Raw genomic sequence first — 141967 nt, forward strand, 5'->3', positions numbered from 1 at the left:
ACAGTGAGAAGGGAGGCCAGATTCACCACTCTCCCCTGGGGCCCTCTGAATTTTAGTGGTGTGTTAAAGCTTAATTCAAATCAATGAATTGTAACGGTGAAATTTCAAGCCCTTTCGCAGGACAATGGGGAAAATATATTTACTTTTAAAGAAAGGGCCTTTGTGGGAAATCAGATTACACCCTTCCAAGGTACTGACGCAAAGTGCCAGAGACGAGGCAAGGAGAATCAAGTGATCTGTGGTGTGGATCAAAATGCCACTCTGCACGGGGAGGGGGACTTGGACAACGGCCAGGCTCCCGGGAAAGCTGTGGCCCAATGTGGCTGCTGCAGGCAGTTAGGGAGTGAGACCTGTGGATGGCAGGGCTCTCTCCCCTCCCTCCCTCCCTCCCTCCCTTTTAAATGAAGATAATTTAAAAAAATTTTAAATCCTTACTTTCTATTAAAACAAAGGGAAACCTGACCTTTTTCTAAAGATTACTTTTGTCTATTTGAAAGGCACAGTTAGAGAAAAGGGGTGGAGAGAGAGAGAGATCTTCTCTCCTTGGGTTCTTTCCCTAAATAGCCATAAAGCAAGGGCTGGGTCAGACCAGAGCGGACCAGGTCTCCCATGTGGTGCAGGGCCCGAGCCCTTGGCTCATCTTCTGCTGCTTTCCCAGGCTCATCAGCAGGGAGCTCCACAGGGGATGCCAGCACGGCCGGTGGTGGCTTAACCCCTACCCCACAACGCCAGCCCCCAAATCTGACCTTCTCTCTGTCCATCTCTAGTGCAGGATCCATCAGTCAATCCCATCACCCCTCCTCGGCCTGGGCAGCAGGGCAACTCAGCAGCCCCCACCTGTGCTCCGGCCAGAAGGGGCTGGTGCTCCCCCACACTCAGTGGGAATACAACAGAAGACACGGAACAAGTGAGCCACTCTGTGCACTGGCTTAAAAATAGCCCAGCCCTCCCAAGGGACACCTCTGCACTTAGGTAAATGCAAACCCTTCCAGCGCTCACAGCTTTGAGAACTCCGAATCTATGAATCCTGATTACAAACAACCCAGGGGAGCCACGCAGCTCCCCGCAGACCGGGAAGCAGAAGGGCAGAGGAAGCAGAAATCCTGCCCTGCCTCTTGATGCCGCCTGCTCCTGACCCGGCCAATCCTTTTCCCTCCACACACATGAAAAGGATAGGCTGACTTGACAGAAAAAATACACACAGGAACTGGGACAAAGCCATCCCATCTTTGGGTCCTTTGAACATGGGATAGAACAAATGGGCTTGTACATTGCAGGGGAGAATTTAAAGTGCTTTGTCTGTGTGGCAGTGGGATGCACGCAGTGGGCACTTCGTCCCCAGCATGCTCGACCTGGGGCAGCTGGCTGTGGAGGGAGCCGGGGTTGATGGTTTCCTAGAAGGATCTGGAAAGGGGTGGGAGAGGGGGGGTCTCTGGCTAGGACCTGGGACCCCTGTTAAAGACCTGATGTAGGCTCAAGCCCCATGGAGAGCCACTGAAACAGAAATGCTAGGAGCAGACTCCAGACACCTCCACTGGTGACCCACACACTGAGGTCTGAGAACCAGTGCTGCAAGGGCCTTAGCTTGGAGTGGCGACTGGGGGCCCTCCCTGGCCCCTCCCACAGGGCTACAGCTCCTAGGTGACCTAATCAGAAGGGAAGGGTGACCCAAGCTGAGAAGAAACATCCCCCCAGAGGGCGGGGCCCAGAGTGAGGCCCGAGGGGCAAGTCGGGGTTCAGGGGATTCCCACAGGATCTATGGGTCCAACCCGCGGTGGGCGTCCGTCTGCACCTGCAGCCTCCCGGAAGACCGGCGTGATTTGATCCACGCGGGTGGGCACCTGCCCACGGAAAGGGCCGTGTCCTCGGAGGTTCCCCCTCTATTATTAGCTGCAGCCCGCATAAATCCACCCGTGCCAAAGAGAGGCTTCCGCGAACTTTCCAAGGTGGCTTGACTGCTTGGAAGCAGCTGAGCCAAGGCTACCCGCAGCGCCAGGGTGGGCGCCGAGCTGGTGGTCCCGGGACGCGGAGGCAGCCCCTCCTGCCGGGCCACAGAACCCCGGTCGGCGAGCAGTGGGTCGCAGCCCGAGTCTCGCAGGCCGAGGACGTGTGCTAATTTTTAAAAACGCTGCCTGCACGCACTTCAAGGGCCTCCCCTCGTTCTTTGGAGGCTCGAGGGCCATTGTAGTGGCCTAATGAATGCATTTTTCTTTTCCGTCCAAAGTGGAAGCGGGAGAGCCCGGGGATGCAGATCGAATACAAACCCGCTCTGGGCGCTGATCCTCCGGGCAATTAAAACAAAGAGCGCGGCGGCGGCGGCGGCGGCGGCCCCGCACAAAACCCTGGGGGAAACATCCAGAACGTGCCGTGAACCAGCCGGCGGGGTGGGGCGCGGCGGCGCTGCAAACGAGCCCGCGGTGAGGCGGCTCCGGCCCTGCAGGTGGCCAGGTGCACGGTGCCAGGGGTCAAAATCCACCCCTGCGGCCTGCGGGCCACTACGCCAGGGGGCACACCCGCCCCGCGCCTCCGCCAAAAAGAGCAAGCAAACAAAAACCCATTGCCCGGGCGGGAACTGGGCTGCGCGGCCGGCAGAGGGGGCAGTGGGAGAGGAGAGCGCACGGTCGGGGGGTGGGCGGGGAGGGGCAGGGAGCCAGAAAGTGGGGGGCGCAGGGGTTCAGGAGGAGGGGGAGGTGCGGGGTCGCCGAGCGCCTGGGTGCCGAAGCGGGCGGGCGAGGAGCGGGAAGAAAGGGACGCGGCCGTGCCGGGCGGGGGGCGGGACCCGGCGGGTCCCCACCTGCGTGGGCGCGCGCTGCCCCGAGGGGTGGGAGCCCGGGCCGGCGGGAGCGGCCGGGAGGCGGGCCGGGCAGGAAGGCAGAGGGAGGGAGGGAGGGGACGGGGACTGCGAGGCGGGGAGGAGCCGGCGCGCGGCTGGGGCTGCGGGGGCGGCGGCGCGGCGGCGGCGGCGGCGGCGGGTCCGGCGGTGGCGGCAGGTGGCCCCGCGCGCGGCGGCCGGCCCGGCCGGGGGCGGGCGGGAAGGTGGCGCCTCGGGCGGGGGCCGGTCCCTGCTCCCAGGTGACCTGTTCCGGCCCGGATCCGGGCGGCCTCGCCATGCAGCGGCGCGGCGCGGGGCTCGGGTGGCCGCGGCGGCAGCACCAGCAGCAGCAACCGCCGCCGCCCGCGGTCGGCTCCCGGGCCGCAGCCATGGTCCCCCCGGGCCTCGGCGGCCGCCCTGCCTGCGCGCTGCTCCTGCTCTGCTACCTGGTGAGCGCCGGACCCTGCTCGGGTCCTCCCCCCTGCGCGCGGGGCCCGGGGGACGCGGGCGGGGTGGGGGGGCGGCCGGGGACCCCCGCCGCTAGTTTTTCGCCGCTGCGCCCCGGGCGCTCCCGGCACCTGGGATGGGCAAGCCCGGGGCGCGTGGACCGCACTTGCCGCGCGGTTCTTTCTGCTCGCTCCGCCTGCCGGGCTCGCTCCGGATCCGCGCCGGGTGCCCCCCGGAGATCTCTTCTCGTTCCTCCTTTGCACTCGGGAGCCTCGGTCCCCCCGCGGCCGCTCCCCAGCCCCCTCCCCTGCGCTCCCGGGCTCCCCGCAAGCTCCTCTCTCTCCCGTGCCCGACTTGGTCTCTCCGCGCCTCGCCCCGACCCTCTGAGTGTCCGCTGGGTGCTCCCAGCCAGGGACGCCTTTCTCCCTCTGCACCTCGCGTCGCCGGCGCTCTCCAACTCCGCCTTGGTCACTCCAGCCAAGTTGCGGATGCCGGGAAGAACACTAGTTCTTGGTCGCACGCTCCCCGCCCGCCCGAGTGGTGACTTCAGCTGCGTCTCGTACGCTGTCAGTTCGGAGACTGTTGGGCTTACGCGTGTCGGTTTGCCATTTGCACACTGCTAGTCTCTGTGGCACTCATCAACTAAATGGCAGTAACCTATTTTTCCGAAACCAGCTCGTTGGGAATTCTAGTGTCTTTGAGACCCTCGCCGTAAGGTGGGGGGAACTGCTTCGAGTTCCTTTGAGGGCTGCTGGCTGCTGTTTTGAATTCTCCGAAACAATAGTGAATTCACACAAGGTGACACCCTTCCTGCCCAGCCTGTCTTATGTCCCAGGACCCTGAAGAAACCTGGGGTTATCTCGCCATATATTACTGTAAATAAATGAAATGGGAAATGCTGAATCATGAAACTGATGTAATAGGAAATTCACAGAATGCTAAAAAAAAAAAAAAATGAGCAATGTCATTGTCCAGAATTCTTTTTATTTCTGTAGCGTTGTCATTCTGCGGAGTCTTGCTTTTTAGAAGCTGAAAACTATTTAGAAAATACTAACGGGAATTAGAATTTGATTCCAAAGACATTTGCCAAGTTGCTTTTAATGCTCTTAACTTCTTGGCTGTTGTGTTTTTTGATGCAAGAGCGGGTACAAATGTGCATTGTGATTCTGGCTTTGCATCTACCTGTTGAGCAAGCTGTGCTGTAACTCACATTTCAGAATTAGCCAATATCAGTTTTGGGGTTGGATCTGCTTCATAGTTTCATAAGGAGTTGGCAGTTAGCATGACTGATTCCCCGCCCCCCCCCCCCCCCCCCGCTCAAGGGATATTATTATTTCATATTTATGCCACAGGGTGACGGCACAGAGGCTCATAAATAAAACTGCCCTAACAAATGATGGGGTTTCAGGAGCTCCGGGCTGCCCGCAGATGCACAAGGGACGTAGTACAGCAGTGTGTGAAACCTGTGCAGGTGATCTGGAATGTTCCACGTGGAAATCTCGTGACCTACCCCGGGGGGACCACTTCTTGACAGCTCAAGAAATGAGAGTAACGGGAGCTAAGCCTGGAGGCCTGCGTGGTCTGGGCCGAGTGGGGACTGGCAGTGGAGCAAGTGTCGCCGTGGGGTGTGGAACAAAGGGGACGTGGAACAGGGGACCAAGCACGGGGCTGATGGCAGGCCGGCTGCAGGGAGATAGATGGCGAAACGGCAAGCTAGGGCTCAGGAAAGAGAGGTGATAGAAAAATGTCACGGTGTTGGGGGGTGGCTAGAACACGGATGGATGTCTTGGCAGCCCGGGAAGGAATGGGTTTGGAACACCGTGGAGGGGAGACCGTCGGTGCTCCCTGGGTGGCACGGGCTTCTGATGTGTGCCGTGGAACAGGAGAGACTGTGATAGGTGGGAGCCGTTTGGCAACAGAAAGGAACCTAAGGAAGCAAAAGCCTCGTTTAGGAGGTGGGCTCCACGGTTTCCCGTGAACGCCCCGGCCTTGGCAGGGCGCTCTCCCTGAGGTCCTGCTGCAGGCTGGGGCGTCCTGATCCTGCACAGGTGTGGAGTGTGAATCAGGAAGAGTGTAAACATCCCCGTGAAACACCTGGCAGGACTGAGGCACAAAACAGGTGCGTAGTTGTGTGCGGTCCGCTCAATCAAGGAATGCTTCCTGGAGGAAGTGATTGGTCAGGAGGATGGGAGAGGACACGTGGAGGGTAGAAGTTGAATGGAATAGCTAGGCAGGGTCTCCGATAGGTAGATACTAGGAGAAGCTGTTCGGTCATTTGGAAGCCTGTATTGTAATAATAGTAGCTTCCAAAGTGTCAAGTTATTTGTAAGCTTTGTTCAGTGTTGACACTAGCCGGAACTCTGTAAGGCAGGAGCCATTCAGATCGTCATTCAGATGAGGTGTCAGGCTCAGAGAGGGGGAGTAAGCTGCCCTGGGCCACACAGGTAGTCAGGGATTAAACCCGAGTCTGTCTACATCCGAAGCCTAGGCCCTCACCCGGGCCACTGTGTTGCCTTCTGCATTTTGCTGCCGGTAACCCAGTCCCCTCAGGAGGAAACGTGCGCCATCAGCAAAGCTCTAGCCATTAGCTGCTGCCCCGCAAGTGGCCAGGATGTGAGGTCATGCCGAAAGCAACCTAAGACACAAAGCAGGAAGCGCAGGCCACAGACTAGAAGCAGGATGTTAAAGAGAGAATGAATGGGTCAGAAAATCTTTGCCGCCGGTAACGGAGCGATGAAGGATTGGTGCTCTCTGGTGCCAGGGACTTGGATTTGTGAGTGTGTGTCTGGGGGGCACGGTGCGTGCGCCTTGGGGCCGGGCCAGTTGCCCTTTCGTGACGTCCTCCCTTCTTTGCTGAGTGGCTTTCTGAACGGATGCCTTTAAGCCCTGGCTCGGGGTCGGGGTCGGGGGCAGTGCGTCCGGCAGTCGGGGTCCCGAGCAGGTGGGTGCTGGTGGGGGCCGCACTCCTCCCTCTGCTGGGACAGCGTAACCTTCAGTGTGTGACCAGGAAGACACTGTGACTGTAGCTAGGATACTGCCAAAGCATGAATAATTGTGATGAGGCCTGAAAGATAAGTCACGGAACTATGCCAAGCAGATTTCTGAAAAGATGATCCCCGGGTCCAGCGGCTGCCAGAAAACGCTGGGTCGCCAAAGGTCAAGGTGCAGAGAGCCTCTTCTGAGAGGGCGAGGGCCTCGAAAGCAAAGGGTCGCGACGTGGCTGCCACCGAGGTCTCTGGTGCCCAGTGACGGCTCCATGCAGCCTTCCCCTGCCAGGCACACCCCCTTGTCTTTTTTTTTTTTTTTTTTTTTTAATATCATTAGCTTTCCCTTTCTCCACTCCTGTAGCCAGCCTACAACAGTGGAGCTTCAGGAAGGCAATTTTGTCCAGTCTGAACTCTGGTCTCCAACGTGCAGTTTTTTCTTAAATGAGAAGATAAATCTCACGGTGGCCAGTATGGATGTCAGCTGTAGAGTGGACGGACGTGCGTACCTGTTAAGACAACCAGAGGACAACAGTCAAAGGACATTAGCAGCCCGGGTTTCAGCGGGGGTTGTCGTTCGATGTGGGTACTGTTAGCATAACACACATGATCTTTGAGGTTTCCCCAAACCATAGCACACCGTCATCCTGGCCATCGCTCCTGCCAAGCCTGGTGTTCGCCTCTGCCTTCTAACCGGAAGTAGCCTCAAGTGAATTCAGTTACAGTATAGATAGGCTCATGCCATGCCCCTGAGAAAGGACCTCGGGGTCGTGGGCCAGCTGAGTGGGCACTGAGCACACTGTGCCTTGGCTGTCTTGCCCCAGGGAGGGGCTCACGACGCTTGGGGAGTTGCCTCCGCCCGGTGTGTGTTTGTGGAAGGGACAGTACTCTTCCCAGACACGAGGCACACGGATGTGACCAAGTTAAGTCTCCAGATTCCCTCACCCGTATCCAGAAAGGGGTGACAGGTGTCAAGGCAGGTGCGTACATTCAGGGCCTCATTTTGGGTGTTTCTGGACGGCCATGGCTGACTTTGGAACCAGCCGCTGTGGGTGTGAAGTGTGGTTCCGCTTTGTAGGAGCCGGTCTGGCCCGTGGGCAAGTTCCTGATGTCTCTGAGTCCATGCATTCTCTCTGCTGGAAAACTGGGGGTTTGTGAAGCTTACAAGTGAGGCGTTCTCTGGCGTTCTGTTGGAGAGGATGAGGTTCGGAGCGAGCGACAAAAATGCCTCGCACACAGTAGACACTTGGCGAAATACAGCCAAACCCAAAGAACCCCCGTATTAAAGAACCCGTGTATTAGGTCATGCGGGGGAGGTCTTCCACTCCTGGGTGAATCGATCATGTTCGTGGTCAGCTCTGTTGGGAAGGAATTGTGCTTGCCTGGGAAATGTTTCCCAAGGCACATCTTTTTTTTTTTTTTTTTTTTAAGTCCATATCGACATCACCACCCATTCTGCTTAATTGCCTGCTTTGTTGACATAAACAGAATTTTTGCTTCTATCCAGTCAGCAGAAATGGGAAAACTAGGCCTTCTAGGCTAACGCAGTTACCTTTTTGACCTATGCAAGTTTGATCCAGCCCGTTCGGAGAGAGAGTGCGCGTGAGCCAAGGTTGTCTTAGGTGACGGACGGGGCAGAAGGGGCGGCCATGGGGAGAGCAGACACGCCACACACGCCGCGACTGTTCACCTGTCGGAGCCGCGCGCGGGTTCGAAAGAGGAAATGAACTTCCCGGAGTGGGACTTGAATGATTTCAGATTTTTCAATCTCTCTGTCCCTTCCTTAAATACCAAGCGGGCCGTATAGAAAAAACAGCCAAGTTTCCTCTGCTCTTTGGAGCAGGAGAAAGGCTATTTGAATAGAGTCTCTTGCTATTGATTTTGCTTAAAGGAATCAAATGCAGTCATCCTAAAAGAAATTTAGGCAGTAGTGGTTTTTTTTTTCCCTTCATGCAGAAAATACATAAATTCATCTGATTCTGGCTTCCCAGGCTGAATCCAATGCATTTAGATCTCTAGTTTTGAATCTTCTATCACAGGGCGGTCATTTCTTTGCTTTTTTTTTTTTTTGAATTATAACACACACACAATTACACAAAGACGAAGGAATCAAATCGCTGTGTGGCGATGGCGTGACACGGTCAGATTTAACTGTGGCCAGGGCTCACTTGGGGGAGTCACCGGATGTGTGAGGGCCCATGTGTGTTTCAGAGCCCAGCTGTCTGAGTGCAGGGTAGAACAGGAGCTTCTGGGTGAGACCTCTGTGGGGTGGCTTAACCTAAGGGGCCCAGAAATGCCCCCCTCCTGCCAGAGATCTCGCGAGAGCTGCGGTATGTTTGGGCTCTGCTTGGAACGCATTATCCACCAAACTGGCATAGAAATGCAGATATGTGACATTACCTCAGTATTTTTTTTTCATTATCGCATTAACATGGATGAACCTGCCAGATGAGCAGAAATCCAGCAGAGACAGAGAGAGCGAGTGAGCGAGCGGAGGGATGGGAAATTTAGAAATTTTCGTTGGTATTTTTGGTGTGGAGAAGTGGAAATTTCTAGAAGGTGTGTGTGGGGGTTTTCTGAACAATCTGGAGGGATAAAATCCCTAGGAGAAGCCCCTCCTCCCCGCCACGGGGGAGGTAAGGTGGGTGCCTGGCTGGCTGACCACACAGGGGACCTGGGAGATGGCAAAGGCTAGGAGTGCTTGGAGGAGTGAATGAGGAAGTGGGGAAGGGGTGACTAAGGGCAGGGCAGTGGGGACTCCGGGTGGGATCAAGGCTTTGGGTTTCTGTACAGGTGCCCCCAGGGGCTATGGAGCGGTGGGTCAGGGTGGGCAAGGAATACGCATGCCCAGTGCCTTAGGTGAGCAAGGGCACGCACTGACTTCCTGCTGTGCACCACACTCTGTCCTACAACCTTGACCGTCACAGTGACGTGGACTCTGACCTCATAACTTCTACACTAACCGATGCGCGGGTAATGTTTCCGCTCGTGTCTTGCATCCTGGCGAGTGAAATACTTGAGGAGGTTGGACACGTGTCCTGCCTGTAGCCCGGGTCTCTGCAAGTTAATTGCCTTATTTTCCTGGCAGGAAACAGGTTAGAACCACACACATGACTTAGCCAGGAAATCAGCTTCAGCTTAATCAATATTTAGAGTGTGATGTGTTGCTAATCGGTGTCGGTTTTGTACATAACAGCGGTGGCCACAGCTCCTGGCGTAGCAGCTGCCCGCTGGGTCTGCTCCAGCCCACGGGATGCCAGCCTCCTGCATTGCAGAGGTGCCCAGAGGCTGAAGGTGATGACACCTCCTGGAGAGATTCCCATCAGGCTTTGCACAAGCCACCTAGGGTGATTCTGAGGCCTTCTGTGGGCTCGCCCCCATTATATTAGGAAAGCACCGTCCCGTCCCCGAAGTTGCCTTCTCTTGTGCTCAGCCATCACTCGTGCATCTCTGGCTGCTCAGATAATTCACGGGCAGTCCAAGAAATTATGTCTCTGCCCAACCCAGCTCCAGGTCGCTTCCAACTTCGATATTTTCTGAAACAGTAAGTCAACATGCACCACCGGGAAACCTTACAAGTCTGTCTCATCATGTCTCATCACTGAGACGTGAGTGCACCTGTGCCTGAGTTATTCATCCATTCCCTCTATTGCTAACAGTTTTTTTTTTTTCTTCAGAATTTGGCATTGTGGCACGGTGGGGAAGCTGCTGTCTGGGACACTCAGATCTCTTGTCCGAGGGGCTGGGTTGGACTCCTGGCTCTGCTGGGATCCAGCTTCCTACTGTTGCATGGCCCGGGAGGCAGCAGATGATGGTTCAAGTCCTTGGGTGCCTGCCACCCATGTGAGAAATGTGGATGGAGTTCCAGTCTCCCAGCTGCAGCCTGGCCCAGTCCTGACCTGTGAATGGAGGTCTCTCTCAATCTCACTCTCTCTTGCTCTGCCTTTCAAAGAAATAAAAACAAATAGGTAGGGGCTGGTGCTGTGGTGCAGTGGGTTAAAGCCCTGGCCTGAAGCGCCGGCATCCTATATGAGCACCAGTTCTAGTCCCCACTGCTCCTCTTCCGGTCCAGCTCTCTGCTATGGCCTGGGGAATCAGTAGAAGATGGCCCAGATCCTTGGACTGCTGCACCCACATGGGAGACCCGGAGGAAGCTCCTGGCTCCTGGCTTCGGATCGGCACAGCTCTGGCCGTTGCGGCCATCTGGGGAGTGAACCAGCAGATGAAGACCTCTCTGTCTGTCTCTACCCCTCTCTGTAACTCTGTCTTTCAAATAAATAATAGAAATCTTTAAAAACAAATAGGTAAATAAAAGTTTGATCATCTAGAAAAGAGGTTGGCATGCTGTGGCCGACTGTGTGTTTTCTAAGCAGAGTTGCGTGGGTGCACAGTCTCCCCGCTCTGTGGCCGATTTTAGCCCAGCAGAGTTGAGTGGTGGTGAGGGGCTCTGAGTGGCCCACAGAATCTGTAATATTTACCTTCTGGCCTCAATCCAGAGTTGTGCCCTCCAGTGGAAATGCAGACAGATTTAAGTTTCTGGAGGCAGGTGTTTGGTCTGGTGGTTAAGACCTTAGTTAGGACATCTGTATCCCACAGCAGGGAACCTGGGTTCAATACCCGGCTCCGGCTCCTCACTCCAGCTTCCTGCCTGGTGGCAGTGTTAGCTCAGGTAATTGAATTCCTACCACCTGTGTGGGAGAGCTGCATTGAGTTCCCTGCTCACAACTTGGGCCTTGGCCTTGGCCTAGCTACTGTGGGTGTTTGGAGAGTGAACCAGTGCATGGTAGCTTGCTCTCTCTGCTTCTCAAATAAAAATTGATAAATAAGTAATCTAAAAAATGTTCTATGTGCCACATTGAAAAAGTGAGCACATATAACTATTTTTTTTAAAGATCTATTTTATTTATTTGAAAGACAGAGTTAGAGAGAGAGAGAGATGTCTTCCATCCGCTGGTTCACTCCCCAAATGACCACAGAGCTGAGCTGATCCGAAGCCAGGAGCTGAGAGCTTCTTCCAGGTCTCCCACGTGGGTGCAGGGGCCCAAGGACTTGGACCATCTTCCACTGCTTTCCCAGGCCACAGCAGAGAGCTGGGTCGGAAGAGGAGCAGCCGGGACTAGAACTGGTGCCCATATGGGATGCCAGCACTGCAGGCTGAGGTTTTAACCCACTGCGCCACAGCGCCAGTCCCAACTAATTTTAATATATTGTATTTTATTGAACTTGATGTATCCAAATGTGATCATTTCAAAGCACAATCCACAGGGAAATTATCAATGAGATATTTCACAGCCCTTTTTAAAATACAAAGGCTTCGGAATCCAGTGTCTATGTTATGCTTGCAACATAACCCAGCTGGGACCAGCCACAATACAGGTGCATCATCTGACTTGTGATATCATGTTGGTAACTTATGCCCAGAGCTGCCACCCCCGGGGTCGAATCTTACTACTCTTGAGACTTGAAATCGGGAGAAAATAAAGTAATCTTCCTCCCAAGACATGGAGATCTCCCTTGAAAGCAAATTTGGAGGGAGGGCCCTCGGGCGTCTGGGCAGGGTGCGTGTGGTCCTCTTTCCTCCACAGCAGAACTGTCCAGCAGATCTGAACCGTCCTTAGCACACCGCACCTCGGAATCTGGGAGAGAAGAACGCGGTGTTGTTAGCGATCAGATGGGAAATAATGAACACAGCCATTGTTAAGTGCACTTTGCGGTGAAATATAGTGATACAAAATGGCCTGTTCGCAGCATTCCATTTTAAAAAGGTTTTTGCCGGCGTTCTTGGCATCCATACCTACAGTGTCACCAGATGTGACCTGGGCTTTGGGCTTGGGTGAGTTTTTGAGGTCTACACGATGAGAATAATGATGAAGTGTTTTTTCATGAAAAAAAGATTTTTATTTATTATTTATTATTTATTTGGAAGTCAGGGAGAGTGACAGATCTTATATCCACTGGTTCTCAGGGCTGGCCCAGGCCAAAGCCAGGAGCCTAGAACTCAGTCTGGGTCTCCCACACGGGTGGCAGGGGCCGGAATGCTTGAGCCAACACTGCCGCCTCCCAGGATGTGCACTGGCAGGAAGCTGCAATCGGAAGTGGAGGTGGGACTTGAACCTGCACACTTGGATACGGGATGTCCTAGTGCTGTGCCAAACGCCCGCCCAGAGGAAGAGCTCTGAGCTCTTCTTTGGAGAAGACAGGATGGGGTATTTACTATGCCAAGTGTGTCCTGGGCTGTGCTGCCAAGTGTCTGGCTGGGTAGGCAGATGTCTGTGTTCTGGGGAGCTCAGCAGGCACAGGTGCACTGGCCTCCCATCGGCCTTTCTCCTGGCCCTGCCTCCCTCGGCTCCAGCCATCGCTGGCCTTAGGGGCGCTCTGCGGTGGGCTCTACAGCGAGCTGAGCTCCTGGCTGTGAATGACCTGTCACTCGGACTGTAGTTTTGATTGGCTGGCAGGCAGACTTCAGGGCGGACACCCCAGGCAGACAGGAAGTGGCAACTCTCTGGTCTTCCTGTTCGGTGCTGCGGGGTGGCAGGTGGGGGGGAAGGGAAGGACCTGAGCTGGGCCTCACCCCCCACCCGGCCACACCCACACCTGGACTATACCCACCACCCAGGCCATGTGGCAGAAGGTCACCTCTTGGCTGTCACTTCCTTGTCAGCGAAACAAGGAAGTGGCTGGTGACAGAGGACGCAGCCACTCTACCGTCCTCTCCTAATTGTAAGATTGCTTTTATACTTGCTGTCCCCCTGTAATTTGCCAGTAGACTCGGGGACATAAAGCACTGGAGCCTCCTCCTGTGGGGGCGGCCAGTTTGGAGTGTACCCACCCCCCCCCCTTTGCATTTCTTCCCACAGGTTTCCCATGAGTAATCAAAAGACACGCATGGCCAGCCCTTGTCCTGCCCTCCCCCCCGCCACTGGAGAAGTGTGGTTTCCCACTGTCCTCTTCTAGGCTGGGTGCCCCTCCTCCACCCTTCTTAATACTCATGGGGTACAAAGTTCAAGAAAGAGACTCTGTGTTGCCTATCTCCCTCCTAACACTGTCTCCCTGCCTCCTCCATGGGAATAGCCAGTGCCAGGTGCATTCAAGTAAGTATGGTCACATGTGTAAGGATGGTATTCCTGAGTCGTTATCTATACACGAAGACCTCCCTTTTAATGGCTGTATAATATTCCTCAAAGAGATGCACTGTAACTTATTTAATTAGCTCCCTCTTGTTGGGTATTGAAGTGTTCCAGCTTCTGATGGTACAAAGAATTCTACAGGGACAATCTGTGTTTATATCACTTTACACAAAATCCTAAAAATGGAATTCCTGGGCCAGAGGGTGGGTGCATGTATACTTCCTGTAGATACTGACTGATTGGCCTTAAAGAGAATTCTGCCCCCGGCGGTGCAGAGGCGAGCTCCTGCCAGGGTCATCTGGTATCTGACTTGTTGATCTTTGTGAATTTAACAGGTTTAGTTAGAATGGTGTCTCTTTGTAGTTTCCATTTACATTTCTCTTGAGAATTTGTTTCCTTTTTTAAAAAAGATTTATTTATTTGAGAGAGAGAGAGTTGCAGACAGAGAAAGGGAGAGACAGAAAGAAAGGTCTCTGATCCACTGGTTTATTCCTCAAATGGCTGCAACAGCCAGAGCTGGGCTGATCTGAAGCCAGGAGCCAGGAGCTTCTTCCATGTCTCCCACGCAGGTGCAGGGGCCCAAAGACTTGGACCATCTCCTGCTGCTTTCCCAGGCCATAGCAGAGAGCTGGATCGGAAGTGGAGCAGCCGGGACTCAAACCAGTGCCCATATGGGATGCAGGTGCCGCAGGCATAGACTTCACCTGCTGTGCCACAGCGCTAGTTCTGAGAATGTTTCTAGTTGACTGTCAGTTGCTTTCCGAGGGGATCCTCCCCACCCCATCCCCGACTTGGATTCTTTGCCGTCAGGGAAATAAAGTGCAGGTTCCTTGGGCGGGAATTCAGTGTTCTCCAGGGCGCAGACCCTGTCTTTCTTATCAGTCTGATATCCCTGTCTCTTTGTGTTTCTGTCCCCATTCTGTTTTCTGGCCAAAGCAGGCTGCTCGCCATCCCATCATTGCACCTGCCTGTCCCTCCCTCCCCGCGCTGCCGTTCCCTCGCCTCTACCCAAGAACGCAGTCCTCACAGCCTGACGGCAGCACCATTTCTTCCCTGAAGCCTGTCTTCAGCCCCCCGGGCAGAGTTGCTGTCACTGGTGCTGGGCCCCTAGGGCTCGTGTGTCCTGTGGGTGGCGCACTGGCCACAGACTGGAGGCTCTGGCCGAGACTTCAGAATTTGTCCATCGTTGCCTCTGCTACAGCCCTAAGCCAGAAGGCAGGAATTGCTGCTGCTTCTTTCTGGGAAGAGACCGAAGTGACTTCTTTCCCCCCGGTTGAAATATTCACAGCGTACAATGTACCGTTAGAACAGCTGGGAGCTGTGTGACCCTCACGGCTTTGTCATCACCCCACCCTGGAACTCCGGGCGTCAGACACCAGCTCCCCGCGGTCCCCCAGACCCCCACAAACCCTGCCCCGCTTGCTGTCTCCCTGAATGCGAACACTTGTCCTTCCGTGTCTGCCTTGTTTCACTTGGGAGGCCTGCGAGGTTCATCCGTGTGGCAGCACCTGCCAGAGCTTCCGCCCTTCTTTGGCCTGAATAATATTCCATTGTGTGAATGTACCACTTCGGTTTCTCCCAGCACACCAGAATCTTGAGTTTGTTCCCCCTGATGGACCCTTGTGTCTCCTTAAGTTCTTGTGAATACTGCGGCTAGGAACAAGGGTATGCGAATATCTCTGCAGGCCCTGGCTTTAAACTTTTTTGGTTATAGATCCAGAAATCAGGTGGGAGCGTATGGTCATTCTGGGCTTCCGATTCCTGGGGAGCCGCGATTCTGGTTTCCATTTTGCATCCCTATCTACAGTGTGCAAGGGTTCCAGTCTCTTCACTACCTCATCGACATTTGTCCCCTTCCGGACTGTATTTTGTATTTTTAAAAAATATTTTGGCCGGCGCCGTGGCTCAACAGGCTAATCCTCCGCCTTGTCCCGGTTGCCCCTCTTCCAGGCCAGCTCTCTGCTGTGGCCAGGGAGTGCAGTGGAGGATGGCCCAAGTCCTTGGGTCCTGCACCCCATGGGAGACCAGGAGAAGCACCTGGCTCCTGCCATCGGAACAGCACGGTGCGCTGGCCGCAGCGCGCTACCGCTGCGGCCATTGGAGGGTGAACCAACGGCAAAAGGAAGACCTTTCTCTCTGTCTCTCTCTCTCTCACTGTCCACTCTGCCTGTCAAAAATAAAAAAATAAATAAATAAAATAAAATAAAATAAAAAAATATTTTATTGGCCAGTGCCGTGGCTTAACAGGCTAATCCTCCGCTTTGCGGCGCCAGCACACCGGGTTCTAGTCCCAGCTGGGGCGCCGGATTCTATCCCCGTTGCCCCTCTTCCAGGCCAGCTCTCTGCTATGGCCCGGGAAGGCAGTGGAGGATGGCCCAAGTGCTTGGGCCCTGCACCCCATGGGAGACCAGGAGAAACACCTGGCTCCTGGCTTCGGATCAGCGCGATGTGCCGGCCGCAGCGGCCATTGGAGGGTGAACCAACGGCAAAAAGGAAGACCTTTCTCTCTGTCTCTCTCTCTCTCTCACTGTCCACTCTGCCTGTCAAAAAAAATATATATATATATTTTATTTATTTATTTGAGAGGCAGAGCTACAGACAGAGAGAGAGATGTCTTCCATCTGCTGGTTCACTCTGCAAACGGCCACAATGGCTGGAGCTGGGCTCCTATGAAGCCAAGAACCAGGAGCTTCTTTCGGGTCTCCCATGTGGGAGCACCTGGGCCATGCTCCACTGCTTTCCCAGACCATAAGCAGGGAGCTGGATCGGAAGAGGAGCAGCTGGGACACCAACCAGCGCCCATTTGGGATGCCGAAGGCAGAGGCTCAGCTTACTACGCCCTCTGTTTTGTATTTTTAACCATCGTGGCTCAGTGTGAAGTGGTATAACGTGAGCATTTTGCTGCTATGTGCTGCATACCTGAGTCACAGTCGTGTTTAGAGGAGCTCTTGGCATCTATCAATAGCTCCTGTGCATAAGAGTGCCTTGGGTTCAAGACCTAGCTTCCCGGATCTCTTCTGAAAGAAATGTCCATGGGGACAGGGCTTGGTTGTTTCAAGAACTCGCTAAGTAAGCGCACAGCTGAAATCTTCCTTGGCACGTGTCCTATCATCTATGCTGAAAAAAAGAAAAAAAAATCAGACAAAGCAGACTGTGCTCCAAGCCTGCCTGCGTGTGTAATTTGGAGCCGTGGAAGCCTCCTGCCGGTCCATCCGTCATGCTGGCTTGTCCTGGCTCCAAACTTCCACGAGAGAAAGGGGCCAGGTTGGCATCCCTGGTAGGTTCCCTCGCGGATGCGCTTTGAGCACATCTCCTTCCCTTTGATTGGGCAGCGCTGGCCTGCCGTTTGAAGTCAGGACAATAGTTTGACGACCTCTGAAGCTGGGCTGTCTCGTTTGCAGTCGAAGGCAGGTTCCGCTGCGACTGGATTTGCGATGACACAGCCCCTGTGCTTGGAAGCCAGCTCTGGAATTATCGCCACGTCGCTTTGAGAGTCACATTTCGAGCAACAGATGCTGCTGGAGCTGGGAGGGGAGTGGAGCCTAATTTTCATCTGTGCCTGTGTGCGTTGGTTTCTTTCCAATCGTTCAATAGTAGTTGCGACACCTTTTATCTTCCTCCCTGATGGTTTTCTGCAGATTGAGATTTTAAGCCCAGGAAAAGAAGGATTCACATATTGGTCTGCTGGTTTCTTTTTGAACTCTCTATGTCACTTACTCTTCCTTCTTTCTGTTTCAGAACTTCGTGCCGTCTTGGGGGAGGCAGACTTCTCTCACTACGTCGGTGGTACCCAAGGCTGAGCAGACTTACAAAGACTTTATTTATTTTACCGTCTTCGAAGGCAGCGTCCGCAACGTCTCCGCGGTCTCGGTTGAGTATTTATGCTCTCAGCCTTGCGTTGTCAGCCTGGAGGCGGTTGTGTCATCCGAGTTCCGGAGTAGCATCCCTGTGTACAAAAAAAGGTGGAAGAACGAGAAACATCTTCACACCAGCAGGACCCACATAGTGCATGTGAAGTTCCCCAGCATCATGGTTTACCGGGACGACTACTTCATCAGGCACTCCATCTCGGTGTCGGCAGTGATACTGCGAGCCTGGATCACTCACACCTACGGCGGCGCCGACCTGCACGTGAAATGGGAGGCGGACTTGCTGCACGCCGTGGCCAGGAACTACACTCTGCTTCAGGCGGTCCCGCCCTTCGAGCGCCCCTTCAAAGAGCACCAGGTGTGCCTGGAGTGGAACGCGGGTTACCTCTGGACCCTGCAGGCCAACAGGATTCCACAGTGTCCTCTGGAAAATGGTAGGTCTGTCGTTGGCCTCGCGTGGAACCAGGTCCTGCCGCCCAGAGCCTGGATCGCGATAGGATGGCGGGAGAGCGTGCTTGCATTGGCGGTAGTGGTGGGTGGCGGAGGCCAGGGATGTACTGAGGACTCTGGGGACAAAGGATTGGATGTGAAGATGGGGAAGAGAGGAGAAGATTAGTTGAGAAGATGACTGGGGGGAGGGGGCGAGAGGCGGAGAGTGGGAGCCTTTGACCTCCATGCCACTGAGAATACGCACTGGGAAAAGTTTCCTTCCCACCCCTGCACTTTTGCTTCTTAAAGCAGAATGTCTTATCCAGAAGGAGGCGACAGAGCTGGAGTCGGGGCAGTACCCGAAGGCAGCTGTAACCCCTGGCTGGGTTCAGCTCCTGCGCTCTCGCTGGCTACTTACGCACCCTGGAACTCGGAGCCTTGGTTTCCTTAAAGGGGGCCAACATGATTCCCTGGGAGCCGTGTTGTGAGAATTAAAGGGCGTGGACTTGTTCAGCGCATCATCGGCGCTCATTAAAAAGTAGCCTTGATGTTGGGAGAGTGCGAAGTCTCAGCTTTGCAGGACCTCTTCAAGAGGCTCCCAGCCCCCCACCCCACCCCCCGGGGTCTGCCTGGGTCCTAGAGTGCCACCCTACTGCCACGCAGCGCTTTGGTTGTCCATGCAAATCCCCAGGCTCCAGCCTTCATCCACATCTGTTGGGGGGCTGGGTCCTGGCTGTTCCTCGTCACTGATGCACCCCAAAGCTTGAACCACTCGACCAGGGCCAGAGCTGCCGGGATTTTGACGTTGGAGTGACTGGGCTCCGACCGGCAGGCAGGCTGGGCAGGTGCAGGAGACCCGTGGGGCTGGGGCAGCAGAGCCAGCCGCGGATGTTCCTGACGCCTCCTGGTGTGTGACACGAAAGTGACCGAAGGACACACGCTCCGAGTTCTTCCTCTAGCCACAGCCTCATCCCCACCGGGATGTGCCTTCTTCCAGGCTGTATTTGGGGAGATAGTGGCTGAGGTTATTTCTGGGTGCTACCTTGACATGTTCATGTACAAAGGAAGTCGCCAAAATGCTAGAGTCCTGTGTACCCCTCCCCACGCCTCCCCTAATGGTGCCATCTTCCATCACCATAGCGTGACGTCAAAGCAGGGATCCAGTCTTGATCTAATGCCGGAGACTGAACTGTGGGCTGCATTCCAGTGTCAGCAGTCTTCAGAGGCACGTGTGTGTGTGTGTGTGTGTGTCTATAGAATTTTGTTCTACATTGCAGCTTAAGTCTGCATTTGTGCAGGTGTTAAAACACAGAGACATCTAGAAAATCTCTATGTGTGTGTGTGCATGGGGGTTAGAATAGGGTGGGTTTTTTTAATATATATATTTATTTATTTGGAGAGACACACAGAGAGAGATTCTTCAACTACTGGTTCCCTCCCCAATGGCCGCAATAGCCTGGGTTGGGCCAGGATGAAGCCAGGAGCCAAGAACTCCATCCGGGACTGTCATGTGGATGGATAGCAGGGGCCCAAGTGCTTGGGCCATCTCCCGCTCCTTCCCAGGTGCATTGGCAAGGAGCTGGATGGTTCTCTGGGCGGTTGTTTAACCTGCTGGGCCCTAGCGCTGGTTCCCGGGGTGGGTAATTAAAGATCTGAGGTAAGTGGGGCTTCGTGCGCTCTCCTTGACCACCCTGTGCCCCTCTTCCAGGCAGAGCCCCATGCTAGCATGTGTCTGGAGCGCCCTCTGCAGGGCTCTGACATTTGGAGGGAAGGCAGTCGGAGACCCAGAGGGCCACCACTTGGGCTGTGCCTCTCTGCCTTTGTCGGGGGCTTAATGATTCCACTTGGTGTTTGCCAAATCAGGTATCTCTAAGCGAAGAAAGACCGACTGAGTGGCAAGCTCAAAGTTTCCAAATGAAATCGTTTAGGAACCAGCTCAGCACCAAGGGCACCCCCAGGCGCCCTGCACATGCGAGATGTCTTTTGTTCCTTCCTGCATTGGCAAGGCTCTGGAACGGCACCTTCAGGGCATTGCTTTTGGGGCGAGAACCAGTGCAATCAAACCGACAAGCCCAGGAGAACCTTTCCTGAGAGTTCATGTCGCTGAAAATAGGAGAGAGAGCTCCCAGCACCCGCAAACCCAGCTCTTTCCCACAGCTGTGATATGTTTACACAAATGGCAGGGGCAGGGTTGGGGAGCGTGGGGGCCTAGCCTCTCTCTCTCTTTAAACATCCCAGGAGCGGTGCTGCAGCCCTGGGCAAAGCGGGGCGGGAAGGGGCTGGTTTCTGGCTTCATTATTTGGCTCCTGAGTGAGGCACGGTGCTGAGCCTCGGCCGCCCGCCCTGCCTGGCCCTGCAGTCTGCAGCTAGCGCTGATGGCAGTCAGGGGCTGATTCTGTGCCAAGTGCCTGGTGGCCTGCGAGGACTCTGGATGACTTCCTGTTCCTTTCTGTTTATTAAGGGGGCATCCGGGGCCCCATGTGCAATGGTCCCGAGTGCGGCTGGAGTGCCCTCCACCCCCCACCTCGCTTAGCCTGCCAGGCCAGGACTACGTGTGCCTGCCACACCCCTCAGCACCTTATCTCCTTTGCCAACTCCCCAGCCGGGCCTCCAGACCGAGCGTTGGTGGAGACGCAGCCGGCTTTTGTCCATCCTAGCTGAGTAAACCTAACCCGGATCAGGGGTCGGCTGCATGTGTGTGCCAGGGCCGGGCCACATGCGCCCTGGGCACCTGTTCCTGCTGTGACGTGGGCGAGTGAGCCAGAGGCGGTCAGGCTGGCAACGCCCGTGGCTCCTCTCATTGTCATTTGTTTCCTTGGGGGAGGGGACAGGCGTTCTCTGTTGTGCCACGCAAGTCACAAGTGCACCTGACTCAAGTGTGAACTCAGTGAGATCAAGAAACCGGTCATCCAGACCAGGGGTGTGGGCCCCAGCCTGGGGGCCACCTGGGCTTGCCAGCTGTAAGACTATGCCAGAGGTCAGCCAGTGCTGTTGCCTTGTGGATCTATCCCAGGTCAGTCATTCTGACCACGAGTACTGCTGTCATCCAGACCTAAGCCATGTCCTACTCTGGACTTCAACACTGTCTGCAAGGGCCACCCAGCTTGGCCTTGATCCTGGCCCCAGCAGCCGGTGCAAGCCAATCATATCACTTCCTGCCTGTAACCCCGCCTCTGGCTCTCCCCTTGCAGTTAGGATCACCCTGGCCTCTGGAATCCACCCGAGTCCCTTGCTGGCCTTGTCTGCTATCACACTGGCTTGCTGGTTTCTCCTTGAAGCACCGGCTCTGTTCTTTCCCACTTTGGGACTTCTGTGTGTGTACCCACACCCAGACCCCTGCCTGGCTGGCTCCCTCGCCTGGCTCATATCCTGCTGTAATGCCACTTCCCCAGGCAATGGCTGCCCCACCCCTGCCACCGTGCCCTATCATGCTCCAGTTCTGTTTGCCTTCAGGGCCTGACCAGCACTGGACATTGTCACAGCAGGTACTGAATTGCTCATTTGCCTTCTAACTCTGTCGCACACTGGAATGCAAGGCCCCCAAGGCCAGGATCCTCCTTGGTTTGGTTTGGGTGCCTGGTGTGGTGCCCACGTACAGTAGGCGTGCAGTCATGTCCATGATTGCAGAAGGGGATAGAGATTTGGTGCAATAGCACACAGTGACCACGTGCTGACACCCTCACACAGTAAGGAGCCTGCCAGGGTTGGGTGACCGTCCCCCTTCCCTGGGCCTCGGCCTACACACCACCGCTTCCTGAGTGGAACCCTGTTGGGCCGGCTCCGCCATTGGATTTTTGTTTGTACTCCACAGGGATGCAGCCTTTGGAGAGGGTGTCTGTGACGCCTTGGCCTGGGTCATTCCTTTCACTTCTGACATCCCGCCTTGCCCACCACCAACTTCCATGTCTTCCTAGAGAAGTGGTTCCCACACTGCCATAGCCAGCTCAAGTTCCCACTCTTCAGCCACCCCTGCCTTGCAGATTTTCAAAAAATTTTTCCCAATTGGAAAAATATAGGACATTTGTCTTTTGAGAACTGGCTTATTTCACTAAACATAATAGTTTCCAGTTGCATCCATTTTGTTGCAAAAGGCAGAATTTCATTCTTTTTTACAGCTGAGTAGTATTTCATATGTGTATATACCACATTTCCTTTATCCAGTCATCAGTTGTTGGTTATCTGGGTTGATTCCAAATCTTAGCCTTTGTGAATTGAGCTACAATAAACTTGGGAGTATAGATAACTCTCTCATATGTTGATTTCATTTCATTTGGATAAATTCCCAGGAATGGGATAACTGGGTCATAATGTAGATCTATTTTCAGATCTCTGTGGAATCTTCATACTGTCTTCCACAGTGGCTGTACTAGCTTACATTCCCACCAATGGTGGATTAGGGTACCTTTTTCCCACATCCTTGCTAGCATTGTTTTTTGATTTCTGTATGAGAGCCATTCTAACTGGGATGAGGTGAAACTTCATTGTAGTTTTTATTTATTTCCCTCATAACTAGTGATCTTGAGCATTTTTTCATGTGTCTGTTGGCCATTTGAATTTTATCCTTTGAAAAACGCCTGTTCATGTCTTTTGCCCATTTCTTAACTGGATTGTTTGTTTTGTTATTGTTGAGTTTCTTGAGCTCTTTGTAGATTCTGGATATTAATTTGTGATCAGTTTCATAGTTTGCAGATACTTTCTCCCATTCTGTCAGTTGCCTCTTCACTTTGTTGAGTGTTTCCTTTCCAGTGTGGAGAAGGTTCTCAGATTCATGTAATCCCATTTGTCTATTTTGGCTTTGATTGCCTGTGCTTCGGGGGTCTTTTCCAAGCAGTATTTGCCTATGTCAGTGTCTTATAGAGTTTCCCCAATGTTTCCCTCTAGTAATTTGATGGTATCAGGTGGTAGATTTAGATCCTTGATGGCTTTTTTGTTTTATTGTGAGTAAGCCACATAGGATGAAGGATTGCAAATCAGGTCTTTTGATGAGTTTTGTCTCTGCTTTGTAACTGAATGTCAAACTGATAAGTTTTTTCTTCCTCAAAACTGTGCTTAAAAACACCTGTACCACCAGCCTCTTCAAGTTTTTTTTTTTTAAGATTTATTTTATTTATTTGAAAGACAGAGTTACAGAGAGAGGTAGAGACACAGAGAGAGGTCCTCCATTCATTGGTTCACTCCTCAGGTGGCCACAACGGCCAGAGCTGTGCTGATCCGAAGCCAGGAGCCAGGAGCTTCTTCTGGGCCTCCCACGTGGGTGCAGGGGCCCAAGGACTTGGGCCATCTTCCACTGCTATCCTAGGCCACTGTGGCTGGGGGTCTCGGACTCTAATAAAGCTTTTAAATCTCAAAAAAAAAAAAAAATTTAGATCTTTGATCCATTTAGAGTTGATTTTTGTATAAGGTGTATGGTAGGGGTCTAGTTTCATATTTCTGCATACAGAGATCCAATTTTCCCAGCACCATTTGTTAAAGAGACTGTCCTTGCTCCAGGGATTGATTTAAGCTCCTGTGTCAAAGGTTAGTGGTTGTAGATGCGTGGGTTGATTTCTCTTCTGTTTCGTTGGTCTACATGTCTATTTTTGTGCCAGTAGCAGGCTGTTTTGATTAGAACTGTCTTGTAGTATGTCTTGAAATCTGGAATTGTGTGATGCCTCCAGCTTTGTTTTGTTGCATAAGACTGTTTTAGCTGTTTGGGGTCTTGTGTGTCCAAACAAATTTTAGCATGGTTTCTTCTAGATCTGAGAATGTTGCTGGTGTTTTGATTGGGATCGCATTGAATCTGTAAATTGCTTTCGGTAGTATAGACATTTTGATTTTAATTTGATATTAATTCTTCTAATCCATGAACATAGAAGATTCTTCAATTTTTTTGTTTCTTCTTTTATTCCTTTTTAAAAATATTTTGTAATTTCCATTGTAGAACTCTTTCACTTCCCTCTTCGGTCAAATTTATTCCAAAGTATTGAAATTTTTTTATGTGTTTTCCCTGATCTGTGCTAACTAATACAGTACAAAAAAATGTGATGTATGTGAGCAAAATTGACATTTTGGGGTTTGATTATTATTCACATACCTTGTCTGTTCTCTTAAAGAACAGAGGTGTTTTACTACTTACTGTTTGTTGAATTCTTTACTTAGTGAAGGGTTAATCTTATGATTATAAAATAAACTGAAAGTATGTCATTGTAAGAATCAAAATTTACGGCCGGCGCCGTGGCTTAACAGGCTAATCCTCCGCCTTGCGGCGCGGCACACGGGGTTCTAGTCCCAGTTGGGGCGCCGGATTCTGTCCTGGTTGCCCCTCTTCCAGGCCAGCTCTCTGCTATGGCCTGGGAAGGCAGTGGAGGATGGCCCAAGTGCTTGGGCCCTGCACCCCATGGGAGACCAGGAGAAGCACCTGGCTCCTGCCATCGGATCAGCGAGATGCACTGGCTGCAGCGGCCATTGGAGGGTGAACCAACGGCAAAAAGGAAGACCTTTCTCTCTGTCTCTCTCTCTCTCACTATCCACTCTGCCTGTCAAAAAAAAAAAAAAAAAAAAAAAAGAATCAAAATTTAAAGACTAAGGAAGGAAGGAGGAGGGAGGGTAGGCAATATCACTATGCTCCTAAGTCTGTGTATATGAAAAGCATGAAAATTGTTCAGCTTATATAAATAAAAAATTATTAAAAAGAAAAGGAAAAAAATTTTGCAATCAGAAGTTAGCTCTCTACTTGTGACCTCCTGGAGCCTCTGTGGGTTCCCCTGTGTCCTAGTAAAAGCAGACACACAGGTGTTGAGCACTTACTATGTTTGCTTGTGTTAATTAGAAGCTCTGTAGGCTGAAAGGTGAGCCTTTTTGAAGAGTTATTTTGTTTATTTGAGAGGCAGAATGATAGGTAGAGAGAGAGGGCCAGCTTCCATCTGCTGGTTCTCTCTCCAGATTGGCACAACAGCCAGGGCTGGGCCAGGCTAAAGCCATCTGGATCTCTCACCTGGGTACAGGGACCCAACCACCTGGGCCATCTTCTGCTGCTTTTCTCAGGTGCATTGCAAGGGAGCTGGATGGGAAATGGAGCAGCTGAGGCTGGAACCAGTGCTTGGATAGGTGATGCCGGCATCGCAGGTGATGGTTTAACCCGCTGTGCCACGGTGCTGTGCCACCCCACCATGCCATCCTCTCTTGAAGGCGGTCCCGTGGGAGGTGAACATGGCTGGCAGTGGTGACAGCTGTTTCCACCCCAAACACGCACAAAGTGCTTGCCGTGGGTATTCTCTAGATCTGCCCAGCACTCTGCTGTCAAATTCAGAGAGGAGGAAGCTGACTCAGAGAGGCGTAGGGACTTTTCTGAGGTCACACAGCCAGCACAGAGCAAACCCACACTCGCCCACCAGGCTGCACTGCTGGGTTGGGGCGTGAAACTCTGTGAATCTATTGCAGGTCCTTCAGCGGGGGTGGGGGTGGGGGTGGAAGGGGTGGGGGGTGAGCTACTGGGAAGCCACCCTGTGTGTGTTAGGTGCTCCGCTGGCTTTGTCACAGAGGAGGCAACATTTGAATGGGGACTTGAGGGACCATTGGGGGTTTCAGGCAGAAAAGGAAAGGTGTCCAGGTGGGAGGGCAGGCGTGAGTGGTAGCCCAGCGGATGGCCACGCAGCGGGGGCTGTAGCTCATCCTCCGTGGCGGCTCGGGTTGCTGGCAAGGGCCCACCTGCAGCATGGCCTTGAGAAGGGTTCTGAGGCTGGGCCCGCCCCCGATGGGAAGGAGTGCCCTGTGCCACGTGCAGGACCCTGAGCCGGCAGCGCACCGGCTGTGCTTTTGTTCACGTAGAAGTCGGGTGTGGTGGCGCAGTTCAGGAGACAGGACTGGAAGGAGCGCAGGGCCACTCTGCAGGCTCTTGACCGTCATTCCAGGGAGTGTGGAACCTCCTCCCGCCGTGTCCACCTTCACGGATGTTTCCCTCAACGTCCCTGTTAGGCAGGGCACCCTCCAGAGAACGCGGCCACTTCCTTCTCCAGTTCCATTTCCTCGCATTAAGACGTCATTCTCATCGTCACGTCTGATGGATTGGCCCTATGACTTCGCAGAACAAAATTCCATTACCACAGACTGATCGACAGTTAAGTTTAGGGGCGGAGCTGGGCTTGACTTATCTTTCTGAAAAAGAAAAAGAAAAAACATTTGATGCCATGCAGTGCCATGATGATGCTTGGCGTAATTATAAGCTATATATTTGGAACTTTAAAAAAAAAAAAAAAACAACAGACCTAGTTTCTTTTTTTTCCCCCAGTTAATCATGGTAGTCTGAATTTTTCCGTAATAACACTAATTAATGCCTGGTGTCTGTATTACCCTTTTCAAATTTTCAAAACACTTTTTCCTTGCACGTTGTCTCCTTTAATCCTCCCAATAATCCCGTGGGAGAGCCAGTCTTATTCTCCCCTAACGAAAAGGCAAAGGCAGACAGAGGCAGTTTACTTAACTGGATTGCAAACTTCTTGATTCCGTCAACTTTGCTGTGCCGCCTCTGAAATATGCTAATACAGTCCTAACCCAGCTTCTAAATTAGGAGGAACACTTTTTTTACAGTTGAATTTTTATCGATGTGAATCATGCTGTCTCCTTCACCCACTGGACTTGGTCTCTTTGAAGCGAATTGAGCTGCACTGAGCAGCCTTGGAGGGCTGCGGGGTGGGGGTGGACGGGTGGGGGGTGCTGGAATGTGGCTGTGCCTCCTCCCCCTGCATGGGAATGCTCAGAGCCTCTCTCTCTTCCTTCCTCCCCCCCTTCCTTCCTCTCTCTCTTCTTCCTTCCTTTCGTTTCTTTCTTAAGCAGGGAAAATAGTACATGCACCTGGTTAAAAAAAATCCAAGCATCCAAAGGTATGGAGGAAAGAGTAGGTTACCAACCACCCCAATCTTCTGGCCTTTTTCCCAGAAGCAAACTCAGTAAGTTTCTCTTTTTTAAAAAAGATGCATTTTTGTTTCTTTAAAAGGCACAGTTACAGAAAGAGAGAGAGAAAAGAGAGATCTTCCATCTGCTGGTTCATCCGAATGGTTGAAACGGCTAGGGCTGGGTCGGGCCAAAGCCAGGAGTCAGGAGCCTCTTCTGAATCTCCCACGGAGTACAGGAACCCAAGCACGTGGGCCGTCTTCCACTGCTTTCCCTGGAGCATTAACAGGGAGCAGGATCGGAAGTGGAGCAGCCAGGACTCGAACCAGCGCCCATGTGGGATGCTGGTGTTGCAGGCCATGGCTTTACCTGCTATGCCACAGCGCCGGCCTCAGTAATGGACTCTTGTGTCTCCTTCCAGAAACTTCTCAGCACACAGAAGCATTTAGCTTAGCCCGTTCTGTTTGTGCACAGCTGAGAGGAGATGGGAAACTGCCCTGTGTTCACCCAACATGCTTGCGGTCCTCCTCTGTCAGCTCGTATGCCTGCTTTTCTTTCTTTCTTTCTTTTCTTTTCTTTTTTTTTTTTTTTGACAGGCAGAGTGGACAGTGAGAGAGAGAGAGACAGAGAGAAAGGTCTTCCTTTTGCCGTTGGTTCACCCTCCAATGGCCGCTGCGGCCGGCGCACCGCGCTGATCCGATGGCAGGAGCCAGGTGCTTCTCCTGGTCTCCCATGGAGTGCAGCAACCAAGCACTTGGGCCATCCTCCACTGCACTCCCTGGCCACAGCAGAGAGCTGGCCTGGAAGAGGGGCAACCGGGACAGGATCGGTGCCCCGACCGGGACTAGAACCCGGTGTGCTGGCGCCGCAAGGCGGAGGATTAGCCTAGTGAGCCGCGGCGCCGGCCTCGTATGCCTGCTTTTCAACAACTCCTTAACACCCCAGTGCCCGCAGTCCGCGATGCCTTTGACCTGTCTTCTGCTGGTCGCTTCCAGTCTTGTTTCTAACAACAAGGCTTTGCTGAACATCCTCGCACAGAGGTCTTTGGGCACACAGAAAAGTGTGTTTGCAGGATACATGACCGTAGTGCAATCCATTTTCTTCTCAAGACTGCTGGCATTGAATATTCCACGGGCTTCCTTAGTAACTCTCTTCACTGCCTCGTATCCTTTTTGGGGGAAGTTCTGACCTACATCGTCTCTGCCAGAAAATAGAGTTTTTATTCTCAGGCTTTGGCTTTACAGAAAATAGAGCCCCCGCCCACCACCGCTGCTGCGTGCCTGTGTGTGGAGAGCGTTGCTGGTCACCTGCACCCCGCCTTTGTTCCTCCACGTGCCATTTGCAGACTCCCACTTTGGGTGACTCCTTGCCTTGGCCGTCTCCACCTCCTGCACACGTGGGTGGAGCTCCCAGGGGCATCCTCGTTGGTGCGTTTGTAGCACGTTCCCAGTAGGGCTTTGTCATCGCTCCCAAGAGCAAGGTGTCTGTGTCAGGGCTCTGACCACTCGGCTGAACTGGCGAGGGGGCTGCATTGTCTCTCCAATGCCACCCTGACCCAGGGCTGTTCCTCAAAGTGTTTAACATCCAGCGGAGGGCATTGGACTTAGGGCTTCAGATGCCTATGTCCAACGTTGGAGTGTCCGACTCTGGCTCCTGACACCGCTTCCAGTCATTGCAGACCCTGGGAGGCAGCAGCAATGGCTCAAGTTAGTTGCGTGGCTGCCACCTACATGGGAGAGACCTGGCTTGAGTTCCCAGCTCCTGGCTCCAGTGCTATCCCAGCCGCAGCTGTGGTGGGCATTTGGGGAGCTGTCTGTCTCTGTCTCCCATAAACAAGCAAAACAACTTAACAACCAGCAAGAAGGTAGGGTCCCTTACTCAGCATCACCGGGCGCTAGCCTTAGTGCTGAAGCAGGGTGGTGCTCGGCTGTTCTTACCCTGAAGGAGTGGCCTGGGTGGGTGGTGGGACCTTGCCCGTTCAGGCCATGTCAGTGACCTGACCAACTACAGAGACAGTGCAGTGTTTTAACAGTCAGGATAGCCGTGCAGGAGCATGAGTGCCGGACGTCAGCTGCAGGTCTCTCTGGAAGGTTTTATGAGATGCAGGGAGGTTAATAAAAAGTCCATTGGTTTGTTGCTGGGCCTCTTACCAGCTAATAGCCTTCCACAAGACATTTACACTTCTCATCTCAGAGTGAAGGCCTTGGTACCGTATGATGTTCAACGCCTCTGCTTGCTCTAAATGTCCAGAAAGAAGCAAAACAGTCAACGGGGCGGGTGGCGGTGGGTTTCAAACATGAACCTTTTTTTTTTTTACATTCATGTCTGAATGATGTTGTTAAAACAAAACCCTAACCTCTTCATTCGAGATAAGCCAAAGAAATGGATTTGGGGGAAGGATTTGGAAGACGGAGGCAATTTTGTGGCTTGTGCAGGGTAAGACACATTCAAGAACCAAGGAAGGGGCTGGCAAGAAAGGGAGACGCATGAGAATCCTGACTGGCCACAGCCGTATCTGTCAGTCATTCACCAGTGTTACAGGGTCCCTGTCAAGTGCTGGGCACTATTATTATAAGGCCCTGGGGATGGAAGAATAAGTGAAATAGGGCCCTACCCTCATGCGGCTTACATCCTCGGGGAAACTGAGCAAAACCCTACCCCTTGTCAGACCTTAGTTTTCTTGCCTGTAAGTTCTTTAACGGTGATGACACTGGTTCAGTTCCTCCCATTGCACTGCCATTGACAGACATCAGTAATCAATCCTTGCACTCCAGGCAGCAGCAATCAATTACTTGAAAATAAAAGTAGGTCTATGTGGTAGCATGGGTTGGATAAGTTTTAAAATCCTTTCCTGCTCCAAAATTTCATTCTTAATTATTTCTAGTTATAATGGAAAGACAATAATATACTAAGGGAAAACTACAGTAAAACTCCAAATTATAGGACTATTGAAGCTACCGATTTTACAGGAAAACGACTGTTTCTTTGGTTTTGTGGGTTCAAAAGTACGTGTTTTTGTAAATTACTTAATCTCTTTGGTCGGAGAGTTCCCTCCAGCCTCTGTTGCTACAAGTTTTCTCTCATACTCTTCGACTGTTGGATAAGGAAGAGCTGATTCATCTTCATTTTTAACTCCTTTGCAAACCTTCCTAAAGCCTCTTTGTCCTGGAGTCGGGTTGGGCACAGTGGAATCGGTGTTTTGTGATAAATGTTTGCACCCTACACGGGTTAACCTGACGCTGACGGCGGTCACCAACAGAAAGCCCCCTGGGGCCCAGCATGGCCGTCTGCTCTCTCCTGGACTGCTCAGCACGGTGGGTGGCACACCAAGGCTGAGCTGGTCCCAAGCCCTGTGTTGAATTTCCTTTCCAGGCTCCGGAGCTCACTCCCACACTGTTTCCATGTCTGGCCCCTTCTCCATCCCGGTAACAGGCCCTTGTGTCCAGGGCACACAAACTGAGCTCAAACCGCATCAATGCAAACTCTGTAGTGTTTCTGTTGGAATCGATAACTCCACTTTTTGGGATTCCAAACGCATCTCTACAGCTAACAAAGCAGCTGCCCTGTGGACGTTGGGGGAAAGCTGTTATATTTCACACTATTAAATATATACCCAGTGGCCTGGTCATGTAAAAACTCATCTGAAGTTTTCTAAATGTAACTTGATCTAACGGGCCAGCGGTACCTCTCTCTATGATAAAATGTCTTTTCCCCTATGAGAGCTGGGATGTCCAATATCCTAGGCTGGGGTCCCCACAATTTGTGCCAAGACTGGAATTTGGTGATCTGCCCGGAAGCCAACTCTTCTCTCTCCACCAAGCCTGGGAAAATTGATTGTTTCCTAGATTAAATCAAGGGTGTTTATAAACCAAAGAGCAATCAAAGAAAGAGAAAAGTACCCTTATTCCTTAGTTAAGTGAATCCTTTTTTTTTCTTTGGTGGGGAAGACTATAAAAAACATAAAATTCATACTTAGCCTTATTTAAAGCTGCAAGTGTTAAATATTGATGACATAACTCAGTTCTCCCTTAGGATTTGTTGTGGGGGCTGGCGTTTGGGGCAGTGGTTGAGTTGCTGCAGGCGGAGGACTAACCTACTGTCCCACGGCGCCGTCCCTGAAACCTGAACTTAGCGCCTACTCCTTAGTCACTGTGTGAAGTCAGCCTCGGGCTTTGCGTCTGTGGAATGGGACTAATCCAAGGGTCGCTCTGACAACCGTGGAGACGGTGGTCTCTGCACAGTGCTCGCTGACTGTGGTGCCTGGCAGAGCGTCAGGGCTCACTGCGGCTGTGCTGGCTTGTTTAGGCTCTCTCGGTCCAAGGCGAGGCTGGTGTGATGTGGGAGCGGTGCTTTGCTGGAGTCACCGGAGGGAGCTGTTTTTGTTTGCAGACGCGGTTACCCTCCTGGAGTTTCCCTACGCCTCCAGCGGCGAGAACACGGGCATCGTGAAGAAGCTGCCCAGGTTTCGGAACCGTGAGCTGGAGGCCACCCGACGCCAGCGGCTGGATTACCCGGTGTAAGCGTGGGTTACAGGCGCGGGGGGCTGGGCCCTGCTCTCTCGTCTGAGGACCAGAGCAGGCTAGAACAAGAAGCGCCGAGAAGGGAGCACCTGCGGCAGGTGGTTCTGCAATGATGTCGAGATCTTCACGACTTAGATAGAATTTGTGGGCCTGGAAACCACAGGGCGGTCATGGATTGATCTTGGCGTTTCGCAAGCCCATCGGCCTTAGCTTCGTAAGTGGTCCCAGCCACCCCACGAGTGGACAGCGAGGCACTGAAGCCCGGGACCTCACAAGATTTCCAGCACAGCTAGCCCAAGTCAATCCGGGGCACAGCTTCCACTTTGCCTTTCCTGTCTTGCAGGATTGGATGAGCTGCTTGAAGTCTCCCAACTTCTGATCTCCTCCATTGCTTTCAGCAAAACCCATGTAGATGTATTTTTTTTTTCCTTTCCTTTTGCTGAATTGAAGATGCTGAAAATGGTGCCTGGCTCACCTCCGATCAGACGCGTTTAGCAGAGTGATTTAATTCTTGCCGTGCTGTTGGCTGAAGAGAGATCCTGAGTGGTTTGACGGAGCGTGTGTTCTTGCTAAGCTTCCTTGTAATAATTTCATGAGCTAGCTCGGCTGGGTGGGTCAGGAGGGAGCTGTGTGACACCATCTGTTTGTGGAGTGTCCCCTCGATTTCGAGGCCCTATTATAAAGCCCAGAATATTCTAAAGGACATGTTTGGGTATGTGCCCAAAGAGCCTGGGGCCATACTGCTTTAACCCAACCTGCGATTCCATTCCTGGTGCAAATGGAGAGAGACCCTGGGGCACTGGTTCTGACCTTGATCCGTGGTTCCCGTGCCAAGTGCAGTCATTCCTAGCTTCTCATCTTTGAACTGCTGGTCACTGGCACAGTGTGTGGCAAGAAGCAGGCATTGGACAAATAACTCCTGCATGATGGATGGATCGCCTGCCTTGGCTGAATATAGCCTAGTTTAAGTTGGTTAATGTTGTTTTGTCCTTACTCCACAGATTTCCAATGTACAAATTTTTTTTTTTTTTTCAACGAAAATAGCCGGAGCCCAGGAAAGAACTGATTAGATTAGTGGTTGTGTGTTGGCCCTCGAGAGTCAGGGTACCAGATAACCTAATGTGAGCATTAACATACTCACAGTATATATGTGTCCCAATTATCGCAGAGTGATGCCATTTGCAGATTATTACATTTTTTTGGTACCTTAGGGCTTTCATCTTTGAAAGAAACAAAATTGCTCCAAAAAAAACACTGTCCTTTTAATCATAGGAATTAGAATAGCTCTTATCAAGTCACCTCTTATTAATTTCTAGATTTTTATTCCACGTCTGACTTCAGAAGCCTTAATCAGGCATTCAAATGGCAGGCATGGGAGATCCTCAAAAGGCCCGGACCGCGGGTTTTCCATGCAAGGTGGCACGTCCCCCGGTCTTGTATGAGGAAGCCTGACTCCTGTCTTCCGCAGTTACTCTAACTAACCTCCTTTGTCTCAAAAAATCAAGCCTTGCGAGCCAATCTCCCAGGACGAACGCGAAGGCAAATTCATCCCTTCTTTGGAAAGAAAGCAATTTACTTGGGCATTGTTAACTGTAATTACCTGTTCTTGGATGATATCAATCTGCAGATTTTCTTCCCCCTCTCCCCCCTTGCCCTTACAGGTTTACTGTTTCATTGTGGCTTTATTTACTCCATTATTGCAAGGCCAATCTCTGTGGGATTCTCTACTTTGTGGATTCTAATGAGATGTACGGCACACCTTCTGTGTTTCTCACTGAAGAGGGTGAGTATGAAGTAGAACCTTGAAAGCGATCCTGTAATTTGCCTGTGTTCTATGGAGCACAGATAAAGATGGTGCTGTCAGAGCTCAGCAAGATTCAAGGGTGTTTATTCTCAAACCAGTGAGTGCCAATTGTCTGGTCATTGTAATCCTAGTTGACTGAAATATGTCATTCACTAGGATATGGGAGGGGAAGAAAGAGTTGTTCTTTCCATACAAACTGAAGTTGATTGGGGCACACGCAGTAAAGAGGGGCTACTGAAGAAATTGTTGTGGAATTAAGACAACTGTAGATCGGGAACTAATTGGAAGGACTCAAGATGGGTTTTTGGGCTCTGATTGCTACGCAAGTGTCTTTGTTTGCCTTTCATTTGGAGGAAACAGAAATTGGGTGTTGTTTACGCAGGCAGAACTGCGGGGAGCTAAATGCGGCCATCGAATTAAACTTTTTTCTGGAAGCTTCAAATGTCTTCTTTAGAATGGAGTGCTTGTCTAAATGGTTCTTTTTTAATTTTTTTTTTTTTTTTTTTGCTGTTGCTTTGTTTTTTTGTGTGTAATGGATTGTGATCTAGTCTAGTAGCTTCTCTGGACAGTTGTTGAAAAGGTGTAGCAACTCATTCACTCCTAGGTGTATTTAGTCCTTTTCATGAACTTTATTTTCCTTTTAGGCCATTTGCATATTCAAATGCATCTCATCAAGGGAGAAGACCTTGCTGTGAAAACCAAGTTCACCCTGCCTCTGAAGGAGTGGTTTCGGCTGGATATCTCTTTCAGCGGAGGCCAGGTATCGGTGTGCGGTGCTGTGAGCATTCCCATGGCAAGCTAAGCGGTGCAGCCAAATCTGCCAAAGCGAATTTGTGGTGAATGATGGACTCCTTGCAACGCTGCAGACTTTCACAGATGCAATTTTAAATCATCAGAATCCCCATCCCACTTAATTAACTTTTAAACTGCTTCCTTCGACTCTGTTGTGAGGAGTAAATACTGTAGCTGGCTCTGGAGCCGAAATTATCTGAGCAATTCGATCTCTCTCCCCTAGGGAGGGAGGCTGTGCGGTGATACATGTTAGACCAGCACTGGCCATGTTTGTGGTACTATCAGATCTACAACCTTTTTTTTTTTTTTTTTTTTTTTGACAAAATATATTGGCTAGTTCAGCCAAGAAACGGTTTGAGTGTTTTTGGCGTTTGCAACAATTGCTTGTGACTCATAATAACTAATAAGTATTAGTGATCATTCAGGTGCCAGGGAGGGGCTTTAGCTGCTTTGTGTTGTCAAACGTGGGACCCCACTGTTTCCCACCCTCCTGACCCCGAGTTTATGGATATCAACAGATCTGTTGTTATACCTGAAGACAGTTTCGCCTCTTGCTGTGTGAGAGTACTTCAAAAAGTTCACGGGAAATGGAACTACATGATCACCTTATTTTGGTGCAAAGAAAAAAAACTTGGAAATCCATGCAGAGGTCTTCAAGGCTCATGGAAAATGAATATGGAAAACTCGTGGGGGCAGGTCTGACTTAGTGGTTAACATGCTGCTTGGGGGACAACCTTGTCCCATATCAGAGGGCCTGGGTTCGAGTCCCGGCTTTCCTCCCATTCTGGTTTCCTACAGCAGGTGATGGCTCAGGTACCTGGGTCCCTGCCACTCACGAGGGAGACCTGGATTAAGTTCTTAGCTCCTGGCTTCAGCCTGCCCCTGTACTGACTTTTGCAGTCATTTGGAGCGTGAACTAATAGAAGGGAGATTCCTCTCTCTCTCTTAACTCTGTCTGTCTTTGCCTCTCAAATAAATAAAAGAATAAAAATTTTAAAAGTCTGTATACATAGATTTAAAAATGTTTCTGCACCAACATAAACAATTTTAAATTCCATTTTCCACAAAGTTCGCGAAGTGCCTTGTATGCTACCTTTTTCTGGCCACTGCGTTTTTTTTTCATCAGCTTTTCTTATTGATTTGTGGTTTTCCTGCAACAAAGCTGGAGGAGACAGCTGTGTGTGTCTTGTGCATTCGTTGATACGCAGTCTTCCCTTGGTGTTTAGTTTTATCACATTTCCTTTCTCTGAAAAGAAGAGAAACCAGGTCAGTCCTTGTTGCTTTCCTGAGAAAAGTCTGTGAAATGTTAGCTGAGATTTTTTTTTTAACGTTTGTTCCCTTAAAAATGTTCGGTGACATAGCTGGGGCCCACATGTCCGTGCCCATTAGCTCAGCGCTCCGTCACGGAGACAGGTATCACATCTTCAGGACCCAGTCACGGGGCTTATTTTGCACCTGCTGTATGCAAGGCGCCAGGCGGCCGTTCGCTTGTAGACTATTTATGGAAGCAGCATTAAGTATGGGAAGGGCTGTCATAAGGCAAGCTTAATTGCCAAATGATTCAGATCGATTTCGAGAGGGGGAGACGGCGTTTCGTGCCGGGCTGCTCAGGGCAGGTTTCACAGAGGAGGTTTCCACAGCTGAGCACAAAGCCGGAGGGAGAGGAGGGAGGGGGCCTCTCAGCACGTGCCTGGGAGTGGCACCCACACCAGCTTGACTGGGGCCTCAGTCCGTTTTGTGTTGCTCCACCAGGAAGCTGAGAAGTTCAAGGTCAAGTTGCAGGCATCTATTGAGGGCCATTTTGCTGCGTCATAACATGGCCAGGGCATCCCCCGGGTGAGAAAGTGAGAGCGTGCAAACTGGGTCTCTCTTCTTCTTTCTTAAAAAAATTTTTTTAAAGATTTATCTATTTATTCTTAAAAAAATTTTTTAAAGATTTATCTATTTATTTGAAAGTTGCAGAAAGAGAGCGAGAGAGAGATCTTCCATCCGCTGATTCATTCCCCAAATGGCTGCAACAGCCAGGCCTGAGCCAGGCCGAAGCCAGGAGCCCGGAGCTTCTTCTGAGTCTCCCACACAGGTGCAGGGGCCCAAGGATTGGGCCATGTTCTGTTGCTTTCCCAGGCCATAGCAGAGAACTGGATTGGAAATGGAGCAGCTGGGACTCAACTTGTCCCCCATACGGGATGCTGGTGTCGCAGGTGCTGGCTTAACCCGCCACAGTGCTCTCGCTTCTCTTTCTCTCCTTACAAAGCCATTAGTTCATGACATCATGGAATCGCCACTCAAATGACTTCATCTGACCCTGGTGACCTCTGCAAGGCCCTACCTGCAGGGGCCACCACGGGCTGATGTGGGGCTGAAGTTTCCAACCCGTGGTCTCTGGGGAATGTATTCAAACCGTAGCAACTGGAGTTGAAATTTACAGTGTGGGAAACAGATAGAGGGAAAAAAAGTCTGTAGGGCGAGCGTGCAGAGACTCTCCCCTGTCAGGAATCTCAGCTTCAACTTGCAAGGCATCATGGGAGGTTTCTGAGCAGCAGAATAAAAGTAGTCCTTTATTTAGAGATGGGTTGAATGGTGAGTTAAAGCAGGAGACAGGGGCCGGTGTGGTGGTACATCGGGGTAAGCCACCGCCTGGGATGCCAGCATCCCATATCTGAGTGTCGGTCCGCATCCAGGCTGCTTTGCATCCGATCCAGCTCCCTGCTAACACACCTGGGAAAGCAACAAAGGCTGGCCCAGCTCCTGAGGCCCCTGCACACGTGTCAAAGCCCTGGATGGGGTTCCTGGCCATGGCAGCTGTTTGAGGAGTGGCATACTGTATCAACTCACTGGGGAAGTCAGTAGGGCCCCTGCCATCCACAGGCTTGTACGGTGGTCAGACACGAGAATGGCCAACAACACTCTTGACAAAAGGATGCCCCCCTTAAAAGGACAGTGGGGATCCCCAGTGCCAAGGGAGGGAGACCAGCGGTGCGTGGAGAACACACTGCACCCGTCTTGCTTTTCCCCCTGAAGGCTCTCTCGTGGCATCCGAGCAGAATTCCAAAGCCTCCTTGTAGGATCACACGCACTTCCTTGTTTCTGCAAGCGACCAGCTTGTCAGCACAAATACATCAAATGAACCCGTGGCTTGGAGTTGGGAAGTAGATGAGACGCCCTGGCAGAAACTGCATGGCGGATGCTTTTAACCCCAGCAAGTTGCTTGAAGGCACTAAATGTATTAGGTCTTAAAATATGCACAGGACCGGGGAAGGGCTCTGTGGCTCGGCTGTTGAGTCGCTCGGTCACGGACTGTGTACGGAACATGGCGTGTGCAGGCGTCACTCACCACTGAGCTCCCTGTGTCTCTCCCAATGCAGATAGCAGTCACCACCAGCACCGGACCCGACCTGAAGAGCCACCATAACCAGACCATCAGGTAAGAGCGATTTTTCTTCTTGCTTGCTGGTGGCGGGGTGCGGGATCTTCAGACCTCAGTCCTCAGCTCAGTGTTCCTGCACACCTCCTCGTGCTGTGCGCTCTTCTCTGCCTATAGCCAGTCTTTGTACTTCAAAAAAAAAAGACCAAACATGCACAAACTCTCCCCATTTCCCCTGCAACCTTTTTTTTTTCTGAGCGAGAGACACTAGTTTTCTCTCTCCAGATCTCATTGCAAATTCTCGTTTTCATGGCATTCATAATTCATTTTCTTTGAAAATTATCTTCCATGAAGGATTCTGAAAAAAAAAATAAATCAAAGTATTAATGCTGCTTATTGAGAATGGTTGGTAGCTGTGGCCTCGTATAAAACATAAAAGCAGACAGTCTTGATATTTATGTTTATAATCGGGATTTGTGATGTGTACAGCTATTGATATTGGTGTAACTTTTCATCCTTATGTAACTGCTCTCTGGGAGAGTTGCAGAAACTGAGAACGAGGTCCCTTGCCTTGGGTTTCATAATTTTTTAATTTGCTTCTGCATCCATGTAGAATAGTGGGTTTGGTAGCGTCAGAACCACAGGACAACCTTCCTTGGGGATTTGGGATACTGTACCGTAGCTAGATGACTTATGCATAATAGAGTGTGGCAGAGTAATTGTAAAGATCGGACACAAAAATCACCAGCTTTGTATGCATAAGTTTTTTTAAAAAATATCATCCGTAACAAAAGGAAAACGAAAAGTGGCCAAGATGGGGCCATTCGCTCTACATTTTTTTTCCAACCATTTCTGTTCACCTTTAAGTCAGACTGAGTTCCCAAAGGCTTTGGACACACAGAACAACTCTTATTTGGCTACATGAAAGGATTCGTGTTTATAGGCAGGTAAAGAAGCGCTCGTGCCTCGCCGCCCTGCAAAGAGGAGGTGGGGCTGGAGTGGCCGCTGTGCCACACTCTGAGAACAGAGGACCTGCCCTAAGGAGTTCTGGGGTGGGGAGGGAACACAGGGAGGGCTCTGCAGAGAGCACTCTTGGCACCTGACGGGTGGCCCCGGGCTCGCCTCTGCAAAGCTCGGCAGTGGGAGAGCCTGAGGGTTCTCTTCACGGTGAGACGGCTTCAGGAATCTCCTCTGGCTCCTTGTTCTGTGAAGTAGGCTCAGGGAGGCCGGGGGCTTGTTTCGGGACACGAATCCTAGAGCAAGAGTTTCCCTCTTCTCCCCTGACACACACCTGCGAGCGACCCCGGGGGGCTCGGGGTCGCAGGTGGAGTTTCATCAACTTCCTTTTCCGCAGGTGGGCTTCCTTTTCTTGCACACTGCACACATTTGGAGGTGGTGTGGTGCTTGGTGGATACGGAGCCCAGTGTCACCCAGGGCTGGACCAGGGTGAGGCTAGTGAGGGTCAGACTTTGAGCATCAGATTGAGGGGCTGGAGATGAAATCATGCACAGAGTGTTAGCTGCCTGAGGCTGTCAGAACCGGGTCACAAAGCTGAGTGGCTCCAACACCGGAACTTAGCATCTCAGACCGAGACCGGCGGTGCCAGGTCATGGCCTGGGGCCAGGGTGTGTGTGTGTGTGTGTGCATGTGTGCGGTCCCTCTGAAGGCCCCAGGGAAGGCTCTCCCAAGTCTGTCTCCTGGCTTGTGGCAGATAACTCCAGCCTTCCCGTGATGCACTGCCTGTGTGTGTCTTTCGCTTGGAGCTCTCCTTTTGGTAAATAAACCAGTCCTATTGGATTAGGGACCTGCCCTGTGCCAGGGTGCCATCAGCCTAACTAATATTTGCAGTGACCCTATTCCTAAATCAGGTCACAACCTGAGGCACTGGGGCTTGGACTTCAACAGATGAATGGGGAGGGCACCTTCCCCTCCAAAGTAATCACGATAAATAACATTTGAATGTGGTGCTTTAGAAAACCACACTGAGGGTGGGCTACTGGTTGAAACACCCACATGCCACATCGGAGGGGCTGGGTTCTGGTCCAGGCGCCACTCCAATTCCAGCTTCCTGCTGAGGCACCCTCGGAGGCAGTGGTGCGTGTTCATGTATTTGGGTCCCGGCCACCTAATACAAGAGACCTGGGTAGAATTTGCAGCTCTAACTTCAGTCTGCCCCAGCCCCTACCACTATGAACCAGCAGATGGGAGCGCCCTCTCTTGCTCTCTCTCTCTCTCCACCTTGAGTAAATAAAACGAAAAAAAAAAAAATGAATGGAAGACTGGGTATCGAACAAAATACCAACATTTTAAGTAAAGACAGGTTCAGAATGATTATATAAGAGACAGGATCTGCATGATCCCACATGAGGCAGGATCCAGTTGATCATATAAGAGGCAGGATCTAGTTGATCATATAAGTTTCTAGAGGGGCCAGGGCTTTGGCACAGTGGGTTAAAGCCCTGGCCTGAAGCGCGGCATCCCATATGGGCGCCGGTTCTAGTCCCGCTGCTCCTCTTCCAATTCAGTTCTCTGCTGTGGCCTGGGAAAGCAATAGAAGATGGCCCAAGTGCTTGGGCCCCTGCACCTGCGTGGGAGACCCGGAAGAAGCTCCCGGCTCCTGGCTTCAGATCTGCACAGCTCCGGCTGTTGCGGCCATCTGGGGGAGTGGATGGAAGATTTCTCTCTCTGTCTCTACCTCTCTCTGTAACTCTTTCAAATAAATAAAATAAATCTTTTAAAAAAAGATTCTAGAGGTGAGGATGGATATTTGGATATGGACCATTCTAAACTCCCAGTTAGAGCCTGGCAACAGACCCTCACTCTCTGGTCCTAGCCGGGTCAGACCCCGGTGCGTCTCGCCACCACAACTGCCCTTATCCCCATGGAGCTAGAGTTACAGCCAGGCCCAGCAGGTGGCGCCCAGAACCCACTGGGGGCTCCCGGGGGCGGGTACCTGGACTCTCACCCCAGTCAGATCCCCACTTTCAGAGTGGGCCTGGCCAGCGCACTAAACATCAGGGATTTCCAGCTTGGCTGTTCTGGGTGGTCCAGGGAGAGCCTGCTGACCCCCTCTGGCTGTTCCTGTAGTGCAGACATCATGGTGTCCGGCATCCCACCATGGTCTGAGGAAGCTGAGGCGTTGGCTGCTCAGCAGTGCTAGTAGCACGCGCTGACCGCTGACCACTTCCGGATTCCATAGTATTAAATTCCCTCCATCATCTGTTCACCCATCCATTCAGTCCTTCATCCAACACATACTTACTGAGCATCAGTCACGTGCCACACACTGTGCACAGTTCTGGGGATGGTTTGATTAAAAAAAAACAAAAAGGTACAGCCCCTGGCTGAAACAATCTAGGGAGAGAGGCGGGTTTTAAACAAACCGTTCACACGTGAATTGGCAACTAGAGGTGGCAGTGAATGCTAGCAAGGAAGTGGCGTTGAAGGCGAGAATTTTTTTTGAAGATTTATTTATTTATTTGAAAGTCAGAGTTACACAGAGAGAGGAGAGACAGAGAGAGAGAGAGAGAGAGAGGTCTTCCATCCGATGGTTCACTCCCCAGATGGCCACAACGGCCGGAGCTGCACCGATCCGAAGCCAGGAGCCAGGAGCTTCTTCTGGGTCTCCCACGCGGGTGCAGGGGCCCAAGCACTTGGGCCATCCTCTACTGCTTTCCCAAGCCATAGCAGAGAGCTGGATTGGAAGTGGAGCAGCTGGGTCTCGAACCAGTGCCCATATGAGATGCCAGCGCTTCAGGCCAGGGCTTTAACCCGCTGCTCCATAGTGCCGGCCCCTGGTGAGAATTACTGTAAGGGATTAGGGGTGGCTCATTGGAGAGCTGAAGTTCTCCCAGAGAGCTCGGGGCCGGTTCTTAGGTAGGCCCAGTTTGCCAACGTCGCCGATGTTTCTGGGCCTCCCACGTGCAGATCAGAGTAAGGGGACTTTGCCAGTGCATTGGAGGCTTTCCAAAGGATCCGGCTGGGGCTTGGAAGAGCCTGGCTCAGTTTTTACGTTAGCCAAATTGATAATCATCAAACAATGCATAGCACAAGGAATCGCTTGCAATCTGCATGCAGACAGCGAGAACTGTAGAGAAGAAAAATGCGGAAATACTGAAGTAGACAGAGACCACACTGGAGAGACCCCCCTGGTGGTTGATAATAATGACAGTTTAAAAAACGACCACTTGGTGCCATAGGGACCGAGTGATTTATTATGGGTTGGGAAACTCAGAGCAAGAATCCATAAAAAAGATGCTCTAAGCATCTAATTGCATTTTTAAAAATATAAATGTATATTCAGTGACCTGCCTTTGAGCATGGCGGTTCACGTTAGAGTCCCTGTGGTCTGATTCTTCCAAAGAGAAAAGGAAACAAAAACACTTGTGGAACAGCCAAAGTCCAAAGTCATGGCCATTCCTTCTGTTTATTTCCCCAACCTTTTAGAGTTGTGTTAATTCCTCTGTGTGTAGCCTCTCGTCACTGAGTCTACCCCAGAGAATCTGGTTCGCTTTTATGGAAAGAACAACTCTTTTTCCCTACTCTGTTTTACTGGAGTGTGTTCTTCAGTGGAAGGTAACATGACAATGACCATGCAATTGGCGGAATAAACAGGCCTTGCTCTTACCAAGGATGGGACTCAAAAGGTAGGAGCAGAAGTCCCATAGTGGACTGACTGCGTGACAATGGCAACTGTAGCTAACAGTTACTGCACCTGCTGTGGGCCTGATGCTGTCCCAGATGTCCTGTTTATGTACCACGGGGTGATCATTCTTAAACCAGAATGCTTCCCAAGCTCTGTGAGCGTCTGAAATGCTCCCAAGTCCGAAACTCCCTCTGTACATCGCGCTCAGAAATGTTTAGATTGGGAAGCATGGTCAACTTTTGAGTTTGCTCAGGAGATTATGCAAGTCATCAAAATCCAGAAAACCCTGAGGTCTGAAATACTTCGGATCCCCAGTATTTTAAACAAGGGATATTCAACCTGAAGTTCATTTAGTCCTTACAGCAACCCTATGGGTAGGTATTATTATTGTTTCCATTTTGTTTGTAACCAAGAGCTCAGGGGTGAGTATACTTGTAATATTATTTATTTGGGAGGCAGAGAGAGAGCGCGCTCCCACCCCTTGGTTCACTCCCTGCACACTCACAATGGCCTCTGGGGACAAAGCCAGGAGCTGGGAACTCATTGCAGGTCTCCCGTGGGGGTAGCAGGAGCCCAAGTACCTGAGCCATCCCTGCTGCCTCCCAGGGTGCCTTAGCAGGAAGCTGGAGGCAGGAGCCAGAGACAGGCACTGAACTCGGGCACGCCAGCGTGGGACACGGTCATCTTAATTGGCATCTTGACTGCCAGGGCAAATGCCACCCCTCTGTTTCCATTTTAAAACAGGGCGACGAAGGTTCCAGCATCGCCTCCAGTCAGTGGGCCTCTGGCGTATGGCAGGCATCAGTCGGTGCTGCAGAGCACCAGTGGGGACTGGCAGGTGCACTGGCGAGTTGGTTGAGTGGAGGTCGTTCTGAGAGCCTCCAGGCCAGGGAGCCACGGGGCGCCAGCTGCTCCAGCCGGTTGTTGCCATGTTCAAGTCTTTGCAGGGTCTTCAGTAACAATCCATTCATGCTCTCAGAATTATTCCTGACTTTGGGATCTGTCCTGAGGCAAAGGGACGAGCCCTTCAAGGCTCACAGCCCTTCCCGGCTGAGATTCGGGAAGGAAGACTGGCAGGAGAGGAAGCCCTGCTTTTCCGTCTTCATTGCATTGGCACGAAGCTGATTCCTTGGTGCTCCCTCTCGCTGCCATCAGTTACTGTCTGAGCGTGCCCACTTCTTCTTTTCATGCTTCCTGTCCTGCTAGGTGCACCTGCTAGGGGTTGGCTTCTTGGCGAAGAGGCAGGCCACGCTCTGTCCTGGAATAACCCTGGGTCACCTGGCTTCTCTGACCCGACTGCGGGAGGCTTGGCCGTCCCCATGCACGTCACCTGGCCTTTTGCTCACTCGCTCCCCGGGCTCCTGGCGGCTGCCTGGCGTTTTATTTACTTCCTTCGGCTTCCATCTGCCCTCTGTGCTCTCTGGCTCACTCCTCATTGCCTGGCGTCTCTCGTGAGGCCTGGCGTGACCCCCACTTGCTGTTCACATATGTTGTGGTCACATCTTGTCCATCCATTCCTATTGCAGTTTTTAAATAGGTGACAAGTGCCCCTGGTTTTAAAAAAAATAAAAACTATGAAAAAAAATTAAAAGAGCCAAAACTCTGTGAAAATACAGTTAAATGTCTTGCTTCCAACTCTGCCTCCATACACAACATCCTCCACCCCCACGCTCTGGGGAAATACGTGGATCAGTTTCATGTGTATACTTCCTTATGGAAACACAAAAAGAAATTCATTCACCTCTTCCTTAGAATAAAGGTATACCCTGTGTGCTCTGCCTTTATTTTTTTCAAGTAATAATATATTTTGGAGTCTTCTCCAGTTCCATTTGTAATTTTTTTTTTTAACTGGGGCTGGCTCTGTCACACAATGGGTTAAAGCCACTGCCTAGGCCATTAGCATTCCATATGGGTACAGGTTCCAGTCCTGGCTGCTCCACTTCCATTCCAGCTCCCTGCTTATGTGCCTGGGAAAGCAGCGGAACATGGCCCAAGTCCTTGGGCCCCTGCCACCCATGTAGGAGATCTGGAAGAAGCTCTGGTTCTTGGCTGGTCTTTTGGGGAGGAGTGAACCAGTGGATGGAAGCTCGCTCGCTCTCTCTCTCTCTCTCTCTAACTTTGCCTTTTAAATAAATAACTAAAACTTTAAAAAAAATTTAAATTGACACATGTCTGTATATGTCTATAGGGTATAGTGTGATACTCCAATACACCTATCCAATGTGTAATAACAAAATCAGAATATTTAGGCTGTCCATCACCTCCTTCATGTATTAGTTCTGAGTGGTGACCTCATTTAAAATCCTCTCTTGGAGTCATTTGAAATACTCAGTGTAGCGTTGTGAACCGCAGTCACCCTACAGTATGAAGGAACACCAGGACGGATTTCGCCTACCTGTCGGTGGGCCACCTCTCCTATCCCCCTCTCTATAGCCCTCCCCAGCCTGTGCTAACCACCGTACCCCCCTCTGCTCCCCCCACCCGTGAGTGAACTCAGGTGGGCGTCATCTGTGCCTGACACACTGCTACACATGGTAGCATTCCCATCTTTTTGGGGGCTGAATAGTATTCCTGTTACCTCATGTCCTGCATGCATTGGACAGGCTGCCCAGCCCTTGGGGGCAAACTCCTGGGTGCATTCTTTTTTTTTTTTTCAAAGATTTATTTTATTTATGTGGAAGACAGAGTTACAGAGAGAAAAGAGAAAGAGAGGTCTTCCATCCACTGGTTCACTCTTCAGATGGCCACAACAGCCAGAGCTGCACTGATCCGAAGCCAGGAGCCAGGAGCTTCTTCCAGGTCTCCCACACAGGTGCAGGGGCCCAAGGACTTGAGCCATCTTCTACTGCTTTCCCAGGCCATAGCAGAGAGCTGGATCAGAAGTGGAGCAGCCAGGACTCGAACCGACACTGCAGGCTGGAGCTTTAACCCGCTGCACCACAGTGCTGGCCCCTGGGCCCATTTTTTGGTGAATATAAACAGTGCTGCGAGGAGCATCCGGGCATTTCATACAGGTCAGCCCTTGCATCCTCCACACCTGCCCCACGTGTCAGCTCCTGTGACAGTCCCAGATTCTCTGGCCAAGTCCTTTGGCCTTTGCTCTGTGCCTCCTCCCTGCTGAGGCGGACCTAGTCCTCATCTAAGGGTCTACCTGTTGAGTTCCCCCTACAGCCATCTCCTAGCCATTAAGCAAGATTTCCCCTGTTGGAGCAAATTTTTTCCAACGAGGACCCACAAATTCCAGATTAATTCCATACATCCCAAGCCCCATCACAAATACTTAGAGCCGCGCCTTCTGGTGGATATAGACCGGGGGCCGGGTCCTGAGCCAGGTGCTGTGCATGTAGCGTTACCCCCCAGCCTCTTCACAATCCCGCGTGAGAACTCCAGGAGCCTCCCCATGGAGTGAGACACACAGCTGCTCCGTGGCAGAGCCGGGACGCCAGCCACAGACCACCTGATGCCCCAGAAACACTGGTGATTTGGGTTAAGTACACGAAAGAGTCAAAAAAAAAGCATCAGGTTGCAGCCTGGAGACCTCCTAATCCTTTGTGTTCTTGCCTAGCTTCAGGGAGGATTTCCATTATAATGACACCGCTGGCTACTTCATTCTGGGCGGCAGCAGGTACGTGGCCGGTGCGGAAGGGTTTTTTGGACCCGTGAAGTACTATCGCCTGCGCAGCCTGCCCCCGGAACAGGTGAGCCCCGGGGGATGGAGGCTGCCCCGCTCCCGCGTGAGGGGTGTGCGGGTCAGGGGCCGGACCGCGCGTTGGCTCTGCCATCCAACAAAATTAATACGGTCGCTTTTCCCCCCCACAAACGCGGTAATAGATTTCTGTTACCGCTCGGTTCATTTAGTACTCATAAAATGGAAACCATTTACTTCCCCTGTTTTAATAACTACTAGCTTAATTATAGAGTAGATTTTTATCAGGCTGTTGCCTATCCAGTGATTAAGCTAATGAAAGGAGAGAAGCTTACTTATTTGGCCAAGCTTCTTTCGGTAAGCGATTATTTAAAGTATCGGAAGAGGGGGTTTTCCAGCAAATTGCCATCTCGGTTCGCTCCGCTGCTCTCTGGAGAGACACAGCCTTGGGACCCTGCTGGGGAGGCAGGAGGCCTGTGAACTCTGCGCTGAGTGTCCTACAGCTGCTCCCAGCTCTGAGACCCGGTCTCAAATGGGAGGGTGCAGCCCCCACCCCAGGCCCACAGCGGCTGGTGGGGGTGGGGGTGATGGGGGGGGAGGGGCCCTCCCGGCAGGTGGTTTCCTGACTGTGGTAAGGAGGAAAAGCAAAGTTGTCAGGAGGAATCCCATACCCCTCTGTGAAGAAGAGAACAATGAATTCACACGTTCATTTTTGCAACAAGTGCTTACTGGGTACCTAGTGTGTGGGGACTGTGGGCTATGGGGCGAGGCCAGCAGTTTTTTGAAGGTAGGTCACAATGAGGATCTGTCTTCTTGTGAGCATACACACATAAGCATATTTCCAGGACTCTTCACACAGCTCATGGAAATGCATATTATGGAAAAGCCACGCATGGATTTCAGTGGAGTTTTAGGGGCACCAAAATAAATGTATTTTTTAATTCCATTTTTCTATAAACTTAAAAAAAAGTGACTTACGTGGTGTCTTAACTGCCAGGCCAAACAGCCACCCAGCCCATGAACGTTTTGAAGTCTCCTTATGTATAAAATTTCCATTAAGACAGAAATAAACAGAAGCCACCATTATAAAAGTGAAAAAGCAAGTCACAGAGAAAATATGAGTCTTGGTATGACATCCGTGAGTGTATTAACACAATGATTTTTCAAAGAACACGCATCCTTGACGTATTCAGAGAACCCCATATCTTCCATTTGACTTAATAAAGGTGGAAAACTCCACCCCAGCTTGGCGGGTTGCAGCAACTTCAGGACCCCACAGTGGGCCATAGGCTGCATTTGGAAACATCCTGAATTCGGTCCCTCTGTCGGCGGCTTCACTTGTCGGGTGTTCAGCCACAGACTTGCGACAGCACCATGCGTGCATCCAGGCACTCGTGAACATGGTGTTGGGGAGTGCCGAGACGGGAACGAGTGAGATGGGTGGGCCCACAGGGACGCCCACCCTGACCCACCGGCCTCACCTTCTGCTCTGGGAGGCGGGCAGAGGCTCCCAGGCAGCAGGTCCAGCATGGCGTCACTTGATGGGCCCCAGGAGTGGAGATGTGATTTTTCTAGAATGTGCACACAGCAGGGAAAAAGAAGAGAAGGCGCTTGGTTTTGGGGTGGGGTGGGGGGAGCCCTGACATTTAAGAACTCATAGAGGAGACAATGACATTCAAAAACACTCAGGTGAAAGTAGCCAGAGCTGGTGTGTCCTTGAGTTGACACTGACAGCCATGGCTTGCAAATCCAGAGGGGGCGACCGAGGGGCAAAGAAGCCGCCCGGTGGTGTTCCCAAGAGAGCGAAAGCAAGCCGATGCCATCTGATGGGAGTGGATGACAACCGTGCGTTTGCTTTTTTTTTTTTTTTTTGCCCTTTTGTAGATCTTTAATCCCCTCCTTGAGAAGCAACTTGCTGAACACATCAGGTTATATTATGAGCGATGCGCTGAGGTCCGAGACATAGTGTCTGTGTATGCGTCCACCGTCCAGCTCGGGGGCCAGAGACAGGAGGCATGTAAGTATGGCACCTACAACAGCCAGTCTAAGCTCTAGTGTTTATTATTTTTTTAAGATTTTATTTATTTGAGAGGTAGAGTTACAGAGAGACAGAGAGAGAGAAAGAGAGAGGTTTTCCGTCCACTGGTTCACTCCCCAGTTGTCCACAATGGCCAGAGCTGTGCCGATCCAAAGCCAGGAGCCAGGAGCTTCTTCCTGGTCTCCCATGTGGGTTCAGGGTCCCAAGCACTTGGGCCATCTTCCACTGCTTTCCCAGGCCATAGCAGAGAGCTGGATCAGAAGAGGAGCAGCTGGGACACAAATTAGCACACATATGGAATGCCAGTGCCGCAGGCTTTAGCCCACTATGCCACAGCGCTGGTCCCGCTCCAAGTATTTTTTTTTTTTTAAGATTTCTTTATGTACTTATTCAAAAGGCAGAGTGATGGAGAGATGGAGATGGACAGAGATCTTCCATCTGCTGGTTCACTCCCCAAATGCCCATGAGAGCCAGGGCTGGGCCAGGCCAAAGCCAGAGGCCAGGAATTTTATGTAGGGTTCCCACGTGAGTGGCAGGGACCCAAGTACTTGGGCCATTACCCTGTGTTTTCTTAGGTGCATTAGCAGGAAGTAGGATTGGAAGTGGAGTAGCTGTGACTGTTAAACTGGCACTTCGATAATGGGATGCCGGTGTTCCAAGCTGTAGCCTAACCTGCTGCACCACCACACGGGCCTCAGCTCTGAGCATTTGTAACGACACACGTTTGTTTTCTCCCTAATGGAGCTGAAGCAGAACATGTACGACTTGGCTCAGAGGGAAATGGGGTGTGACCCCAAGCCCTCCACAAGTGGATGCGAGGGAAAGTGTATACATGCCACCTGGATTTAAAAAACGGCCAAGAAGATCCAAAACACATCTCTCAGCTTTACCAAACCTAAGCTAGCTTAAGAACACCATGAGAGGGGCGCGTGCTTGGCATAGCAGGAAAGACACAGCTTGGGATGCCCAGACCCCTTATCAGCGTGCCTGAGTTCGAGTCCCGGCTCCGGCTTTCAACTTCAGCTCCCTGCTAATGTGCATCCTGGCAGGCAGCAGGTGGTGGCTCAAGCAGTTGGGCCCCTGGCACCCACCTGGGAGACGTGGATTGAGTTACTGGCTCCTGGCTTTGGCCTGGCTCAGCCCCAGCTGTAGCATGCATTTGGGAAATGAACAGGGGATGGGAGATCTCTCTCTCTCTCTCTCTCTCTCTCTCTCTCTCTCTCACCTCTCATCTCTTGCCTTTCAAAGAAATAAAAATAATAAATGAATAACAAAGTTTTAGAAGAGGAATACAAATGAGAGAGAGTGCGTGTGTGTGTGTGTGTGTGTTTGAGTCTTGCATGCCATTTTTCTCATCCATAAGGCCGCCCTAAGAAAATAAAAATGAATTGGAAAATAAATTAATCATTAGAAGTGTTTCCCCATCAGTGCACTTTTGTCTTGGGCCATTAATATCTGAATATTAGCTTTCAGAAATGTTGAACAATGACTTTGTTGTTTGAGGCTCGCTTTTATTTTTTGAATCCTTGAAATTGACTCTTTTTAGAAGACCCCTGGCAGTTCTCAGCAGAAGGCATGAATTTCAAAGAGGCTGCTTTCATACCTGCTGGTACTGGCACAGCCGTCCTTCTGCTCGCCCAGGGGCCCAGGACGGCTGTCGACCAGGAAACTCGGTCCCGTCCGGTCTCCCAGAGTTCCAGCTTTGATCCAGCACTTACACGCTTCTCTGGGCTGCAGGTCTCTTCTGGCTTTGGATCAGTGCAGTTCTGGGTGTTGCAGCCACCTGGGGAGTGACCAGTAGATGGAAGACCTTTCTCTCTCTCTCTCTCTCTCTCTCTCTCTCTCTCTCTCTGTCTCTGCCTCTCTGTAACTCTGCTTTTCAAATAAATAGCAATAAATAAATGTTTTTTAGAGGAGAGGCAGAGAGAGAGAGAGAGAGAGAGAGAGAGAGAGAGAAGTCTTCCATCTGATAGTTCACTCCCCAACTGGCCTCAGTGGCCAGAGCTGCACCGATATGAAGCCAGGAGCCAGGAGCTTCTTCCGGATCTCCCACATGAGTGCAGGGGCCCAAGCACTTGGGCCATCTTCTACTGCTTTCCCATGGCATAGCAGAGAGCTGGATTGGAAGTGGAGCAGCCAGGTCTCGAACAGGCACCCATATGGGATGCCTGTGCTTAGGGTGCTAACCCGCTGCGCCACAGCGCCGGCCCCAATAAATAAGTCTTAATAAAAAAATAGGTTATCCTGGTCCCCAGCTGCTGCTCTCCCCTCGGAATCACCCAGAGCAATATGACACTGTTGGAAGAAGGAGGCGGCAGGTAGGACTAGTAACATCCAAACGGGAGAGAAAGTGATTCGGGTAACTGACGTCAGCGCAGGAGAGCTTCCCCGAGTGGGAGCGCCAGCCTTGTGGCTGCTCAGTTTGGTGGCGTTAGGCAGATGGTCCTAGCATCTTCCCCCGCCTTGCCCCTCCTGGAGATCCTTGGGGTTTGCTTCTCTGCTCACGTGCCAACAAAGTGGCCTAGATATGAGCCGCCTGGGGACCAGTCGGAGGCCAGCTGCTCATTCTGTAGAATTAGTCAGCAGCCTCCAGCACCGTTGGCACCTTGCCCTTGCCCTTGGCTGTGGCTCTGGATGTGTGACCTCACGGCAAGGCATCGTCGCCGATCCCAGATGCCCACAGCACGCAGACCCGTAGCCAGTAATGCTGGGCGCAGCCCCTTCCTTCTAGTTCCCCTTAGGAGGAGGGGCTTGGAGGGGCGAGACCTCCCCTGCTGATGGCTTGTGCTTCTACTTCTGACCAGGTGATCTCCGCAATGCCTACCTGGACCTCAAGCGCAGGTATGGGAGCCCCTCGACCTGCAGAGCCTTCCCGTGGGAGAAGGGGCTGCAAGAGCAACACAGCAGCCTGTTCCAGGCGCTGCTGGAGATGGACCTGCTGACCGGTAATTGTGCTGTCTTAGCCTTGGCTTCGTGCGCTGGGTGGAGAGCCTCCTGCTCCCGTCTGTTCCATCGCTGTCTTTGGTGGTCCATGCCTCACGCCCAGGGTCCTAGTTTAATCTCACACTGAAGTTCTGCCCTCGTAGGTCCACAACGCTCCATATAGCTGCACGCGCTCCCGACAAGAAGCCTAACAATGTAGGAATCGCGTAAGCAGTTCTCATTCTCCAACCAAGGCTGCAATGGCCAGTCACAGACATGGGTGGCCCCCAGATGAGGTTGGTTTGAAAAATACTCTGCTGCATACTTTTTTTTTTTTTTTTGACAGGCAGAGTGGATAGTGAGAGAGAGAGAGAGAGAGAAATGTCTTCCTTTTTGCCGTTGGTTCACCCTCCAATGGCCGCCGCAGCCGGCACATTGTGCTGATCCGAAGCCAGGAGCCAAGTGCTTCTCCTGGTCTCCCATGCGGGTGCAGGGCCCAAGGACTTGGGCCATCCTCCACTGCACTCCCGGGCCATAGCAGAGAGCTGGCCTGGAAGAAGGGCAACCGGGATAGAATCCGGTGCCCCAACCGGGACTAGAACCTGGTGTGCCGGCGCTGCAAGGCGGAGGATTAGCCTGTTAAGCCACGGTGCCGGCCTACTTTTTTTTTTTTTTAAGATTGATTTATTTGAGAGGCAGAGTTACAGACACAGAGAGGGAGAGACAGAAAGATCTTCCATCTGCTGGTTCACTCCTTAGGTGGCCACAATGGCTGGAGCTGGGCTGATCTGAAGCCAGGAGCCAGGAACTTCTTCCAGGTCTCCCACATGGGTGCAGGGGCCCAAGGACTTGGGCCATCTTCTGCTGCTTTCCCAGGCCACAGCAGATTAGAAGAGGAGTAGACAGGACACGAACTGGTGCCCGTTTGGGAGTGGCCATGTCCAGGCGACCGCTGTGTCTGTGTCCTGGAAGAGTGACTTCACGTTGTATGGGGTGCGCCAGCTTTTGGTGCTTGCTCAGTGAGCTCTCAGTTACTTGGCTAGACTTTAGACAAAAACCAAACAACACGAAGAGCGTGACTTGAGGACTGGGCTTGAGCACAAGGGAAAATTGTAATGGGTTCTAGTCCAAGCTGCGGAAGTGAACGGCGGAGGCGCAAAGAGGGGAGGAGTCCGTTCTCCCTGGAGGGCTGGGATGCACTGGGAAGGCTTCCTGGAGGAGGTGACTGATGCTTGATGGGCTCTGGGTGTCGCCAGGTCAGCAAGGTTGGGGTGGGGATTGCAGGCCTAGTGAGGCGGGGAGCGTGGTGGGCAGGGCGCAGCGGGGAGGAACAGCACAGGGTGCTGGCCGAGGCACCAGGGGTCGGGAGCAGGAAAAGCCGTGGAGAGCGATAGCTCTGGCGAGGGCTTGGGCACCTTCCTGGAGCGCTTTGGCTCTGTCTTGCAGGTGACAGGGACCTGGGGGAGGGGTGCAGGCAGCCAGGAGAGATGTGGGTTCACGCGGTCACTCTGACAGCAGTCAAGGATGAACCAGGTTGTGGAGTGTGGGCCGAGAGGTGTGGGGAGGGGGCACATCGGGTGGCAGTGTAGCCTCTGGAGCCGGGGGCCCGGTTCCAGTTTTAACCCAGCACTCACAGCTGGGTGATCTTGCACATGTGACTTAGTTTCTCCGAGCCTCAGTTTGCTCATCCGGGAACTGGGTACAATGACGGGCCCTCTGTTCTTGGGTCGGAGTTGGTGAACCGACAGCTGTGAAATACGAGGAGCAGCGTCAGCAGGCGTCCCCGGCCTCCGCGCTCCTGTGTGCTGGGCTGCAGAATTCCTTCTTGGTGGCACTGCCTGTGTCCTGCAGGGCGTCTAGGTGCGTCTGTGTCCAAAAGCATCTCCAGACCCGGCCTGGTGGCCGTGGGTGACCACTGCTGTGTCGCTTCCTCATTCCAGGGTTTGGTCCATCAGCTGGGAGGGGGTGGAGCCACATCCCCACCCCTCCCAAGATAGGCAAATGGGAGAGGGAGGTGCATGTGGAATATTGGGTTAACTAGACAAAGATCTCATCCACATCAAGATCGTTTTTATGAAATTTCTGATCATGTTTAAATATATATCGCTGACTGTGAACAGTGAGTCGTTTTCACAATGCATTCTCTTTTTAAGTTAATACTCTCCATGAGAATGTTTCCGTGTTATTTTTACAGCTCGTTTTGTTGATTAGGTTTGCAGATTGTTTAATTCTGCATGGAGACCTGGGAACAGACGTTAACCAACAGCCCTAACCGTGGGTGGGTATCGTGGTACTGAGCATTGAGCTGCTACTTGGGACACCCCCTTGCCCGGATCAGCGTGTTGGGGTTCTGACCCAGCAGTGTGCACCCTGGGGGGCAGCCAGCGCCGGCACAAGCGCTTGGGGTCCTGCCACTCACATGGGAGACCTGGGATGGAGTTCCAGGTTCCTGGCTCCAGCCCTCCAGCTATGGAGACCATTTGGAGAGTGAACCGGAAGATGAAGATCCATCTCTCTCTCTCTCCCTCTCTCTCTCCACTTTCCAAACAAGTAAAAGTAAACTGAAAAGCAAATCAGGAGCTCCTGAAGCTTAAGACGTCTTGGACAAAGGCACTGCAGTACCGCTGGATTCCAGCAAATTCTCATTCCTCTTTGGCTTCCCTGGGGTCCCATTGGTGTGGGGCGGGGGCCACCCCAACCACAGATTTGCCATTTTAGCACTCAGTGTTCATGCTGAGCCTACCTTTCAGGCACTGCTGGTGTCAGATTAGACCGGTGTCAAGGAGCAGCTCCTGGAGAATGTACCTGCCCCTCCTCCTCACCCCGACCTCTGAGGCCTCTCTCTCCCCGGGCACACAGCCTCCTGCCTTCCACCCATCCCTGCCTGCCTTTCACTGGGGGCAGGAGCAGGCGGGAGGGAGAGTGGACGGGTCGGGAAAGCTCTAGCGCGAAGCCCCCTTCTGCCTTTGCACCACTTTTCCTGGGCTGTGTTGAAGACCGGGAGAGGTAGGGCATACACGGGTTCAAGTTCATTCTCCATCTGGCCCCGTGCCTTTGCTGGCGGCTGCAAGCGGCATCTTCTGGCCAGCCTTGGGGAGAGATCGGTGGCGTGCGTTTTTGTCCGCCAACAGGGCTCAGCAACGTGGAGGGATTTTCACTTTGCAAACTGAGGGTAAAAACTAAGTTTGCATTTTGACATCTCTTTGCTCTGGTCCCCTGTGAGAGGAAGAGTGGCACTGGTGGGACTGGATCTGCACAGCTTTATCCTCAACACCCTTCCTCCATGGCCTCCGCCCTTGGTGTGCAGCCCACCCTGCAGGCTTCGTGCAGCTCTGGTCAGTAGGAATTGTGTTTGTGTTCTCTCTCTCTCTCTCTTTTAAGATTTATTTATCTGAAAGTCAGAGTTACACAGAGAGAGTAGAGGCAGAGAGAGAGAGAGAGAGACAGAGAGACAGAGAGCAAGTGGTCTTCCATCCACTGGTTCACTTTCCAATTAGCTGCAATGGCCAGAGCTGCGCTGATCCAAAGCCATGAGCCAGGAGCTTCTTCTGGGTCTCCTGCCAGGGTGCAGGGGCCCAAGGACTTGGGCCATCTTCTACTGCTTTCCCAGGCCGTAGCAGAGAGCTGGATCGGAAGTGGGGCAGCCAAGACTCAAACTGGTGCCCATATGGGATGCCGGCACTGCAGGCGGCAGCTTTACCCGCTACGCCACAGCGCCGGGCCCTTGCATTCTCTTTTATACTCTGCCCTGCCCTGCTAATTAACAGACTTTATTAGAGCATCCTCATTGTATCACATTTTTCCTGTCTGAGATGAGCTATGAGAAATGGACTCAAGTATCTGATGTTTGATGCTTGGTCTATTTTTGTAAAGAGGAAGAACTCTAATTTATTTTTAATTTTTATTTGCTTATATGCATTTTATTTGAAAAGCAGACAGAGACAGTCAGACAGAGATCTTCCACCCACTGATTCACTCAGACAGCTTGGGGATGGGCTAGGCTGAAGCCAGGAGCTGGGAACTTTTCGGGGTCTCCAGCATGAGTGGCAGGGCCTCAGGGACTTGACCATCACCTGCTGCCTCCTGGGCTGTGCATCAGCAGGAAGTGGGAGTCAGGAGCCGGAGCCGGCACTCGAAGCCAGGCACGCTGTTAGAGGATGCAGGCATCCTCATCTCTGAGCCAGCCACCTGCCCCTGCTTGGAGTTGGTGCTGTAAAAAGTGAATGGGCGCAGTGACAAGGGTAAAGAATTTAGCTGAATGTGCTCTTAAGTCGCTCACGACCTTCCATTCATTCATCGATTCATTCATTCACCAAGTGTTAACTGAATGTACAAAAATGGGGCTGTGCGTTGGGTGAGAGCTATTCAGCCTAAACAGAAAGACAGCCGTCAGCACCCCTAGTTCCTCCAAGGGAATTAATTGGTGGAATTATTCTTCCCGGAGTTGTCAACAAATACGACGGCGTGAGACAATGGCCCGTGATTTCTGGTTCTTTCTGGGATCCGCATGGTCTTTCTCACGGTCGGCATTCCGCGTGCCGGCCCCTGCATCTGCGCGTTGTAGGCAGAGAGTGTTTCTCCCCGCGGGGTGTGGCTTGGGCTGAATCAGCTGCTCTCGGTCTGTGCCCGGGTCACATGGGAGAGGCAGAGGAGAGGGTGCAGGGGTGTAGCAGGAGCTCCAGCCTCATTAACATCCACAGGGAGGGCTGTCAGGAGCCTTCTGCTGCCTTCCCGGCAAGTGAGGTCGGCCGTGCTCTCGCCTGTTCCCAGAACAGCTGCACTGTCATTTCCTAACACAAACGAGATCGGCCAAGGATTTACCTTTACCCTTTAAGGACTGTAATTTCTTATTTCTAGCATTCTCTAGGGGCTGGCGCTGTGGCATAGTAGGTTAAGCCCCAACTGTGGTGCTGGCATGCCACGTGGACTCCAGTTCAAATCCTGGCTGCTCCACTTCCAGTCCAGCTCTCTGCTGATGGCCTGGGAGGGCAGTGGAGGATGGCCCAAGTGCTTGGTCCCCTGCACCCACATGGGAGACCTGGAAGAAGCTCCTGGCTCCTGGCTTCATGGATCAGCGCAGCCATTTGGAGAGTCAACCAGCGGATAGAAGATCTCCCTCTGTCTTTTCTCTGTGTCTATAGCTCTGCCTTTCAAATAAATAAATCTAAAAAAAAAATTTCTAATTGTGGTAAGATAAAATTTGCCACCTTAACCATTAAAAAAAATTTTTTTTTTATTTTTGAGGGGCAGAAGACAGAAAAATAGAAAGCAAGAGATGGACAGAGAGAGAGAAAAAGAGAGAGAGAGAGAGAGATGGACATTTGGTTCACTCCCCAAATGCCTGCAGCAGCCAGGGCTGGGCCAGGAGCCAGGAACTCAACCTGGGTCTCACACGTGGGTGACAGACCCAACCAGGTGAACCCTCACCACGGCCTCCTAGCGTGCGAGTTAGCAGGGAGCTGGAGGTGGGAGGTGAAGCCGGCACTCCCATGTGAGACGTGGACACGGGAACTGCTAAGCTAAGTGCCCACTGCCACCCTAGCCATGGCTCGGGGCACAGCTCAGCAGTGCTCTGCGCGCTCACACAGTTGTGCACCACGCCTCAGTTTCCTTCTTCCCACTCAGCCTCTGGGAACAACCACTCTGTCTCGGTTCCTGTCGCTCTGAGTGCATAGTTAGATCCCTTCTACAAGTAGACTCATACGGTACTTGTCTTTTTGTGACTGGCTTCTTTTTTTTTTTTTTTTTTTTTTTTTTAGAGATGTATTTGTTAATTTGAAAGGCAGAGTTAGAGAGAGAGAGAGAGAGAGAGAGAGAGGTCTTCCATCCACTGGTTCACTCTCCAGAGGGCCACAACAGCTGAGCTGTGCTGATCTGAAGCCAGGAGCCAGGAGCTTCCTCCGGGTCTCCCATACAGGTGCAGGGGCCCAAGGATCTCGGCCATCTTCTACTGCCTTCCCAGGCCATAGTAGAGAGCTGGATTGGAAGTAGAGCAGCTGGGACTCGAACCAGTGCCCATATGGGCTGCCGGCACTGCAGGCAGCAGTCTTACCCACTACACCACAGCACTGGCTCCATGACTGGCTTATTTCACTTTGCATACGATCCTCAAGGTTCATCCGTGTCGCAGCGTGGGTCAGAACTGCCTGTCTTTTTAGAGCTGAGTGATCCTTCCTTGTCAGTGTCTACGCACTCCATTTACCCATTCATCCACTGACGGCCACTTGGGCTGCTTCCGCCTCCTGTGACTCGTGCTGCTGCGCACATGGCTGTACAGACACCGCTTCTGAACCCTGCTCACCATGCTTTTGGCTCTGGTTTCAGAAGAAGAAATGCCGGATCGTAGGGTAACCCTGTGCTTTTTTTTTTTTTTTTTTTTTGACCTCTTCCGTACCATTGGCAGCAGCAGCTGTACTGTTTTACATTTCCACCAACAGTGCCCAAGAGCTCCAGTTTCTCCACATCCTCAACAAAACCTGCTGTTTTCTGATTTCTTGAGAAGTAGCCATCCTTGTGGGTACACGATGTAATTTATTTTCATGCACTGGGGAAGCCTGTTTTAGTAGGAATTAAGAATATAGGGGCCAGCGCCGTGGCTCACTTGGTTAATCCTCCGCCTGTGGTGCCGGCATCCCATATGGGCACTGGGTTCTAGTCCTGGTTGGTCCTCTTCCAGGCCGGCTCTCTGCTGTGGCCCAGGAGGGCAGTAGAGGATGGCCCAAGTGCTTGAGCCCCTGCACCCTCATGGGAGACCAGGAGAAGCACCTGGCTCTTGGCTTCAGATCGGCACAGTGCACCAGCCGTAGTGGCCATTTGGGGGGTGAACCAACGGAAGGAAAACTTTTCTCTCTGTCTCTCTCTCTCTCACTGTCTGTAACTCTAGCTGTCAAAAAAAAAATATATATATATATATATATATAATGCTGGCGCCGGTGCTATAGCACAGCTGGTTAAAGCCTTGGCCTGTGGTACTGGTTGCAGTCCCAACTGCTCTACTTCTGCTCCAGCTCCCTGCTAATGTGCCTGGCAAAGCAGGTGAAGGATGGCCCAACTCCTCTGTCCCTGCACCCGTGTGGGAGAGCTGGAGGAAGCTCCTGGCTCCTGGCTTCTGCTTGGCTCAATCCTGGCCATGGTGGCCATCTGGGGAGTGAACCTGCAGATGGAAGAGCTCTCTCTGTCTCTCTGTGTGTGTGTGTGTCTCCCTCTCTCTGTGTGACTCTGACTTTCAAATAAATAATAGACTTTTTATAAAAACACATGACGCTTTTATAAGGGGACATGATGTCTAGGAAAGAGCTTTGTGGACATAAGATCCCTATGGACCTGAGGGACAGGCCCCCCTGAGTGGGGCCCGTCTTCCCCTGCCTGGGCTGCAGCTGTCGGATCCCCTGTGTGCCTGCGTTGCACACGCACTGGCAGGCCTGTTGAGGTGGTGCAGGTGGAAGCACCCACCTTGCATTTCCAGGATGTCAGCTGCCTGGCAAGCCTGCGCAGACAGAACTCCTCCGAGGACCCGATGTCCCCTGCACAGGACCTGTGTCCCCACGTTTCGATGGCTGATTTGCTGATCTGATTCCACACCAGAGACAAGAAGTCCTTAGATCTGTCTCTAGTGTAGAATCAGACCAGAAGAGCTTCTCCATTTGCTGTAGGCACCTTGCTCTTGGACTTGAGGTGATCTCACTGCCCGCAGTGAACCCCAAAGGTCTTTGCTGGGTCAGCGACTCACTGAAGGAACGAGGAGACTCAAGTCCAAAGTCTGCATTCCCGACACCCTGGCCTGGGTCCAGATAGTCCCCCGTGCTGCTGCTTCTGTCTCCAGTCTGCTCACTCCCCACTGCCTCCCTGAGCCTGTTCCCTCGTCTTGTCTCTGTGCACGCTTCTCTACGTGTGGCTGTGGACCCTGTTGGCCAGTGCCTCAGTGCCTACAAAAATGGACCAGAGTCCTTCTCCTTTACCCAAGAACTCCAGAGACGGCACCCTCCTGGTTCTTGCTTTGCTGCGATCTGTCGCTGCTGAGACACACAGATGCCCAGATGTGAAACCATTCCAAGAGAGATGCAAGCCCACATCTGGACCCATGTAGGTCTTGGAGTGACCTCAGTGAAGAGCACGCACTGGCCCATGAGTGCCAGGCGGCGTGGAGCAGGACCGTGGGTGTGACAACCTGGCGTCAGGTGCAGCTGTTCCCACTGGCGTGTGCTGCTCTGCTGTGTGACAGGGGCTCACTCCTCACCTGCCCAGTGCGCGTGTCTGTGAATTAAAGATGGCGCTGCTCCGTGGCTGCCGGCTGTGGTGCCTGTAGATATGACCGAAGACCCTCCCTGCTCTGTGTCGTGATTCCCTCATTGTCGCAGGAATTCTCTGTGCCGAGGTTCACCATCCGGGCTCTAGGGTGGCATCCAGCGTGCAACCCCTTGTTCAGGACCCCAGGGGGCCTTCTGATCTGCCCACCTCTGTGTGGTTTCCTGGGGAACCTTGAATTCTCTCAAGAAATGACTCCCGGCGCAGCATAGAAATTGCCCTATTAGCATTTGGGCTTCTGCTAATGCTTCCATATGCCCGTGTCTTCATTACTTAGGAGTGGTACATACTGTTTCCTTCTTTCCCTCCTCGAGTGGGATCCTTGAATGAGGGTGGGCTGGAGAGAGGCTGCAGGTGGCAATGGCAGGCCAGGCTAGGGGCCGGAGATTTGGTGATGGCAGGGAGCAGAAAGGGAGGATGCAAAGGCTCGGGTGCAGACAGGTGGAGTCCAGGTGAGCGAGACAGTGAGCCAGCCAGCACAGCCCTTGGGACATCGGTCCCCAAAGGCCAGAACGCTTCACGCCTTCTGCCCTTCGTCCATGCACTGGGCACCTCTGAGCCCACGGGAGCAGGTGCCCAGGCTAGAGCAAGTCCAAGATGGCCAGCAAGTGTCTCCCTGGGTTGAGGCCAGGGCCGAGGCTGGGCTGGCTTCCCAAGCCAGCACCATCTGCCTTGTTCTTCAGGACCAATGTCCGCCTCTTCCCTCAGGCTTTGGAGAGCCGAGAGCAGGGGAAGAGAGGTCCTGTACAGTTGCCGGGGGCTGCTAGCTGGACTGGAATGGTCGCTGTTTGTCATTTTATGTTTGCTGGCAACTGCAGTGTTCATTTGGAGACCCCAGGGTGCAGAGCCCAGAAATGGTGGACGTACAATCGTGCTGCATGCTAGCACCGGGAGGCTGTGTCCTTTTTAGAGCTTCCCACTGGTATTCCTTGAAGAACCATCGACTTTCTAGATGTTTCTTATAGTTTTAGAAAATTCGTGGGAGCATGAAGAAAAAAAAAAGAATGGGGTCTGATTTTCTTTTTTAAGATTTATTTATTGTATTTGAAAGAATAACAGAAGAGAGGATCGGAAGTGGAGCAGCTGGGGCTTGAACCGGCGCCCATATGGGATGCTAGCGCCTCAGGTGGAGGCTTAACCTACTACACCATAGCTCCAGCCCTGGGATCTGATTTTCTCACCCAGAAAATACAGTCCTGAAGGGACAGGGAGAGAAAGAGAGAAAGAGAGAGAGAGGGAAGGAAGTGGGGAGGGGGGAGGATAGGGAAGAGGATGAGGGAAGTAGAGAATGGTGGGTATGCAATCTGAAAATTGACACACGACAGAACAGTACAAGTTGTTTGCTTATGAGAGAGAAGTAGGCTAGCTGCTTCCACCTCGGGGACCCAGTGGGGCTCACCACATGGGAAGGCAAATGAGGAATGCACTTGTGTTTTTTTGTTTAACCCAGTAAACTCGGCCAGCATCATTCCTTTTAATGGTTAAACTACATTTTCTCCTTTTACTCCAAACTTCCACTTTGAATGCATTACACCCTTCGGAAGCTTGGAACTAAAAATGGCTTTCCGATTGACGTGTCCATTCTCTCGCAAGGAGTGAAGGTGGGTGTCTGTCTCTCCGAATTCTCAATCAGACGCCCAATCCAGCTCCAGGGCCCTGGTAGGGCCACCTCCTCCTGTCCCACCTTTTTCCTCTTCTAACGATGCGCACACAAATGGCAAACTTGTAGTATTATTGTAACGAAGGGAAAAGAGCAAAATATATGACGCAGGGCTACTTGGAAAAGAGTGACGGCCCAGGCTTTTGTTCCTTAGCTTCCAGTGCAGAAGGGAGGAAGTGGGGAAATGGTTCCTTCTTCTGTTTTGTTTGTTTGGTTCTTCATTACATCATTAATCTCCATAAACAAGCCGTGTTTTTAGTTACAGATCGACTAGGAAAAAAATGCATATGCTAAACCAGATGGGTGAAATTAACAGTTTCATTAAACTGACTTTAAAATCACCGATTTCACAATATCACCAGCGACATCGTGGCTTTGGTTTTGGGCAACAGTTGGAATTCCAGTTTGAACAAATGTGCAGTTTTACCTTAGAATTACTATCTTGTATTACACCCACTAGTGCAGAAAATTGTTCAGATTCTGTTGCAGAGAAAATACTGACTGGTACTATTTGAGGAGGGGGGGGGGTAATGATTTTCATATATAAAAAACAGATAGAGGCGGGCGTTATGGCACAGCGGGTTAACCCGCAGCTGGGAGGCCTGCATCGCCCATCAGAGTGCCTGCTTCAAGTCCCGTCTGTGGTTCTGATCCAGCTCCCTGCTAATGCACCGGGAAGCATCAGATGATGCTGCAAGTACTTGAGTCCCTGCCACCCACATGGGGGACCCCAATGGAGTTCCTGGCTCCTGGCTTCGTCCTGGCCCCGCCCTGGCTGTTGTGGACACTTGGGGAACCCGCAGATAGGAGATGATCTCTCTCTCTCTCTCTCTCTCTCTCTCTCTCTCTCTCCACCTCTCTGTTGCTCTGCCTTTCAAATAAATAAAAAAATAAGTAAATACTATGAATAAATAAACACTTAACAATATAGACAAGACAAATAGGGAAGCCCTCTCCACCTGCCTGTCTTTCAGTCTGCGACGTTGCTGGTGCTGCAGGTGGTAGCTCTGTCTCCAGCAGCCCCACTACCTGGGCACTCCCGCTAATGATTTCTGGGTACCGTGCCAGGGGTCGGCAGGGCAAGTGTTTCATTCGGAGCTTCATTTGATGTGGAGCCTCGTTCTTCCTCTGAGCCTGCAAAGCTGGGGGCTGTGGGTACTCGGGCAGAGCTCACCATCTTGGCCAGGTATGTGGCAGAGTGGGGAAGGCCAGGCTGAGTCATTACCAAAATGCTAATGTTGTTTGCTGAAAACGTGCACAGAGGGGCATCTGTGGTGAGTGCAGCTCTCAAAGTAAATATGTGAATAAGTAGCAGTAGAAGGCATTTTGCGATTCTGTCTGAATGCCACTGTGCATACAGAATCCGGTGGGGAGGGCTCTTGCTGTGGCGCATGGGCGAGTAGGATGGGGTCTGCCTTCAGTTCTGCAAAGGGAAAAATCCAAAACAAGATCTCCAGACTGCTGGTGCAGACAGATCCCAGCAGATGAGCAGGGGAGATGTGCGGGGCTCTTCATTGCCCTGTTGTTGGTTAGAGCAGAACCAAGAAGAACAGCTCAAGTGGACAAACAGGGAGCTGGGGGCAGGCTTTGGCCTAGGGGTTAAGACACCAGGTGGGACCCCGCATTCCACATCAGAGTGCCTGGGTTCCTTGCTCTGCTGCTGACTCCAGAGTCCTGCTAATGCTGACCCTGGAAGGCAGTGGTGATGGCTCAGGCAACTGGAGGAGACCGGGGTTGTGTGTCTGGGCCCCAGCTTCCGACTGGCCCAGCCTTGACTGTTGCTGGCATTTGGGAAGTGACCCGGGGCATGGGGGGCTCTCTCTTCCTGTCTATCAGTCTCTTTTTATGTGTCTCTGTGTCTCCCAGATAGACAAGTTGTTTGTTTCTTTGTTTTTAAATAGAGACTGGAGCTGGTGTTGTGGTGCAGTAGCTTAAGCCTGCAACACTGGCATCCCATATGGGTGCTGGTTCGAGTCCCGGCTGCTCCACTTCTGATCCAGCTCCCTGCTCATGTGCCTGGGAAAGCAGCAGAAGATGGCCCAAGTCCCTGGGCCTCTGCACCCACGTGGGAGGGTGAGGTCCTGGCTCCTGGATTCAGTCTGGCCTAGCCCTGGCCATTGCAGTCACTTGAGGAGTGAACCAGATGGAAGATCTCTCTCTCTCTCTCTCTCTCTCTCTCTCTCTCTCTCTGTAACCCTGCTTTTCAAATAAATCTTTAAAAAGACTGGTAGGAAAGGGGTGCCGCTAGAGAGTGAATACTGTTAAGGCCTTGGAAAGGCCGAGCCTGACAGCCTCAGAGAGCATTCATAAGATATAGTTAATTTCCAGAAGGAAATTGAGAGTCAGAATCTGCAGTAGCATATTATGTCATTTTGGAAAAGAAGACGTGATTATATGTAGCTAGTATGTTTCTTTTCTTTTTAGCTGTATTTATTCATTTGAACATCAGAGTTACAGAAAGAGGGAGAGACACAGAGAAACAGAGATCTTCCATCCGCTGGTCTACTCCCCAAATGGCCACAACAGCTGGGGCTTATCCAGCCTGATGCCAGGGTTCAGGAGCTTCCTCCGGGTCTCCCACATGGGTGCAGGGGCCCAAGCACTTGGGCCATCATCTGCTGCCTTCCCAGCCCATTAGCAGGGAGCTGGATTGGAAGTGGGACAGCCAGGACACACACTGACACCCATAGGGGATTCTGGCATTGCAGATAGGGGCTTAACCTGCTGTGTCACAGGGCCAGCCCCATGTAACTAATATGTTTATATGTGCAAAGGAAAAGTCTGGAAACAGACACATCAAGCTTGTAACAGTTAACAAGTGTCTATTCTTATTTGAATGGCAGAGAGGTGAAGAAAGAGAGAGACAAACAGACAGAGAGTTCTTCCATCTGCTGGGTCACCTCTAAATGACCACAACAGCTGGAAGTGGGCCAGGCCACAGCCAGATCCCAGCACTCAATCCAGGTCTCCCATGTGGGTGGCAGAGACTCAGATACTTGAGCCATCATCACTGCGGCCCCCCACCCAGGGTGTGTATTAGCAGGAAGCTGGAGTCGGAAGTGGAGCTGGGACTTAGACCCAGGCGCTCAGATATGGGATGCAGGTGTCTCAAACAGCACCTTGACCTCTGAGCCAGACGCATGCCTCATAGTGAGTTTCGTCTGTGGTTAACTTTTGGACGATTATCTTCTAAAGTCTGGTTGTGTGTGACCTGACAGATGCCTTGTAAATATTCCAAATACTTGTAAATATTTGAAAGCGAAGGACTTAGAGGCAGACAGAAGGAGACGGGGAGCTCCCACTCTCTGATCTGCTCCCTGGATGTCTGCAACAGCTGGGGCAGGGCCAAAGCCAGGGGGCAGCAGCCGGTCCGGGTCGTCCACGAGGATGGTGGGGACCCAAGCACTTGAATCATGACCTGCCACCTCCAAGGAGATGCATTAGCAGGAATCTGGAACTGGAAGCAGAGCTGGGCTGTCCACTGAATTAATAGGCGAGAGAACTGAATGACGAGGGTGGACTGCAGAAGACGCCAACGGGAGGGCTTGGGCTTAACTGTTCATTGGCTTATAGGTTCATGGGCGATGTGTAAAAGGAAGCATCACGCAGCTTAAAGCCGTTGTGTTCATGAGTCTGTGCATGGTGGTGAGGCCCTGATGACACTGTGGGCTGCCTGGGTGTCCGGGGTCAGGTGGCTGCCTGGGCGTCCGGGGTCAGGTGGCTGCCTGGGTGTCCGGGGTCAGGTGGCTGCCTGGGCGTCCGGGGGTCAGGTGGCTGTGAGCTCTCGCTTCAATGGGCTGCATAGGTCGGTTCAAAGCTGTGCTCAGCCTGAGCCTGGCTTTGTGATTGTAGACAACTTACTTTACTCATGCAGGCCTCAGTCTCCTTGTCTGGACAGGGGATACTAGAAAGAATCATAAGAATGTATAGGTCAAAAGACACAGTTTGCGTGAGACACTTGGTCCAGCGCTCAGCATGTTGTCAGTCCTTGACTCGAGTCCGCTTGCTCCCTTGGCTGTATCCAAAGACCCACGAGAGAAGAATTGGAGGCTAAGGGTGATAGGAAAGCCTTGTCAAAATAAGGTGTTTTTAGCCCAGCTTTTTAGAGCCACACCTAAGAACTATTTGTGAGATGAAAACGTTCTCCGTTAGAGCATACGAGGCGGGAGCGACGCCTCCCCGGGCGTCCCAGGGGTCCTGGCTCGGTGGTAAATTATACTGAGTGAATTACTCTCTGGAGACAGACACTCTCTCAGCTGTCTAAGGCACATCCTTTCTCCCAGGATACTAGACTGTCATTTAGTGCCAAGGAAAAGCTCTTTCCAGAATGACAACGTAGCATCCCCAGAGGGTTTAATTTACCTCCCCAGAAAGTGGGATAGTTCCAGGTACCGAGGGACCCTACGGGACCAGTAACTCAGGTGATTTGATTGGCTCTGGCCCCTTCTTCCTCACCCCGCGTCAGTGCCTGGTAATTAATCTTGTACGCTGTGAATTGTGTTGTTTGCAGTGCCAAGGAGCCAGAATGAATGTGTGCTAGAGATTGGTGGGAGGATGTTCGAGAAGGCGGTAAAGAGACTCTCCGGCGTAGATGGTCTCCAGTACATCAGCTCTGTCGTCCCCTTGCTGATGGATTCCAGCTGCTGTGGGTACCATAAAGCATCCTACTACCTCGCCGTCTTTTATGAGACTGGATTAAGTGTGCCTCGGGACCGGCTGCAGGTAGGTGTTTCACGGGCCCAGGGCCATCTGTCTCCTGCGTTCTGTTTGCAGAGGCACACCCGCTCGCTGCTACTAAAACCCAGACGTGCTGCGGCTCCTCGGAGCCCTTGAAAAAAATCTTTGCACTCAAGAGAAATGACCTGGAGCTGGCTTACATAGAGGCTGCCCCATATTTTTCAGGGAGTGAAGAAGGGCACTTCCTTCATTTCTGGGCAGGGGCTTGGGAGGCTGACGATGCCCCTGTCGTCTAAGGAGCAGTTGGGGCAGGGCCTGCAGAATCCCACTGCTTCCGGAACAGGTGCCTCTGACCTGAGTCATGGGACTGCCCTGTCTGTGGGTCCCTCACCCCAAATTCCTTCCTAGCACAGGGAGAGCATTCGGACCTCTGAGCAGAGGGTGGTCACATCCAGGCCTCTGCCCTCACCTGAGGCAGTGTCGCTTTGGTTTGAATCCAACTTTATGATGCAACATGTCCAACATTTAGAATCATATCTTCTAGGAGTAATAGCCAAGGTTCTCCCCAGGTGCAGAACCAGTGGAAAGATCTATCTAGGTATAACATCTATCATCTTTCTATCTATAATATCTAGATATAATTTCTATCTAGATAGAATATCTATCTTGGTATAATATCTATCATCTATATCTATTACATCTGTCTAGATACAATATCTATCTAGATATATCTGTTATCTATGTAGATAGAATATCTACCTAGAAACAGTATCTACCTTTGTAAATATATTATCTATCTACCTATCCATCCATCTAAATTTAATATCTTTCTATCTAGATGTAATATTTCTCTATCTATCTATCTATCTATCTATCTGAAGAATCTATAGGAAGAGATATACAGGGAGCATTTGAAAAGTTCATGGGCAATGCATGTTGTTTTCAATTCTGTTTTTCCATGCAAATGGCTCACGTAGCCCTACAGGCTGTTGAGTGCCGCACCTGGAGATCAGGAAAACCACTGGTGGACTCTAGTCCAAGTTTAAGGGCCTGAGCTCCAGGGGAGGTCGACAGTGTGAGTCCCAGCCCAAGGGCAGGAAGAGGCCAGTGTTTCAGCTCAGACAGGCAGGCAGGGGACAAAGAGGGACGAGTTCTTCCTTCCTCAGCCGCGGTGTTCTGTGTCGGCCCTCAGGGGAGCGGAAGATGCCTGTGTGCATTGGGGAGGGCTGTCTGCTGCTCCCACTCATCGATTCAGATGCTGCTCCTGTCCAGAAATGCCCGCCCAGACACACTCAGGAGTGCTGTTGAACTGGGGTGCCCGACGTACACTCAAGTCAGCATGGACAGCCAAGCCCACAGGAACCACTGCTGAGTGCGGCGGTCATTCTGAGCCTTCAGCTCTGCACACGCGTGTTTCTCCGTGGTGTGGGGATGCTCAGAATGACTGAAACCTACCCAGAGGGCTCCGTGTCCCTGTCCAGTGGTTTGTGGTGTCTGATTGATGGATGGCCCTGGTGGACAGCATGATAGCCTAAATCTCTGAGCAGTCCCCACCAAGGTGGAATGGGGCAGAGAATTCTAGTCCTGTCTCTGTCACACAGTGGCTGGCTGACCATGGACCAATGCCCTCACCTTTCCGGGCCTCAGTTTCCTGAAATATGCAATGAAGTGGTTGGACCACCCCATCTATGCAAAGACTGTGCTGCCACTAACACCGTGAGAGTCGGAGCCTGGGGCATGGACCAGCGCGTCCATGGGTGATGGAACTGAAGCAGAAGTGGGATCCTCAGAACACTGGCTGCCAAGCGAGGGGTGCTGGGAGAGAAGTCAAAAGGTCCTCACTTTTGCCAAGAAAAGGCGAAAGTCAGGACATCTTAAATTATCAGACGTTGGGAAGGACAGCTAGCTGGGAATTTGTACGGTTGCAGACACCTGTCTTGGCTTTTTTTTTTTCTAGCCGCAGTGTTTTGTTGTTGTTTGTTTGTTTTGTTTTGTTTTTTTACAAAGGCAAGCTAACATATTTCTGGAACAATCAGGATTGCATAGGGACTGGGCTGCCTGACCGTGTAGTGTTGGGATTTTATAGCCTTCATGTTCTCAAACCTTCTGAACACTTTGTCCATTTCTTCCCAACAGGGCATGCTGTATAGTTTGGTTGGAGGCCAGGGCAGTGAGCGGCTGTCTTCGATGAATCTAGGGTACAAACACTACCAGGGTATTGACGGCTACCCCCTGGACTGGGAGCTGTCCTACGCCTATTACAGCAACATTGCCACAAAGACTCCCCTTGACCAACACACGCTCCAAGGAGATCAGGTGCGTGCGAGAGAACTGGGTAGGAATGCTTGTGGCCCTGTTGACCACGGCTTCTGGAGCAGGTACAGGAAGTGTCTGCCTGCCCCTGTGGCTGGCTTCTTTGTTTGCCTTTCCAGAAGGAATGGAATTGGATGGAGAGACACCTTCCTTGCCCTCTGTCGTACATCCTGGCTGGGTGTTCAGGCTGAACGCAGGGACAGCCCCCAGTCTTCGTGGAAAGCTCTCCTGGAGCGGGAGCACTGGTATGAGGAGGGTACGTTTGGCCCTGGACACGCTGAATTTTGCAGGAAATGTGTACCAGAAACATAGGTATCTTTTAAAAGATGTGTTTATGGGGCCAGCATTGTGGTACAACAGGTTAAGCCACTGCCTTGCAATGCCAGCATCCCATGTGGGTACCTGTTCTTGTCCTGGCTGCTTTGCTTCCAATCCAGCTCCCTACTAATGTGCATGGGAAAACTGTGAAGAAGGCCCAAGTACTTAGGCCCCTGCCACCCATGGGGGAGACTTGGATGAGATCCTGGCTCCTGGCTTCACCTACCCCTGGTTGTTACAGTCACTTGAGGAATGAACCAGCAGATGGAAGATATGTCTCTCTCTCTCTCTCCCTCTCCCTCTCTCCCCCTCTTCCTCTTCCTCAGACACTCCCTCCCTCTTTGTAACTCTGCCTTTCCAAATAAATAATTATTTAAAGTAACTATCTTGAGAGGCAGAAAGTGAAGGAGGGTGCTCCCATCTGCTGGTTCACTTCCCAAACTCATGCAACAGCCAAGGCTGGGCCAGGCTGAAGCCAGGAGCCAGGACCTCCATGCAGGTCTCTCACACGGGTGCCAAGGACCCAAGTACTTGAGCCATCACTGCTGACTCTCAGGGTGTGCCTTAGCAGGAATTTGGCATCAGGAGTGGAGCCAGGACTTGACCCTCGGCACTCTGATGTGGGATGCGGGCATCCCACATGCTGACCTAACCAGTGCCCCAACCTCCTGCCCCACATCTTGTCTTTGACTGAAGACCATGTGAGATGGTGGTTTCTAGAGATGTTCAGTGGAGCCAAATTTAACAGAGGCATAAGGCCAGCGAGGTCCTATCAATACACAATGAGCATGTAGAGGCCACGATGGACAGAAACCAGCTCCCTGCCCAGCGTGGGAGTGCTGGGCGCTTGGGAAACGGCCCTGTCCCATGAGCCTTGCTAGCCCAGTGCTGACAACAGCACACGATGCTTGAAGGCTCTGCCCTCCCATCATGGAGTAGAGACTGGGTGAGAGGCACTAACTCCAGCCTATAGTTTTGCAGGCTCCCAAATGTTATTGACTCACAGGGCAAAGAAATCAGTGGCTCACGTCTGCTAAAACATCTTCCCGTGTTACATTAGGCGTGCTGATGGCCTGTTTCCAGACTTATTTTGAGGATGGGAATAAAAGGTTCTAAGTAAAGCTGGAAGCAGACCGACAACGCAGATCCACACCCACCGTAAGCGGCCGTGACGCTGCTGCCTTCGCGGGCTTAGCCCTGGAGGTAGTCCCGTTGAGAAGTACAAATAGTCCGTACCTGGAGCTGGCAGGTTTTCATTTTTTACTGTAAAGGGTCAGATAGCAAATATGTTGGGCTCTGCCTGTACCGTCACCCAGCCCTGGCCTCATGAGAACGGATGGGGTGGCCGCGTCCGTGCAGCCAACAGCAGTGAGCGACTGCGTGGCTGGATCTGGACCTGAGCTGTGCTGTAAACTTTCGATTTTTCTCCTGTTTGATGAGCATTCCTGAGGGAGGGGCCTGGCTGGGGCTGGGTTGTTAAACCGTAGGCCGTGCAGCTACCTGGGAAGGAGACTGCTGGTCCCCAGCTCTGCTCCTGGAGTGTGCTTAGAAACCCAGAGTGCAGAAAACGTATGCTTTGATGTGCGGGAATGGATGGCTTCTGGAAAAGAAATCGACAGTGGCCTCTGTGCAGTTAGGAAATAAATGAGTCAAGATAAATGCCGTCGGCGAGTGTTAAACATGAGTCAGGCTGTAAAACACCAAGAGGCTGTCTAGGAGAATTCTTTCTCTAGAATGATGGTTCCTTCGGAATAAACGTAGACGCCGTATCATTTGTGCATCAATATTCCCTCGGTGTGCACCAGCTATGTGCAAAATTCCACCACAGTTGGGTAGGAGTGAATTTATCAATTGTTAAAATTAAAAACATATTTTTTTCACAGGCCATTGCTGCAAAATCAAGGCACAAAGTCATCCTGCGGTTGTCTTGTTGCTATGCTGGGTTGTGCTCCTCGTATCCTATATGGATATATTATACTTATAAGAATTCTAATTCAGCCTAAATTAGCAAGGAGAAATGGCATGCTGTTAGCTGCCTCCTTTTCTTTTGAAGATTCGGCATGTGAAGTGTTATGATTATGAAAGAAAAGGTTTAATTGGTCAGGACCAGAAGAGATGAATCGAGACTTTGCATCTTGCAGCTGGGGAGTCAGGTGATGAAGAGGCACAGATAGGAATCACACACTTAGGAGAGTTGTGTGTCGCCGATGCAAGTGTAACGCATGGCTGCTTGAGACTCTGAGCAGGTGTCCTGCATTGATTTAAATATCCTGTTGTTGAGGCTTCTATTAATGCTCCAGCATAATGTAGCAAATGAGGAGACAGAGAAAGGGGCCTCTAATTAACAAACCGAGGATCTGTCAATAGGTCCTCTCATGATTCTTGTTTCGCTTTCTCTTTTATGTAGCGCGTGGTTCACACCATTTCATCGTCTTCATTAGTAACCTCGCTTCTCGCCAGGCATTATGGTTCCGTCAGACTCTGCTTTGGGATCAGCGGAGAGAAGGGGGGGGGGGGCCCTTTCTGTTGGTTTCTTCTGGGGGTTTTGTTGCAAATGAGTGCCGCCAACTCTGTAGAAGTGGCTGGTCCACGTGGTTCAGGCCTCGCCTTCTGTGTCCTTTCCATCCCTAACGCTTAGAGGTGGGGGCTTCATTCACTCCCCTGGTCTCCACTGCCCTCCCATGCTGATGACGCTCAACTCTTTAGCCCAGGCTGTGCTTTCTCTCCCACCTCCCCCTCTGCTATTATACCCAACACACGAGCACACCCAGTCCCCTTGCCCTTCTCTGTGCCTGCTGGCACCGTTGTCCTTGCTGGAAACTGGGGGTTCACCTTTGCTTCCCCATCATCCTATCACTAACAACCCTCAACAGCTCGACAGGCTGACTCCTTTCTCCCCTTCTCTCCACCCCTCCTGCCATTGCCTAGCTCTGGCCTTCCTCCTCTCTCCCCAAGCCACTGCAGCAGCCTCCTCTTGTGGTCCGAGTGGTGCCCTCTCCCCAGATTCCTATCTTAAGGTCCCAATCCGTAGCATCTGCCAGGACTGCTGTTGGGGTCCAGGCACAGAAGATGTAGAAACAGTCAGCGCCGTGGCTAACTTGGTTAATCCTCTTCCTGTGGCGCCGGCATCCCATATGGGCACTTGGTTCTAGTCCTGGTTGCTCTTCTTCCAGTCCAGCTCTCTGCTGTGGCCCAGGAGGGCAGTGGAAGATGGCTCAAGTGCTTGGGCCCTGCACCCGCATGGGAGACCAGGAAGAAGCACCTGGCTTCGGATCGGCGCAGCGTGCCGGCCATAGCGGCCATTCGTGGGGTGAACCAACGGAAGGAAGACCTTTCTCTCTGTCTCTCTCTCTCACTGTCTAACTCTTCCTGTCAAATAATATATATATATATATATATATATATATATATATATGAAGAAAAAAAAAAACAGCCCTCTGCAGCCTCTGGTTCCTCATGCATGGATCCAACCAACTGCGGACTGAAATCATTTGGAAAGAAATTGCATCTGTACTGAATATGTACAGACTGTTTTCTTGCCATCACAACTGTTTATGTAGCATTGCCAGTGCAGTAGTATTGTAAGTAACCTAGAGATGATCTGAAGTATATGGGAGGCTATAGGGAGGTTAGCTGTAAATGTTAGGCCATTTATACAAGGGACTGGAGCATCCATGCCTTTAGGGATCCACAGGGGATCCCCTAGATCCCATCCCTCAAGGACACCAAGGGATGCCTTCTCGGAGAACAGTGCTACAGGTCCAAGGCTGAGAGGCACTGCCCAGGAGAGCGATGTCCAGCCAGGAGGGAGCATATGAGACACTCCTTGACCCAGTTTTTCTCTCCATCCCCGACCTCAATTTGAGATGATCCCAGCTTGGCCTGCCACCTCCACCGAGGTCAAACGTTTAGCCATAGCCTGCTGTTCGCCCTCCTGGCCTAGCCTGGGCACCCTGGCTTTGCTTGCTTTCTCATGCCCCATTTCTCATCAATTCCTCCTACTTGATTGCTTCTCAGACAGCCCCTCCTCTTTCAGAAACCTCACCGTATGGGTGCAAGATGTGCTGGGTCTGCTCTCCACTAAACGTGAAAGCTTGGAAAAGTCCCACTCACCTCTCTGCCTCTGCCTCAGTTTCTCACTTGTAAAACAGGCCCCATGAGGGTGTGTACCTCACATGCTGTAACAGCACGATTGCATTAAGCCATCTGCTATAAGCTGTGTGCTGAATAAAGTCAAACACATAGTGTGAACTCTCTAAAATGTTTCTGTTTCCCATCTCTCCCAAAATGCTATTACTTCCAGTTTCTAAAGCAAACATTTCTCTGAAGAGAGCTTCATCCCTACAATGTAATGCTTTGAGCCATACAAAGCTACAAATATCAGTAGGAGGGCTAGTGCTCTAAACTGCTATTAGCCTTTTACACTTTAGCATAAACAAATACTGTCAAAAAAGTAAATGATTTGCCACAGACTGAGAGCATGCTGTTTGCCAGGCCCACTGCTCAGTTCTTTCACAAACAATCTCATTTAATTTTCATGCGACCCCATGAGGTTAGTAGAAGGAATTCTCATTTTACAGATACGGCAACTGAGACTCAGAAGGGCCAAAGAACCTGCCCAAAGTCACACAGCAAATGAGTAGTGGACCCTTGATTTGAACCCGGGTCTTTCTTAATCTTTGCACTGCCAGAAATAATGGCCGATAGGTTGAATGCTGTTGATCTGTCAGGCGCTGTGCCAGGCCCCTCCCTCGGCTGCAGTTTCTACATACGTGAAGTGCGATCCTGATGGTGACCATCTGGTGAAGCAACTGGGCCAGAGCCTGGCACACATGATGCTTATGGTGATGTAATGTCACTGCCAGGGAGGGGCAAAAAGCCAGAATACACACCCCTGTGGGGTGGGCACCTGTCTTCATGGCCTGTGTCTTCCATTCAAATCCCGACGAGGAGCAGGAGGAGGAAGCAAAGTGAGGAGAATAAAGATGACCTAAATCACAAACCCCAAACTTTCCTGCTGAGCAGAGACGCACACACACCCCACCCCATACCCCACCCCAGCTGAGAATTCCTATCAGAGTGACATGAACTTCAGCCCAATTCTGTGCTCATCCTGGGTCTGAGCTGAAGTGCCCTCTCCCTGGGGCACCCACCCTGGGCAAGGAATGCACCAGATGGTGGGGCTTGTGCCCAGGCTGCATTCCAGGACTTCTCACTAGAGGGCGACACCATGGAGGAACACACCTGTATTGGAGTCAAGCCAACCTGGCACCCCAGGGCCAGCTCATGGCTTTGAGTCCATCTCAGCCTGTCTCTTTGCCTGTAAATCAAGAACAGAGGTACCTGGGTCACAGCTCTGTTGTGAAGATGAAATAAAAAAAATTTATTCAACACCGGGTGGAGTTGGTTTCCATAAAAAGTAGTAGACATTGTGATTCTCATTACTGCGCAGCTTGGTGGCCTCTAAAGGTTAGATAGTCAGCAGGAATGGATACTTGCAGGGTGCCTGAGTCTCAGCTCCCTACAGCCCCTTGAAGGGACCCCTCGCTCTACAGGGCACAGTGCAGGTGGCAGCTGAGACACAGTCTAAGGGGTGGGGCTGTAGCCTGGAGTTTGTGGCTCTAAGCACTTTTCTTAGCTAAGTATCCAAGATGAACAGAATGGAAATCAAGTCTGGCTTCTTTTTTCCAGGGCTGCTTTTCCAAGCTAGTCTAGATCCAATTTTGCCCTATTTGCCAGTGGCACGCCCTGGGCCTTGAAGGGCCTCTCCAGTATCCACTGTTGGTGCTGTGGGACTTCCTCCCACATAAAGGGAACCATGAAACAACAGTGCTGAATTTTTAATAAACAGCCAAAATGTCTACCTCCAAATGAATCTTAATCTTTCTTCAAAGCAGCCAGACACCCAGGAGGTGGTGTGCAAATTCAAAACCTTTTGTGAATGTTCCCTTTGAGTTCATCCTATAGAGCTTCCAGCCTGTTCTTTCTCACATCTTCAGAGTTAACACACCCTCTTCTTTTCAGGGTAGATTTAAAAAATTTTGGAAATAGTCAAAACATAATTGAAGTTGAGCCTGCAAAATCAGAGGGGTTAGTCATGCAGGCTAGTGATACTTGGGGATGAAAAATCAGGTTATATTTAGAAAATATTGATTTTCCTTTTCGGACACTGTGCGTGTGTGTCTGTGTAATCTGACTGAAATCAGTGGCACGGGTGGACTTCTAAGCAAGCCTGAGCAATAGAGGTAGAAAAAAATGATGACTTCTCAAGGCAAACACTTTGATAACAACAAACACTCATTTAGATATGTGAGATATGATGCAGCCATTTAAAAAGAACTTGATCTTACAGCGTTGTAGGCATGCCTCGTATTTCAATTATTCATCTAGTTTTTGCTTGATCTCCTGCTGGTTTAAGAAAATAGCATCATGTCTTGCATGCTCATAGTATTTGACTGTTTCCTCCCTTCCCTGCGTCCTTTCTCTCTCTCTTTCCCTTCTGATCACTCTCCCTCCCTCTTTCCCTTCTTTCTTTGTAGGCATATGTTGAAACCATTAGACTGAAAGATGATGAAATCCTCAAGGTGCAAACCAAAGAGGATGGAGACGTTTTTATGTGGCTGAAGCACGAAGCTACCCGCGGCAACGCAGCGGCTCAGGTGAGAATGTGGTCACCGCCTTGGAGACCCTGTAGGCCACAGCAGACCGGATCACACTGCAGTCACCAAACCTCCCAAGCTTCAAGCGTTGCTGGCTTATTTCTTGCTCTCACTGCCTGTGCTTGGGGCATTGGTGGAGGCTGTACTGTCTCACATCTCATTGGCTAAAGCAATCCCACAGCCCCTCTTGACTTCCAGTGCATCGGGGTGTAGTCCCGTCGCTCACCTGGAAGGAGAGAGTGCGCCACAATATTTGGGAACAGTCCTAAAGACTCCCTCAAGATACTGTGGTGCATGCATCAGAGAGAAAAACAAGAAGCACCTTGGAGTGCAGGAGGAAATGGAAGGGTACTGAGAAGGGGGGCGTGAATTCGGCTGGCAGCACAGTGGAAAATCACTGATGGCCTGTCAGGCCAGAGGGATCAGCCTTGTCTCTCGAGCACAAGAAAGGGTAGCAAGGGGCAAGCGTCCTGTCTGATTTCTTGCTTTGATTTCACTGTGAAGAGAAGCTCTTGATGGGAGCCCAAGGCTGATTGCAGTGGGAGGAAACCTCCTTCCCAGAGGCTGGATTTAGCTTGGGCTTAGGGCTCCCAGGGAGCGCCGCAGCATCAGGAAGAGCCCCTAGGGCCGCTAAACAGGCAGAAGGCCAGAGATGGGGAAGGGAAGGAAACAGGAAGGGAATCAAAGGCACCGACAAAGTCAGCCATTGAGAGACTTCCTCCGTGAAGACCTTGCTAGCATTCTGAGAGGTGAGGGGAAGAGAAGGAGATGAGAGGAAAAGCAGGAAGCAGGAAAGACCAGAGGGGCCTGCATGGGGCCAGAACCCTAACCAGGGTTGCCCCTGGCTGCGCTGGTCTTAGGCATCTGCCTCTGGCCTTTCCAGTGCAGAGGAATTCCCATTCCAGAGCCAGTGCCCGGGTGCTCCAGAGCTTGTATGAGCTTCCTAGCAATGAGCCCCTTGCTTTCATGCCACACAGATTTGTTGGGCAACTTCAGTGAGCATCTGTTGAGCTCTGCTGCGTGGAGGGGCAGGGGGCAGGGTTTCTCCCTTCAAAAAACTCCCAGCCTTGAGTCTGATGGTGCGGCCAGCCAGGCAGAGGATTGACTCAACAGGAGGTAAGTGCTACAGAGGGATGCCTGCAGAGGTACAGCTGTGGAGAGACCTCCACTCATCACCAGCCCGAACAGCCAAGCAGCTCCTCCCAAGGGGTGGGACTTACTGGCAAGAGGAGAAACTTGTGAGTTTCAGGTTCTAGCAAGTGCCATCCAGTTCTGGCCCTGGGTGCAGTATAAACACACCGTGTGTATGTGCCTGCACACACCCTATTTCCTGTTGGTTTTTTTAAGATTTATTTATTTGAAAGGCAGAATGACAGAGAGAAAGAGACAGAGAGAAAGAGATCTTTCATCTGTTGATTCACTCCCCAAATGACTACAACAGTTGGGGGTGGGCCAGGCAGAAGCCAGGAACGCAGAACTCCATCTGGGTCTCTCACATGGGTGGCAGGGGCCCAAGTACTTGGCTTATCTGCTGCTGCTTTCCCAGGCACATTAGCAGGGAGCTGGATCAGAAGTGGAGCAGCCAGGGCTCGAACTGGGCCTCTGATGTGGGATGCTGGCATTGCAAGCGTTGGCTTAACCTGCTACAGCACCACACCAGCCCCAGTGGCTTGGATTTATATAATCATCCTCAGGGTCCGGCCCCCAGCTGGAAGATAATGTCTAGCTATTCTTGAGTCTCAGTATAAAAAATTTAAATGAGCTTTGCCCTCTCACCTTTTAAAGTCTTCAAGTTAAGCATTGCCCAGGAAAGTCATTACTCTGTGTTGCTATCTTTAAGCAACGATTGGCCCAGATGCTCTTCTGGGGACAGCAAGGTGTGGCCAAGAATCCAGAAGCTGCCATCGAGTGGTATGCCAAGGGAGCCCTGGAGACCGAGGACCCAGCACTAATATACGACTACGCCATCGTGCTGTTCAAGGTACGAACCACGTAATGTCTGCTGAAATTGTGCGGGTCTGCTAGGAGACTCTCTGAGCGGTTTCCTGTGGGCGTGCAGGCAAACAGGAAGACTGAAACCACAGAAACAGCGCAGACTCCTGTCACTCTCCCTGGAAAGGGACATCGGCTGAAAGGGCACGGTCGGGTGCAGTTCTCTCGTCTTGTTTTTCAATCATTCATCTTAACGTTTGGCACCTGAATTCTCTGTGCTTTTTCATGAACCGCGGCATTCTAGGGGAGACATTGTATTTTATGGGTTGGTACACAGCCACTAGCCCCTCCAGGTGCTACCCATTTGCCACCAGGCAGAGTTCTCATTGAATTATGGCTCAAACAAAGTGCGTATTTGGGCTGGATCCCGACAGTCCTGTTGTTGGAAACAAAGATCTTGGTTTTGAGCCAGTAGGAGAATGGCGGGAGGGAGGAGTGGAAGGGGCCCAGGAGACAGGGTCGGGCAAGGCCTCCACCCCACCTCCATCCTGTGTGTTCCTGCAGTCATCGATCTCGTGGGGTGATGGTGGTGACCACGATTCACCCGTGGGCTTTGAGACCTGCAGTGCCGCCTGTCTTACATAAAAGAATAATCGTTCACGCTGATGGATTGAGTGCTCGTTCCTGCTTTCCATGGATTAACGCGTTTAATCCTCATGACCAGCTTACAGGACAGGAACTTTGTGTGTTAGGAGCACTCTGTAGACAGCGGCCCAGAGAGCTTGTGTAACCTGCCTGGGGTCTCCCAGCTGCTGCCTTTCAGACCTGGGATAGGAACCGACCCAGGCAGTGTGGCTTCTAATGCAGAGCAGAGTCATCCATCTCTAAGAAGTAAAAAGCTCTGGCTTTGGTCTGCAAACCCTGGGACCCTGCGTTCGTGCCCAACCAGTGCAGCTGTCCGCTAAAGGCAAGTGCCTTGAAACTGGGGCGTGCATGTCCACGGCCAGGCCTCCAGAGCCACAGCTGTGACTGCTCACTGGTTAACCACCGGGACTTCTGCATCCAACCCCCCTAAGCCCTATCAAACCCCAAACCTACTGCTTGTGATGATTGCCAAACTGAGAGCCCAGACCTTCTCTTCCCAGCTTCACATCAACATGGAAATTGTTCGGGTCTTTGCCATCTGCCCGGGCATTCATGTATTTGTGCAGTAAGCATCATTCTGAGCGGACAGGTGCCGCTCTGTGCTACATGAAGGGACATGTGAGTGCATGAGTCGCGTTCCTGACCTCGGGCTCACATGCTGGAGGGGAAGACGGAGGACCGAGATGGCACAGAGGAGAGCTATCTGTCCTCCTGAGCATGCAGCCAAAGGCACAAGCCAGGCCCTGTTTCCACCCCTCGGGAGCTTACAACCCAGAGGGAGAAGCGAATGCGCAAGTAACTAACTTAAGATGACGTAGTGTTCCACCCCGCCCCGCGCTGACTGCCCGGGTGTTAGTGTTGTTTGGGTGTTCCTGCATTCCAGCCAGGCTGTCTAGGTGTGATGCAGGATGCTGTTTGTCAGCCTCTCCCAGTAGATTTTCACCTCTGCAAGCAGTTTGCTTCAAGTGTACTCCCTGTGAAAGGACCCCATGCGGAACTCGGGCTTTCGCAGCGTGAACAGGAATTGCACTGGGTTGCGTAGGGGCGCCCGGCTGGTGGCTGTGGTTTGTCCCAAGCGGTCCAGTGCAGCCCACCTTGCATCTACACGAGGATGAAGCTTTGCCGTGGGTGGCAGCGGCTGCCCTCCACCCATGGCCTCAGTGGGTAGTCACTAAGTACTTAAATCCCAGGACCTGACATCTGTCTCTCATCACGGCTTCCAGCACTGCCCACCTTCTTGTATCGTACATGTTCTTTGTGCAACAAGTTCTCCTGTGTCTGGTTAAATAGCAAGTGTCCTGGAAATGTCCCTGCCCTAAGGGTCAGACAGCTGTGAGGTTTTGAATTGGCCAACCGCTGGGGCGCTCGGTTTTATTCCTTCACGGTGGAGAAGTTGTGGAAGCTTCACTTGCAGGCTCAGCCCCACGTTCTGCGGATCTGGTCTTCCTGATGCTTTTACAGAAGTCTAGACAGGCTGTCTCGTTCCGCAGCCCGCCCCTCCAGGTTCCTCCCGTGCTCTTTTCTCTCCCCTCCCCTTCTGATTAAATGAAGTAATGAAGCCCTGCCGAAGAGTGGTTGTTCACCCTCCACTTGGCTTCAGCTCATCAGTTTCATGAAACAGGTGCGCCAAAGAGGAGTAGAAACTGGGTGTATGTAATTTAGTCTTGGGTCGGATTCACAGTTTGCGTCCTAAAGTTTGTACAGCCAAGCATATCCTATGCATTTCCGGAATCCTACAAGGAGGTTCTGAACTGTTCCACTTGGCTTAGCTTAGCATGGAGACATACGGGGGCAGGGGGAGGCAGAACGTGCCGGTTATAAGCCCAGACTCAGGAATCCACCTGCCTGGGTTTCCATCCTGCCCCTGCTTCTCACCCTCGGTGTGACTCTGGGATGTGTCTCAGGTGGGAGTAACAGCAGCACCGCGGGTGAGGGTGCTGGGACTGTGAGCTGTGATGGGACAGTGCTTGGCTCCTGTAGCTTAAGCAGGCGTGCTGATTGGTGCTGTCTCCAGGGCCGAGCGTGGAGAGAGTTAGCAGCTGCCTGCTCGGCAGAGCGCTCTCCCATTTGTGTCGCATGTGACCCTGTGGGTGTGGTGGAACCAGGCAGCCAGATAGGTCTGCATGAGCTGGAAAACCCTGCAAGCCCCCAGCTGTGATGTTGTCTCCTTACTTGTCAATCAGAAAGCCCCCTACCCCGCGATGCACTGCACCTCCTTCATCCGTGCCATAAGCCAGGAAAATACTGATATTATTCATGTGGGATTTATGGAGGTGCCATGAAGTGCTCAGGGGCTTCACCCTCGCAGGTAGCGGCATCACCCTCTACCTCATCAAAGAGGCCAACCAACAGGGCGCTCCCTTTTGCTGCAGACTACGGCTGGAGGTGCCGCACAGGTGCACCCTCCCCTCCCCCACCCTCCTCCCTTTGGTCAGTCCTCTGCCCCCTCGTAGTGGGTGTTTCTCTGTGCGGGGGCACCCACACTCACATGGGCATGTGGGTTCCCTTGCTCCCCTTGTAGTAAATCGAGTTAACACTTTGTGCAGCTTATCCGTGTCTGTGCTCAGTCTTGCCTTTGTGTAAGACAAGAGTCAGGCGTAAGATTGATGCACCCATGCTCATGTCACTGGGAGCCACTTGTGTCTGGGTCCTGGAGGATCCTACATGGGCGTGGGGCAGTGTCAACAGTTCCAAATGGGCGTGGACACAGCCATGGTGTTCAGGCTCACCCTGCCTAGCATCTTCCTGCTCAGACCTGTGTGGCGAGGCCTCAGGGCGCCCCCGCCTGCCATGTCCATTGGTTTTCCAGACGTCTCTGTGTGGTCCACGGAGCTCCTGTCCTCTTCAAGGACCCCAGAGCTCGTGTATGCCCACGGTGGACCAGCCCACCTCTCCACAATAGCTTGACTTTGCAGGAAGAACCCCGGTGGTTGCTGCCAATTGACCCCGAGGCATTCAGGTCTGCAGGGTCCCATCTCCTTCCCAGCCCGTCCTGAAGCTATGGTGCTCTCCCCTCTCCCTCCCCTCCCCCCACCCGGGACTTCCACCCCGACCAAGGATGCTGCGAGCGGCAGTCTAATAACTCTTGCCCGTCCTACGCAGATAAAGTGCTTTATCTGGCTGGCAAACGAGAGAATCCCCCGAGGAAAACATCCAGGATGACGGCACTCATTTGCCCTGAATCAGGCGTCTCCCAGCAGGACCCGGGGATTGACGGGAAGGCAGCTCCCAGGGGGACACGGTGCAGGCGGGGGAGGGGCTTCTGGGAGGCTGGGAGGCTCGGGCTTGTGCCTCTGCTCTGCACGTCTAAAACAAAACCACCACGCAGGAATGGCGCTGATCAAGGGAGAAGTCACTGAAGGTGAGGTTTTTCGATTAAGAAGGGTTGGGTGTTGAAGTATTTCGTATTGATTCTCTGAAGTGTCTGTGTGTTGCGTGTGCGTGCACTCTGGGTTTATTTAATCCTCCGTAATCATTGCTGCTTGTCGACGTCTAGGGTCAAGGAGTGAAAAAGAACAGACGGCTTGCCTTGGAGCTGATGAAGAAAGCGGCTTCCAAGGTAACAGCCCCGTCTGCTCGTGGGGGGGGGCGGTCCAGCCCACACCCCCCGCCGCTGCTGTCGCAGTGGCTGTCCCAGCCTGCAGAGGACACGGCCAACCTCCTGAGGCTGGAGGGGAGGGGGTGATTAGTCATTTCTGAGTTACGCCACATTCAGAAACCAGAAACCTGTCACAATGGGCACAGCTAAATTCAAAAGCTGAATTCACCTGCCAGTCCATAGAACTGGGGCTGGTTTTGTTTGAAGGCTAAAATTATAATCAGAGCAGCTCGGAGAGCAAGCAGCAGGGCTCTCTGGAATTGAATGGGGGGGATAAATGCCATGGAATTAGGAAAACCTACAGCCTAAATCCTTGCAAGGTTAACCCTGTCACACCCGATTCCTTTTGCCTTCTTGTGCTTTGCGTTTAGGGGCTGTCTACCAAGTTTATGGCCAGGTGTCGGGATTATTTTGCAATGATAGCTTCAAGTCAGCTGATTTCTGCAGAATGGAGGGTGTCCTGTCACTTGGGAAGGGGCACCTTCACGTAGGCCCACCGCACACTTTCATGGGCAAGCGCACACGTGCCCAGTGCACACTCCCCCACACATACATTGCGCAGATTTGTGGGCACCCCTGCAATTCGCGGCCTCCACAGAGCGCCCTGTGGCCCTCTTGGCTCTCCGTGTGTCCCTGTTTCCCAAGGTTGCTTTTGTCTGCTGCTTGAGGACTCCTGGAATATCCCTGCCAAGCTTCCCCCCCTAAATCCCTCCCCTCGAGGAGCTCGGAGCGGCTTGCTCCATAGAGCGGCACGCCGGAGCAGGCAGGAAGGGCGTCAGCAGGCTTCCCCTCCATCTGTGTATTGACGAGAGGGCTCACGACTCAGAAGAAGGAACCAGCCGCGGTGCTCGCCCACTCCCAGCCCCACACAGTGGATGGGGCAGAAGTAGGAAAATAGCTCCCTGGTGCTGGTAGAGGGCAATGGGTGCAGAGCCTCTGCTAGGGGTAGTGACGGGCTTTCGCTGGCAGGTATGAAATTCACATCTCTGGCCATCCCGGTGAGAAGTGATGTCTCCTGTGCTTTGTTTTGAATGGACCTTCCGTGAGTATCAGGGCAGTGTAGTCGCCTGGCCTGCAAGAGCCGAGTCCTTGCTAGGATTAACAGGTGGTCACTCAGCAAGAACTTACGAGGCCCCTACTCTTTGTCAGGCCCCGTGCAAAGGGTGCACGATCATTTGATTTGGGAACTAGCGGAAAGTCAAGTGCGGGAGATCTGTTGCTGGAGCTGGGTGATGTGAGTATTAAGCAGAAGGCGGGGTATCTTGTGGGGTTTCCGAACTGGGTTCCAGGGCAGTTCTGGAGGAGCAGTTCAGCAAGCATCCTGAGCAGGACAGGGGCACCTGAGTAAGGCTTGGCCGAGAACCTTCTGTAGGCTGTCCCAAAGCAGGTTCTCGCCACCTGCAGGGTGACCTGGTCCAGTACCTCTTGGAAATGCGTTCTTCAGTACTTCTTGGGAGCTAACCCTGCCCGCCCCCCTGACTCAAGAATAACACTTCCATGGCCTGATCTGTGGCGCTGACGCTTCTCCAAGTTGAAGGTCAGATGTCTTCGGGGAGGGGCCTAAGGATGTGAGTCCTATTGAACTCCACCCTGGGAGCGTGGGATCTGGATTCCATGTTGTTTTGTGTCAGCATTCCCAGAGTGGCCTTTGTTCATTCGTCAAGCTGTCATTTTGTGCCCATGCCACTGAGGAGGAAAACAAGATTCTGGCCCTGATGGAGCATCTGTCCCATTGCTGGTTTCCTTTTTTTTTTTCACCTCTGGTACGTGGAGTACAATGTAAAGATGAGGACATAGATCCTTTTAGGAGCCCAGGGGCTGGAACAGCCATTCTTCCCTGGTGACAGGGGAAGCTTAAGACATGGGGTTCCGGGCTTAGACTCTCTCCACGTCTGCAAGAATGGCCCTGGCACGTGTTGCACCTCTGACCCTCCCCCCCTGCGCGTTCCCCGTCTTGTGCATCTCATAAGAAGCGAGGAGCGAGAGTGTTGTGTGGCTAGTATTGAGAACAAGTGACCCCCGGCTGGGCAGGAGGCTCTGTGCGGACTGCTGGCATCCCTGCAGGGCTCCGGAGCTGCCGTCTGGAAGCAGGTGCAATGGTGCCTGATAGAGGGAACTCAGCGCGAGCACAAAGACCGAGGCTAAGCGGACGTGAACGGCTCTGCCCTGCCGTCAGCCCCAGCTTCAGCTGCAGTTCCCAGACACCCCCTCTCTTCTCTGTACTACCCTTCTGCGTCAGCCCCTCCCAGAGTCTGAACCCCCGTGTCAGAAGCAGGGCGCCCGCACAGACACAAAGCACCTGTGCCTTGCAAGTAGGATGTTGCAGCCGCTTCCCTTGGAGGGTTTGCTGGTGCTCAGGGCAGAGGAATCAACAGATGGGCAGGCGGGAACCCATCCCAGCCAGGGCAGGTTTCAGGCCTTGTGCCGCAGCGGAGCGCTCATGAATTTCAAGGTCACTGTTGATACTGCAGGGCACTAAGAGGCCTTTTGTAGACTAGCGCATTGCGGAAGAGCCCACAGGCACTGAGCGAGGATTTGGGGGCCAGGATCACCGCTGCGTTGGAAGGCAGAAATCCTGGCAGCAGCCGGGAGGGGAATCCACGCGGGTTTTAGCACTTAGCATTTCTTTAATGCCATCTGCCCCCAAAAAAGAAACAAGGGAGATTGTGCTCAGACTCTGAATGCTTCCACAACGGTTGCTCCCGGATCTCTTAAGATTTCATTTTTCGGGGGAGAGTAAAGGAAAAAAAAATTTTTTTAAATAATTTCATTCTTGTTCTGAAACGCAGGGGTTGCATCAAGCCGTCAATGGCCTGGGGTGGTATTACCACAAATTCAAGAAAAACTACGCCAAAGCAGCTAAGTACTGGTTGAGAGCGGAAGAGATGGGGAACCCAGACGCATCGTACAATCTGGGAGTCCTGTATTTGGATGGCATTTTCCCAGGAGTTCCTGGGAGGAATCAGGTGGGTAGGTAGACTTTGAGATCAGCCCAGCATCTGGCGAAGGTGTGCTGAGTGCCCCGCCCAGACCAGGCACCATTCGAGGGTGGGGTGGAGCTAGAGACAACCTGACACACAGGCCCTGTCCCCAAGGAGCTCCGGGCTCCAGTCTAGGAAGACAGGCAGCGAAGAGGGAAGAAAGGTGCTTAGCCAAGCATGAGCCAGAGAGTTCCGGAGAAGAGCCAAGTCGTCAGGGAGGCTTCCTGGAGGAGGGAGACTTGGGTGTGGAGTTGGGAGCAGAGGGAGCATGAGCAGGAGGTGGTGCCGAGGCGGTGTTACGGGGAGCAGAGGGAGCTGAGTTCAGCTGGGGTCACTGCTTTAATAAGCGTGGAAATAACCCTGGCCATCTCTGGTGTCTGCCGAGCGCTCCTCTGTGCCAAGAGCAGGTGCCAAGGCGTCCCAACTGTCCTCTGAGGGAACAGCTCCGATTGTGTCCATTGGACAGAGCTGACCGCTGAGGCTCTGGGAGGTTGAGCAAGTCAGAGTCAGACGCTTCGTGGTGTCCGGGCCTCGACAGCCCATGTGACTTGAGAACCCTCCGTGTTGATGCTAACACTGATGGCCGTGGGAGCACCGTTGGTTGATCCGCACTCTGCCGAACGCTGTGTGGGCACTGGGGACACAGCGGCAGCCAGCGCAGTGCCCGCTCTGGTGCAGCTTGTGTTTCAGTGCAGGAAGACAGGAAACAAGTCAGTGTGACGGGGGGAGGAGATTGGGGGACCAGCGCCATTGTCTAGAGCCCTAAAGAGTCTTGGGGATACAGAACGTTCTGGAAGGAGGCGCCAGCCAGGACAAAGGCCCCCAAGAAACAGGCAGGCTTGGGGTGCCAGACAAACAGCAGGGGGGCCGAGAGGAGGAGTGGGAGACAAGGCAGCTGCTCAGTTCACGGAGGCTCGGCTGCTGCGCTGGGTTTGCTGGCGACTGCTGGACAGCCTCGCACGGCCAGTGATGGGCTGTGTTCTGGAAGGTTCCACCTGGATGCTAGGAGACACTACTAGGGTGAGGCGAGGGCAGGAGCAGGGGGGTCAGGTACTGACTCCAAGCGAGAGGGAAGACGGATGGGGTCAGGGCAGTGGATGTCAGTGGAGGGGCTGAGATGGGGTTGGAGTTACTGTGAAGGTGGGGACGGCCAGGACTGTGGACGGATTGGGTGTGGGGTGCAAGAGGGAGGGAGGAGTCACCTTCCAGGGTGTTCGGCACAGGCTGTGGGGAGGGAGAGAACTGGAGAATGATGCTTTAGGAAGCGCCAAGCTAAACCTCAAGAATATGTTATCTCATTTAATCCTCGCCAAAGCCTAAGACACCAGGGACTGCCAGAAGCCACATTTTGCCCTGGGTGAAAGCTGAGGTTTGGAGAGGTTAGCTGACACGCCCAGGACCCCACAGATAGCCAGGGCAGAGAGGGGCTTTGAACCTCGGCCTGTCTGACTCCCAAGCCCATACTTTTAAAAAACAAGAGGGAACTGCTTCAGAAAAATAGTAGTAATCAGCCTCCGTGTTGGTTTAATTCTGCCGCCCCCGCCCTCTCTCTGATTGCACACAAGGCTGGGTATTTTTATGCACTGCCAATGTCTGCCGAACCGCCCCACACATCTGTGAGCCTGGGGTTTTATTGCCATATTCTAATTCTCACCTCCCTACTGGCAATGCAGTTCGGGTGCCCGAGTTTGCAGAAAAGGGGTTGGGTAAGGTCAGAAAGCAAATGCCTGAATTCGCAGCTGCTGTGGCTTCTGCTCCAGCCATCTCCCCAGCTCGCAGAGACTCGTGGGGGTGGGGTGAGATGGAGCGGTGTCCATGGTTACATGCGTCCCCATACGTGTGTGGGGTCCACAGGGTAGGCAAGGCAGGTCCTCCACCCCAGAGGCCAGCTTCTGAGATGGGCTGCCCTCCTCAAAGGGTTCTTCGACCGGGTTTTCTGAGAGCCATCAGAAGTTGTAGGGCTGTGATGCTATCCATGACCTTGGCTCTGGTGAAACCGGCCCCACTGGTGACAGGTGGACTCGGCACTAACCAGCAGGCCGTTTGTTCCTCTCTTGCAGACGTTAGCTGGAGAGTATTTCCACAAGGCTGCGCAGGGCGGACACATCGAGGGGACCCTGTGGTGCTCTCTCTACTATATCACAGGCAACCTGGAGACGTTCCCCAGAGACCCCGAGAAAGCCGTCGTGTAAGAACCTGCAATGGTGCACATTCAGGAAAAGCCGTTTCTGAAATCACACAGTGTCTGCTTCCTTTTGCTTGCATTTTTTAAAGATTATTTATTTGAAAGAGTTACACACAGAGAGAAGGAGAGGCCGGGAGGTCTTCCATCTGCTGGTTTACTCTCCAGATGGCCGCAATGGCTGGAGCTGGATCCGAAGCCAGGAGCTTCTTCCGGGTCTCCCACGTGGGTGCAGGGACCCAAGCGCTTGGGCCATCCTCCACTGCTTTCCCAGGCCACAGCAGAGAGCTGGATCGGAAGTGGAGCAGCTGGGACTCGAACCAGCGTCCATATGGAATGCCGGCACTGCAGGCAGCGGCTTTTTCTGCTGTACCACAGCGCTGCGGCCGGCGCACCGCGCTGATCTGATGGCAGGAGCCAGGTGCTTCTCCTGGTCTCCCGTGGGGTGCAGGGCCCAAGGACTTGGGCCATCCTCCACTGCACTCCCTGGCCACAGCAGAGAGCTGGCCTGGAAGAGGGGCAACCGGGACAGAATCCGGCGCCCCGACCGGGACTAGAACCCCGTGTGCCGGCGCTGCAAGGCAGAGGATTAGCCTAGTGAGCCTTACGTTTTTTAAATTGAGATTTTATTGTCATCAGTTACACGTGCGTGCCGTTTCAAGAGCCAGAAATTCTCCTCCCTCCTTCAGCCGCCTCCCGCTGCTCACACACTCACACTTGCTCCCTGCTCTCAGATTAGAATTACTCTCTTAGAAGAGCATCAGGAGTCCGCTACTGTGACCCTGTCCGTGCTGTCCACAGCCGCGCCCGGTAGTGTGCCACGGTTACTTTCTCTTTCCTGCACAAGTTGCTCCTGGTGGAAGTTACTTTAGCTGTTTGCTTGGCGTCTGTGTACCTGTCATTTCCTGTGCACTTGATCTCCACACACCCCTCCGGTGTCTCGCTCGCCCTCTGTGTGCCCAGTGTCTGCTCATTGCGTCTTCTCGGTGACATCTCTCCTGGGTCTGTCCGGGACAGCACTGTCGTCCGGAGCTTCACTCCATCATCATGCCGGGGCTCCCTTTCTGCCAGCTCTGTCTCCCCCTTCGTTCCTGGGCCCCTGTCTTCCTCTTTCTTGGAAGGGCACTTCCTGTAGAAGCTTCCTGAAGGCTGGTGCACGGGAGGCATGTGTTTGAGATCTTGCATGTCTGAAATGTTTTACAGGGGCTGGCACAGTATGGCCCACAGATGAAATGTGGCCTCGTGCCTGTGGTGTGTAATTTCAAACGCTTAAGGGTGTGTTTTGCTTTTTAAAAAAGTTGTTGAACAGGGGCCGGTGCTGTGGCGCAGCGGTTTAAAGCCCTGGCCTAAGGCACCGGCATCCCATATGGACGCCGGCTCTCGTTCCAGCTGCTCCACTTCCGATCCAGCTCTCTGCTATGGCCTGGGAAAGCAATAGAAGATGGCCCAAGTCCTTGGGCCTCTACACCAATGTGGGAGACCTGGAAGAAGTTTCTCGCTCCATGCTTCGGATCGGCCCAGCTCCAGTCGTAGCAGCCATTGGGGAGTGAACCAGTGGATGGAAGACCACCCCCTCTCTCTCTGCCTCTTTGTAGCTCTGCCTTTCAAATAAATAAAAATAGAAATAAATTTTAAAGAAAGTCGTTGAACAAAGAATATACAGCAGAAACCATACAGAGCTCACGAAACTTAAAACCTTTTCTGCCTTGCCCTATGCAGAGCACACATTTGCTGATTATTTCACACCGATAGCCTGGCTATCCAAAAGGTTATTTTTCTTTTTTTAAAAGATTTATATGAAAGGCAGAGTTACAGAGACAGAGGTAGAGGCAGAAAAAGAGAGAGAGACAGAGAGAGAGAGAGGTCTTCTATCCACTGGTTCACAGCCAGAATTGTGTCGATCCAAAGCCAGGAGCCAGGGGCTTCTTCCAGGTCTCCCATGCAGGTGCAGGGGCCCAAGGACTTGGGCCATCTTCTACAGCTTTCCCAGGCCACAGCAGAGAGCTGGATCGGAAGTGTAGCAGGCAGGCCTCGAACCTGTGCCCATATGGGACACTGATACTGCAGGCAGCAGCTCCATCTGCTACGTCACAGTGCCAGCCCCCCAAAAGGTTATTTTTCATAAGTGATTTGAGGTCAAGGCCAACCAGACCTGAACTCATTGATTAAAAACTGGACTTAGACGAACTTGGAGCTTTTTACCGCTGTTGGGGACGTGTGGTGTGAGTGTGAGTGTTCCGTGGACGTGCTACTGTCCCTTACTGATGTCTGGCTTAATCCCGCTGTGATCAGAGAACGTGCTCTCATGACTTGAGCCTTCTCACATTGGTTGAGCCTTGATTTATGACCTGTGTGTGATCGGCCTTGGTGGATGTGACCTCCTGAACAGGACGCTTCCTCAACGTGTGCGGTACTGTGTCTGCATACGTCGCAGTGGCATCAGCTGTGTGGATTTTATTGTTCCAGTCTTGTGTCTTTGTTTCTTTGCGTGTCTTATCAGTTATTGAAAGAAGTATGTTCAAGTCCCCCTCGATGTGTGCCGACTTAAGGACCTCTCAGCTTTGTCAGTTCTGCGTGGTGTATCTTAACTTTGTGTTTGAGATGTAGAGGTTTAGAAATGGTTTGCCCTTCTAGCCGGCCCCTTTAGCATTGCACAAGGTCATCATTATCTCTGTTGGTAGTCTGCTTTAGAGTCTGTGTTTTCTGATCATATAGTTATACCAGGTTTTATTTTCAAAGTGTTTTGTTATATCTCTTTTCATCCTTTTATCTCCAATCTTTCTCTGTCCTTTAGTATTAATTAAATTTTAATGTAATGTCTCTCATAGGCAGCAAATAATTGGTATTTTTATATATTTTTACTCGGTTTGACAATTTTATTTTTGAATTGGTGTATTTAGTCCATTTACATTTAATGTAATTATGAATATGCTTGGTTTTAACTTTACCATTTTACTATTTATTTCCTATTTCTCTCTTCTGAGTTTTTGGTATCTTCTTTGGTCTTTCTTTTGTGTTAAATAAGTATTTTAAAAATTATTCTGTTTACCCCTTCTGTTACCTTATTAGTTATGCATTCTTATGCTCCTGTTTTAGAGACTGTAAGCCTAAAGATTATAACCGACTAGTTCATTATTAGAAGAAAACCCTCCAGAATACATTAGGGATTAGAAACAAAATAGGAAAACCATACAATGAATCCGTAAACATGTTCTAGTGGAGAGAGGGCTCAAGCTCTTGATGAATTCTACGTTTTCCATATTGGCAGATATTTTTCACTGTGTACCTTACATATCTTTGTTTATACAAAAGACAGCTCGTAAGCATTCATTAAAAAGGACGGTGAACGAAAAGCTCCCCAAATGTATTTTCTTTGCCTTCTTAACATTCAGTTTTGGTTTGTTGCTTTATAAAAATTCTAACAAGCAAAATATTCCCCAAGTGGGATTTATTGGGATCATAGGAATAAAAAAAAAGATTATTGAATTTACCACAATTTGCATGTTTTCTCTTCCTTTCCCTTTTCAGATGGGCAAAGCACGTAGCTGAGAAAAATGGCTACCTGGGCCATGTCATTCGCAAAGGCCTCAACGCCTACCTGGAGGGTTCATGGTAAGCTTGGGTCCCACGTTGGAGCGAACTTTCTCAGCCCTAATTCTCAGTCTGTCCTAGTCTTAGGAGTCTGACAAAGGCAAGCACAAAAGCACTTTGCAGGCAAGTCACAGCCCCCCGTCATGGTCCTCAGTATCGTGGACTGATTGGCTGTTGATTGGAAAACACAGCATTTCCATGTTTAATTACACACAGAGATGAGTTCTGTAGGGGGAGTGTCCATGCGTCAGGTTGACAGACAGCCAGGGCTCTGACATCGCTTTCCTGCGGCTGGTTCCTACTGACCTGCAAGTCTGGAGCCAGCACAGGGCATCTTTGAGATCCTCTGCCTCTCACCGCCAGGCCACAGGAAGTCTCGGCTTTGTTCACGGGAAGAGAGCGCGGTCACGAGTTCAAGGCTCGAGCTGCCTCCTGCGGTGAATATTTTACCGCAGCTGCCATGACCCAGAGCCCAGCCTTGCTGAACGTCCGCTGCCCGTGTCCAGGACCACAAGCACACAGACACCCCCTTCCTAGCCGCTGACACGTCAGCAAAGGCCTCACCCCCCACGGGTGAGCCGTCACCCGAGAGATCTTAGGAACGTCCCCCTGTCACTCGCTGATTTTACAAATAAGAGGCACTTCTCTAGACTCAGTCCGACTTCCTTTCTCAGATAGTTTTCTTCTGTCATTTCTAGAGCTCAGTCTTTGGTTTCTCTTGGGCCACACTCTCTTGGCTGGCTTGTTCTTTCTTTCCCAGAGGATGTATCATGTGCGTTGTCCCTTCAGTCCTCTGCCTCCAAGACATCAGACCAGACCAAGTCTGCACACTGCGATCTGAGCCTTCATTTAAAACTAAAGTACAAGTAAGAGAGAAGGCCGTGTTCTCCCCTGGCCCAGCTCCCTACCAGCAGCCAACAGAGAGCATCACGCGCGTGTGGAATCTGGCAGTGCCGGGGAAATGGGCCCAGGAAACCAAGCGCCGGATACGAGTGCTTCCTATTAGCATCCTGGAAAGTTTGTTAGCTGCGGCTTCTCGCACAATCGAAAAGGAAAAAAGTGTTCAATGAAATCAGCGTTTCCCAGTGGTCGAGATACCTTCCCACGCCTGTGCTGTGGTGTCTTGTTTTTCAAGTGAGCCTCAGTTCCCCAGACTCCCAAATCGGACTTTCTCTGCTCTTTGCCTCCCACAAGCTGCTTAAAGCGAACTCCGTGTTCAAGTGTCAAAGTGTTTCTGTGTGGGCTTTTCCTAGGAGAGTACAGCAGTAGCAGCCCCTACACACACTCACTCACACACACACTCACACACATACACATACACTCACACATACACATACAGGGATCCTGCCTTATTCTTTTTCTTTTTAATTTATTTTATTTATTTGAAAGAGTTATAGAGAGAGGTAGAGACAGAGAGAGGTCTTTTATCTGCTGGTTCACTCTCCAGATGGCCGCAACGGCCGGAGCTGCGCCGATCCAAAGCCAGGAGCCAGGAGCTTCTTCTGGGTCTCCCACATGGGTACAGGGGCCCAAGGATTTGGGCCATCATCTGCTGCTTTCCCAGGCCATATCAGAGAGCTGGATTGGAAGAGGAGCAGCCGGGACTCGAACTGGTGTCCATATGGGATGCCGGCACTGCAGGCCAGGGCTTTGACCCGCTGCGCCACAGCACTGGCCTACTAACTTGTTCTTTACTTATCAGCTGCCCCAGGACTGTGCAGAGAAACTACCAAACGAATGAACAGAGGCACGCAGACAGCAGCCACGTTCAAGGGCACGGGCAGTGTGTACAGAACGCTGGGATTCTGGGAAGCAAAGCGGCTGCGTCTGGTGTGGGAGGCTCAGGAGACCCTCCACGGTGGAGGTCGGGGTGATCCAGCCTTGACAGCTGGAGGCAGCGTTCATTTAGCTGTGCAGGGACAGCGTGGGCGGTGAAGGGGCTTGCAGGGACAAAAGCCAAGAGATGGGGAGGTTCTGGTTGAGTCTAGAAGTTCTGTGAGCCGCCCAGTCTGCTGTGCGGGGAAGACAGTGACTATCAGAAAACCAGAGAGGGGCTGTTGTCCAGGCTTCTGCATGACAGGTTTCACACCTCATCTGTGAAGCAGCGGGGAGCCATCCATGGTTTTAGAGGGCAGTGACATGACAGAGCTGGTTTCTAGAATGTTTAACCTAACGTTTAACCGCGATGCTGGGAGCTGGTTCAGAATCCCGCTGACGCGGGGGACGCTGGAGCCACAGCTCTGAGCTCAGCCACCGCCTGTGTCTTTTCTCTCCTTTGTCGCACAGTGCTTGACACGTGTGGATGAGTATGTGACGCATATGTAGGCTCCAAAGCATCACAGTCAAACCCACACCTGCAAAAGCCGCTGTCCTGTGTAAGCAAGTGCGCATGGTCAGTGCCATTGAAGGCCCCGCCCATGGCTCCCAGGTTAAATCCCACCCACAGGAGTAGCCGTTCTCCCAAATCTCACTGATCTCTGTGCCTCTCGCTTTCTCGATAGTTTTGCTATACATAGGTGTATTCCTAAGCAATGGATTCGGCTGAGCTTACCCCTGGCCTTCATATTTCTAAAATCATTATTTGCAGCCCTTCCGTTGCTGTCTTACTTAGCAGCCTGTTTCCAAGCCTCATGCATTGCATGCAGAACCCTAATTTATATTCGCTCTTCCTGCTGTATTAACCGCAGTTTATGGACCTGTTCTCAGGTTCACGCGGTGTGCCTGGTTTCCCCTCTTTTTTGTCTTTAAGAACATTGAATGTTTCGCTTGACAAGACGATGCCTGTTGTTTTCCAAAGTGGATTTTCCTAATTTACTCCCTGCACGCGTATAAACGTGGCTCTCTCCGTGTGCGTGCCAGGGTGGATACTGATGCTGCGTGGTGGGAAAGATTCGTCTCACTGTGTATGTGAGGCAATTCAGAATCCACATCACCATGGGGAAATCTTTGTCCAAATCGATGTGGGGCAGGGGCCTTCCATCTCCTCCTGCCCCCCTGCCTCCAGACCCTCCCCAGGGGTTAAACGGGAAATGGATGTGTGCCAGCCTCTCCCGTGACAGTGTCGCCGTTCTGGGTCTCCTCTATTTTGCTATAATCGGACCCAATCAACCATTTCTCATTTTTGTGTGAGCGAATTTATTCTGGGTGTTATTATCCAATTAACATGTGTCAGTTTGATGCGCTTGAGCTTTTCTGTGTTGGTCTGAGAGTTCTAAGGGATGCTTTAAAAGAGGAGTGTGGTGGAGGAGAAGGCCCTTTGCTGTCTGGGCATCACACAGAGGATAATGTGGTCGGCGCCTGAGGCTAACTAGAAGTTAGCAAGGAAAGTTGGCCGTCCTGCTTCATTTCTCCCTGCTTTGTCCCGTGTGCGTTTTATCTGCACCCCGTGTTTTATTGTTGAAATCTACCCTCCAAAATGCTTAGCCCAAGAGGTCAGCCGGATTACAGAAGGCTCGAGGCAAGACAAGGAGGCATGCTAAGTTCCCAGATGAAAGAGGCAATAGGCAGGGGTCTTGAATTCCACTGAGACCCCCAGTCTGTTTTCATCCCTTCCAAGGCTGATGCCCCCAGCATGGGCGGCATCGCCAGCACAGAAGAAATTGTAGAGTTGTTGGAGAACCTACCCAGAGCGTACTCACACGCAGAGTTCACAGCACGCGGCCAAAGGGTTGCTTCCTGCGAGGGATCACTATAGCAGGCCTGGAGTCGGATGTGTGGCGTCCACAACGGGCGGGCAGGGGACGCAGCTGCAAACCCTTTGCTTTCTCCAAGCCCCCTCCTCCGTCTCCCCAGACAGTGATTTCACTCTTGGGCATTGGCAGTGAAGCCCGGTGCTCCGGTTGACTTCCCAAGCCTTGAGGGAACTCGGGCAAGGACAGGCGAGTTGAGTGGCATAGCTTTGGGCTTCCTGCCGTTTGCAAGTTGTTCTGTGGGTCCAAGTGGAGAACTCTCTCTAAATAAATATGTTCGGTGGTTTCCATTGGAAGCTGCTTAAGTAAGAACCAAGTGCTGGAGGGTGGGGGGAGGGGATGCTCCCTGTAGAGAGTGGGCCTGCGCAGGCGTCCCCTGTCCCCTGTAGAGGGTGGGCCTGCGCAGGCGTCCCCTGTCCCCTGTAGAGGGTAGGCCTGCACAGGTGACCTGTCTCAGAAGTTCAAGTGCGCTGAGAAAGTCTGCTTTGCAGAGTTGGCCCCTGCATGTCGCTGCCTCTGTGGTATTTGAGAACGGATGGTGCGGCCAGCAGAGGGCGCAAGGGGTTGGCAGATGGGGTCGGCACCGAGGAAGGCAGAGGGGTGGGTTTCTGCTCTGTACTTCGCTGCCATCAGGGTGTTCACACGCCTCTGTTTCTTGATGGATCTTCCTGCTTCCTGCCCGGAAATGCTTGAGAATTCTATGACCTGTCCCGCAGATTTCTACAATAATCAGACAGTAGAAGGCTACCTCCCCCAGCACCAAGGAGACAAGATGTTGTCTCCAAGCTTGTCACAGTGAGCGGTCCTCCAGGAAGTGTCAAACACGTGAGCCCCTTCCCCCACCCAGCTCTGTTGCATCTTGATGGCTTGAGCCACCTGCCACACCCTTGGGGCAGCCTGATTGATGGGTGACCTCGGGTTGCGGGTCGGCACCACCTCTTTTCCTGGTGGATCTCTGATGGAAACTGAGGCACTGCTCCAAGCCCGGGTGTCTCTGAAGGAGCTGGAGGTGCTAAGGCTTTAGGAGCAGGGTCTTTGTTGAGGTACGAGGGGACTTTTCTGCTGGCTTTGCCGCAGTCTGGGGTCCTGGGTCTGCTCTGAGCCTTCCCGTGCCAAACATGAGTTTTAGCAGGATGTCAAGAAGAGAATCCCTAAGGCGTCTTCTGAGTGGGGGTGGACTGCAGGTGCGCCGCCTTGTGATCTGGCGGGCCTATGTAGGGGCTGCTGCGAATCGACCTCATCTGCCGTGCTCATCTGTCGTCGGCATGAGTCATGGCTCATTGGTCGGCTGCCTTCGGCATCTCGGGCTGGGAATGGCTCATGCAGCAGCCACATGGCCTGTGGCCTCCAGGGCGGCTGACCGGAGGTCGGACTGTCCTAATTTGATCCCCAGTTGCCTGCGTCTGTCTCCATAGCTGGTCTGCCAGGGCTGCTTTTAGCAGCATGGGAAAGATGACCTCAGAGGCGCTGTTGCCTTCTGCCCCCTCGCCCAGGTCTCCCCGCCCTACCCGACACCGGTGCCTAGGTAAAGCGAATGTAAAGAAAGCCTGATTAATAGCCAGCACTGAAAAAGAAAAATCAGCTTTAGAAACAGCTGGTTTTGGTTGTAATAAATATTTACTAACACATAGGAAATTAAGGACATCACATTAAGTCCAAAGGGGCAGATAAAAATTATTTACATTCCCACTACCCAGAGGTAAGTTTTGTTAGCATTTTGGTGGATAATTTTTAGGGTTTTTTTTTTTCTTCTTCTGCATAGCCAGGGATGAATGTATTTGGCGGGGGGGGGGGGGGGTGTCTGTATATATTCGTCTTTTTGTTTTGCAGAAATAAAGATACTTGTTTTCATTGAATGGAAGAATCTGCGTAAACATTTTGGGTGTTTGTGAATACTCTTGGCCAGCATCCTTTTCCTTAGCCGTACCTGGGTTCATTTAAACACGCACTAATTTTCAGATATTTAGGTTGGTTCTAGTTGTGGGTTTGTTTAGCTTTGCTTTGTGTTGGGTAAACAGCGCTACCATAAGCTCCCGGCAGTTAGGTCTTTGTTCATATCCTGGATTGCTTCTTTAGAATAAACCCCCCCATGAGAGAGAACTGGGGGGCCAAGCCATGTGTGCAGTCTCAGGACCCCCCATCTGTGAAACCCCACCAGCAGTGATCATGACAAGATGCTCACTTCCCCAGGCCTCGCCACCACTCCCGATAGGACTGTCGCGTCAGTCCCCAGCAGATGAAAAGTAGCCACTTAGGGTTTTGCCGTCATTCAATAAGTAGTCAGATTGAACAGCTACAGGCCTTTTTTATACACGTTTTGGCCATCGATCTCAGCCCTTCGTAAACTGAATCTCCAGTGCCAAACGTCTCATACACAACAGAAGCGCAGGTTTAATTAAGCTTGTTCAGATGCCTAAGCCCTAGAAAGCCTTTTGCGAAACAGAGGACTGCAAAGCGTAGGGGTTAGGGGTTTCCCTAAGGACGCAAGGATTCAAGGGCCAGAGACCAACCCCTCACTCCCGACCGCCATGCAACACCCTGTGTGGCCAGTAGAGGTAGCTGTTGCACCAACTAGCTCCCAGCCTTATCTGGGCGCGCAGCCTTTAAGATGGAAAAATAAACTAGTGCACGCAGTATTTTTAACAACAGTATTTATTTAAAAAAAAAAAAAACACAACTCATGACTTTGGAGTTTAAAAAAAAATTGCTTATTTTGTGCCGTCTTATGTTTAAATATCAAGCTCTCTGTTAATATTAGTAAGAGCCACTATATGGGATTTATTATTCATCATCTATTTTTAGGCATGAAGCTCTGCTGTATTATGTTTTAGCCGCAGAAACTGGAATTGAAGTGTCACAGACGAATTTAGCACACATCTGCGAGGAGCGGCCTGTAAGTCAATGCGCTCTTCCTGAGCAGGTACTCTAAGGTGAAGAGCAGTGCCCTGGAGGGTTTTTTTTTCTTTTAACAGGCAAAATTAGTCAGTGGGCCGAAACAGTCATGAATTCACTTTTTCTCCCCTTTCCCTCTCAGGACCTGGCCAGGAGATACTTGGGTGTTAACTGTGTTTGGAGATACTACAATCTCTCTGTTTTCCAAATCGATGCTCCTTCATTCGGTACGTCTAGAGATGCGGGTGCTAAATGATGCAGGCTCTCCGTCTTGAGTCCCAGGAAACAGCCAACAGCTCGTGGGAAGTGTGATGCTTCTAAACAGTTAGGAAAGAGAGGGACACATCTGCCGCTGAGACCACGGCCGTCAGCCGCCCACAGCACGCATCCCCTCGCCCCCTTGCCCCTGGGTGTGCTCACACCCACCGTTCTGAATCCATGCGACCTCACAGAGAAAGCTGGGGCAGAGTGATTTCCTTGGCTCGGTCACTTCCTGCTGTGTGTTCCCTGGGTTCTCTGCTAGGGGGTCTGCTGGGTCTCTGTAGGGGAGGGGCTGGCTCCAGCAGCCACAGCTCTGACGCCTCTGTGGACAGCCTTCCCAGAGTCTCAGCCAGCACGGCAGAAGGGTGCGTGGTAGCAGAGGCGAGACACCAAGGATTTCCCCTCTTCTCCCTGCTCTGGGCCTTGTCTGTGGCAGCAGCTGCACGACAACTCCCTTTCTGGTCCCAGCTCCCAGAGGGCTGTTAGTCCCCAGTAACATCACAGCCACAGATGCCTTTTTTTTTTTTTTAAGATTGATTTATTTACTTTTAATTTTTATTTTTTTGACAGGCAGAGTTAGACAGTGAGAGAGAGACAGAGAGAAAGGTCTTCCTTTTTCCGCTGGTTCACCCCTAAGTGGCCGCTATGGCCGACGCACCGCGCTGATCCGAAGCCAGGAGCCAGGTGCTTCCTCCTGGTCTCCCATGCAGGTGCAGGGCCCAAGCACTTGAGCCATCCTCCACTGCACTCCTGGGCCACAGTAGAGAGCTGGACTGGAAGAGGGGCAACCAGGACAGAATCCGGCGCCCCAACCGGGACTAAAACCCAGGGTGCCGGCACCGCAGGCGGAGGATTAGCCTGTTGAGACATGGCGCTGGCCTATTTATTTGAGAAGCAGTGTTACAGATAAAGAAAGGGAGCGACAGAGAGGGAGGTCGTCCATCCGCTGGTTCACTCCCCCAAATGGCCGCAATGGAAAGAGCTGGGCTAATCAGGAGCCAGGAGCTTCTTCCGGGTTTCCCATACAGGTGCAGGAGCCCAAGCACTTGGGCCATCTTCTACTGCTTTCCCAGGCCATTAGCAAGGAGCTGGATTGGAATCGGAGCAGCCGGGATTCGAACTGGTGCCCATATGGGATGCCGGCGCTGCAGGGGGAGTCTTAGCCTACTACACTGCAGCGCTGGCCCCACAGCCACAGCCTGTACTGGAAGAGCCCTGGGCTGGGTGAATGGGCCGGTCCTGTACAGTGCCTGACAAATGCAGATTCTGCATGTTGTGTCCTGCAGCCTATCTGAAGATGGGAGACCTTTACTACTATGGCCACCAAAACCAATCCCAGGACCTTGAGCTGTCCGTGCAGATGTATGCCCAAGCAGCCCTGGACGGAGACTCCCAGGTAAGCCACCAGGAAAACCAGCTCTTGCCAGTGCCCATCTGCGGGCTTGCCAGAGGTCCGCCTGACCTTTGCTGGCCACAGAGGCCACACAGTTCACAGTCCTCCTTCACCCCTGCTGACGCGTGAGCTCTGAGGGCGCCAGTCATCCATGAGGTTAATCTTAGGTGAGCACCTGCTGTATTCCCCACACCAGTCTCACAGCCGCCCCATGTGGATAGAGGTTATTATCGCCACTTTATAGTTGAAGATACAGTGATACTACAAGATAGTGAATTGTTCAAGGCCCAGCGTCTGGGCCTGCATGGCTGACTCCCAACCTAAGGGTGTTTCTACCAGATTCTGGCAAACTCCTTCACCCTGTAGCAACTTGGGCAATTGGCGATGTGGCCGCAGTGTTTCAGGGACAGGCCTTCTCTCGGGGAGATGTTCTTTGACTTTTCTAACTTTGGAATCATCTGGGGTTTATAGAAAAGTTACAAAAAGAGCTCATAGAATTCCTGTGCACCTGTCACTTAGCTTTCCACAGCATTGACATCGAACAGAGCCACAGTGCAAACGAAGAACTTCCCACTCTTCGATGACATTCGCTCTCGTTTGAGTTTAGGTTTGGGTAGTCTGTCCTCAGGATAGGAATCAGGCTGCGTGTGCAGCTCTGTGGCTGGGTCTTCCATTTCTTCTCGTTCTCTTCCAGGCACCGGCCTGTTACCTGCAGTGGACCTGCCACTTTTGGACTGTCTTATCGCTAATTGCAGGGCACCATGCGTGATATTACATAGCCTCTTTAATTAGTACTCCCCATGGCTGCCTCAAGTCTCAAGGCACGGATGGCCTGTCATCTGGAAGCCCTGCCTTGGTGGTGGCTGCTCATGCCCTTGCTCACGAACTCACACCTTGCTTCTCCAGTCTCCCCAAGGCTTAGCGGCGGGACCCAAGATAAAGCGCTGGATGTTGGTCTCCCTGCCATGGGGCCCGTGGTCCACCAGGCGACACCTGCAGGTTCTTTTCTGCTGTGTGGCAGTGCCAGCTGGTGCAACAGTGGCCACCTTCGTATTTCCACCTTTTGAGTAATTGCCTTATAATCAGAGAGAAAGTCGGCTGAGTCAGGCCAAATGGTTTTACGACTACTTGATAACATATGGCCTATCTGCTTTCTGGAAAGGTTTTTCCAATTAATACACCACACCGAGCCGTGATTAAATAGAGAAAGATGACTGAAATCCAGCCAGCACTGGCTGCTTCATGATTTAATTCTCCTAATTGAATAACTGACATTGATATTTCATTACTGTTTTAAATGGCATTTATTTAATTGCTGGTGAGGATCACACTTTTACATACACTTGACAAATCTTCAGCTTTCCATGTGTATGAATTTGCTATTCTTACTCTCTACCTGAGTGCATGGAGTTTTGATACTTTTTATTCAAATTAGAATTAGTCCCTTATGTATTTGCCTAGTAGGTAAAGGACCATAAGCAGTTAGACTGCATAAAAATATCTCCCTAGTCTGTTTTCTGCTTCTCTTTAAAAAAAAAAAAAAAGTTAGATCTGTTTATTTGAAAGCCGAAGTCACACAGAGATGGGAAGAGAGAGCGAGCGAGAGTGAGAGAGAGAGAGAGAGGAGAGATCGATCTTCCATCCCGTCCTCTGGTTTACTCCCTGGATGGCCACCAATGGCTGGGGGTGGCCCAGGCCAAAGCCAGAAGCCAGCAGTTTCATCCGGGTCTCCCACGTGGGTGGCCAGGGCCATCTTTCACTCTTTTTCCTTGGCCATTAGCAGGGAGCTGGATCAGAAGTAAAGCCGCCAGGACTCGGACAGGGCGCCTAAAAACGGGATGCTGGCGTCGCAGGAGGTGGCTTTACCCACCATGCCGGCCCCCGCTTTGTACTTCTCTTAATCTTATTTTTCCATCCATCAGAGGCTTTGCAGCTTTATAGAGTAATTTTTTTTTCTTTTCTTCTACTTCCTTAAATGTTAAGAGCACCTTCCTTTTGAAGAGTGGCAAAACATTCTGTTTCCTGCTGCTGTGTGCGAGTGTGCATCTTCAAGACACTGGTCTCCGTAGAGGTTGCTGGGCAGTGTGGTGGAAGTTAGCTGTTAGCTGTGGACCCTGTCTGTCTGCAGCTGAAGCCCACCTCCGCTCCAGCACTTTTCAGCCTGTGTGACTTCGAGCAAGTTCCTTAACCTCTCTGTGCCTCAAGTTCCTTTCCTGTAAGAGAGAGAGGATACTGGTACCTGCAGTTTGTTGTTACACGGATTAAGTGGGTAGACAGAAAATGGAATAAAGCCTCCAGATCACAATACTCAGGAAGTATTGGCTGCTGTTGCTGGTACCACGATTGCCATGGCAGGGCCAGGGTGTGCTTCCTGGACGAGGGTCAATTTCATTTCCGCTGTTGTGTGTGCAATTGAAGGGCAAGGCCGGAGGAGAGATGGAAACCACTCAGACACCATCAGGCAGTCCTTGAAGGCATGCTGAAGCATCTCTGCGGCCGGCTGTTATGTTATTGGCTCCACCCAGTGTAGTCAGATTGAGTGTCAAGAGCCAGGAGGCGTGGAGATGGCCACGCTGACCTGGGAGAGCTGAGGCCGAGGGCCATCCATTGTCCCCAACTTAAGGTGTCCGTCCCGGGCTGTGCTCCTAGCCACAAGGTCACCCCACCAGAATTCTGACCGGCCGGTGGCCACCTCGGGCACAGACCGCAGGTGAGGGCCACTGGCTTCAACTCCGCGTCCTGGTTTGCGCACGATACAAGGGCGCGTTTTCCGGCAAGTTCTGTTTGGAGAGCGTGTGCAGCGGAGGCCAGACCTCCTGGATGACTGGCTTCTGAGCAGATGGGACACAGCAGCCTATGCAAGCGTCCTGGCTCCCCCGCGAATACATTTCTCCGATGCCTCCACTGGGAGACAGGACTCATCAAGGGAGGTGACAAAACCATCTGGCTGCGGGCACTAAAAAGAAAATGTAGAGGTTGTAAAAGCTGACGTTCTCATGAAGGGCATGTTGAAGGGCGTGTTCTGGGTTTGAGGCTGCGGCCTTGATGTGCTTGTCTTGTGCCTCTAGGGCTTTTTTAACCTGGCCCTGCTTATTGAGGAAGGTGCTATCATCCCACACCACATCTTGGATTTCTTGGAAATTGACCCAGGCCTCCACGCCAGTAACATCTCCATTCTCCGGGAACTGTACGAAAGGTGAGTTTGTAGCTTCTCGAATCCTGTGGGATCTGGGGGACCCAACTAGGTGATGATTGTTTCTCGGTTCAAGATAGCGCTTCTCTGTTCACGTGAGCCTCCCCGCCCCCGCCCCCCGTGTTTTGTTTTGTTTTGTTTTGTTTAATGTAAACTGTTATAGAAACAAAGGGCCTGGAATTTGATTCTATTAGAGAACCCTCCACCAGACCCAAATCTAGTTTCTTTCCTAGTTTCTGAGGCTTAAGATAATGTGTTTGTTCTGAAGTTCAAGTGCTGACCAAGATTTTCCATGAGAGTGGAAAAAACCGAGTATCTGATCAGCCTATGTTTTTCTGAAAGATAGGGAGGCCTTCCCGTAGCTGTACTTTGGACACACAAAGAGCAACCGGTGGGCCCCTGGTGACCCGTCACCTCTTCGTTAGGGACAACGGTGGCCTTTCTGGAGGCCCAGATCACGCGGCGCTGGCATTGCCGCCTCCAATGTGCGAGAGCAGGTGCACATAGCGCGGAAGGCCTGCAGGTGCCACATGAGCAGTGCCGGCCAGGACAGCCTGCACGCTGAGCTGCCCCACGCTTTGCCCGCAGGTGCTGGAGCCACAGCAGCGAGGAGTCCTTGAGCCCGTGCTCCTTGGCCTGGCTTTACCTTCACCTGCGGCTTCTCTGGGGCGCCGTCCTGCACTCTGCCCTGGTAGGTCCCCCGTCCCCCAGCCCCGGCCGTGTGGTCCCTGTGTCAGCCGACTGATGCGTACTTCGGCTGTTTGCAGGTCTACTTTCTGGGAACCTTTGTGCTGTCCGTATTGATCGCCTGGACTGTGCAGTGCTTCCAGTCTGCCTCAGGTGAGGATGTATTAAGAAGTCAAGGCACCGTCAAAAAGCAAGGCTTCCCTTCGCCTGGCATCATGCCACTTCCTGGATTTTAGGGTGATCGTGTGCCAGGCGGGGGTCCCCTCGCGGAGGTGCCATGATCCCTGGGTGGGGAGAGGCCACAAAATTACTATCATTTTTTACAGATTTATTTTATTTATTTGAAAGGCAGAGTGACAGGGAGAGAGAAAAATGCCTTCCATCAGCTGCTTCGCTCCCTACATGGCTTCAACAGCCAGACGTGGGCCAGATCAGAGCCAGGAACTCGGTCCTGGTCTCCCACAGGGGTAGCAGGGGCCCAGGCTCTCGGGCCATCTTCCACTGCCTTCCCAGACACATTAGCAGGGAGCTGAATCAGGAGCGGAGCAGCCGGGACTCAGCCCAGCACTCGGGTAGGGGGTGCCAGGGTCTTAGCTTAATCCTCTGCCCGTTGCCAATCCCCCCAAATTGTTGCATTTTTTTCAAACTAAGGATTTTGAATCAAAAGAAGCTTAAGAAACTGAACTAAGATGTCTTCTCCCATTGCATTAACAATTGTATTAACATTCTACCCGGGAACCTCAAAACCCACCTTCAAGGCCCCGTGGTGGGAAGTTGGACAGCCCACTCACTGCTGCAAGCCATCAGCCGCGTGAGAAGATAAACCCGCACAGTGAGTCCAGGGCCCAGCCATGCAATGGCCTGCGAAGCCAGCTTGGCCCCACTCTCCTGTGTGGGTTTCTGAACTAGCGGTGGTAGCGATTAAAGGAAGGGCACCCGGTCACTTCTGTTGGGGGTTATAGCCAAGGCGTGGCTACTCATGAGCTGTGACTACGGCCAACTGATTTGACCTTGCTGGCCTCCCAATTGCTCATCAATAAAAAGATACTCACCAAAATGACCACCATGGTTAAAGATTAACTCTTGGGTTGATCTGGCGCAGAGAGCCCCTTCAGCAACTGTTAGCTATTGTGTTTAGCTGCCCGGTTACGCCCTAGGCTGGCTTGTGAGCAAGCAATGGGGCTGTCATTTGCTGTCACTGGCACCTAGTAGGTGTTCAAAGCCGCCCGTGGTCCCTGCAAACCCTGCTGTCCTCTCCTGCCGTCTCGGGCAGCTACAAAAGGATGCAGTAACTCCCGCACGCTGAGACCTTCACAAGTGGATAAATCCAGACCAGACGTGGCACTGGAGCCGCTGATGGGTATCAGATGATGAAAAACGAAAGGAGACCATTTCCCCTTCTGGTCTCTGAGGGGAAGCGGAAGGCAGTGTTAGGAGAGGCTGACACGGATGCGTCTCCCTTGGCTTTGCCTGAGCAGGTTACCCCAGGAGCCAGCCGAAGCCCTCCCAGGTTCAGGGCCTCCTGGTCGGCCGGGGCACACGGCTCCTCTGGCACACTCTGTCCCCTCCCTGAATCCGTTGCCTGGGATAGCACATTTATTTTGCATCTTGTCAGTGTTTTCCATTTCAAATTATCTTTGTCATTTTTACTCTGTAGAAATATTGTTATGATTATTACAAATGCAATTCCGTTGGAGGAGCCGAAAATTGTCTTTATGATTTTATGCCAGCTGGTAGCCATGAAAATTCATGGGCGTCTTTTTCGCCCGTCTCCGGTCCTCATTGTCAGTCTCTCCACACCCTCATCTCCCTGTCCCTCCTGTCCTTTGATGTCTTTCTCCCTTCCAAGTTCTCTCAGGTCTTGGCTTCCATTTTTTCGAACTTTCTCTCTTGCCTCCTCCAGTACATACTTGCTTCTCTGTTGACCCAGAGAAGGCTCCGTCGAACAGAGCCTTTAAAAAAAGCATTGAATTCTTCGCCCTTCACCTTACAACACAGAGAGGAGTATGTGCCAGTGCCAGTGCAGTAGGATCCACTTCAACAGGAAAAGCCTAGCTCACAAATCACTCAGGGATCTTGTTACATGCAGATTCAGAAGGTCTAGGGAACGTCTCAGATCCAGCTTTTTTTTCTTTTTAATTTTCTTTTCTTTTTCTTTTTTTTTTTTTTTTTTTTTTGGACAGGCAGGGTTAGACAGTGAGAGAGAGACAGAGAGAAAGGTCTTCTTCTGTTGGTTCACCCCCCCAAATGGCCGCTAAGGCCAGCATGCTGCGCCGATCCAAAGCCAGGAGCCAGGTGCTTCTCCTGGTCTCCCATGGGGTGCAGGGCCCAAGCACTAGGGCCATCCTCCACTGCACTCCCGGGCCACAGCAGAGAGCTGGCCTGGAAGAGGGGCAACCGGGACAGAGTCCGGCACCCCGACCGGGACTAGAACCCGGGGTGCCGGCGCCGCAGGCGGAGGATTAACCTAGTGAGCCACGGTGCCAGCCTCTTTAATTTTCATTGATTTGAATTCACCTGTTAGGGAGACAGAAACAGAGAGACCTTCTAGCCACTGGTTCACTCTCAACACTTCCTGAAGCTGGTGCCCAGCGTCCTGTGCCCGGCCCCGGAGCCGTGTTGTTACGGGGAAGGAGACCCAGTAGTGCAGGCAGCAGTGGCAAAAGAAGACGTGGGTGTGACCACTAGGAATGTGGCTCCCCGCTCTGTGGCTCTGAGTGAGGCTTGTGGCTGTTGGTGGGGGGTCGTTTTGTGATTAGCATTTTTTGGTAGTCAATTGTTCTTAAAACAGCGATTTAGAGCTAAGCCTTTCAACGGTGCTGCCTGTTCAACGGGTTTGCCTGCAGCTCCACTCATGTTCATGTCCCCTCCACCCCAAGTGGACACATCACAGCCCTGGCCGCCTTTGGCTGTCCCGCACCCCGGAGGCCAGCGGTTCAGGATGGTCGTTAGCGTGGGAGTGCAGCATGCCACTCGCTGTATTTCATCTTCCTGCTGGGTGAGACAGCAGGGCAGTAGTAGCATGCCTGCTGCCTGTCGTTGGGAGATGCAGTGAGATACCACGGAGCGAAGTGCCCAGAACTCTACGGCAGGAGCTGGGGGCGCCAGGCAGTAATGTCCTCCCGGGCATCACTGTGCAGCGTGCAGGGACGGCCCGCTGACGCCAGGTAGCGCCTGCACCAAAGCAGCTGGATTTCCCTTAGTAAGCAGCCCGTAATTACCAGACCCTTTCTACAACCTGGAGTTTTTTCTAAAGATTTATTTTATTTCTTTGAAAGGCAGAGTTATAAAGAGAGAGAGGGAGAGACAAGAGACAGATCTTCCACCTGCTGGTTCACTCCCCAAATGGCTGCAACAGCCAGGGCTGGGCCAGGCTGAAGCCAGGAGCCTGCAGCACCATCCAGGTCTCCCCTGTGGATGCAGGGCCCGTGCACTTGACCATCCTCCGCCACCCTCCCAGACACATCATCAGGGAGCAGCCGGGACTCGAACCGGCGCTTATACAGGATGTGGTGTCTCAGGCGGCCCAACCCGCTGTGCCACAAGGAGCTCACGTTCCACTGGGCAGCTCAGTCTCTCTTGAAGCCCCCAGGGTGGTGAAAGGTCCCTGGGCCTTGGCCAGGTCTTGGGCCACCCAGATAATCCAGAACACACTCCCGAGGCCTGTGTCCCTCTCCCAGCTCAGCCACTGGCTTTGCAGCTCCCGGGTCTGTGGGGGGTGCTCCAGTACCCCTGCCCAAGCCCAGCACCCTGAGCCTTGTCCCTCCCAAGCCTGCCTCAGGATGCTGAAAGGCAAGGAGAGAGGACAGCCGTGGGCGGCTCAGCCACTTCCCACCCTCCAGAAAGCTCCTTTCCCTCTCTGTTGGCATCTCCAAAGCACCCCCCCCCACCAGCTGTCCGAGGGGAAAAGGGATAGGAAAAAAAAAGAGAGAGAAAGAAAATAGGAATCGTAAGAGTCCTGTTCCACCAGTGTGAACATAGACTTTGTGTCCAGATGGAATACAGAGAACAGGGCAAGACCTGCAGAGCTGCCGGCACCTAGGCCCAGTGGGACAACTGGTCAACCAACACCAGCCTGTCCCCTGCATTCATCATTCAAGCCAACTCATCCTTTCTACCTAAGTGGTTAACTGAGCGTTCATTTAAACAGACTACGATGATGGGGACAAGATTAATTAAACCCGTTCCTGCTCCTTTTCTGTCCTCTGCCTTTCCAGTTAATGAGATTTCTGGGGAAATTACAGGAAAATGTCACAGAGCTGTGCTCATGAAGAAAGCAGGGACCTTAAAGTCAGAGAGATTTAATGGTGAGGTTGTGTTCGTGTCCTGTCTCATTACCCTTGGCACCCTCCCAGGATCTCCACTTCTCAGTGTTCCCGGGACGGGAATCCACTCTGCACTGGGCCCTGAGAGATGCAGAGGCCCAAAAACAGAGGGCTAGCCCTCCTCCCTGGGGTCCAGTTTCTAGAACTTTCCCCAGCTCTCTGCACAAACTTCAGAAAGTCTTTGCACTAAAATAAATTTTTGTTTGATCCCTCCCCCCCCCACCCCGCAAAGAAATCGATTTATTTATTTATTTATTAAACAACAGAGGAGAGAGGGAAAGACAGAGAGAGGTCTTCCATCTGCTGGTTCACTCCTCAAGTGGCTGCAATAGCCATGGCTGGGCCAGGCTGAAGCCAGGAGCCAGGAACTCCATCCCAGTCTCCCACTTGGATGGCAGGGGTCCAAGTACTTGGGCCATCTTTCATTGTTTTCCCAGGCACGTGAGCAGGGAGCTGGATTGGAAACAGAGCAGCTGGGATTTGAACGGGCCCTCACATGGTATGCCAGTGTCGCGGGCAGCAGCTTCACCGGCCACGCCACCACGCAGGCCCCATTTCCATTTTGAAGTCCCTTCGTGTCTCATCTTTGCAAACATTGCGCCTCGCAGGATTAGATGCAGTGCCCCGCGTTCTGATACCTGGTGGGTCCCCGCTGGCTCCCACTGGCCGGCAGGTGGTTTTCCGCCCGTGGTCCATGGAGAAGTGTTTAAGCTTCTTCTGCGAACTGTCGCGGTCACAACTGCTCAACTCTGCCGTTTTGTCACTTGAAAGTGGCCATCGTGGCTGCGCTGCTACTAGAACTGTGCCGTGCACCCCACATTTGAATTCCAGGAGTTCTCCCGTGTCATGAAATGATTTTTGCTCTGCCATAGAAAAATGCAAAAGCCAGGCTTAGATCAAGAGCCACACGGGAACAGGTAGCGGCTGCTTTTGGCCTGGGCCGCCGGATGGGCCAGCTCTCGATTATTCACTAATGCACAGGAAAGCGATCCCCCAGGCGGCGCGTCGTCCACAAATCACTTCCATTTGGCGCTGCCGTATCCTCTGTAATTTTTTAAACTGCACGCTTGTTCTGGTTACTTTGATTCTGGTCCAGTAGTAAAATGAGCATGCAGTCCGGGTGCACAGGGACAAGGAGGCCCCTTTTAAATTAGCAGTGGCTGTAGGGGGCTGATGTGGTGATCTTAGCCTCCCACATAGGAGGAAAGCTCTCTCATGGATAATAACAAGCCCACTGTAGAAACAACAAGCATCCCTCTTAGGCTCTTATTGGAAGATTTAAATGGTGGCAGTACTAACTAGGCACTAGGCATTTCTTCAACATTTACACACTGGTCTCCTCCCCCCCCACCCCCACCAACGGCTCCCCTACCTGTGTTTAATTAGAAAACTGATTGCTGATTTAGCTTGTTACCATGGTGACTTACACATTCCCTGGGCCAGACGAAACGTGCCATAGTACTTCGTTGACTTCCGCAGACATTATTGGAAAAATACAGCTCGGGGCCTAAGGGGACTTGGGCCGCATCTGCTGCAGGTCCCTCAATTCCCAGGTGCAGAAGCCAAAGCCTGGGAGATGCAAGGTTTTAGGACGGACATAGCTGCCATCAGTAGTGTCCCAAGGTCACCGGCAGTTAGTGGCAGATCACTGAGACTTGGCCTCCTGACTACAGCTGAGTGGGCTTTGGACCTCATCGCTGGGTCTTTCGCTACCAGATCATTGGCCACAGTGTTATACGACCCTGGACATGTCACGTCATTCTACAGCACCCTGCTGCCATCCTGTCCTTTGAGAACAGCCTGCACAACACCTGCTGTAGGATTTGGAAGGAAGTCCTGGGTTCCTGCCGGTGGCTTTGGGACCCACTCCTGAACTTCCGAGAATGGGGCCCTGGGAGGTGACATGGATATAGGGCCCTTTGAAAAGTTCCTGGCAGGGCCAGTATTGGGGCTCAGCGAGTTCAGCCACCGCTTGCGAAGCCAACATTCTTTATCGGAGTAGCAGCTCGAGTCCCAGCTGCTCTGCTTCCGATCCAGCACCCTGCGAATGCACCTGGGCAAGCAATGGATGATGGTCCGGCTGCTTTGGCCCCTGCCACCCCAATGTGGGGAATCTGGATGGAATTCCTGGTTCCTGCCTTGGGCCTGGCCCAGATCTGGCTGTCGCAACCCATTGGGAAGTGAATCTGCAATGAAAGATCTCTTTCCTTCTCTCCCTTTCTCTCTGTCACTCTGCCTTTCAAATAAGTAAAATTGGTCTTTTTTTTAAAAAGTTCATAGAAAATAGGATGAAGAGTTGTTTGTTTTGGTGTAAAAAATTTTTGAAGCCCGTGCATAATACAGTGTCTTTTAAAAATCCATGGAAGGTCGCTGCTCAATAGGCTAATCCTCCGCCTGCGGCAGCGGCACACTGGGTTCTAGTCCCGGTCTGGGCGCCGGATTCTGTCCCGGTTGCCCCTCTTCCAGGCCAGCTCTCTGCTGTGGCCCGGGAGTGCAGTGGAAGATGGCCCAAGTGTTTGGGCCCTGCGCCCGCATGGGAGACCAGGATAAGCACCTGGCTCCTGCCTTCAGATCAGCACGGTGCGCCGGCCACGGTGCGCCTACCGCAGCGGCCATTGGAGGGTGAACCAATGGCAAAAGGAAGACCTTTCTCTCTGTCTCTCTCTCTCACTGTCCACTCTGCCTGTCAAAAAAAAAAAAAAAAATCCATGGGAAATGCATACAATGAAGAATATATATTATGTGCACAAATTTCATAATTTTTTGCACCAAGAAACATTTATCACTTAATTCCGTTTTCCTGTGATAGCTATCTGAGGCACCCTGGTCCCTGGAGGTGAGACTTTGAAGGGGTTTGTCTGTCTAGAAATATGGACATTTGGGAATCTTGAAAGATGATCTTTCCTGCTGAAAACCGTGTACGACTGAAATATTGCCAAGTGTACCAAGATCACTGCTTAAAGGAGACCTAACAGTTGCTGGTTCATCCTCCGGCCACTGAGCTCACCACACATCACACAACCCTTTGAAAAGTGCTACGCCCGCCCCCTCTTTGAACCACAGCTCCAAGAAATTAAGGAACCTGCTCAGGGTCTCCCATCAGAGCTATTTGGCTCTTGGTCTTTCTGGCTTCCAAGTTTGTGCTATTTTCATAAGCAGCTGGGGCCTGAGAGAGATTGTCAACCCCATAGAGACAACACACCAACTCTTCCATCACTCCTGAAAGCTACACACTTGGAATTACTAAATCTTAACATCCCCACAGTGAACTTGGTTATTGGTAGTAACAGTTAACATCTGTGGACTACTCATGAGTGCCAGAGGCTGTTCTAACCACTTTATAAGCATTAGCTCATTTAACACTTATACCAACTCTACAAGGTGGAAATACCTTGTCTGTTTTTTGGACCCAGAGGAGAGTGGGTAACTTAGCCCACGGTCTTAACCAGGACGCTTCTTGGGCCTGGCTTATAAAGCAGGCATTTTCAGCTTCAGTCCTGTTCATATGTGGAACTAGATCCTGTGTTGTAGGGGTCTGACCTGGGCAATGCAGGATGTGTAACACCTGCCCTGGCCTCTGCCCACTGAGATGCCAGCAGCACCGCCTGTCCCTATCCCATTGATGGTGACAGCCAAGTGTCTCCAGACATCGCCAACTGTCCCATGGGATGCTGAGGCACCTCCCTCTAAAAACTACTGACATAAAATAGAAAACTATATTGTGGGTGGTCCAACCTCCTTCCTAAAGACAGGTTGATAGAGAATTAAACCTAGAAATAATGTTCTCCACCCCCTGGACACATTTATTTAAATAAAATAAACCAATCTTGAGGCATCGCCCAAATGGAGCAAGAATAACCCAACACTCCTTTCTCATTAATTGGTGGAATTTATGGCTTACATTGCACCGACATCATGGAAATAGAAGATAAGGCCACAGCATGTGAAGCATAGATCGGAGGGTTTTTGGGCCTGGAAGTCATAACACAAATGCAGCAGCTTAGAATTCCAGGCTTTCAGGCAGGCGCCGTGGCTTAACAGGCTAATCCTCCTCCTTGCGGCTCCGGCAGACCGGGTTCTAGTCCCGGTTGGGGTGCCGGATTCTATCCCGGTTGCCCCTCTTCCAGGCCAGCTCTCTGCTATGGCCCGGGAATGCAGTGGAGGATGGCCCAAGTGCTTGGGCCCTGCACCCGCATGGGAGACCAGGAGAAGCACCTGGCTCCTGGCTTCAGATCAGCGAGATGCGCCGGCCGCAGCAGCCATTGGAGGGTGAACCAACGGCAAAGGAAGACCTTTCTCTCTGTCTCTCTCTCTCACTATCCACTCTGCCTGTCAAAAAAAATTAAAAATTAAAAAAAAAAAAAAAAGAATTCCAGGCTTTCAAAAGCAGCCAAGATCTTTGCACATCCATTCCGTCCTGCCATTCTAGAGAAGATAGCAAAGTCCAAAGAAGTGACACAGTGGCGCCAGAGTTGCCTGTCTAGTGAGTGTCAAGGTCTCGCGACTCCTCCCTGGCTTGCCGGGGGTCTGGGTGTGGCCGGGTGTCCTTGCGCGCTGAATGCTGAGCCTGTGTTGTGTGCGTGTCTCTGCAGCCAGCCGCTCCCCTCCAGGAGCAGCCCAGGCCTCTGCCGACCCCACCAGTTCCACTGCAAGTCCAGCTGTGACTCCCGCCACAGATGCCTCCCACCAGAACCAGCCCTCGGTCGCTAATAACCCAGAGCCGCGTGGGTGACCTGTGCACTCCAGGGGTCGCCAAGGACAGCGTCCTTCCCAGAGCTGCCGCCGGAAGGCAGGAGCCAGAGCACTCTGCCGAGAAAGACCTTCGCTGTCTTGTCAACTGGGTGCGCACTTTGCACTTGGTCTCTTTCTTTGTTTTTGTTTTTGTTTTTGTTTTTTTTAATCAAATTACAAGGAGGTACCCAGAGCAGTCGGTGGGTATACCAAAGGTTATCAAACAGATACGAGCAACATCTTGACCATGAGGGCATTCCTGGTGACTGTGTGTGTATCGGGTGTCATTGTTTGCCTGGGGGCATGGCTGACTTCTACACCAAGCTGTACGTTAAGAATTTTACCCATTTGCTCATTCCCTGTTATTCGAGAACAGAGAACTGTGATTCTGTTACCAGGTAGATAGCATTTCAGTGCCTGTGTTGGCTACAGCCCTGCTGCTTGAAACCCAGCTGACAAATTTCTCTTTGACTACCCAGACCCATTTACAAGGCACCTTGAAATAAACAGCTTATGGCTGAACATACAGGGAAAACGATGACTTTGTAAATTGGTTTACATTTGTTTCTCCTTGAATTTTTCTAGGGTTGTAGTGCTTCCAAATCATTTACTGACCTTGGTGGATGTCTTTTACATTTCAATCAACATTCATAAGATAACATCTAGAAAATTCTAGTATTGAAGTGTAGTCTTCTCCATGAGTTACCCATTAGAATAGACTGGCGGCAATGGAATATGCAGAAAACAAGGCTTTAGCTCATAGACTCATCCCCATCCCTATGCCTGCCTAAGTCCATGGAGCGTGTGTGTGTGGGTGGGTGCGTGTGTGGGTGTTTGTGTGTAAGACTGAGAGGGAGATGGAGAGAAAGAGCAGAATGGATGTATGCTGTTACGGTAGTAAATAAATCAGTAATGCAATATTGTGGGTCCAAACTACTCTTTGCACTACTTTATTTACAGTAGTAAATAAAATTATTTTTATACAGTTGACTATTGGGAAGTGGCTGCTTTTTTTCTTTTCCGTAGCTACTCTTGTCGTCAGAGTCCCGCGGTCCATGCATTCTTTTTCAGGAGGCAAAAGAAAGGTCCTTAGTAGGAGAAGCCTTGCTTCTGGCAAGCCATTAAGGTCTGGGATGTAACAGTGGCCACGGCTCCTCCCTTGTTTTGGGATATTGTCTTTCGTGTTTGTCAGAGAGCTAGACTTTGGAGCCTGACAGTCCTGGATTCAAATTCTGGCCCTATAGCCCAGTAACCTTGGATAAGTGGTGAACCCGCTTGGCATCTTTGATTCTTGTGCTAGGAAATGAGGGGAACACAATCCACTTCTCAGGCTTCTCACGCGTGCAAATGCGATCGCGTGTGCCAAGCCTGCAGAACGGTGCCCTGAATAAGGTTGGTTGCTATTCTTTTAGAAAAATCTTAGGGGCCACGTAGTCCACTCTGCTGTGCCTCCATTCTCTCTTCCTGGCAAACACACGCTTCCCCAGCTGCCTGGAACAAAGGCTGTGGAGAGCTCCCAGCTGCACCCGCCGCTGGGAGTGTCGCCCAAGGTTATGCCTTTGCCAAGAGCAGCGCACGGCCTGTGACTTGCTATGAGCGGGGTGTCTCAGCTCGACTGACGTGGTGGGCAGTGGGCTTGGGCATTGTCGGGTACGAAGCAGCATCCCAGGCCTCTCCCCACCGGATGCCGGCAGTGCACACCCTCCTCTGTCCCCCTGGTTGTGACAGCCAAGGATATCTCCAAGCACTGCAGATTTTTCCTTGGGAGCAAAATCACACTGCCCTGCAGCTCGAGAATGGCTGAGGGAGGAAAACGGAGATCCCTTGCCTTGGTTCCGAATAGCCCTGCCGGGGTTGCCAGCTCCAGAACCCTGCTGCCCTGCAGCCCAGCTCTGCCCTCCTCGGGTTCTTACAGGGTAATCAGTCCCTTAACACAGTGAGTTCCTCCCCGCTCGGGAGGATGGAAGTCCACCATGTCAGCAGGACTGGGCGCTTGCAAGTCCCCTCTGCTTAGCCTGCACCTGTTCTACTCCCAGTGTCTTCACGCGGTCTCCCCGTGTGCGTCTGGGTCCTAACCTCTCCTGCTGAGGAGCCAGTCATTCTGGATCAGGCTGCATGCATGTCAAGTTCTGTATCAGTTGTCTGTGTAAAGGCCGTATCCTCAAGTATAGTGATGTTCTGAGGAGTGGGCGTCATACAAATGTGGGGGGCAACCGATGCATCCCATCTAACACCAAGCTAAGACATGATGGGAGGCAGGCTCAGGTCTAGGCTGTGGACTTGCCGGAGCATCCTGATCTGAGACCTTTGTCCAACACACCGCTCACGTCCAAATGAGGCTGGGGGATGCCGGGGTGGGACAGGCGGGGCTGGCAGGCCCGTCGTCCCTTCGTGTCCCGTCTCGGGTATCTGTTCCCAGGTGTTCTCAGAGCTGTACAACCTGCGTCCAACCCGCACCTCAAGCCTTGCCTCTGCTCTTCTCTCCAAAAGCCCTACACTCGGTTCCCACTGGCTGACGTCCAGGCTGGCTGGGACGGAATCCTGCACAGTGGAAGTCGCACGGGGAAGGAGGAAGGAGAAGAGAATAGGAGAGTGGGACAGGAAGGTGATACTCGTTACTTGCCTCTTCTCCCTTTCATATGGGATACTCTTAGACCAGACGGTACACTCCACATTACGAAGCAGATTTAATCCATGGTGTGATTTTTTTTTTTTTGTCCCACCAAGATATATTTTTAAAATCTTGATTAGTTTCTAACATCTTAAAATCAAGCATCGAGGGCTTTTCAAAAATGTAAAGAGATGGCAAACCTGGGTTGTCATTGCTGCATGGCCAGAGCTGGCTGAGGCCAATAGGTCCACCCCTTTTGGATAGAACCTGCTCGTGCTCGATAGAACCTGCTCATACTGGTTTACTCCTGTCCGCAGCTTTCCCTGTCACTTGAGTTTGTGACTGATCTTTTGGACTTGCCTGTGTTCACTGTTAATGACTTCGTTGTGGCAAGTCGAGAGGACCAGGGGTGGTACTGAACACCAGATTCATCTACAGCTCAGTACCTGCTAAGCCTGTGGGAGCCAGGGAGCAGGTGGTCTTTCCCTCCCACTCTGGGGCAGAGGGTGACTGTGAGTCTGTGTGTTGTTGGCAGTCCCAGTAATAAAGTGCTTAACAAAGTTGTAGACAAACTGTCTATTTGGAAAAAAATCAATAGTTTTCCTACATCAGCAATAACTAACTAGAAAATTAAATATTAAGTAGTGTTAATCTAAATAAGGCTTCTTGTATAATATCAGCACAGTGATAAAGTGTCTTGTAATCAACCGAACAACGAACTCATTCACCTGTACCAAGAAAAATGTTTAAATTCTATTAAAGGACATAGAAGAAGATAGAACTAAGGCAGTATACCATGTTCACTGATAGGATAACAGCCGCCAAACATGTGAATTCTCCTGAGAACCAATCCATAAATTCAGTGACCTCACAATCAAGTCCTGATTTTGCTGAGTTGTGACAATGTGATTTTCAGATTTCTGTAGGAGAATGAAAGTCCATGGGTGGCTGAGGAAAGGAAAGGAAAAAGAAGTGAGTTTCTACGTCTTGTTATACTACAAAGCCCCAGGCACGGGAACACCAGAGTGCAGTCCAAAAATAGACAAGTAGCTGAATGGGAAAGGTGGAAGAGCCCAGATCTATGGGAATTTGGCATTTGATAAAGAAGCATCACAAACCAGTTGGGCTAAGAAAGGAATACTTAGTAGACTGGTTTGGGAAATTGGCTAATCTTATGTACAAAAATAAGCCAAACTAACGTGTCCTTTATATAAGAAATAAAAACTTCCAAATGAATTTAAGACTTAACAGTGAAAGGCAGAACTACAAAGCTAGTAGTGGAAAATTTAAGACCCCATTCCACACATTTTTTAAAAGGTTTATTTTATTTATTTGAAAGGTGGGGTGACAGAGAAACAGAATCTTCCATCTACTAGTTCCCTCCCCAAATGGCCACAATAGCCAGTGCGAGGTCAGGCCAAAACCGGAAGCCAGGAGCTCCATCCTGGTTTTCCACATAGGTGGCAGAGGCCCAAGCACTTGGACCACCTTCCACTGCTTTTCCAGGCACATTAGCAGGGAGCTGGAACAGCCAGGACTAGAACAGGCACTCCAATATGGGATGCTAGTGTCACAGCAGCAGCTTAACCGCTGGCCCCAGATTTCACACATTTTGAATGAGAAAAGATTTCTTAAACAATATACAAAAATAAACAGATTTCCTTTCTTCAATAATGAAGGATTTCTCCTCAAAAGCAAACAAACACCACAGACAAGTTGGTAGAGAGATGACTAACAACAAAAGGCATATACAACGTCCAACACCACAAAGGGACCAATATACAAAGATTGCACACCAATCAACCACATAACAAAAAGAAATACACTAGAAAAAGTAGTCAAAGCATATCAAGTCATCCATGGACAGAGAAAACTAAAGGCTTAAAACAGATGCAGAGCTGTTCAACCCAACTCAAAATCGAAGAATTTAGTATAAATTAAAATCAAAGGATAGCTCTTCATTCCAGGCACGGAAAGCCGACACTATAGCGAAAAATGTCCTACATGAAGGATCTCTGTGAGTGAGACCCCAGTGGAAAGGAGTGGCCATCAAAGAAGGAGGTACTTTTCTCTGAAGGGAGGAGAGAACTTCCACTTTGCTTATGGCCTTGTCCAAATACTGATGGAGTTTGTGGATTCAAAAGGCTTCCATAGCCTTGGCAGCTCATGTCAAGAGTCTCGGGTGGTCACTGACGTCATACATAGGAGTGTTTATTGTTAAATTAACAACAGAAGTCACTGTACACTAACTCCCCATGCAGGACCTCTGTTCTCAATGATGCACCAGACTCTACAGAACTAGATTTATGAATGACAACAAAGATGCTACCCGTGTTAAAAATATATTGATTAACGAAAAAGAAACAATCAGATCTATAACTTAATGTCATCTATATCTCAATACCATTGTGTTAAGTTAAAAACCAAACACCTACAGGACACTGTATACAGAGGTAAGTATATATATAGTGGTTTATACAGAGATTTATGTGTATATGTAATTTATACACATACATGCATATATACACAGAAATGCACATACATGCATACTCACATTTATCATTCTTTGTCTTAAGATATGCATATAGTCTTATGCCAGAGTTTCTCAGCTTTGGTGCTGTTCACATTTGGGACTAAATAGTTCTTTGTAGTGAGAAGGAACAACAGGCCCTTGGCATTGCAGAAGGTTGAGTGACATCCCTGGCCTCCCCCTACTGGACACCAGTGGCACCTCTCAGTTGGGGCAGCCAGAAATGTCCCCAGACTTTGCCAGGTGTCCCCTGAGGCAGGGAAGCAGAAACGCCCTGGTTGAGAGCCACCGACCTCGTGCGTGTGCCAGTGTATTGGAATAGCTAGTGGCGCGTTCAGAAGTCGGCATGGCAGAGGGCGTGTGCAGAAAGGGAAAAGGAAGTAAGAGCAGCATCTTGCATACCGTGCTGATGATGCGCCGTGAACTGGGGAAGCTGGTCACCCCAACCATGGGCAGCTGCACTCCAAATGCAAGAAACAAAGAAAAACAAAATAAACCCAAACTGGCCTCCGTGCTTATAATTGGCAGGTGTTCATGGGAGTTCAGTCATCTACAGCCTAAATGTCCTTGAAGACAAAACAATGTAGTGTTTTATGCAAGCTCTTGCTTTGGGGTGTTCATTGTGACTTCAGACTGAATGAGGGAGCCTTGGCTATCCTTTAACAAGTCTTGTTGAAGCATCCCTTCATGATGCTGGGTGTCAGGAGGACCGCGCTGAATTAACCAACAAACAGGCAACTACGCACACACACACGCACACACACACACACCCTGCAGGGATCAGCAACGTGGAGCGTGCACGCTGGGGAAAACATCAGCCCTGCTGGAGTTACTCGGATTTCCAGATTAGAAAAAGCCAGAGAGAAGCCTTTACAATGATGCAGTGCTCTTGTTACGGACTGACTGTGTCCCACTTTCCCAAATTCATAGGTTGAAGCCCTAACCCCAAATATGGTAGCATCTGCAGGTGGGGCCGTTGGGAGGTATTCAGGGTCAGAAGAAGCCAGGAAGGCGGAGCCCGTGTGTGGGGATTGGTGCCTTTATTGAAAGGAACCCCGGAGAGCTTGCTCTCTGTCTCTCCCCACACTGCACAAAGAAGAGGCTGTGCAGGCATCTGGCAAGATGCCACGGCAAGGGAAGAAGCTCCAGAGTGAAAGCTGTGTGCTGTCACCTTGACCTGGACTTCTCAGCCTCTGGAACTGTGAGCAATCACTTCTGGGTGTTTTAGCCAATCTGTGGAATTTTGTGATAGCAGCCTGCTCAGATTAATATAATTATTTAAGAATAGCATATTATTGGAAAATATAAATAGTGAATGTAAAGCTAGAGTGGCTTTATTAATATCAGGGGGAAAAAATGGACTTCAAGACAAGAAGTACTGTAAGAACCAGAAAAAGTAAATCAGGAACATAGAACTGGAATAGAACACAATTACATGCAAGTATACTTATATACTGATGCGCATACACTTCAGAGCAGATACATTTGTGTGTGTCTAGTCACAGTAAGCAAAAATTGACAACTAAAAGAAATAGACAAATCTACCATCAAGATTGGAGATTTTAAATATACACTCTCAGTAATAGAAAAACTGACAGAAAATTAGCCAATATACAACAGATCTGAATGGCACCTTCTTAGTTAACTTTTATAAAATAGTATGCCCATCAATTGCAGCATATACATTCGTTTCGAGGGCACATGGAATGTTCACCAAGATGACCCATGTCTTGAGCTGTAAAATGAGTTTTATTAGATTTCAAACTACAGGAGTCTTATAGAATAAGATCTGACCACAATGGAATAAATTAGAAATCAACAAAAATAAAACAACCAGAAGAGTTAGAAAAGAACAGCTCACTGCTAAATAATTTCGTCAAAGGCGAAATCACATAGGAAACTAGAAAAGATTTTGACCTAAATGGTAATAAAAACAACATATCAGCATTCCAGGGGGTTTATAATATTAAATGTCTGTAAGAAAGCAAGGTACAGCTCAAATCAATGATCTAAGCATCTATCATAAGAAAAAAATCAAACTAAGCTTGAAGTAGGTAGAAAGAAAGAAATAATAGATAAATGAAGAAATTAGTGAAATTGAAACCAGAAAAAGGAGAAATCAATGAAACTAAAAACTGGTTATTTTGGGAAGAAATCAGTAAAACTGAGAAATGATAAAATTATGAGTAACAAGAATAAAAGAGGGACATCACTATAGATGCCACAGATATTAAAAGAATAAGATAAATGTAAAATTTTTATGACAGTGGTTGACAACTTAATTGAAATAGAAACTTTCTTGAAACATGTAAACTGCCACAGTTAACTTAAAAACATAACTTGAATATATCTTTAAGGAAATTGAACTCAGAGTTTAAAACCTTAAAAAGCAAATTCCAAGTCCACATGTCTTCAGTGACAAACTCTGTCAAACATTTTGGGAAAATATAATACTAACTCTACACGAACTCTTTCAGAAGAAAATAGACGAAAATACTTGTGAACTTATGAGGCCAGCATTACCTTGATATGAAAATCTGACAAAGTAATAGGAAATTAAACTCAGATCAAAAGCCCTCATAAATGTAGATACAAAAATCTTTAAATAGGCATTAACATCTTGAGACAAGCAGTTAACTAAAGTATAGTTTATTCCAGGAATGCGAGGCTATTTAACATTTTTAAACAGTATAATTCATCATTTTAACAGGTTAAAAAAAGATAAACCATGATCATCTCAATAGATGAAAAAAAAAATCACTTAACAAAACTCAGTATCCCATTATGATAAAAACACACAGAAAACTGGGGCAAGAGAGGAGCTTTCCCAATCTAATAAAGGTATCTACAGCAAAACTGGTGACTAACGGTACTTAATGGCAAAGACTGGCTGCCTCTCCCCTAAGACTGAAACAAAGCAAAGATGTTTGCTCTTAGCAGTTCTACTCAGGATTGTGCTGGAATCTTTTGTTAAAAAAAAAAAAAAAAAAAAAAAAAACCTTAAACAATAAACCAAGCAGATGCTATAACAGCTATATGAATTTATCAAGGTTGCAGGATCCAACGTCAGCACACAAAAACAAGTTATGTTTTGATATATTCTAATATACTAAAGAAATGCAAACTTAAGAAACTACTAGTAAGATGCCAGACAATAAGAAATACCCTGGGGCCGGCGCTGTGGCATAGCGGGTAAAGCCGCCGCCTGCAGTGCCGGCATCCCATATGGGTGCCGGTTTGAGTCCCGGCTGCTCCACTTCCGATCCAGCTCTCTGCTGTGGCCTGGGAAAGCAGTAGAAGATGGCCCAAGTCCTTGGGCCCCTGCATCCATGTGCAAGACCTGGAGGAGGCTCCTGGCTCCTGGCTTCGGATCGGCGCAGCTCCAGCTATTGCAGCCAATGGAGAGTGAACCAGCGGATGGAAGATATCTCTCTCTCTCTCTCTCTCTCTCTGCCTCTCCTTCTCTCTGTGTGTAACTTTGACTTTCAAATAAATAAATAAATCTGAAAAAAAGAAATATCCCAAGATAAGTTTCTCAAAAGATTTATAAAATATGCATTTTGAAAACTAAAAGCATTACTGACAAACATTAAAGAAAACAAATAAAATGGAGTGACACACCATGTACATGAATCAAAAGAATTAGTATTTTCAAGATGTGAATTCTCTCCAAGTTGATTTAGCAGATTTGTTGCAATCCTAATCAAAATTCCACAGTATTTTTTTTAAAAACTGTCAACTTGATTCTAAAATTTATACAGAAATACAAAGAACCTTGAATAGTTGAAAACAATGCTAGAGGGAAAAAAAAAGAAAGAACAAAATTGGTGAACTGACAGTTTGATTTCAAGACATACTAGATACATACATAATGCTACAGTTATTGTGATAGCATTAATTTCCATAAAGTTAGTTATACAAGTAAATGAGACAGAATAGAAGTTCCAGAGATAGACCCATACATATGGGATGGACTGATTTTCAGCAAAGTTGCCAAGATACTTAAACACCTTTGAGAAAAAGATTTTCATGAAAACAACTTGATAGCCATATTCTGAGGACAGAGAAGGAGAGAACAGCTCAAAACCAGTTCCTCCTACCACACTCTTAGAACACAGCTCACGCCTGACATCGGGTGCACAGGAGTTTTTCCCTCCCACATCAAGCAGATGATCAATTCTACAGTGGACGTTAGCTGATGTCCTCTACGTTAATTCAGGTCTGACAGTGTCCACCTGGAGAGAACATCGGGTCTCACAGGTGGAGTGCTCAGCCCCTAAGACTGCAGCCCCCTTTAGATGCCGGTCACAAGCCCCACTGACCAGGTAAGAGCGGAACAGCCTCCTCCGCGGGTTCCATTCATTTGCCTGAGCTGGGCACAGAACTCATTTACCGACTTCCTATGAAGAGGGTTACAAAGGCCACGGAGGAAGAAGAGAGGCGTCGGGAGGGACGCGAGGGGGGACTGGAGCCTCACGCTCTCTCCCGAGTGCACCACCCTCCAGGGACCTCCACCTGCTCAGCTGCCTGGAAGCTCTGGGAACCCTATCCTTGTGGGGTTTTACGAGGGCTTCGTTTTAGATGCAGGACTGCTAGTAGACTGAGTGAGAAAGCCCAGCAGGGCTGTGTGTTTGGATGCTTCTTGGTCTCTCCGGGCAACTTTCCTTCCTCCAGCGTGCGGGGCAGGACCACGCTGGAAATAAGCCCAATGCTCATGAACGAAGGACTGGAAAAACAAATCGTGTTGGATTCGTACAATGGAATACTATGCGGCAATTAAAAAGAATGGACTAGTAATACATGGATAAGACATTAGGGTACAAATCCAATGCTACTGCCAAAAGGCAGGCCAGCCCCCAGACAGAAAGCTGACCCGTGATTACCTGGGCCAGGTGAATGTGCAGGTTAACCACAAGGAGGAAGGAATGCTTCTCAAACTTCTGGGGGCAGTGGGTGTACTCTTTATCTTGATTGCCGTGGTGGTTTTGTGGGCGTGTCCCCGTGTCAAAACTCATCAAATTGTGTTTTTAAATACGTGTGGTTTATGATAGGTCAGCTCTACGTCAATGAGGCTGTAAAACTTTATTTTTAATTTTCTCGTGTGAGTCTACTCGCTATATAATAGTTTATGAAATTCCCTGACAAATAAAGCAAGTGTTTTACTACTCGGGGAGACGAGACCAACAAATCTATAAAGTCAAATCACAACACCAGTGTTAAGCGAGATGAAATGGAGGCAGCGTGTGCAAATATTAAAGCAATGTATTTTAATTTCCCTTGTGACTCATGGGCCTTTGCAGTCTTTCTCCTTCGGGGAGAAAGCCCTGAATTCCTAACACGAAAGCTGGAGAGAGCTCTAGGAACTTGGCTTCACTAGCAGGATCAGGAGCCTGGTGGAGGGAGAGGGTTATGTCAAGGGAGAGATTTGGAGGATCAGAGCATGGAGTTTTCCACCAGTGTGTGGAGGCCACAGGCCTTCCGCTTGGGAGAGCTGGCGTGGTGGTTGAAGGACATTGACAAGGAAAGTGGGAGAAAAACCCACACCTGCAGTCCAAAGGATGGTGGGGAGGAGAAAGCGGAGAAAAACAGCTTAGAGGAGGGGAGCTGATGCCAGCGTTCTTCTTTCTTCCTTTCAGCACCTTCCCTCTTCTCTGCTCCCAGAACTGTGGACCCCAGGGCATAGAGACTTGAGTCCCGCTTCCATTGAAAGATGTCAGGCCATGGGGCCGGCGCTGTGGTGTAGTGGGTAAAGCTGCTGCCTGCAATGCTGGCATCCCATATGGGCGCCGGTTCGGGTCCTGGCTGCTCCATTTCCCACCCAGCTCTCTGCTATGGCCTAGGAAAGCAGTAGAAGATGGCCCAAGTCCCTGAGCCTCTGCACCTGTTGGGAGACCCAGAAGAAGCTCCTGGCTCCTGGCTTCGGATCTGTGCAGCTCCAGCCGATCTCACCAATTGGGGAGTGAACCAGCGGATGGAAGACTTCTCTCTCTCTCTCTGCCTCTCCTTCTCTCTCTGTGTAACTCAAATAAATAAGCATTTTTTAAAAAATGTATTAAAAAAAAGAAAGATGTTAGTCTTATATGAATTATCTAAAAATAAGTAAATAAACAAATAAATAAAAGCTATTGAATTCTGAAAAAAAGAAGGAAAGAAAGATGTCAGTCTTGCTCACTCCCCTGCCCAGGTCTGGGGCCCAGCAGGACCAATGGGCGCCTCTGGCCTATGGTTTGACTGTTTCTCCGAAAGTTCCTATGTTGGAAACTTAGTCTCCAAATTCCCGGGATGAAGATGGGCTGAGCTCCTAAGGGAGAGACCCCCGTGATAGCGTCGGTGGCTCTGTAAGCAGAGCCCGGGGCTCACACCCTTCCTCTGCGTCACCAGGTGAAGCCTCCGTCACATGATGAGGCAGTGGGAGGCCCTCACTGGATGCCCGCACTGTGCCCTTAAATTTGGCAGCTTCCAGAACTGTGACTCAGCTACACTTGTAGTCTTTCTACAAAGCACTGGGTCTCTGCAGGCAGAGGCTAAGCCTACTACCACTTTTAGTGAATGATGCCAATTAACATTTAAAAATTTTTTTTTTTAATTTATTTGTTAGAGCTAGACAGAGAGAGAGAGACATTCCGTTGGTTCACTCCCCAGATGGCCGCCACGGCCAGCGCTGCACCGATCTGTAGCCAGGAGCCAGGTGCTTCTCCTGGTCTCCCATGCGGGTGCAGGGCCCAAGCACCTGGGCCATCCTCCACTGCCTTCCCAGGCCACAGCAGAGAGCTGGATTGGAAGAGGAGCAGCCGGGATTAGAACCGCTGCTCATATGAGATGCCAGCGCCGCAGGTGGAGGATTAACCAAGTAAAGAAGCATATTCTGGCCTGATTGTGTGTCCCCTTAAAATTTATATGCTGAAGCCCTAACCCCCAGTGCCTCAGCTTGTGTCTGTATTTGGAGAGAGGGCTTTCAAAGACGTGATGAAGTAAAGCGGAAACCATTAGGGTGCTCCCCAGGGGGAAGTGAGTAAGCAGAGGGAAGGTAGACACAGGCGCGTAGCCCCCGGGGCTGACTGCAAAGACACACAGAGGTGCGTGTCCACACACTGCCGAGGAAAGCCCAAACCTGGCCGCACCTTGATCTTGAACTTCCAGCCTGCAGAGTGTGGTTTCGGCCACCCAGTCGGTTGTACTTTGTTACAGCAAAGCCTGGGACTCTCACGCGCTCCTACCTGTGAGAAAAATCCTGCTCATGAGGCCTTAGGAAATGTTTCTAGGAATTCCGGGAAGCTGTATAATAATTGCACCACACGCAGGGGTGGAGAACCTTTTTACTGCCACGGGCCATCTGGATATTTATAACATCATTTGCAGGCCATGCGCAATTATCAACTTAAAAATGAGCCTGCTGTAGATTGACGGAATGCTGGATCCCGCCTGGCAGAGCCAGACACAGTGGCTTTATATATATATGTGGCTATATATATATATGGGCCTTATACAGCCCATGTGCCCAATATCCCCCACCCCGAACGGGCACCTGGCAGGTCAGGAACCCCCCCGAGTGGGGAAACCTGGCCCGTTCCACCCACTGTGCAGCCGCCATCGCTGCCACCCACACCCACTTCGCTGGCCCAGCTATCGTCTTCAGCCGTCTCCAGGGTCTGAAGTACAACAGTTGGGCTTTTTCCAAAGCTATGGCGGGGCCGGCATTGTGGTGCCACTGCAATGCCTCTATCTCGTGAGAGCACAGGTTCAAGTCCAGGCTGCTCTGCCTCTGATCCAGTTCCCTGCTAATGCGCCTGGGAAAGCAGCAGCAGATGGCCTGAGTCCTCGGGCCCCTGCACCCATGTGGGGACCCAGATGGAGTTCTTGGCTCCTGGTTTCAACCTGGCCCAGTCCTGGCCATTGTGGCCATTTGGGGAATGACCCAGAGGATGGAAGATCTCTCTGCAACTCTGCCTTTCAGATGAATAAAGAAGTCCTTTTGCTAAAAAGCACCCAAATAAATAAAAACAAAAAACTGGGATGAGCACAAAGATTCCTGGTCCTTTCCTTTCTTATTCCAAACGCTCCAGACACCCAGCCCAGTGGTCCTCTCCTCCAGGAAGAAGAGAACCGCTACTGCTTTGCTGCTGCCTGGCACTTACCCGGCACCTCCCACACATCGTTTCCAGAAGCAAGGCTCCTGGCAAGCCCTGGCCTGTGCGCTGAGAGTGGCTGGAGGGTCCCCCAACTCTCACTAGTTCATGGCTGACTCGGAGTTGCATGGAGATGGGAGCATCCTCTGGAACCTTTTTTTTTTTTTTTTGGCTCTGCATATGCATTTATTGTGATCAGCAAGTGGGAAACTTTCAGAAACAGTAAAAAAAAAAAAAAATACTCATGCACAATGAATTAGCAAAAACAGGGATTGGTACAGCTGCCTGGGAGCACAGGCCAGCCCAGCCCAGGAGCTGGGAATGAGGTGGAGGCCGGCCCAGCCCAGGAGCGGGAAGACTCCAGAGCCCGTGAATGCCGCTGTCCATGGCTGGAATCGGACGTGCCCAGACGTGCCTGAGGGATCCGTGGCCACTGGGAGGAGCAATGGCTGGGGACGAAATGGACTCCTGGGAGCTGCCGCTTGCAGGTCTTGGGACAGTGGGGAGAGCTGAGCTGGGTTTGCTGGTGTGGACACCAGGGGTCCTTTCCTGAATCTGCCATTCCACCCTGGGGAGGCTGCCTCTCTAAATTCAGACTCGGGGCCCTACCTTGATGTGGAGTTCACCGGGGACTATAAATGAGCGAGAGGCTATTTTCTTTCTTTCTTTTTAAAAAGATTTATTTGTTTATTTGAAAGGCAGAGAGGCAGAGGCAGAGAGAGATAGAGGGAGGTCTTCCATCCAATGGTTCACTCCCTAGGTGGCTGCAATGGTCAGAGCTGGGCCAATCCAAAGCCAGAAGCCAGGAGCTTTTTCTGGGTCTCCCTGCATCCCATGGGTGCAGGGGCCCAAGGACTCGGGCCATCCTCTACTGCTTTCCCAGGCCATAGCAGAGAGCTGGATGGGAAGTGGAGCAGCAGGGACTCGAACTGGCGCCCATATGGGATGCCGGCACTGCAGGCGATGGCTTTACCTGCTACGGCACAGCACCAGCCCCGGGATGCTATTTTCTATCCTCATTTGTCTTCTCCAAGCACTTACCGCAAGTCCTGAATCCCGCTAGTGTACAGGTTGTACACCACCGGCATGCGATCCTCGTGGCTACCTGATGGCTAGTTGTTAATGAGACAAGGCATTGTGGTTCTGAAGGTCAAGTCGTCTGCTGTTTGGTGATGACGTTCCATGGCAGCTCCTTCCGACGAGCAGCCCAAGTCCATCAGTCGATGCTGCACCTGGACTTGGAGGGGTGCCCTGGCAGGGCTGTGAGGAGCAGCAGCTGGGGGCAGGCAGGGCTGGGGGTGAGCTCACCATGATGAATCAGCACTGTTTGCAGCCACTCTCCTGGGGAAAGGAGTCACCCCGGGAGAGGAGGAACCACTGCACATCAGGGAGCAGTAGGGATGTGACCACAGTTGTATTATCAGGGTATTGAAATCTGAGACGTTTGAATATCTTTCCTTGAGTTCTCACAATACCACTGCCAGTTAACATATGCATTTTCCCCCTCTTATAGATGAATGAACTAGTGTTACCATAACGCTTGGTCACAAGCAATGGCCAAACCCCAGAGGCCCAGAGCCTTGGCGCTTGGTTCTCACTCAGCACCTGGGCGGCTTCGGGCTCAGCAACTGAGACTGCACCGAGAGGGGCCTGGATCCAGGCTGTGGGGTGGCTCCAGGCCCACTCCACGGGTCTTCTACTCTGGCATTCACACACAACAAGGGTGCATTCGTCTTAAGTGGGATCCAGATACGCCACCCCACAACTGGCTTGCCAGAGTTCCTGCCCTCCCCACTGCTCCCTAAAAACAGGACATAAATTTCCTTTCGTGTGGGTGACACTAATTTTCCTATAAATAGGTCTTCTGTCATACCAGGAGGAGGAGAGAGACTCATCACTAGTTGGAGAGTTGGTGCCTAAGTGAGCCTGTGTAAACAGAGCTTGATAAAATAACCCTTATCTTCTGTTAGATTTCCGTGTATCCCCTAGATGCTTCGCCTTGATTCATCATTCCTTAAAGCCCAAACACCTTTCCTTTGTTAAAATGGTATTTAAGTTTCTGAGTCTAATCTCGTGACCTTCACTTTTTTTGTAAACTGAGCATGTAAAATGTCTAATTTAAAATTGTAAACCTACAGCCAGTGTTGTGGTGTAGCAGGTTAAGCCACATGTGGGAGGCCCATTGGAGCCCTGGCTGCTCCACTTCCCATCCAGCTTCCCGCTAATGTGCCTGGGAAGGCAGTGCAGAACGGTCCAACTACTCAGGCCCCTGCACCTGCACGGGAGACTAGGATGGGCTTCCTGGCTCCTTTAGGCTTTGGCCTGGCCCACGCCTGACCATTTGGTAATAAACGAGCAGAAGGAAGATTTCCCTCTCTCCTTCTCTCTCTTGCTTGCTCTGCCTTTGAAAGAAATAAATCTTTTTTTTTTTTTTTGACAGGCAGAGTGGACAGTGAGAGAGAGACAGAGAGAAAGGTCTTCCTTTTGCCGTTGGTTCACCCTCCAATGGCCGCCGCGGTAGCGTGCTGCGGCCGGCACACCGCGCTGATCCGAAGCCAGGAGCCAGGTGCTTCTCCTGGTCTCCCATGGGGTGCAGGGCCCAAGCACTTGGGCCATCCTCCACTGCACTCCTTGGCCACAGCAGAGAGCTGGCCTGGAAGAGGGGCAACCTGGACAGGATCGGTGCCCCGACCGGGACTAGAACCTGGTGTGCCGGCGCCGCTAGGCGGAGGATTAGCCTAGTGAGCTGCGGCGCCGGCCGAAAGAAATAAATCTTTAAAAAAAATTGTATGCCTTCCCTTCTGGGCCATCCTCCACTGCACTCCTTGGCCACAGCAGAGAGCTGGCCTGGAAGAGGGGCAACCTGGACAGGATCGGTGCCCCGACCGGGACTAGAACCTGGTGTGCCGGCGCCGCTAGGCGGAGGATTAGCCTAGTGAGCTGCGGCGCCGGCCGAAAGAAATAAATCTTTAAAAAAATTGTATGCCTTCCCTTCTGTTAATCTATCCTAGGTTACTTTAATTTGCTTGTTCCCCACTCCACCCCCACCCCCAAAATCTAAGAGGGTAGGAAAAGTCCCCAAGAAGCTCATGGCAAAAAGTCTCAAAAACACTGCGTGCAAGCTCACTTGAAGCCTTTGTGCACATCACTTCCATTAATGACCGTTGGCCAAAGCAAGTCACAGGGGTAAGGCAAAGGCAGGGCAGGGAAGGGCGTGCCCCCAGGAAGCAGGAAGGGGTTTGTTTCCCACATCTGTTGTTGTTACACCAAAGCTGGAGCGGCTCTCGAAACCTTCACTAAGTCCCCTCTTAAGAATTTCCCTGGCTGGTTATCAATGACGTAATTAACGAAACACTCCTGTCACATTCTTCAGCCCTTAAGGCTTCGGTGTTTGCTTTGTCTCCCCGGCTGCATCGTTGGGTTATTAAAGCAAGTCCACTCCTGGGTTGCCCCAGCACTTGTGTGACGCTGGCCTGGAGAAGGCACCCAGGCAGCAGTTGGAGAGGGACTAGCCGGGTGTGTTTCTCCCATCTTTCTAGCGAGAGGCCCACAGTAAGTGCCCCTGTGGGATCCTGGCAGATGACAATGAAACAAGTCCAAAAGAGCTGAGTGCCTACCTGGGGCCCTCCAGTACTGGGAGAGCTTGACAGCTCTTCATGATCTTGGAGGAGCTCCTACCAGCAGGCGCTGTGGCATTCATCAGCACGTGGTCTCCTCCCAGACTTAATTAGCAGTTCATGGTCAGAACTCAGCTTCTCATTCAAACCAGACTGAAAAAAAAAAAAAAAAAAAACAGACTAACAAGGAAAAGAATTTCCAAGCTGGTGTCCTTATTACATGTAACTTCTTATCCAGACTAGAGGGGAAAAAAATCACATTTTTTTTAAAAGATTTATTTATTTAAAAGTCAGAGTTACACAGAGAGAAGGAGAGGCAGAGAGAGAGAGAGAGAGAGAGAGAGAGAGAGAGAGAGAGGTCTTCCATCTGCTGCTTCACTCTTCAATTGGCCACAACAGCTGGAGCTGTGCCGATCCAAAGCCAGGAGCCAGGAGCCAGGAGCTTCTTCCAGGTCTCCCACACAGGTGCAGGGGCCCAAGGACTTGGGCCATCTTCTACTGCTTTCCCAGGCCATAGCAGAGAGCTGGATCAGAAGTGGAGCAGCCAGGACTTGAACCAGCGCCCATATGGGGTGCCAGCACTGCAGGCGGTGGCTTTGCCCACAACGCCAGAGTGCCGGCCCCCCCAAAAAATCACATCTTCTAAAGCGAGTCAAGAGAAGAGAGACAAAGTGATCCAAGAACGTCCTTCCCCTTGTCCAGTCGCCATGACCCCAGTACTGGTTACCACTTAGAAACCACTTAGAGTGCTCAGGATGATCCATTCATCATTAGCTGGCTTCCTTGCCCAGCTATGACAGATGTGCCTTGAGTTTTGATGGGATTACGTCCCGACAAACCCACTGGAAGCTGAAAATAGCATCAAGTCAGATTCTAGCCTAGAACTGGGTGACATCGTCTGATAGAGTCCATTTGATATTAAGCCATTGACTGGCTCACATGATTGAACACCTGTGGCAACGCAGCACACGTGAGACTGCCAGTTGTTGACCTTCGTGATGTGACCGATCCACCACACCTGGCCGAATGGGAGCTGCAGCTTGGGCAGCTGCCTAGCATCTCAAGAGAGCATGACACAGCATATCCGTAGCCCAGGCAAAGATAAGCGTTCAAAGGGCGATTTCTAACGAATGTATGTAGCTTTTATGCCATCATAAAGTAGAACTCGTCTGTATTAATTTGTTTTCTGTTGCTATAGCAAAGGAGCTGACGCTGGGTAGTATATGAAGAAGAGAGGTTTGTTTAGCTTGCTACTTGGGAAGCTGAATGCTCAAAGCCAGGCTGCCAAATATGCTTGGCTTCTGCCAAGGGCCCTCCTGGCTGCGTCACAAAGGGGTAGAGGAGAGGACAAGGGAGCATCAGTGCGCAGAAGGAGCGCACACATGGCCTCTATGCAGAAGCCACTCTCAAGGGAGCGGACTCCTGCAGGACCAGCACCAATCCCTCCCCAGGGCAGCCTCCCCGGGAACTGCCCACCTCCCACTAGGCCTCACCTCTTAGAAGTCCCACCTCATCTCAAAATCACCACACTGGGGAGCAAGCATCCGTCACATGATCCCGAGAGGGATGCTCTCGAACCGTAACAAGCCATGGGATCATCAGCAGCTGGGGACTGCCCGTTGTAATGGTCCCCAATTTCCAGCCAAGGACATGGAGGCTTAAAGACCCACCCAGGACCACAGTGCTTACAAATGGTAGAGCTGACAAGTAAGCCCTGCTTTAAAAACATTATACAGAATATAATTTTGTATTGTATATTCTATATGCATATTCTAGATTTCATATAGGATATCATTGATTGTAATGCATTCTTTAGTATTCTATGCTAAATCCATACTGTGTTCTTCTTTATTTTAATTTCAAACATGCAAAGTATAGAAAAGAGTACTGGGGCTGGCATTGTGGCACAACACCCATACGGGTGCTAGTTCAAATCCTGGCTGCTCCATTTCCGATCCAGCCACCTGCTAATGTGCCTGAGAGAGCCACAGCAGAAGACTCAAGTGCATGGGCCCCTGCTACCCATGCAAGACATCCACATGGAGTTCCAGGTCCTGACTTCATCCTGGCCTGGCCCAGCCATTGCGGCCATTTGGGGAGTGAACCAGTGAAGGAAAAGTCTCCCTGTCTCTCTCTCTTTCTCTCTTTCTTTCTCTGTAACTCTGCCTTTCAAATAAAGTGAAATGGATCTTTTTTAAAAAGAATATCAATGTACCTATTAACCAGTTTTAAAAACAAGTGATCTTTTCCTTTACTTATTTGAATAATTAATTTAAATATATGTATATAACCATGTAGAAAATATCCCATAAGCATTATTCCCTAATCCTATCATCCTCCCTCTATGTCCTGAGGCAACTGTTACTTGAATTTAGTTCAAGGGTATTTTTTTTTTATTTTTTATTTATTTATTTTTATTTATTTATTTTTTTTTTTGACAGGCAGAGTGGACAGTGGAGGGAGACAGAGAGAAAGGTCTTCCTTTTGCCGTTGGTTCACCCTCCAATGGCCGCCGCGGTAGGCGCGCTGTGGCCGGCGACATAGCTGATCCGATGGCAGGAGCCAGGTGCTTCTCCTGGTCTCCCATGGGGTGCAGGGCCCAAGCACTTGGGCCATCCTCCACTGCACTCCCTGGCCACAGCAGAGAGCTGGCCTGGAAGAGGGGCAACCGGGACAGGATCCGTGCCCCGACTGGGAATAGAACCCGGTGTGCTGGCGCCGCAAGGCGGAGGATTAGCCTAGTGAGCCGCGGCGCTGGCTTAGAGTATTTTTATATTTTAACCATATTCGTAGCCAGCGCCACGACTCACTAGGCTAATCCTCCGCAAGCAGCGCCGGCACACAGGGTTCTAGTCCCAGTTGGGGCGTCGGATCCTGTCCCGGTTGCTCCTCTTCCAGTCCAGCTCTCTGCTGTGGCCTGGGAAGGCAGTGGAGGATGGTCCAAGTGCTTGGGCCCTGCACCCGCATGGGAGACCAGGAGAAGCACCTGGCTCCTGGCTTTGGATCAGTGCAGTGCGCTGGCTGCAGCGGCCATTGGGGGGTGAACCAATGGAAGGAAGACCTTTCTCTCTTCTGTCTCTCTCACTGTCCACTCTGCCTGTCAAAAAAAAAAAAAAAAAGCTATATATGTAGATAAGCATAAACCTTACATAGACCTGTTGGACTGTTTTAAAATTGTTTAAATAGTGTTCTGAAATTCATCTTTTATTCCACCTTACACAATTGCTATTTATTTGGGTTGACTGAGGCATATAGAGATACTGGAATGGAAAAACTGCTATATAATCTTCTTTGTAATGACACCATTTTTAATCCATTTTTCTGTTACTTTTTGTGATTACAAAAATAAATGAACCAGTATTTGTTGTGCCTGTTTCTTTGCGTGAATGTATGAAACATCTTCTGGATACGTATCAACACGGGGGCTGAGTGTGTCAGAGGGTGTGCCTTTTCCATTTCATTGCCCTACAGCTCCCTGCTCTTACTTAAGGCTCGCAGCACCCCTGTGCAGTGGGGGTTATTGTCGCGCCGCTAAATGCAGAAACTGACGTCGGGAGAGGTGAGCCACTGGCTCGTAGTTATCTCACAGGCTGGACACGGGCCAGGAAGTGAGCGTGCCCCTGCACACCTCCAGGGCCCCGGGGTCCAGCATGGATACAAATGCGGCATAAAAAGAGAAAGAGCCCCATCCTTGTGCATGTTTACAGAACATTGCCGGACCGGCCCTACAGGAAGTTTAAAGGAAGAACGCGAAGCTATGGCTAGACCCCGTCCCAAGGGACCGATGAACAAACATGTAGTCAATGAGGAGCCCACAGGAGGCACCAGGTCCCTGGCATGCTTGGAGTCTGCGAGGGAGCCTGCCAACCACACAGCCCCAGCTCCGCGAGAGGTGGCGGTGCTGAGGACGGGAACAGAAGCGAGACTACGGGAGCCACAGCGACGCCCTGCTCTCAGCCCTCCAGGTGGGCCAGCTCGGGGCGATGGCCTGATCCCGTGTTTCAAATTTCCAGCCTTAGCTCTGGCAAGCAAATTCCACGGAAGCGCTGGGCCTGATGTTCTCCAAACAGAGCTGGAGGACTCTGGCTTTATTTTGGTTTTTGTTTCAATAATAGACTTTTTTTTAACCATTTACAAAAATAGCATGTAAATTATAGAAAGATCTGGAAAGTACAGGAAAGCACAAAAAATCTCTGTCATCCCCAAAGCTGTGACGATAGATAAGACTGTTCTGTACCTTTTGGACTTAATTCTGTTTTCACTTAATAAAATAACTTTCTTCATCAAAAATTACTTTTTCTGTATCATTTGCCTAAATTGCAGGCTCGTGTCATTACATGGATATATAGGTTGAGTGTGCCTGGGACAAGAAACGCTTTTGATTTTGAATGTTCTCAGATTTTGCAATATTTGCATATGCATAATGAGCTATCTTGGGAGTGCTACCCAAGTCAAAACAACAAATTCACTGATGTCTCATGGACACATTATACACATAGCCTGATGGTGATTGTTGCAATCTTTTTGGTGCACCTGCATTTTGACTGTGATCTGGCATAGGAGGTCAGGTGTGGAATTTTCCCCTTGGGAGTGTCTTGTTGGCACTCAAAAATAACTGAGTTTTGGAGGATTTTGGGAGTGTGGATGCGCCGTCTACATTGCAATTGGCTTATTCACTCTCCAGTGTTAGATATTTATGTTACCTCTGATCTTCGGCTACTATAATCAAATCTGAGGAAAAAAAAATCCTTGGAACCGAATCTTTGTCATTTCCATACTACTCCCTTGGGATGAGCTGACCCACGCTTTCAACCCAACATGCCTCATCTGTCGCTCCCACCCAGAGGCTGCCATGAAGGAAAGGGGAGAGTCTTTCTGGAGACCTCTGAACTCTAAAACTGACAGCTCCAGGTTCGTCAGGCTCTGCAAACCTCTTGGGGCTCTGTTCTGGGGAAGGAGAAGGGTGAAGCTGCCTCATAAAAGCATTAATTTGAATCAGGAAATCAAATATTCACACAATACTTTTGCACGTTGACAATTTGCTAAGACAGGTGTGCTCTTATCACACATACACAAAGGAAATCACTGTGGAAGGTGAAGGACATGCTAATTTGCTTACCTGTAGTGATAATTTCACCAGGCCTGTGTATAGCGGATGCACCATGCAGCAGCCTTGTGGCACAGTGGGCCTTTGGAGAGCCTGGGTCAAGTTCCTGCTCCTCTGAGCTTCCAATGCAGCTTCCTGTTGATGTGCTTGGGAGGTAGCTGATGATGGCCCAAGTACTTGGGTCCCTGCCACCTGTGTGGGAGACCCCAATGGAGTTCCTGCCTCCTGGCTTTGTCCTAGCCAAGCCCTGGCTATTGTGGGCATTTGAGGAGTGAACCAGCAAATGGAAGTTTCCCTCTCTCTGTCTCTCTCAGTCTCGCTGTCTTTTCCCTTCCTCATCACTATGTCTTTCAACTAAATACATCTTTAAACAAAACAAAAAATCATGCTGTACATCTTATATATAAAGAGTTGAATTATTCTCAAACCAGTCCTGACATTCTATAAAATACCAATTCTACTCTGATTTATGGAAAGCCAGTGTGCTACTTCGGTTTACTTGGCCTAAATACCTACAGACAAGAGAACCTGCAGTTTTAATTAGTTCAGCTATTTTTGGCTTGTTTTTATTTTTCATTACAACTAGATAAGTTGTATTTATGCTGATAAATTCAGTCATTTTTTAAAAAATATTTATTGATTTACTTGAACGGCAGAGTTACAGAGAGAGGGAGAGACAGAGAGGTCTTCCATATGCTGTTCCACTCCCTATAATGGCTGCAATGGTCACAGCTGGGCGGGTCCAAAGCCGAGAGCCAGGAGCTTCTTCCAGGTTTCCCATGTGGGTGCAGGGGCCCAAGGACTTGGGCCACTTCCACTACTTTCCCGGGTGCATTAGCAGGAGCTGCATCAGAAGTGGAGCTGCTGGAACTCAAACAGGCACCCATATGGGATGCTGGAATTGGAGGCAGAGGCTTAACCTGCTACACCACAATGCTGGCCCTAAAGTCAGTCTTTAAAACAGAATGTGGGGGCTAGTGCTGTGGCGTAGCAGGTAAAGCCTCCACCTCCAATACCGGCATCCCATATGGGCACTGGTTTGAGTCCTAGCTGCTCCACTTCCGATCCAGCTCCCTACTGTGGCCGGGGAAAGCAGTAGAGGATGGCCTGAATCCTTGGGCCCCTGCACCCACGTGAAGACCCAGAAGAAGCTCTTGGCTCCTGCTTTTGGATTGGTGCAGCTCCAGCCGTTGCAGGCCAATTAGGGAGTGAACCAGCAAATGGAAGACCTCTCGCTGCCTGTCTTTCTCTCTCTGTGTGGCTCTGAGTTTCAAATAAATAAATAAACCTTTAAAAATAAATAAATAAAAATAAAACATAATGTGTGAACTTGGAAGTCACAGGCTCTGGACTCAAATCCTGCCTCTTTCACTTCTTAGAAATCTGACTCGAGGGGCTGGCGCTGTGGCTCAGCAGGTTAAAGCCCTGGCCTGAAGCACCAGCATCCCATATGGGCGCCGGTTCGAGTCCTGGCTGCTCCACTTCTGATCCAGCTCTCTGCTATGGCCTGGGAAAGCAGTAGAAGATAGCCTAAGTCCTTGGGTCCCTGCACCCATGTGGGGGACCCAGAAGAAGCTCCAGTCAGGAGCTTTGGATCAGCATAACTCCGGCCATTATGGCCAATTGGGGAGTGAACCGGCAGATGGAGGCCCTCTCTATGTCTCTACCTCTCTCTCTAACTCTTTGAAAAAATAAAATAAATAAATAAATTAAATAAATCTTAAAAAAAAAAAAAAAAGAGGGGCCGGCACCATGGCTCACTGGGTTAATCCTCTGCCTGTAGCACTGCATCCCATATGGGCTCTGGGTTCTAGTCCCGGTTGCTCCTCTTTCAGTCCAGCTCTCTGCTGTGGCCCGGGAGGGCAGTGGAGGATGGCCCAAGTGCTTGGGCCCTGCACCTGCATGGGAGACCAGGAGGAAGGACCTGGCTCCTGGCTTCAGATCGGAGCAGTGCGCCGGCCATAGTGACCGTCTGGGGAGTGGACCAACGGAAGGAAGACCTTTCTCTCTGTCTCTCTCTCACTGTCTATAACTCCACCTGTCAAATTAAAAAAAATAATAATAAAAAAGAAATCTGCCTTGAACAAGAAACGTAACTTCCGGTGCTTCAGTTTCCAGGTCTATAAAACAGGATTGAGAGTACCTGTTTCACAGGCTGTTGTAAAGGGCGAAAACAAAGGTTTACATCAAAGGCCTCACATCCACAAGGGGTCTTCAAAAATGTCACGAAAGGACACATTATGGTAAAACTATACATGGGTTAAAAAAATTTTTTTTGAGTCTAAAAATAAGTTTACCCTTCAACTCTATTTTTCATGAACTTTTTGAGGTATCCTCATAGCAAATATTCAAAAAAAATTAATCCTCCATCTGGTGTGCTTTTCTTATTAGAAATGTGGAGTCATGTCTTGGGTTTTGGCTATAGCCTTAAGTTCACTATCTAGAATTAGAGTGAGGTCTCATTTCAGTTAAAGATTCACTGCAATATAATGCGAATGTGTTTGGAAACCTGTAAAATATTATACTGTGATTACCAACTTGGACAAAAGGTTTTCACTTTCAGGGATATTAAGAAGCAAATTGAAGAAGTAAATTACCCAAATGATGGTGATGACATCTCCTCCACTCACGGCCACGCAGGTTCCCAGCAGCGTGACACAACAACCAAGGGGTGGAAACCGCCCAAATATGCGCCCGCTGCCGAAGGAGAAGTCAACTGTGCTCTGCGTGCACCATGGAGTGTTATTCTACAAAAGGGCACTGCTGACTGAGCCTTGCAAGTAGCAGGCTAAGTGAAAAGCAGCACAAATGAAAAGCATCACCTATTGAGAGATTCCACTTATACGCGATTTCCCGAACAGGCAAATTCGCAAGGACAAAACACGGACTGGTGGTAGCTAGGGGCTGGGAGGAAGGTACAATGGGGGGAAATCACTTGGTGAGAGAGGGGTTCTACTTTGGAGTGATGGAAGTGATTCAAGACAAATGGAAGTGATGACTGTACAACATTATGAATATGCTAAGTACTAATGCAAACTCTTCAGGTGGGACAGAACTAACCTGAGTCCAGCATGAAGGTTAGAACTCAGAAGTTCTCAGGGTAGTACTGCTATAGCTTGAACAGGATTTGGCTCCCAAACTCGTGGAGACATTTAAACCTCAAAGTCCTCGGTTAATGGTACTAACAGGGTGGAGAATTAATCCAGTTATGGTTTTTAGGAAGTGGGCTAGTGGAAGATCCTTAGGTCATTGATGGTGTGCCCTTGGGACCAACCTCTCACAAGAGGGTTGGTTATAAGCTGGAGTTGGGCCCAGCCACTCTCTGCTTCCTGGCTCACCATGGAATCCTTCCTCCACTCACACTCCCTCTTACCATGTGATGTTTTGCGCTGCCTTGGGACTCTGTCCACAAGAACACCATCACCAGATGCCAAAGCAATGGGGCTGCCTGATCTCGCACTGTGAACCTCCAAAACTGTAAGCTTAAAGAAATCTCCTTCCCTCATAAGTAGCTTGTCTTAAGTATTTCACTGCAGTTAAAAACAAAATTGACTAATACCAGTACTGAGTATAAAACTAACCTGAGCATCTGTGGAATCTAATACCTGTCAGATACTTTACAAATACTACCACATTTAACCTTCTACCTTCCGGATCTGTATAGAGTCTGCATTTTGTGGTTTCAGAAAGTGAAGACCCAAGAGGTTAAATAACCCGACCAATATCTCGCAGGTAGTGCTCAGTGTCAGACCCAGAATTCAAACTCAGATCTATCTTTTACCCAAACTCACAAGCTTCCTACTGCATTGCATTGCGTGGGCTGCTCAAAGTAACTCTCTGGTCCAAGCCAAGCCAAGAAAGGCAGGGATGAGAGGTGTGTGCAAGACAAATGGAAAGCCCTGCTGAGACTGCAGACCCTGCCGACTGGGATTCCTAACTCTGCTGTGTGTCTCCCTGGCCTCAGGCACACTCCTCATTCTTTTCACGACCCATTAATCTCAAGTAGCAGACTGGGACCAACCTGATGTTGTCTTGTCTTGCTACATTAACCCGCTGATTTGAGAGGAGTTGAGACATTTTGGCCAGGGTAGCTGCATGTGAAATCTGAGATCTCTCTGTCTTCCACTTCATCTCACCCCCTACCCCATGCCCCCTGCACCACCCAGCACTGGAAGAGCAGCCTCCATTCAAACTAGATGCGGGAGTTCAAGACAGTAGTGCTGGGGCCAGAGTTGTGCTGCAGCGACTTAAGCTGCTGCACCAGCTCATTTGAAGTGACTTTTAGAATTGTGGCTGCTCTGCTTCTGCTCCAGCTCCCTGCTAATGTGCCTGGGAAAGTGTTGAAGCCCCTGCCGCCCATGTGGGAGACCCAGGTGGAGTTCATGGCTCCTGGCTTCAGCCTGACCCAACCCCACCTATTGTGACCTTTTAAGGAGTTAACCAGCAGTTAGATCTCTATCTCAATCTCTCTTTCTCCACCTTTCAAATAAATAAATCTTAAAAAACAAAAAAAGGTAGAAGTGTCTGTTTGGATCCCCCAAGATGACTGATGACTTGTCTTTGCCGTCTACCACCCCCAAAAACCCAATATCCTGTTTAATGGGGTCTAGAGTTATCTGTATAGCCAGCAGCTTAAGACAAAGTCAGCCATGGAAGAAATGACCTCAGCCAATCATATACTTTAGTATATATACACTTTAGTCGTTTAGGGCATGGGCAAACCTGAGGGTTAGCAGTAGGGATTTCTCCCTCGCTTGAGGTTGAGCTGGGCATGGAAGAAAGTGTCAAAACACATTCTAGGGGCCAGTGCTGTGGTGCAGCAGGTTAAAGCCCTGGCCTGAAGCACCAGCATCCCATATGGGCACCAGTTCGAGACCTGGCTGCTCCACTTCTGATCCAGCTCTCTGCTATGGCCTGGGAAAGCAGTAGAAGATGGCCCCAGTCTTTAGGCCCCTGCACCCATGTGGGAGATCTGGAAGAACCTCCTGGCTCCTGGCTTTGGATCATTGCAGCTCCGGCCATTGTGGCCAATTGGGGAGTGAGCCATAGGATGGAAGACCTTTCTCTCTCTTCTCTTTCTCTCTCTCTCTCTCTCTCTCTCTCTCTCTCTCTCTCTCTCTCCTCTCTCTGTAACTCTGACTCTCAAATAAATAAATAAATCTTTAACACACACACACACACATTCTAGTACTGACGGTAGCAGCCCATGAGCCAGCCTGCGTCTCCTGGTGATTGACAGCAGACTCCTCTCCCTGGGCAGTCTGGAAGCCTGGCATCTCGGGACATTGGTATTCCCCACCTCCCTCATAAACTGCAGCCATGCTCATCCTCCGGGGGTGTTGCTGTGATCCGGAACCTCGGGCTGGGCTCTCCCCTCTTCCTCCTACCCCCTTACGGTCCCCAGAAGGTTTTGTGAGACCTGGCTTTGCTTTGTACTCACAGCTGAAGTCTGGTCCTCTGTAGAGCCCCACTCCTCTAGAGTAGGTCACCCAGGCGATTGATCTCTGGGCAAAGATGACTCTAAAGCAGCACTTATTTGTTGAATGCACTAGGGCTGAGGTTAGGATGAGGCAGCAAAAGCATTAGGGGCACAAAACTTAAGGAAGCACTTGCAAGACCCTGAAAGCGAGCACCTCCTTAAATTGTGTGCCAGGTGTCACGTTTGCCTCACCCGAGCTTCACCCCGTTGATCCTTAGCCACACTGGCTCAGAAGCGTGCTGTCATCAGCTAGGCACACAGAGCACGTGTGACAGGTTCCCATTGGCTCAATCCAGGAGGCTGGGGACTAACCCCAAAAGGCAGTTTATTTATTTATAGAGATGTGGAACTGCTGTAGCAGCCAGATTCCCTGACCAGCACAACTTGGAGCTCTGAAAGAGGGGGAGAAGGGAGAAACATACGCAATGCAATCTTCAGATGTCACATCGGCAAAAAGTCTTGCCCATCTCCAACCTGATTGAGCATCCTGCAAACTGCTGTGCAAAAGAGGCTACTCCAATGTCAGTTCCCTGCTTCATTCATGAACAACACCTCGTTAGCATATACCTTGACCAACCAGGCGAACTTCTAGAAATGCATGAATATCTCAAGCTAGGCAGTCCAGGCAGGCAACCTGTAGGGACCCCTCCTGGCTGCCGGGAGCGTTCTCTGCTTCTTTCAATAAACTTCCTTTGCTTTGCTCACTCTTCCTTGTGTGTGTGCCTCATTCTTTGTGATCACGAGACGATGGACCTGGCAGAGAAGAGGAGCTGCAACACAGGAACTGTAATTCGGGAGCTGTGCCATTTCTAAAAAACCTGGCAAAGAAGAATCTGCTACATCTCTTGGGGATAAGACACAGACCCCAGCGACTGGAGCCACAGGCGCCTCCTGCTGGTGCTCCTGCCACAATAAGCTACAGGGGATTCGGGTTGCAATCAGAGAGAGGCTGCATGCATCTCTGGAACTGGAACTCAGTGAGCTGGGGGATTCAGACAGCTCATTTCCACAGCAGGAATTTCAGAATAAACATCCAGACCTTGGGCCAGGCCCTGCCTCCCTCCTGATGAGGCTGGAGTGGATGCTGCCAACGGGCCTCTGGCTGACCACTTCCACTTCTGAGAAGTTCTGCTTCTCCAAGTGTGGTGACTTTCCGTTGGCCACTCTGTCTCCTTTGATTGGCTGCAGATCTCTGTTCCGGCTTCATTTTGCATTGATCTGGAATGTTCCCTTTCTCTGATAGCAACCAGGTTTCATTGCTTCCAATCCCCTGAGAGGGAGGCGTTGCACTGACAAGCTTCCTGGTGTTGACGCCTTCCTTGGTAAAGAGGGCAGAGGAAATGAAGGCTTTGAAGGTCAGGTGAAGGGCTTAGATCCTATCTCACTGGGACTGGCGCTGCAGTGCAACAGCCTAGGCTGCCACCTGTGATGCCAGCAGCCCATGTGGGCGCTTGTTTGAGCCTTGGCTGCTCCACTTCTGATCCAGCTCCCTGCTGATGGCCTGGGAAAGCAGCAGAAGATGGCCCTGGTGCTCAGGCCCCTGCAACCCACGTGGGAGACCCAGACGGAGTTCCAGGCTCCTGGCTTAGGTCTGACCCAGCCATGGCCTTTGTAGCCATTTGGGGAGTGAACCAGTAGATGAAAGATCTGTGTGTCTCTGTAACTCTGTTTTAAAATAAGTAAAATGAGTTTTTCTTAAAAAAAGGAATTGTGAACAAGAGAATGGCATGGTCAAATCTGCATCTTGGAAACACCACGTTGTGGTCACACAGTAAAAGGGTTAGGACATGGAGGACGTAGTGACTTTATAATTAGTCTCCACTGACGCTTCCCAAGAGGGGGAATTAATTTTCTTCCCTGTGGCTGCCATGCTCTGATGAAGTGAGGCTACATGGGGAGTGAACCAGCAGATAGAAAATTTTTCTCTCTCCCTCTCTTTCTGCCTCTCCCTCTCTCTCTGTAACCCCAACTTTATATATATTTATATATATAAAGCTCTAAATATATATAATATAATATAATATAGTATAGTATACTATATATTATATATAATTATATGATAATCTATATATAGATAGTATATATATATATATGTAGATATATAGATATAGATATAGAAAGGTCTTCTAGTTGATAGGCTCCACTGAGGTCCAACCAACAGCCAAGGTCAACCACCAGGCACCTAGGAAGGCAAGTTCAAGATGACTCCAACCCAAGGTGGCATCTAACAGCAATTTCTTGGGAGAAACTAAGTGAGAAGTGCTTAGTCCAGCCCAGTGTTGTGAGTTGAACTGTGCCTCCCTCGAGAAGATGTTTGGAGTCCTAGCCCCTGAAACCTCAAGCATAACTTTCTGTCACTCATTCAAATAAATAGATAAATTGGTTTAAAAAATTAAACTGTTTTTTATTTCAAGCCTCTCCAGTAGCACCAATCCACAAATTGAGAAATGACTCCGGGCAAAGATCAAATTCAGGACCTGTGTCAGGGAAACAGAATCTACTGATAAAGTCACGGGCATGACTGTGAAACCTTCTGGTAACACCTCAGAAAGATGTAAGCAGGTGCCTTAGAGATGCTTTCAAACCGATCAAAGGTGCTCCAAGGGTTTCCAAAGCCTTCCCTTCATCTCCACTCCAGGAAACAGTTGGGCTCCTAAGACTCGTAAGGGAATTGTCCTTTAGCAAACTAACAAGGAATTCAGGATGGAAAAGGGCTAATCTCTATGAGATTTATGACTGTGGTTTTGCGAACTGGGTGGGTTACAATAAGATTGGTAAGAAAACCAGAAAGTTTTTAAGAGAATCGTACTGGCAGAAAACCTGTCAGCTTGAACCAAATGGACAGAGGCAGCACGAAATCAAAAGAGAACAAAGGGCCCTCAAATTTCCCCAAGGAGGAAGCATACTCTGGAGCCAAACAAGGCTGTATTTATAGACAAGGAAAACACACTTAGCGGACAGAAGCAGGAGCTCGGACAGTGGAGACAACCAGCCCCAGCAGTAGGATTGTGCCCCCGTCTGCAAACTGGAAACGTGTGGCCAGCTGAATAGCAGAATGGCTGTGGACCCCTGACTGGTTGTGCCTCCTGCTTTCCCCGTTTGAATGAGAGGGCTCATTCACTTGTGCCCGTCTCCCCACTGTACCTCGGGTGTGTGAAGAAACACAGACAGCTTCTTTAGCTTACGGGACTTCAGATTGAAAGGAATGGCATTTAAGGAGCTGTACCTGAGAAACCACAGCTGGGCCCGACTTAGTTGACAAGATCTTGAACTTGAAACCTGAGCCAGATGCTGCTATATCAGAGACTTACGGAGGTCTTGGAAGGCTATGAATGTATTTTGCAAGTAGGAGGAGTGTAAATGATTTGTGTTCAGAAGGTGAAATGTGGTGGTTGTGAAAAAAAATGTGCAGATTTGTTGACACTCTCACATATACAAGTGGCATCTGCTTCCTCTTCCAGTGAATAAGCTTTAGTTCTTCACTGCTAATGATTAGAAGGTGTAAAATGACACTGCTGTGTCCAAAGCTAAGGCCCAAAAGGTGAGACACCTTCCATCTGCAGATGCTTTGAATAATAGCTTCGGTTGAGGTCACAGCCAGCCAGCAGCCAAGGTCAACCACGAGGCATGTAAGTGAGCAAGACTTTGAACCGACTCTAATCCCATATGACTGCAACTGCTTGAGAGAGCTATCGGGCGGAACCCAGTCAGCTCCCAGAACCCTCAGAGACATTAACAATAAATGATCACTGTTGTCTTGCGTGCCTACACTTGGGTTTTTAGGCAGCTATAATGAATAGAATGGGGGCTCAGGAGTGGTTACGCTCTTGATGCCAAGTCTTCATTGACCTTCTCTTAGACGCCATGGCTATGTCACAGAACACCCACAGCAGCATTCGGAGACAGATACACTAATGTATGTCTCCATTTGACAGAAGATGAATTGAGGGACTTGCCTGGACTGGCGATTGAAACCATGAGAGAGTAGAAGCTGTTATTAGAAACTAAGTGCTTCTTTCTGTTGAGATAAATTAATAAATTCCTGATGGCTGATTTATTTGGAAGCCCCAGTGGAAGAACTAGCAGAGAGGAGTGGCACTTGGCCCAGTGGTAAGACACTCATGTCCCATGTCAGCTCTGCTCCTGATTCCAGCTTCCTGCTAATGCGCACCCAGATGATGGCTCAAGTAATTGGGTTG

The 141967-nt window shown here is 50.9% G+C and overlaps 1 protein-coding gene across 1 annotated transcript; it reads left to right on the plus strand.

The window, feature by feature from the left end:
- Nucleotides 1–3108: 3108 nt before the first annotated feature.
- SEL1L3 (SEL1L family member 3) lies at nucleotides 3109–111286 on the plus strand. The gene is made up of 24 exons (XM_062212862.1): nucleotides 3109–3261; nucleotides 17109–17673; nucleotides 30926–31052; nucleotides 32718–32839; nucleotides 33505–33620; nucleotides 37018–37076; nucleotides 45227–45359; nucleotides 47192–47324; nucleotides 50150–50290; nucleotides 64742–64953; nucleotides 67045–67224; nucleotides 74079–74198; nucleotides 76039–76179; nucleotides 80272–80334; nucleotides 83163–83339; nucleotides 85415–85542; nucleotides 89065–89148; nucleotides 95619–95709; nucleotides 95851–95935; nucleotides 97256–97365; nucleotides 100431–100558; nucleotides 101144–101246; nucleotides 101323–101395; nucleotides 110160–111286. Exons 1-24 carry the CDS (start codon nucleotides 3109–3111, stop codon nucleotides 110297–110299), a joined length of 3384 nt encoding a protein of 1127 aa, XP_062068846.1. The 3' UTR covers nucleotides 110300–111286.
- Nucleotides 111287–141967: the final 30681 nt, after the last annotated feature.

The sequence above is a fragment of the Lepus europaeus genome, chromosome 16 (assembly GCF_033115175.1).
Source record: "Lepus europaeus isolate LE1 chromosome 16, mLepTim1.pri, whole genome shotgun sequence".
Classification (NCBI taxonomy): domain Eukaryota; kingdom Metazoa; phylum Chordata; class Mammalia; order Lagomorpha; family Leporidae; genus Lepus; species Lepus europaeus.

Excerpts from the sequence above, each read along its gene's own strand:
- SEL1L3 (XM_062212862.1), top strand. The coding sequence starts at position 3,109 with ATGCAGCGGCGCGGCGCGGGGCTCGGGTGGCCGCGGCGGCAGCACCAG. Across the intron at positions 17,674-30,925 it reads ACAGTGTCCTCTGGAAAATG|ACGCGGTTACCCTCCTGGAG; the intron begins GTAGGTCTGTCG and ends TTTTGTTTGCAG. Across the intron at positions 47,325-50,149 it reads GGGCCAGAGACAGGAGGCAT|GTGATCTCCGCAATGCCTAC; the intron begins GTAAGTATGGCA and ends ACTTCTGACCAG.